The 144,179-nt window shown below is 36.2% G+C and overlaps 2 protein-coding genes across 22 annotated transcripts; both read right to left on the reverse strand.

Moving 5' to 3' along the window:
* Nucleotides 1–572: 572 nt before the first annotated feature.
* On the reverse strand, nt 573–16,024 carry LOC132142402 (ras-related protein Rap-2a-like). The gene is made up of 2 exons (XM_059552224.1): nt 15,260–16,024; nt 573–992 (listed from the first exon to the last, which is right to left on the reverse strand). The coding sequence occupies exons 1-2, from the start codon at nt 15,571–15,573 to the stop codon at nt 755–757; spliced, it is 552 nt and encodes a 183-aa protein (XP_059408207.1). The 5' UTR covers nt 15,574–16,024; the 3' UTR covers nt 573–754.
* Nucleotides 16,025–19,953: 3,929 nt separating this feature from the next.
* LOC132142404 (muscleblind-like protein 2a) lies at nt 19,954–119,475 on the reverse strand. 21 transcript variants are annotated; one of them, XM_059552239.1, is made up of 10 exons: nt 119,228–119,475; nt 87,494–88,174; nt 37,429–37,593; nt 36,705–36,929; nt 35,436–35,690; nt 29,899–29,952; nt 29,395–29,551; nt 27,943–27,978; nt 26,445–26,497; nt 19,954–21,794 (listed from the first exon to the last, which is right to left on the reverse strand). In XM_059552239.1, exons 2-10 carry the CDS (start codon nt 87,665–87,667, stop codon nt 21,780–21,782), a joined length of 1,134 nt encoding a protein of 377 aa, XP_059408222.1. In that variant the 5' UTR covers nt 87,668–88,174; nt 119,228–119,475; the 3' UTR covers nt 19,954–21,779. The 21 variants fall into 21 exon arrangements, with proteins under 21 accessions (XP_059408222.1, XP_059408227.1, XP_059408215.1 ...); XM_059552232.1 differs by having other exon boundaries at nt 20,086–21,794; nt 26,445–26,539; XM_059552235.1 differs by having other exon boundaries at nt 20,090–21,794; nt 26,445–26,539; nt 36,705–36,905.
* Between the last annotated feature and the right edge of the window lie 24,704 nt (nt 119,476–144,179).

Raw genomic sequence — 144,179 nt, forward strand, 5'->3', positions numbered from 1 at the left:
AAACATGCGGGGAAAAGAAAGACCCAAGTATGGTGCATTTTTTTAACCCCTTTGACCTTTTTTACAGTTTCTTTTTTGTATTAATTTATCATAATCGTGTTGAATTAAGGCGTTCACACACTAGACAAAGCTTTGAGTTTTGCAATCCATTTTTAGAGGGAAACGTCTGATCATAAGTGGGAAAACAGCGGAGTGGATTTCGCCTCACTTGAAATTCCAAGAGCTCAATGGATAGTAAAAACCTACTTTTGTTTGCATATCGCAACATCGCTTTCACAAACCCTTATGCTCTTTTATCTACGGTATGTTCAGAGAACATTCACAAGTTAAAGTTTTGCAAAATGATTGCAAAAAAATGGAAAGTTCCCTTAATGCTTTCTATAACATTCGTTTTAACCAAGAAATGGGCTGCTAACAAAATTATCTTCTAAGAACGTTATAAATACATCTTATATTCTATGCTAATGCTTTGAGAACGTTATTAATGGCCAGATAACTTTGAACAAACATTCTATTAATGTTACTGGAAGAATGTTTGCTCTTAACCTTGACTGAACCTATCCAGAACATTCTGAGAATGTTCCCTTTTAGCTGGGTATGTTGGATGCTTCTTTCCAATTGAAATCAATGAATTTGTAGGATTGTCTAGTGTTTAGACACCATTCACGTGTGCATGACGTGTATGGACATCACTTTAGTGAAGAGCTCCATGTTGTACCCCTTTGAAAACCTTATGTGGCTCCTGATTGTGGGGTTATTGTATATTGCAGGAAGAGCAGCATGGGTCTTCCTTATCCGGCTGAGAGGAATAGTCCATCTGTCTGACTATCTCCGAGAACAGTTCGTCCACCATGGTTTTGCTCTTGGCCGATGTCTCCATGAATGGGCAGCCCCATTCTTCAGCTAGAGCTTGACCCTCGCTTGATGAAACCTCGCGCTCATTGTCCAGGTCCACCTTGTTTCCCACAAGTATCACGGGCACGCGCTCATACCTGTGAACATACATGACTGGAGAATGAGTGAAATGTTGTATTTCAGCACTATATGCAATAAATAACAGTTGTTTCCAAACAGGTTTTCCTAAGAGTTCTACTGCACCTTCTGCCCTTGTTTGCCATTGGTCAGGCAAACAGATAGTCTCACCCCCAAACTCATGTAATTGGTGGAGTCAGAAGTTGACAAAACAATGTTGTAAAAAAGTTAACTACCAATGAGTGTGTTTACATGCACCCTCATAATGTGATTATAATTTGATTTTGGCAATATTGCGAATAAACTTTACCTCATGTAAATACTTTGAGTCAAATAACGTGATTAAGCTCCTAACTGTGGCTAGCATAATTATATTAAAATGTGTGGTGTATGCCCATTTAAATCTAAATAAACAGGCATGTAAATGTATTTATCGCATGAATACAACTCTGACAAAAATGTGCATATGATTGGCGAAAGATTTGGCAAACGCTCCAACTCGTATTCGTGTTTTGGCACAGGAGAGCTTCAAAGATATCTATTTACAACACGTTTTTGGAGCATTGAACAATGTAGCCAATCTTGAATGCAATGGCCAATCAGAGGTGTTTAAGTTCAAGCATCCCCTCACCGCTCAAAACTTGTAAAATTACATTTAATAGCAAATAGATTTGCACGTGTCACGTAAACATCTTACTGAGATTCATTCCTTATTCTGATTATTGGAAATAATCACATTATTGGTACACATGTAAACAAAGTCAATGACTAACTAACAGCCATGGGCGTGGTAGTGGGGGGAAAAGTGAACCTGACTGCCCAGGGCCCCGTCTAGGGAGAGGGCCCTTTGAAATCCTATAAAAAAATTTTGTACATTTTTTTATTTTTTTTGTAGCCTAATTCGAATTAATTGGGCCCTCCAATTGATGTCATTATTCATTTCAAAATATATTGATAACACCAGCTGAGAGAATGAACTCAGTGCCAGACACTCTGGACCCCCCCCCCCCCCCCAAATGGTTTAGTCCGCCCATAGACGGCAGCCGGCAGCAAACAAGTAACGCAGTGAGTCTTGAGCGGTCTAGAGCCTGGGAGCCTGATCATGCTGTGCAAAAAAAAGCCCAAATCGGGCTTTCAAAAAAAAAGAAAGACGGGAAGGAAAAAGAAAGGAGGCAGAATGAGGGGAAGCAGCTGATGACTGCTTTCTTTCCAAAAGGTGAACTGAGTTTGCTTGTTATGCCCCTACATCCAATTAAAGTTAACTTAGTCAACTTCAGACAGCTGCTGCTAATGTATGTATGCTAATGTTAAATCTTTAGCTTAGTTTGTCAACCAGGCTGCTTGTCGCTGTAAGTAAATTATGGGCCAGGCCTAAGGTCAGGTTGCCAACATTAACCAGTTTCAGAAACAAACCGTGCTGTGCTTAAAAGCTATAGTCAATGCTCAATAAATTCATGATGATATCAAAGCCAATGAATAGGGTTGCAAAATTCTGGGAATTTTCAAAGTTGGAAAATTTCCATGGGAGTTAACAGGAATATAAGGGAATTAATGGGAATTTACAAAACTGAAAGGTTATTCCTTTATAGTTGACATTTTTTTTTCATTATGGCAGGCTTAGCTTATTTGATTGGTTTCTGAGGGTACAGTTGTCTCGTGTTCTCCTGTTCAAAAATAAATGTTTTTAATTTAAAACTTGCATCAGTATCATGGATCAAAATGTTAGTACACAAACGAACCCGATGTAGCCTAAGGTTTAAAGGTATTTGAGCACAAGTAGGCCAAATGCATCAATTCAGGTGGTGAATGAAAGAACCAGTCATTACTATAATCTGATTTGATTATAGATTTAAACACTATTTATACTTGTTTATATTCAAATAATAAAAAAAAAAATTCATTCAAAATTGAATTTTCATTTTGCTAACCCGCATCGTACAATGGCATGTGTAGGGGGCCCACTGACATTGAGAGTATACAGGGCCCAGAATTTGGTGCTACGCCCCTGCTAACAGCGAATATGAACATTAAATTGGAACACAAAAAAATATATATTTCACAGACTCTGAGTCAGAGCTATTGATCTGTCAGATGCTCGAGAAAAACGAGGCTCTTTAGAGAAGTGTGTGTCCTACGCTCATCAGACCAGATGAGTCATGAAAACCAGACTGAATACAGAGAGCGGAGGAGTACCGGTTTGATATCAGCTCTAATAAAAGGAGGAAGATCTTCAGTGACTGTAGAGTGTGATGGGTTACACCAGACTGAACATCTCAATGACTGTAAGAGGAAAACATGACTGCTCTTTTTAATAGCTTGTTAAAATTAAAGCAATATAGTTCAGCCAAAAAATAAACATCCTGCCATCATTTACTTGCATTACTCTAGTCTTCAGTGTCACATGATCCTTCAGAAATCATTCGAATATGCCGATTTGCTGCTCAAGAAAAATATATTATTACTATCAATGTTGAAAACAGTTTTTGTGGAAACAGTGACGCATTTTATTTTGCAGGATTCTTTGATGAGTAGAAAGTTCAAAAGAACAGCATTTTTTGAAAAATAATATTTTTACTGTCTCTTTTGATGAATTGAATGCAACCTTACTTCTATTAGTATAACATAATTATATTAGTTTAACATGAGCAGAGAGCAGAGCAACAGACAATCACTAGCATCATTCACATCATGTTATTGCATCTTACATTTCAAGCCCTCGGCTAATATTCGTTGTCACACTAGTGGGACGTTAGCGAGGTGTGAATGGTGAGTGGGTGTAAAGCGGCACACAGATGAAATGTCATCTATTGGTGGCGAACAGGAGAAGCGCTATTTATATCCAGACTTACACAAGGGAAATCTAAAGCTCTGCAAGGAACGCCTGTTTGAGCAGGTCTGGGATCCACTCATGACCATATGCTTTTCTATTCGTCACTATTTATTAGATAGCTCAACACGGTGCCGCCTTAAGCAGTGGGAAACCCAGGCAATCTGAATCAAAAGAGTTATGGTAACAATTAATTGTTATTTTGAATGCTTACGTGTCGTACATTGTGTTTGTACACATTTTATGTGCCGCTAATGAAGAAGAGCAATAAAGCCGGCTGGGAAAAATCCTACCCATTCAGCCAGTTTATGGATTCACATGAATCAATCTTTTGCTCTTTTTCTTTTATAAGTACTCAAAAAAGTGAATTTATAAAAAAAATTTGATCAAACAATTCTCTTTTTATATTGTGTTATTTTATGTATAAGAATTTAAATTATGTCATATATTTTAAATAAAATCATATACTTTAATTACAATTAGAATATTTAATAAATTATATATATATAATTTATATAATAATGAAATATTATATAAACAATCATAATAATATATTTATAATTTTTATTAATTAAATATTTATATTATTGCATATTATAATGAAAAATAGGTATTATAAAATGTATTTTAATTACTTTAATTAAACTGCACATTTTAAAAAGTAATATTACATATATATATATATATATATATATATATAACAAAATATATTTTGATTAAATAATTAATAATATTGATATAACATGTAAGACAGACACAAGCTAACCATATTGTTGTTGTTGTGATTTACAGACAGACTTGTTTTTATTCACTTCATATATTGTTGCTTGGTGACATTTTCCAAAATGTCATGCCATGCATTATAATCTTTATTTCTTATGAATTACAATAATTTAATATGGCGACAAGATAAACATAGCAGCACTAATTAAGTGAATGTAATTATCCTGGAGTCTAACGAAGTGCAAGCCTTCATGACCCACAACATCTGTTAGAGGACCACTGAAGCATGAGTGTCTGCTCTTATAGTGCTGAGCACGTGTCACACAGCGATTATGATGGAGCCATGAAATGCACATGCAGATGACAAGGTGCTTTTGACAGCTGCTCAATAGCTAATTATTCTTTTATGCTACTATTGCTTATTGCCTGAAACCACACGTCGTGGCACACACTTTACTGATTCAAAGTAAACAACACAGGCTGTAACTTTACAATCAACCAAATTGAATGCAAAGCATCAAATACATCTGATTACAAATTTATCCTAAGATTAATAAAGCACCCTGCAAGAGTTAAAAATGTTGAACTTGAATTAATTTGAAATAATAATTTCAAAATAATATATTTGATCGGTAACACTGATGGAAAGTGTAGAAGTAAAATAATTTAAAACTTGATTAAATGTAATTGTCACAACATGAGTGTGGTAAATATAAATGCTTGATGAAGAAAAGGATGAATAACAGTATTTAAGATGACATTGCACCCCAAATCATCACAGACTGTGGAAACTTAACACTGGACTTCAAGGAACTTGGGCTATGAGCTTCTCCAGCCTTCCTCCAGACTCTAGGACCTTGATTTCCAAATGAAATACAAAACTTGCTCTCATCTGAAAAGAGGACTTTGGACCACTGGGCAACAGTTCACTACTTCTACTTCTTAGCCCAGGTAAGACACCTCTGATGTTGTCTGTGGTTCAGCAAATTCCTTGACACATCTGTGTATGGTGGCTCTTGATGCCTTGACCACAGCCTCAGTCCATTCCTTGTGAAGTTCACTCAAACTCTTGAATCTATTTTGCTTGACAATCCTCATAAGGCTGCGATTCTCTCAGTTGGTTGTGCGTCTTTTTCTTCCACACTTTTTCCTTCCACTCAACTTTCTGTTAACATGCTTGGATACAGCACTCTGTGAACAGCCTGCTTCTTTGGCAATGAATGTTTGTGGCTTACCCTCTTTGTGAAGGTTGTCAGTGATTGTCTTCTGAACAACTGTCAGATCAGCAGTCTTCCCCATGATTGTGTAGCCTAGTGAACTAAACTGAGAGACCATTTTGAAAGCTCAGGAAACCTTTGCAGGTGTTTTGAGTTGATTAAGAATCATCACAATTAAAAGAACCAAGACTTATCCTACTTTAGTCTGTGTGCATTTAATTTATTTATTACACAAGTTTCACAGTTTGAGTTTAATTACTGAAATAAATTAACTTTTCCACAACATTATAATTTATTGAGATGCACCTTGGTTCCCTTAGAAAAAAATCGAATTTAGGGGCAAAATATCGTGTTATTGGCATTACTTCAACCCCCGGACATGAAAAGCAACTCGTGGTAACAGTGTTGAAAAAACCTGGCAAAACTGATCAATATAACTGTGATGCAGCACTGAGAGATCTAAAATTTTCTTTTTTTTTACTGTCTGTCTGTCAGAAACTGATGGCTGCATTGCTCCATCCAGCACATTGAAGGCCTCGCCGGAGCAGTTGCCCAGTAACGCTTCGACCCCTGGCACTTACGAACACAAAAACAGATGTGAAGTCTCCAGAGACCCTGCTGGAAGCTATGCATGCTGGGATGCTTTTGGTCATAAATGCTGGTAGGACCACATACTGGTTCAGAGACAAACAACTTAGTTGTTAATAAAAACAGAGAGGGGAATGCTTTTTCCAAAGCGTTCCAAAATAAAAAGCTCTCTCAGAAATTAAAAACAGAATTGGCTGAATAAAGTCCAAAAATATGAACTAAACACATTGTTCACAAAGTAAACTACTAGAAGAGTAAATCATTGTGAGCTACATACCTTATAGAAATAACAATTACGATATTTATATTTATTTAATAATTAAATTGAATTGTATATTAATTAAAAATATATTTTTTTAACTAAATGGACAAAATGGAGACTAAAATGTGCCATAGAAATAATAATAATAATAATATTTAATATTTAAAAATATGTTATATTTTTACTGTTGAGAAATATATAATAAATGGACAAACACATAAAACAATATAACCACTTAAAAACAATATAAAGTCCTTGAAGTGACATGAAAATACTAGAGCTAGAACAAGAAGAAAGTAGAAAACTATCAAGCCGAACCAATTTTAAAGTCATACAACATCTATAATCAGCCTCGGTGAAAAGAAAGAAAGGAAATCTTCTGTTCAGAGTGACAGAGAAGACAGATGACTTGATGTTAATACGCTGCAGCTTCGCTTGCGGTCACAGCAGTGCAGCAAAGCGAACAGCCAATTGGACCAGGTTAAAAAGCAATCATCAACTTCAGCGGCTCTCCTAACACACACACACACACACACACACACTCCATGTGTTTCAGAGCTATGAGAATGTTTTGACACTAATCTAAGATCCATTTCTTCAGTCCCGACTGTATCAGCAAAAAAACGGAATTGAGATGAGTGTGAATTGTCAATATCTAGCAGCACGAACAGCAGGTTTCTCGTGGTAAACCCTCAGGAACACAATCTTATTTTCCATGAAGGAAGGACTCACGAGACGAAGTCGCTGCAGTCTGCATGAAGACAATATCTCTTTCACAAAACTGTCATTAGACACCATATGTGTTAAATTCAATTAGTTATAAAAATAAATTGTAATGTTTTCCTGATTTTGTAACCTGTTTTTTAATTGTACAAGCCAGAATGCATGAAATAGCATTAGACCTCCCTTTAAATTTTACTTTCAACAACAGTTTTGTAAGATGCAGCCAACAAATGCAGTGAGCAGTGCTGTCCTCGAAATCACACTTAACAGATAAAAAGTTAGTGTGACAAAGATATCGCTTTCCTCAGTGGACATTCAAACTGATGTTTTATGCTGAAAATGAGATTGAGTTGAAGAATGAATGCAGTATCAGATGCAGGTAATCACACTCGTCCATCAATCTCTTTCTCATAATATATATATATATCAAACTATACAGCAAGATTCAAAACACAAAAGACACATTAAATTGATCAAGAGTGACAGAAATGTAATTTATAATAAATATTTCTATTTCAAATAAATTTGGTTCATTTGAACTTTGAAAAATCTTGAACTTGGAAAAATAAATTGAGCAGCACAACTATTTTTAAATATAAAGTATTTATATTGCAGTGTTTGTTGTAATCACTTTCATTTGTGATACATTTAAGAAAAAAATGATGCAGACAAATTTTTTATACAGTGATTCATCAATATTAAAATGAATTACAACAACAACAAAAAAGATTTGTACACAAATCTCGATATGCTTCAGTGATTAACTACTATCGTTATTTGTATTGCTTTAGAGACATTCTGTTAGGTCTAAATGGAGTCTGAACACCTGCCATTCATGCTATCAATGCTTTTAGACACATTTTACAATACGTAAATGCTTTTCACAGCCTTCCATACTCAGAGGTGACACAGTGCACAGATTGAGTGTGGGATGCGCTGTACGTTTTTTAAACACCTACTGTAGCTAAACTGAATATGATAATGTGTGATTTGCTCTAAATTTATTAAAGTATGTTTAGCCTTAGATTTAAAGCAGATGAAGGACGGATCCGCCCACATTTCCTCTTCTCAGGCTCTCACTGCCAGAAGTCAAGTGTGGCTTTGGGTTAGTGTGCGCTAATGCAGTCATGATGTTTCTTTGGCTTCCACCAGCACACAATCTCATTTATATTTTGGTGAGTGTGCAAATCTCACCAGTGTTACTGTAGTTACCATCCGCCGTCTCAGCATGTATCTGCCTCCTCCTGCAGATTAACGACCTGTGCCAGAGGTTTAGAGGGTTTTTGCAGGTTCTGGCATGAACCGGCGCCAATTCAATTCACAGAGAGTGAGATAAAGCTGCAAAAACATAATGTGTCCATCCTGAATGTATTTAGTGGCTGGGATCTCCGCAGGAATTTCATCACGCCTTCGATTTATGTTTTAATTTTATGCACTTTATGTGATTTCCTACAGAACTGTGTAAGTCTCATTTCGTTCAGCACATTTTCTTCACATAAAGTAAAATAATTTAATAAATAATTTATAAAAAGTAATTGTGAGCTTATATCAATTTTTTTTTCTCACAATTCTGAGATTTTAACTCAGAATTTCAAGAAATAAACTAATTATGATGTGTAAGGTCAGTACTGTGAGATATAAACTCAGAATTAAAAGATAAAAAAAAGATTTTCTCTGAGCCTTGAAAGAACTGTGAGACAAAAAGTCACAAACTTTTTTATTCTTCGTTGTGTTGCGGAAACAAACAAACAAAAAACTGAATTGTGAGATGTAAACTTGAAATTCAGAAAATAAAAAAAATAAAAACTGTACTTTCAACTATGCATGCAAATATTGCAAAAAAAAAAAAAAGAACCTTTTCAGGCAACCTGCAGCTTTGATGTCTCATGACTTAATGTTTTGTCTATGTGTGCTTTACCTAACAGTCTGTTTTTAATTGCTCTGTTCTGTATGTCTCGTTTATGAAAGCAATGTGTTCAAACCCCTTTTAAAGGCTGATCTGGAAAAACACAAACAATACCGCATCTGTTTCTAGGCCTTAGGTTAAATTATGGAAAGATTTGAATAGACGCGGCCTCCCATTGGACTTATTATTAACGGCACACTAAAGATACACCACTATATTATTCAACACATGCTCAAGTTTTTCCATCTGCTTAAAACCTCAGAAAGTTCAGCTCATGTAGAGGAAACTAACTGCCTGCATTCTTCAGATTGAGTTTACTGTGGCAGTACCATGGTAAAATTACAGTAATGCAATGGTTCTTTAATAGTATATACCACAATACTGAATGACTACCATAATCATATAACACTACAAACAAAGTACTGCGGTGGTACCATGGAAAATGATGCTATTAGATGCTAATACCATGTGTCCAAAAACATGCTATTACTATGGTTTCCCAAGTGGATGATTTTCACCTCGAATTTAAACTACAGTGCCAGTCCCTTGGAAAACAGATGTTTATACCATGGTGCTTTAAAATGTCCACAAACATGGTAATACCATCATTTTCCACAGGTTTATTGTTTTTACCTTGATTTTACAAAAATGTACTGTGGCAGAACTTCTGTAAATGATGATACAGCGTCACCTCAATATTTACCATAGTATATGACCAAAACATGGTAATATTGTTTTCTGTATGTTTATTGTTTTACACCTTGAACTTACAAAAAAAAAAAAGTAGGCTACTGTGGCAGTACCATGGTGAAAAGTGGGTTCAGATGCTAATTTCACACTGTTAAAAAAGTCCGTAAAAATACAGTACAATATACCGTAATAATTTAAAGGAATTGTCCGTATTTTCTTTTTACAGGTGTTTCTCCATAATTTTTTAAATTACGCTTTGCATTGTGGGTACAAGAAGTTTAGTCGACAATCTGCGCGAAACCAGTGCTTGAGCAGGTGCCATTATTCACGAAAATAGTCTCGGTCAAAATCTCATTTTAAAGTCGGATTTAGGATTTTGAGAATGGTTCTTACTCTTCCTTTGTAAATTATGTTTTTTAAATGTAACAAACTGTAACCTTAACTTACTTGCTGCCTGGCTTGTTTGGCAAATGGATGTCAGAGCCGTCGCATTCAACATTTTCAGCATACCGTCACATCTTAACGTTACTCGACGTGGAGGTACGTGTTACAGTGCACTCTTTTAGTTTTATAAATAAAGGTTTATTAACTTTTTATTGTTGTTAATGCAGTGTAACGTTTTTTGTTAATGAGCATCTCGTAAAGCATCCGGCATATTAACGTTACTGAGGTGATATTGAGCAGCTGTGATAACGTTAAATCTGAAGTTCGGTAACTTACAACTGTGTTTAGAGCGCTTTATGCCTTCAACAGGAGCTGGCAGAGTAATGGGCAAGAAAAGAAGACACCATTAACGTTATGACTTTATGTTTTAAAAGAGATTATACGACCAGGAGAAGATCTGACATCATGGAGTTCTTCAAGAATAACACACCTTTTCTGCCGAACGAGGAAACGTTAGGTTTAGACATTTTATCGGCTTGTTTATGTTAAACACACACACTCGATAAGTTAATTCTGTAACTTTACTGGCACACTGTCCGTGAACGCGCAGAGAATGCCGCTTCAGAGAGCGCGCCAGGAGCGCATCGAGTTCTCTCTCACTTACACATACAAAAGCATGCGAAATTGTCAAAATGAGAATTTTTGGCGAGTGAGAGTCTTAAATAAGTCTTGACTGATGTTGGGTCTGTGTCAGATGTCCGTCGATGTGAGTCATGTTTTAAAGGGACAGTAGTTCATGACATTCATGGTGTTTCTTTTCGTTTTCTTTTCTAAAGGCAGGTCATAATTGCTGCTGTACTTTGCATCCCAAGCACCCCCTGCATTCTTATCATGGGTTTGTATTCTGTTTTATTTATTAAGTTTTTATTTATGAAAGCATATGGGTAGCAAAATTCATTTAGAAATGTAATATGCAAAATGGCAATGTGTTTCTGTATTTTGATGTACATTTTCCCATACAAATGTTTAATATTTAGTGCAAAATGAAAAATCTATTATATAGTTTACATTTGCCATTTCCTACACTAGCTTTAATATGCAAAATAAAAAGATATTTTAATGCTTTATAAGTTGCAAAATTCAAATGAACATATATTACACAAATTGATTAGATATGGTTAATATGTCCAAGCAAAAACTGTAGTAAAATTATAATTTAAATGCAGTTTTTCCTAAATAAATTTTGACTTGGGAGTAGAACACGTGGGATTGCATTTTCATCATAATACAGCATGATAATTGTAGCAAAATACAGTGAGAATTTCAGAATGCATTCTGAGCCAAAGGTGCTGCAAAGTGGTGTTTTAAATTTATATTATTCTTAGTGCATTGAAGAAGTGGATTGACACTTACAAGATGTTTCAATTGCACTTTCACTTAATACCTCGCGATGAATAAATAGTCAATGTGGATTTGAAATGCATTTGAAAATGCAACACGCCCCTGGCTTTTCAATCGTTAGGCTACATCAAGATGGGGCTCGGCAACAGGACACACAATTAGTCAATATTCAGTCAACCAAACGCTCTCCACACTGACTTAAACTAAATTCATTGCAGGGTATTAAATGAAAATGCTATTGAAACGTCTTATATGTAAGAGTCAATGCATTTAAGAAAAATAAAGATTAAAATCATTTTGCTGCACATTTGGCTCAGAATGCATTCTGAAATTCTCACAGCATTTTTTGCTACAATTATTATGAGGTATTATGATTAAAATGTGTTCTTCCCTCAAGTCTAAATGCATTTAGGAAAAATGGCAATTAATAATAATTTTGCTATAGTTTTTGCTTGGACATGTTAAACATATCTAATCAATTTGAGTAATACATTTTCATTTTAATTTTGCAACATAAAGTGTTTAAATGTTTTTAATTTGCATATTAAAACTAGTGTACAAAATGGCAAATGTAAATCATATAACAGAATTTATTTTGAACAAAGTTTTGGACACATGTATGGTGAAATGTAAATTAAAACACAGAACTACATTACCATTTTACGTATTGCATTGCCATTTTGCATATTTCAAAATGCTACCCAAATATTTCCATATTTATTTATCATTAGGGATGTACAACACTGACAAAAAAAAGTCATTGAGTTGTTTATTCAGTTAACTTGGTTAGTGAAGTTGTTTGTGTAGGAAAGATTTAATCAATGTTTGGAGTGGCTTTCTGAATTTACAATGTGTTGTTTATAATTTCTTTGTTTATTGTTATTGGTGATTCCAGATTGCTGTCATACAAGTTCAGATTTCCTCCCCTATCGAGACTGAGCTACACATTCCCTTTGTTTTATTTGAAACATAAACATCCGGAGGAGAATGGCACCTACACTGGAATTCATACAAATGTAAGGAACATATCTAATGAAACTGAGTATAAAGCATTTTATGTTGCCTTTTAGTGCAAAATAATCAAAGGGTTAGTTCAGTAAAAAACGAAAATTGTCATTAATCACTCACCCTCATGTTGTTCCGAACCTGTAAGACATTCGTTCATCTTCAGAACACAAATTGAGATATTTTTGATGGAATCTGAAAGCTTTCTGACCCTGCATAGACAGCAAGGGCCCTACCACGATCAAGGCACAGAAACATAGTATAAGGACATTGTTAAAATGGTCCATGTGACATCATTAGTTCAACTGTAATTTTACAAAAATATTATTATTATTTTTTTTTTTATAAAAAAATACTTTTTGTGTGCAAAGTAAACAAAATTACAACTTTATTCAATGATTTATCCTCTCCTGGGAGAGTCTGCCACCATTAACTAGAGTACCACTATGGATGCGTGTGCATTCATTTGCCAGTAAACAAGGTGCAGCGCATGCAGGGTCTACGTCAACAGCACCACACACATTCCCCATGGGTCAGAGAGCTCTCGGATTTCATCAGAAATATCTTAATTTGTGATCTGAAGATAACTGAATGACTTAACAGATATTTTATAAGCAATGTTTAAACTGGAACTTAATAGTTCAATCTCAACCTGTTCTGCATGTTATTCTGTACTTTTTCATTCATTTTCATTTCTTGTCATTAACAGTCTTCCTGTGAAGAAATCCTGAACGAGCGTCAAAGGTTCAGATGAAGGCAATCTACGCTTCCAAGGCTCATGTATGAACTACTTCTAGATTCTGTGTAAATTAGAGTTTTTTTCAAATCTCAATTTAGGACTTGGACTAAAAATGCAGCAAAAGAAAAAGTAGTTTCCTCAAACGGGCACATGGCAAGAGATACTAAATGCACACAAACACTTGGAGCCCTATTCTTAATTTGGATTGTACAGTTTTCTTAGTTTAACATTGAAATGTCAGGTATGAGTGCATAAATCTTTGTTCTTTATTTTCAAATGCTGTACAAGAAAGTTTTTTTTTTTCCCCGATGTTAATTGTAGATGCAGATGATTTAGCATGAATAAGAGGTTAGTAATCTAACTAGGGTTAGTTCACCCATAATATTATATGAATAATCTCATTCCAATCCTGTTAGACTTATGTTCATTTTTGGAACACTAATGAAGATCCTTTTTAATGAAATCTGACAGCTGTGCTGTATTGGACGTTGAAATGGTAGTTGCATAGGCTGTCAATTGAGCGACAGAAAGCACAGAGATTTCATTAAAATACTCTTCATTTGTGTTTCAAAGATGAATGGAAATCGTATGGATTTGAAACGGTGTGAGGGAGAATAACTAGTGACAAAATTCACATTTTGTGCTTTTTAAATAATGTTGTGTTCTATGGGAAAATGGTGTCATTTCACTTGACTATTGACTATAAGTCTGTAGCAATTGTTAATGATAACAGCCCTGTCTTTGTATTAATTTTTACCCCATGTATTTGAAAATGTATTCTTTGTGACCACTGTTTGGTGTAACACCAATATTGTACAAGTACCTGTTCATGATTTCTTTTTTCTGCATGTTGCTGTTTAAACTAAAAATTGTCTATAATACAAACATTTGCAATGGTGCTTTTCAGATTGTTAAATTGATGTCATAATATTTTTGTCTTCACCTGTTTAAGGCAAATAAAAGCTACTGAATGCATTTTTAAGAATGTTCACATGAGGTAAAAATAAACCATGTTCAATTTGTACATATTGTGCTGGATTTATTTGCTACAGAAGAGGCCTATGCCATATATATATATTTTTTTTTAAATCTCTGCATAATGGATTTTCCATTTATGGTACGGAAGAAAATGTTAATCTACAGAAATTTCCGTTTGAATGTTGAAGGAAGTGTCTGTAAAGTGTCCGTAAATTTAACAGAAAATGTCCTGGTAATTTTCTGCCAGTACATTATCCATTTTTTTACGGAATTTTTTTTACAGTGCATGGTACTTTAGTATTTGTCTAAAAAACCTAAATACCATCATTTTTTAAGTTTATTGTTTTTCATCTTGAATCTACAAAACGTACAGTGGCAGTACCATGGTAAAATTATGGTAAAAGCCTCAATAACAGTGTTCGGCTGCATTAAGAAGCAATCAAAAACAACAAAAGAGCATAAGTACTATAACAAGTCTCAGTTAGCTTAAACAGAGTACACATAGCAAGGGCTTTTAAATAATATAATAAATAAAAAGAAAACCGATAGAATAGAAAAACAATAGAGCAAACTAGTGTTAAGAGGTTATCATGACACCTCTAATATCATGACACTTTAATATTAACTATGATACAAAAACAGTGCTGACTTGCATTTCCATAAGTTAAAAAAATAAAAAACACTGTGATAGTACCATGGTAAATTCTAGCATCATAATGCCATGGTACAGCAATATGCTTCAAAGAATACTGTGCATGTGCTAATATTACAGTAGCAGATGGTATTACCGTCATGCGGACCTCTAAGAATACAGTGGTAATATTAGCCGTAGTATTTGTCTTACCTCTTCACCCTGATGATCTGATCTCTCATGGGCTTTATATCTTGGAAGCTCTGCTGGTTGACCATGCTGTAGACCAGGATGAAGCCCTGGCCGTTCTTGATGTAGAGATCCCGCATGGACGCGAACTGTTCCGTACCGGCCGTGTCCAGGATCTCCAGCACCGACGGCGACGAGTCCACCTCGATCTCCTTGCGGTAGAAGTCTTCGATAGTCGGGTCGTACTTCTCGATGAAGGTCCCGGTCACGAATTGGACAGTGAGAGCGGATTTCCCGACCCCTCCGCTGCCGAGCACCACCACCTTATATTCGCGCATTGCGCACGGATCCGACCCCGACGTGACGCGCGTAATGCAACCAGCTAACAGTGTCCAAGCCGATCAGATGCGACGGGAAACTTGCCTTGAATATTGCAGAAGTCGAGCAGACGCGGAGCCATTGCTGAATTGCAACACTCACCATAGAGAGAGACGCACAAAGAGCCAATGCGCGGGCTTCATGGCATCTCTAACAACGTACAAAAGCCGGAACCCAACAGCTGCTTGAAGAAATAATATTTTAAAAGCCTGCCCGAAGTATTTGCGTACATATTAGGTAATAAAAAACGCCTCGAGTCCCTTCAAAGACGAGCATATAAGGCATCACGCGTCCCCTCCGAGCGTCATTTGGAGATCCTTAGGACGACGCTGCATTCCGGAATAGCTATTCTGCATCTTCCAGGATCCTCAACCGCCATACTCTCGGGCGGAGACCATCTAAAGCCAGACCACACCGTCTCAGCCCAAGGATAGGAGTTTTATAGCGGGATTGATGCGCTGAGCGATCAATAGGCGCAGAGGAGAACTGTGAGCCACGCCTGCTTGGCTTAATAAGGTAATGATCAACGTGGTGAGCGGGCCTTCCGCTTTTAACTGCGACGCGAATGGCTACGGCTCCGTTTGAACGACCAATGAGAGGCGGCGGCAGGGAGAGTGTCAATAAATGATGCTGGGATGCTGCTCCTATGGCAACAGCGCGTCGCCTGCATCAGCACCTGGAATAGAAAGCAAAAGGGATGCGGCCATTGTGTGCACCGATGGAGGCTGTAAGTCTGCAGTGGTTCATTAAAGTATTACGATACCTAAATATGTGATTGCTGTTCATTAGATCGATTAACATTTGCAGGATTGTTTCCTTTCATTTCCATTTAAACTCACAAAGGGTCTTCATTTGCAACACTGCATATATTGTTTATTTGAAACGTACTTAATGTTTCGCTTGAATAGAGTGCTGTCTTTATTTAAAAATAAATGCCACTTGTTACTAAAAACAATGCAATTCATACATACATGTTTTTAAGCATGTCTTTATGTAATCTGCTGTCACATACAGAGGAATATGGGTTGTGCAGTTCTTACCTCTTAATAAATGATCAGTCTTCACATGTCAGGGCCTACAGCTTTCATTAGAAAGCACCTGCAGACATCGACCTGGCTTGAGTTACAACAGTGGTAAATCATATCTATTATGCATCAGCAGTTCACTGGGAACAAAGAACAATTAATTGTCCAAATAAAACAAAATGAAATGAAACGTTTTAGCAAAATTATTAGTCTAGACTAAAATACCTCAAAAATACCTATAAAAGCCTCGAAAAAGTATGTAATCATAATAATATTAATTGTTGCATTATTCATTTAAAACGTCAGAACTAATAACTTATTCAGTCTGTCTAAATTTATTGTACAGTACACTTGAACAACTAATACAAGATCAGTTTTAAATTATTCAAAGAATACCATGGTGCTCACAGTGAGGTTCTACCAGGGTAAGATGATGGTATCAGATGATAATGCTATTATATTGAAAGATAACCATATTCATATACCATTTTGTCAGTAAAAGCTAATTGGAAACAGTCTGGAGACTTCACTTTCTTTTTTAAAAATGCATTTCACTTTGTCCATAACAGGATTATTATAGTTAACTTAACTAAAACCATAAAAAATTAAAATTAAATTAAATTAAAATTAAAAAATATATTTTTATTTCAGCTTTTTACTAAGGTGACATTTCTTATTTTGATTTAGTTACTTTAAGTATTAAAATAAATACAAATGAAATTGACATTAATAAAAACATAAAAAAACTACAAAAAGACCAAAATACACAAAATTACTAAAACTTTAACAAAAATGAAGACAGTGAATATTATAATAACAAATATATAATTTAAATTATAAAAAAAAAAAAAAAAAAAAAAATCTAACAGCAGTGCAAAAACTGGATGGAAACTTGGCTTGGCTAAAATACCATGGCAGAATCCCAAAGCCAACATATTATCATGGTAACTGTATTTTCACACACAATCATGCGAATGAAACACAATCAAGCATTGAAAAACACATAGTCCTTTTTTTCTTTCTTTATTAATTTTGTCTCAATAGATTTTACACAAATTTTTCTGAAACCAAAAACATTTGACTATATGACATAAAATAGCACATAATATATATATGCACAAATAAAACATTTAAAATGGTTACATGAAAACTAATATTAGCCAAAGAGGGCTTGGTTTATAATTTTCTCCTCATATGATCTCTGAACATGTGTGTATGTGTCGATGGGCTACTGCATTACTGATGGAAGTTAAGCAGCACAGCGTAAATTACCCACAATCCATTGAGAACAGCATCTAGTCACAAACAGGAAAGGTTGTTGAAAAGCATCAACAATGTCAAACCTTTTGGTCTCTCAGTGACAATAGTAATAAACTCTTACATGTCTTCATTATAGGTATAGTATATTCATATATAAATGGAGGTGAGAACCTGTTGACACCCTAGTACATATTAATAGCTCTGAAACACAACAGCTTAAAAACAATGGACTTAAGGTAAGGCAAAGTGTTTGGATACGCTGTGTCTGCTCAGTATATCAACTCATTCGAAAGTGCTTTGTCCACCATCAGTCAACTTTTTGTTCCTTTTTTTTGTCCCACAACTTTTCGCTTGAGCTGTAAGAAATCCCAAATTAAGGACAACTGTTGCTTTCATCACATGTGCAGGCTTTTTTTCTTTCTATAGTGTAGATAAAAACATTCAATATATTTCTTTTTTTCAGATTAAATTGAAAATTACTTCTTAATTTGACATAAAATACCATGCAAGATGCTTACTGAGTATTTAATTCTCTGGTTTAACTAAAGCAATAAGAAAAATGTCATTATTTGTGTTGCCATACCATATTAATTTTGCATCGGTTTTTGAAATGAACATCCTACAGTTACATGAAATCAAAGTGCAATCGTTAACTCTTTCAAGCTGTTGAACAAACCAGGACAGCTTTCATAAATAATATAGAAAACGATCTTCACAAGTACTTGAGATCCTTTGTCAATCTAAAATGGGGAAGGGGAAGGGGTGTGGGTTAACCCAACACTAGAAGTTTCTTAAGTTACATCACACTATTGTAACTGGTGAGTATTTACTACTATCTTAAATGTTACACCAATAAAGAGGCCATTAAATGCTACCAAAAAAATCTCCTGGTAATATAATCTTGACATAAAATAGGAAATGTTCCAATATCTGCTTTATAATCTAATGTTTTACAGTGCCCTAGGAAAAACAAAAACAAAAGAAGAAGAAGAAAAAAAAAGAAGAAAAAATCAACTTAACCGCATCATTTATAAAAATACCAAAATTAGTATTCGCAACTTTTAGGTTGCCACAGCAACAAACTTAATATTATTATTATGAAATAACTATCATACTACTGAGTTTTTGTATTTTATTATTATTGATTTTATTAAATTTTTTTTCTATTTTTAGTTTTTTTTTTTTTGGTAAAACATTACCTATACAATAAACATTTTTACATAACACAAGCAGTTCTATAGCCTCGCTTACGCTATGGCGTGACGTCCTGAATGAGATCTAGAACCGGCTTCTGATTGGCCGAGGACAACCGCGCGGAGCTAAGCTCAGCTTAATAAATTACATTCATTTTTAAAATAGGTTACACCATTGTTCTGTGTTCTAGTATTTAACAAAACAACAACAACAAAAAAGAATGAACAGAATGACAATAAAATGTATAAATCACTTTCCACATCAAAAATTACATTAAAACTGTAACTTTTGCGATCAAAAAAAAAAAAAAAAAAAAAAACATTCTAAGACCAGTGCCATATTCCTGCGAACCCAAATGTCTCTTTGTGGATTGTCTGTGTTAATCAAGCACCATGAAAATACATGATGGTTCTGACTGGATCAATAACACACTCCAACATGCATTCAGGCATGCGCATACACACGCTTCACCCATCTCAAATCAGGGAGGAAAAGAAGGCTGTGTGCACTACTCCAGGTAAAACACTATCTAAATAAAAATAAATGATGCTGTTAAATGTTTTGTTATAGTACGAGAATGACAAACACATTGTTAAAGTAGTAGTTCACCCAAAAAAATGAAAATAAACTGAAAATATACTCACAGATTTGGAGAAATTTAGCATTGCATCACTTTCTCACTAATGAATCCTCTACAGTGAATGGGTGCCGTCAGAATGAGAGTCCAAAAAGCTGATTAAAAACATCACAACAGTAATTCAAATGACTCCAGCCCATAAATTAATGTCTAGTGAAGCCAAAATATGCAAGTTTCTAAGAAACAAACCCAGAAAAGCCTTCTCCAGTGAAAAAGTCCATCAAAATCCACTCACATTTTTGTTTAGAGCTGTTTTGGCTTGTAAACGGTGCTTGATCTGTGCATATTTCTCTCCTGTTTCAGACCAGATTACTTTTTCACTGGAGAAGGCTTTTCTGGGTTTGTTTCTTAGAAACTTGCATATTTTGGCTTTACAAGATGTTAATAGATGAACTGGAGTCATGTGGATTACTGTTGTGATGTTTTTAAACAGCTGTTTGGACTCTCATTCTGACGGCACCCATTCACTGCAGAGGATCCATTGGTGAGCAAGTGATGAAATGCTACATTTCTCCAAATCTGTCCCAATGAGGAAACTCATCTACATTTTGAATGGTCTGAGGGTGAGTACATTATCAGCTAATTTTTTTTTTAGTTTTTGAAAGAACTATTTCTTTAACAGAGGACAGTCCTCAGACTCAACATAACTAGTTAAGAACACACCGCAATGACAATCTTTACCAAACTCAAAACGTCATGCGTTACAGACATTTAGCTTGAAGTTACCTACGTTTTTCCAATGTCAACTACTCCAAGAAAGCATAAAAGCTAACATCATACAACAAAACAAACCTTCTGCCTATGCCATCTTGCTCCAATGTCTAGCAACATCGATATTGTGTAATGAAACAGACCATGATGTGCATGAAATGCATTCAACTACTTTTTTTTTGTCTCTTTCTGTCCGAAATCTTTCAGGAGCTTTGCTTTGAATGGTTTTATAACCCCCAACCCCACATAAAATCATCTTCTTAAGATGCTTGCTGTGTAAAATATTTTTTTTAGGCACTTCTACTGTTTATCAAATAAAACAGGATTATCGGCGAGAGCCCAGCACCCTCCATTCACAACGTGTCAAAGATCGTCTACTGCAACGTTTCCCCCTCGTCATCGTCATTTCTGATCACTGGGCACTGTGTGAGTGGGACTACAAACAGGCCCCAGACAATCTGGAGAAGTCCATCTCGTGTACGAGTGTGTACGAGTTTGTTTACAGCAGCTCTCCAGTTTAATGTAAGCCCTTGGCACGGGATAGAAGCCAGAGTCGACTCCCTGATGACCAGTGTTTCCACAGGCACATCAAAATCATTCAGTGTCCATTTAAAAACAAAAAGAAAGGAGTAAAACACAGTCCTTTAGCAGAGACGCAGACAGAAAAGTGATTGCATGGCACCGGGTTTGCCACATTCGCACTTCCGACGCTGGTTTTCAACCGTTATGCGCTTTGTGTCGTTGTAAACCTTTCTTTGGCCACTGGGGATGAAGGGTTGGGAATAATATCTTCTCTAATCGTTTCCGAAGATAGCTCAAGTCCAAGCAGAGGAGCGCATTCTGACCAGTAGACAATCTTCTTTGTGTCCGCCGTGTGACATTCAGTGTTTTTGTGTATTAAAATGAGAAATAAAAGAGGGTGCATGGGGATGTTTAAGACATACTCTGCAGGAGATCAAGCACTTATTAAGCACGATTTCCGACAGTGCAAACTGTTTGAGTTTGTGTTTTCTAGCTCGTCGCCCACTCATTGTGCATTTGTATTTAAAACAATCATGAGAAAAATACACATTATCTGACGAGTGACCGATCATTGGGATAAATCTCACTTATGCCTCTATGAAACGTGCTGTACATTATATATATATATATGTGTGTGTGTGTTAGAAACCGGTTGAGTCACTTTTCCAAGCATAACAGATATATGATGTGTGATTTGTGTTTACGCTTTAGCATGCAGGTTGCTGTAGTTCTAAAGGGGAGGGCAGGTCGTATTTACACGGGGATTGCTGTGGGTTTATTAAAGCAGCTTCTTGACACCCCGTTCCTCTTCTGTGGTTTACTTCAAGATGATCTGCACAAACAGAGAGGGGAAAAAACACAAAACGGCATCCAAATATTAGTAAAGGTGCATTAAAAATCAAAGCGATCTCAATTACTCTGACTGATATGCTGTGTGACGTCTGCATGGTGTAACAGTGTTGTGTCTGTGTAGATGTAGACGCATGAGCAAGGGATGTGCATGCTAATTACTGAGCTTATGCATGTTAATGTAGTGGTTATGAGCTCATCCCTTGTACAGTAATGACTTAAAAAAAACTTGATTGAAAGGTGTTCTTGGTGTTTAGTTTTTTCAGGTGCAAAAAGCAGCAAATGCAACGGATAAAAAAAAAAAAACATGCAACTTATTCACATGCTTCTATTGAGGGACATGTGAAAAAATACTTGTTAAATAATAAAAAAATAATATACACTATCGTTCAAAAGTTCAAAAATGTAATTTGTTCCTATAATGCAAAGCTGAATTTTCAGCATCATTAATCCAGATCCTTCAGAAATCATTCTGATTTGCTGCTCAAGAAAACATGAATCATTATACATTTTGAAGAGTTTCATATTTTTGTGTAAACTGTGATACAAATCGTTGATGAATATAAAGTTCAAAAACACCATTTATTTGAATTAGATATCTTTTGATCGATTTAATGCATCCTTGCAAAAAAAAAGCTCACTGACCCAACTTTTGCATCCTTCATTTATATATGATTTTAATTGATTAATTTTAATATGATTCATTTATATATGCATTCAGAAACTTTGCATGCTGTGCACATTTTCCATTATCTCTATTCCAACTGTATATACATTCAAAACTCATCATTTCTGATTAGTTTTGTCTGGTTACATAACGCCATTTATTAATGGTGAGAACTTGGTCACAGTACAATATTTTGTAATATCTTTTTGTGTGTCGATGGGTTATTATTTACACCGACTGACATCCATCTGCATTCAGTGTCAGGTTTTAATTCAATGTTGTAAATACCAGAGTAATGTAAAACCATGAAATAGGATCATAAACATATTTAATTTTATACACACACACACACGTGTATGCATATATATATATATATATATATATATATATATATATATTTTTTTTTTTTAAGTACTATTTAATGACAGGTGGTCTAATTTCCCAGCTGGCACTCGTTTAACTAATATCTTGCCTGGATCCAAAAAATCTTGAAATGTATGACTGAAGTAGCCCAAGCCAAACTGTAAGAGCACATGATCAGGGAGCAGTGTGGCACCCAAGCTGCAAAATGTGGAAAGTTACTGTGAAACACCGTCAGCATTGTGAGCAGAGCACTGAGGCAAAGCGACAATGTGGAAGCTTGATAGCCGGCTGCACCACGGCATGATGGGAAAGCAAGGCCAGAGAGGGTTCACATGCAGGTTAGACAGAGACCGATGAAACGATGGCAGTGTAAAGAACAGTGTGATGTTTTGTGTGATCTAATTCAGCTTCAGCTATTATAATTAAATGTTGAGAATAATTTATCTGGACTGCTGCATTTAAAGACCCCATTAACTATTTGACAAGCAGTTTTCTATTCTGGTTTGACATGTTCCCTGTTGAATCAGGAATCTGGGGAAGTGTATATCGATAGCCAAGAAAAACTCACAATGATGTTTCTTTCACTAACTATTGGTGGATGGAAAAGAAATGAAATCAACAAGAAATAAATGAAGTACCAATGTTAGAAATACTGACAAACCATTGATTGTACTTGCTTTTGATAATAAGATTGAGCTGTAATTATATATATATATGTATTTGTGTGTGTGTGTGTGTTTGTGTGCACATACAAACATAGTTAGCATATACATATTAATTATACTTAACTGTGGTTATATTAGAATTAAGATATATAACTTATAATAGTTTATATATGTAAATATTTATTTTATATATGACTACGCAATTATTATTATTTTTTATAACTAGTTTATATAATTTATTTTGTCAATAGAAAATGTCATCAAATGTAGATAATATAACTATGATATAAATAATCTGAATATAATGACATACATATAATTAATAATGCTTAATAATAAAAAAAATGATTTTATAAAGCGTTACATTTTAAATGTGCCTATCTTTTATATATCGTTTTTATTACATATTTGTAAAATATCATAATAATAATGTAAACATATATTATAAATAAAAAAACAAATAATTCATGATATAATGTAAAAATTTATAATTCTGTAAAGCTCTGTAGAATAAACAAGATTTTAAAAAACTTTTTTTTCCACAACATTAAAAGAGATGTTTTTACTATCAAATACCCGAAATAAAACCACAAAGAAATCATTGGGTCTTTAAAAGGTTTGATATTTTGCAGCTACGTGGTTATTTTAAATCATTACATTATTTTAAATATCAAGTAAACACAGAAAGACTACAGTAAGTAAAAAGGCTTCTTATGATTTGACAGCAGTTGTAAATAAGTAGACGCAGTACATCAGTGTAAGTCCTCAGTGTTTGTGTCCAGCAGAGGGCGCTGCTGCTCTAGATACGACACGAGCGTCCCGCGGTCTGTGGTCTCAACCAGTGAACTCTTCACACCCCGCGGGGAGGAGCACAGGCCAGGGACGTCCCGTCGGTTCAGAAACCAAAAGCCTTCGAGTGCCACTGAACACTTAAGAGTGTCAGTTCAGTATATTATAACGTGACCTGCGTTCATCCGCTTCAAGCTAAAGTCGTCACCTCAAATCTGCAGCAGTCAAGCAAGCGTTCAGTTGGGCCCATCTCTCTCTCGCTCTCTCTCGGCATAATTAAACTCGTGTGTGAGATTAGCGCCTGCAGCGATGACTCAGCGGTCTGAGACTGACGCAAACACCAGGGAAAAGGCCTCTGTTTTCTGTCTTCAGCTCTCAAAACATGCATTTGAATTATATTACGTCTAAGAACAAACATCAAGAGTCTCAAGTCATTTTGAATAAATCATTGGTTAAAGGTATTACGTAAATATTAATTGACGTATTTTGAAATGCATTAGGTCTGCACGTTACATTAAACATTAAATTTAAATATTTATTTTCTTAATTTGTTTCTGGGATTACAACAAATGAATAAAATTAAATAATAATAAAATAATAATAACGTATAATAAAATAAATCGTAATCTTGCATCAAAATGAAATTTAGTTTTCGGCTGACATTACCAAGCATATTTTGAAAATAAAACACATAATAGGTAATGATATATAATAAATTAATAATATATGCAAATATTATACATATGTACGTACATTTATATATATATATATATATATATATATATATATATATATATATATATATATATATATATATATATAATCTATTAGTGTTAATTATTTTTATTATTATTATTAATAATAATAATAATAATAATACTTAAAATACTGTTGTTTTTTTATTATTAAATACTATAGAAATGTCATAACATTATTTATTATTATTGTTATTAATAATAATGAATTTTAAAATAATGTTATAAAATAAAATATTATCTTAAACCATTATTATTAACAAAATCTTAATTTTAAATATGACTTTTTCCACATAATGGGGGGGGGGTTGAAATTGACTGTTTTTGAATTTATTATTATCATAAATAATGCATTTTAAAATACTGTACATTTCAAAACCACATAAACATAATTGCGAAAATTTAATAAAAACAGAGCACTCTTACCAAGTTAGGTTTTACATATTAAGTAAAAACGGGCTGCAAACACAGATTCATGTTCAACATCAAGGTTTGTGGCTCTATGCAGAAACCTAACTGATTAATAAAGATACTGTACAATAAAAAAAATAGCATGAACTAGTCTTTTATGCTCAATTAACACCGTGCTGTACTTCATACTCCTGCCAGGTAGTGCTAAAGAGTCTCAAACCATGTGGCAAGACTACAAATAACCCTCAACGTCCCAGTTCCTAAACGCAGAGAAAATTCAGGGCAGTGAAACAACTGGAAAAGCCACTGACTGACAGGAAGGCTCCATTTAAGAAGGACGGAAGTGGGAAAGCCTTTAAAGTCTCCTTATGTGACCCTCCAGCGAACAATACAAAAGAATGGGAGTGGCCTGAGCGTGCATGATGGGAACTGATAAAAGATGCGAAACTTAAAACTATTTTGAGTGCATTTTGACCTCTAAATTTGTCTAAAAACACATGAAATGGTGTTCATTTGTGCACAACGGAGTTAATAAGCAAGTCTGTGGCTACTGTCAGTCTGACATTGTAATTGCTGGTGCAGATTTCCTCCTACAGCGCCATTTTTAGTGCAACTCACCTTCTCCCTGATTTCCCGAAGCCCGTGACGCAGACAAAGAGTGGCAGATTAATGGAAATCAGACTAGAATGGAGTGGTGTGTGTGTGTGTAAATGGGCCTATTTTTAGCTTGTGTGTAGCTGAAGAAGGATATCTTGACATCAAAATAAAAGCAAGGACATGCAGAACCAAACGAGAAAATAATGCAACACAAACACAACTACTATTTGCCAATGTGCAAGCTCTGAATAAGCACTGACGTGAGCGTAAACACAATTTTGCCGGGAGATTTTGCGATCGCCATGGTGACCGCGGAATGAATTTGTAGCAAAGTGCTTATTCAGAGCTCGGGGATTTATGAAAGAAAGCTTTTAAAAGGAGCAAACCTGATTGGCTGGTGCTGTTGTTGCGTAGGGGACACTTGTGGCAGGAGTTGTTGCTGCAGAGACAGTAGCAGGCGTAGCACTGTACATCATGGGTACTTTTTCAGGAAGGGAACCATGGAAGCAATGAACAGGTAGGTGGAGCATTATGGAAACCATGGCAACAGGTGTTTGATTGGTTGATAGGGTTTTTGTAGATAGTTTTTTGGTTTTGTTGTTTAGCGATGGTGTATATTACAGAGCAGCGAGCCATCAGGTTAAACCAGCAGATGGCATGCAATCACGATGCAAAGTGAGAGAAGCATGGGAAACAAAACAAAATAAGAAAAAAAAAAGAAGAGGAAAAAGGCTGATTATAATCACCTCAAGGAAATTCATCACCATAATCAGTTGTACCCAGAGAAGACATGAGTGGTTAGTGCGGGTGATAGATTTACACATGCTGTTAGCCCACCACGCTTGGATCGGGAGAGACTTCAAGTACTGATCCTATGATCTACGGCAAACTGCACAGAATGGCCATTTGTGTGGTCATTTATGATCGAGTGGGCTATTTCTCTAGGAAACTGATCAAATTGCCCAATCAATAGTACACAAGACAAGACAATGCCTGATATTAAAAGCCTGTTTGCTAGGATCACACAAATACTGTTTAAATAACTGTTTAAATAGCAGTTTAAAATGATGATTTGATGAAGATGGTCATTTAAAATACTACTAATAATAATAACACTAGCCACTGTAAAAAAAAAAAAAATGTAAAATTATTATATGAATTCATAAATTATATATAAATATATAAAAAATAAACTTTAAAAGACCAATGTAAAAATTTTAAATGAATAATATTAATAAACAAAATGTAATATTATTAATAATAGAAACAATAATAAAATCCACTGTTGATTCATAATTAATTATATATATATATATATATATATATATATAAAATATATTTAAATATAAAGAAAAAGAAACTAAAAATAGAATCTGAAATCATTTAAAATAAATCAAAATATATAAAACATTAATTCCTATGATAATAATAATAGCCACTGTCAAAACCAAATCAAAAACTGAAATCATTTAAAATAGATTGGATATGAACTCCTAATAATTAAAATAATAATCAATAAGAAATACAAATATATAGAAGAATATGGATATATAAAATATACAGGATTACTATAAAATAATTATAATATTAAATACCACTGAAAATAATAATGATTTAAAAATAAAATACTGTAAATTGCGAACACTTCGAAAGAGAAATGTGAATATTTCAAACAAGTGCTCTTGCAGATGAATAGAAGCATAATAAAGCAGAAAACAGATGCATGTTACTGATCAGATTCCATCAACAGGTGCTAATTCGACCTGGTCGTTTGTGTGACATGAAAGTCATAGTCTATTGAGCTTCAAATCACCTGTAAGAGCGACTACATCTCTACATGAGGTGAGGAAAACAGACAGACAGACAGGAAGAGGAGGAACCTACCAATGCTGCTAGCAGGAGCCATGCACAGAACTGACCCTGTGACCATGCAGTGAAGAGTGGAGAGAGGTTAATAGGGAAGAAAAAAATATTAGACACAGAGCCAGAAATTCAGAATTCAGCATGCCATACAAATCCAATTAAGCTTGTCATTACAGATCGCTCGCTCCACCGTGTCGTCATTCTGGTTAAAAATTCAGCATATTCCAGGAAGATAAACTGGATCAATATTCGCAGGGTTTGAAATTAGAGAGCAGGGAAAGAGTGTAGGAGAAGAGGACAACAGGGCAGAGGAGGCGAAAAACCACACACACACTAACACACACACACACAGTGAGCCAATGGCCACTCCTACGGTTAAAATAGACATAGTGCTGTTACAAAAGAGCCAGAGCTGAAGAAGAGGGCGGAATGGGGCACAAGAGGACGTCCAAAAGGAAATACAACCACCATGTGGGTGTGAAGACAAAACACACCTACAAGGGATTAGACAGCTGGAAACCTACGTATGGAGAGAGCTTTTCCATGTTTGTTGTTATAAAAATACTGCAGTAGGTATGCCTACAGGTACAGAGTGATAGTAGGTGGAATATATATGGATATTGTTTACTGCAATGCACTGTGATTGATGCACATGTTGGCTATTAAGTCAATGAATCGAATAATATTTTCATATTTTGATTACACATAATATTATAATAACAATATCCATATATATTCCACCTAATATCACTCTGTACCTGTAGGCATACCTACTGCAGTATTTTTATAGTAATAAACACATAAAAAGCTCGCTCTCTCTCTGTATAAACACACACACACACACACACACAGTACTGTGTAAAAGTCTTAGGGCATTAGTATTTTCACAAAACAAAAAACATTTTTTAAGTCATTTATTTCTATCTTTTGCTGTAGTGTGTCAATAGGAAATATCATCTGTCATAAATTATCATAAATCTGCCACCAGCTTTAAGAATTTTAATGTCGGTTTAATTTCTGTTTTTTTCAAGTTTTTTTATGCTTTACTTTTAGTTTTAGTTCACTACAACTGCAATAAAAAAATTTATATGTATATATAAGCATTTTGTTTTGTGGGAGTCAGATATATATGACAGTGAACAGATCAAAACCATCAAGCACTGAATTTTCTTATTTAATCTTTGGTCTGCAATCACTTTTAGATCAAAGTATCCTGGAGAAATTCAAATCAGCAGTGCTCCTGAAATAACGTGTCTGTATTTTACCTATTAAAAATATAATGCATTAGTATTCTGTGCGCAAGCACTGCATGCAAAAGGGACACATAGTTGTTCAAAAGCCTCAGTTATGATGTTACGCTGAGGTTCGGAGAAGAGAAAGAGGGTGTAAAATTTAGAGGTAGACCCAGAGATTAATACAAAGCAGTGTGGGCGATGTGTGTGCATGGGTTTGTACACGTGTGTTTGCTTTTACCTGTGGGAAAGAACGCAGCGGTGTGCTGCTGGAGCTGTGCGTTGGCCAAAGCCTGTTGGTAGTGCAAGACACTGGGGTTGAAGAGGGTACTGGCCCCATTACTCTTTTCTAGTGCTGGTCTCTTTGGTAGGGGCTGCAGGACTCCATGGGGAAACGCCTGAGTGTGGAAAAAGTACATGCATGAGTTAAATAAATGAGGTTCTCACGCGTAGATGACTTATAATATCAATGCACATGTTGACTCGAAGCTGATTCACTCCGTTTTACACAAGGATGACGACAACCGTCACTAGATACTTAATCAAGACACTAGGCTTCAATTAAGCTACTTTACTTTGAAAGACGACACACAACATTCATTCTTCAAAATTGACTGATGGTTATTTTGTATTTGGTGACTTTAACTCTTTCTATCAAAACAAAGAAGACAAATTAAAAATTCTGTGAGTCGCTACAGTACATTAAAAAGCTACATGCAAAGCAAAAGGTGAAAGGTCATAGTACCAGATCTACAGATGCCTCGAGGGGTCGCTTCATTGCTTTGGCAGTCGACTGAGTCTTTTAATAGCAGGCAGCGAGCACATGATGGCAGTGGGCCAATGGGATTCAAGCGTATTAACATACAGGTAACAGCAAGCAGAGGTGCATCATGGGGACAGCATTGCATTGTGGAATAGGTGAGAAGGAAAAAAAACAAAAACAAAAATAATCTGAATGCAGTATACCCACATACAAAACAATAGGCATGCACATAAACAAAAACATTTCACTATGTTCTGAATTAGTACGAAAGCAAAAAGCATCTACAATACCGGTGTTAAAGCATCAGAAATCAAGATTCTCACCATTTACCAATCAAGTGTCAAACACGCTAATGGGATTGTAGATATAAGTGTTATGAAAGCTCCCGAAAACGACTAAAACACACTGACCCAATATCCAATATCAGAGGGTTTCAAGTGTGAGTGGCGAACTGAATCTAATGATGGCAGAATGTCAGGTAGGCATTTCTTTGCTGTCAACAACGCCTGGCTTCTTTAACAGCTTCGTTCGGTCGATATTGATGCTACATTAAGTTTGCCTGACAGCACGACATCTATTGAACACTAATTAACACTGGAATTGGGTACAAACTGCACGGGCCAAGTGGGCTAATTTCACCAGCCCGTGCATTGTTTCTGTCAATGCAAATCACAATCTTTTATGCTCATTGAGTGATTTTAACATGCACAGTGAAACTGCAATGACATTTACCACCACTTAGCAAAAAGAAAATAAAAGGACACTGGAACGCTTTCCCGGACTCTCATTTCTGTCACAGTATGTTGTCATTTTTAACCAAATTTCAGATTAAAATGTCTCTACATGTAAATCGTAAAGGTAACGGAACCAAAAGAAAACTACTGATGAGAGTGATCACAGAATGTGGAGCTCTGTTTATTCTTATATTTGAGAACGTCCAGTATATGTTCTTTTACATTACTGGTGTTGGACTTTTTTTTTAAAGCATCAAGTTATTTTCATTGTGTTATTTTCATATGGCAATTTAATTTCTTTTTGTATTTAAATATTATTATGCAATTAACATTGCACACTGCAATATTCCTCACTATTAATATGTCATGCAAACTGGTAGTAAGTAAAGATTGCAATGGAATGAGATGATGCAGAGGGCCATGCAGAAATGACTTAAATCAGAATAGCCACACACAAAGAAAAGAACTTAAAGTTTGAGTAAAAAAAAAATAAAAAAGATAATACATCATTTAAAGAAAGTGGAACACTTCATTGACAGGAAAACGTTTACTTCTAGACTCTCTTGACGCTCTGTTCCAAAACCCATTGAGCTGCACTGCTGTCTCCATAGGCTTCTACTTTCTAAAGCATAAGTGACTGTTTTGGAAAACTTCACATAGGCAATCACAATTATTAATTGCAATATAGTCTGACTTTCATGTACAGTAAATATGTTAAAATATACAGCACCACACAAATTATGGGTAAAATTGTACATTTGAAGTATTTTATTTTAGTGATACTTTCTGCATTAAAATGTTATTCCTCTTACTGTCATCTTATTTTTTTTTCACTGAGTTTGTTGCATACATTATTGGATTAAATTCTCCCTGCAGGATACTTGCTGCATGAATTTTACTCAAAACAAGATCTCTTGGAAAGCAGCATAATAATGCACAAATCTTTTGAAACGACCTTTGCATCATGTTTATGACAGACAAGAGTCTAGTGCTGTCTAGGAAGAAAGATCAGTAGGTTTAGGAACAGAGCTTGTAAGTAATTTAATAAACATCAGAATAAGATGCACATTAATTGTGCATGTTGAAGGTATTCTTGTAACTAAGAGTTAAATAATTTGCTCCCCTCCGCCAACGTAGAGATCCATTAAAATAAATATGCCACCCACAGGGATTTATCATACAGGATTACATAATCTTCCACTGAAGGAAAAAAACAAAACAAAAAAACTAAGAGTAATTAAAAGATGAAGAAAAAATGAAGAAGCCATAAATGTAGCTTCTGACTTTTAAACCCTTTCTCTGGGGTCGAGGGCAGGGATCGATTGCTTCAGCATCCCTACAGTAAGTGGCTCGGTTTGAACACTAGAAAAAAAATCAGCTTTTATGTACATTACATCATAATCAGGGAAAGGACTGATGGTTTATCTCAGGTCGCTGTATGCTTGGGAAACCTGGGACTTTATTTTCACTCTTTATTTTATTGTTATGGCTGGTGAGAGGATACTGTCCTCACGTCACCCTCTGACCCAGACGACACAGTGGGAAAAAGACAAAAGGTTCAGAGCAAAAGCAAAAATGGAGTACACAGCAAAACGAATGAGGCCAAGCATGTGAGTGCCATGACAGCAAACGCAGCAAACTAAAACCACACCAGCGTGAGATGTGGAAGCGGGAAAGTGACTACTGTGTCAACGCAAGCAAGTGACGCGACCAAACTATATCCATACCATTATAATAAATGAAAGAAAACAAGATCGTTCCTATTTAAAACAGCAAGCTCACCGTGTCGCATGTGTTGCGTTGAATTGTAAGTTTGCAGGACCAAACTAGGTTCTTACAAAGGAAATTATATTGTTCCCATTATAAATGGCAAATTTACACTTTTCGCATTTGTGTCGCATTGTGAAATTGCAAAGTATTTAATTGATAATAACAGGAGCAATCAAGTTTTTCTGCATTGCTTGCAATGTTAAAAAAGCATTCTCTTTCATTATAAATCAACAAAGCTGTCTACAATGCTTGGACACAGTATTGAGCTTTGTCACATTGCAGTGTGTTGCTTGCAGTGCAGACAGCTTCAGCAAGAGCAAAACATTGTCTTATGCTGTTTTGCTCGTAGCAGTGCAAATAAATCTAAATTGCTCATTAAAATCAATGCAATTACTGTGTACACCACAATCGAGAGATGCAATGCAACCAGGATATAACACGTCTCATATCATCACCAGCTTGCAGCTTTATTAATTTTAATAGGAGAAATCAAGTTTTCTTGCAAGCACATTGCTTGTGTGCAATGTAGAAAAACCTATATTACTCTCTGTAACGATATCAACCTTCATATTCATCCGGAAGAAGGAGGCGGGAACCGGCGAACAATCAAAAACATTTTAATTTCAAAATAAACACAAAACAGCGCACCAGCCCCTCACGGACGACTGGTGCGGATAAAATAAAAACCACAACACAACTAAAAGCCCAGGCCTGGTCCTCTCTCGTCCTTCACTGTCGTCGCTCCAGTTTTATATCCTTCCATCTCCTCCATGGGCCTCGAGACCGGTGGGACGAACAGGTGTAGTTCATCTCCAATCACTCCCCCGGCCTCGCTCCCATGTCCCTCGGCCCCGCCCCACTCGTCACACTCTCATTATAATCCAAAAAGCTGCATTACAATGCAACCATGCTATAAAGCAATGCACTGCAACAAAATTGGATTACTTTTATTACAATTAACAAAGCTATCTATACCACTAGCTTGCAGGTTTTTCTTGCATCTCATCACTTTCTTCTGTTTATTATAATTGAAGTAATCTAGTGTTGTTGCACCACATTCCTTGTAAGCAAAACAAGTACAGTCCCGTTATATAAAACAAAACTATCTGCGAGCATGCAATATCATGTTTTATTGCATCACACCACTTGCAATGTGGACAGTTTTGCTGATTAACACAGAGGCAGTCTAGTTTTGTTGTGATGCATGGCTAGTGTAGACCTTGCTCATAAACTGTAAGCCACAAGTTGCTCTTATTGCAACCAACAAAGTTACATTGCAAACTCATTTGCTGCAATTATTTTTTTTTACATTGCCTGCATGCAGTATAGAAAAAACCTAGATTGCTCCCATCATAAATCAGAACTTTGTAGGCTGCAAGCAAGTGATGCAACAAAACTACATGCATGCAGAGATTGTGATGCAACAATATACAATATACTTTGTGAGTGCAAAATGCAACAAATTTCTTTATTCGTTTGTGCATTATGGTGTGTCAAAATCTTAGCATCATTTGCAGTTGTAGACAAAAAGCTACATTGCAAGTAAACTTTGTTTTATCCTCTTCACTACAAACTGATTACATAGTTAAGCCAAGTTTATGTCTTCTTGATGATTCTGGCTTCTGTATTAGCTCAATACAAAAAAGAATGTTGTTTGCTGGTTTTACAGCTGCAAAAAAGACTATAATACAGAACTGGTTTACACCACACATGTGTGGGAAAACGTATTGGATCCATAGTCTTCTTGGGGTAGTGAGTTGTGAATGTACAACGGCACGGATTAATAAGACCAAACCTAGTACTTTTGATGTGTGGCAGTGTTTTTTTTTTTTTTTTTAAATACTGGATTACATAAATATATATTTTTTTTCTCTTATTTGAATATGTAAATTGATTATATGTCTGTTGACGTTGTTTTTGCATTTTATCCAGAATGGACTTTATGTTATTTGTTATATGTAAAAAATAAAATAAAAAGTTGATCACAAAAAAAAAAAAAAAAAAAAACTACATTGCGGTCTAGGCTGCAAGTGAATAATGCAACAAAATTGCAAGCAGAGATTGCACATGGCACAATACTTAATCAAACCCATACAAATTGCAAGATGCAACAAAACTTGACATACCTTACTTATAGCATAGCACAAAATCAGTTTTGTTTTTCTATTGCATTGCATCGTTTGCTTGCAACGTAGACACGAGTTAGAACTGACGAACAAGAGCAGCCTGGCATTCGGCCCAACATACAGTTTCGCTTAGATAAAAGATGAACCTGTGCATTCATGTCAGTTTGGCATGAATATGCCCTTCATCTCCTTAATTTAATCTTGACTGATCAGAGGAGAGTAGGCATCCCATTGGGCAGAGAAATGGGTAAATAAGCCACCCTGTGAACTTGTGCAGTCAAGTGTGTGAGCAAAAAAGCTTTTAAGCCATCGCGCTTATTACATTAATATCCTATTCCTAATAATGATGGCATCAGTATAAAACTAGATGGATAAGAAGGGGGAGTGATTTTTATCACACTGCTTTCTTTTCAAGCAGCTCGTCTCTTTGTCTCTCTCTCTTTACTCACCCTGCTTAATAGGACTAAAATCCCCCGGGGACGAGATAAGGGAGTTCGACACAGATTTGGCATGAAGCCCCGCCCAGATTCTAGAGATGGGTCATAGCTATATAATAATAAAGCAGTGCTCCACATTTAATGTGCTTAACATCATCAGATATCTCAATTGCAACCTCCGCGGGCACGTTTCAACATGTGTTGTCAATTGATTTTTATCTCGCACAGAACTGAAAACGATTTCACAATTCTAAGCACTGCCTTAGTTACGATTCAATGTGTTGTGACAATGCGGTAAATTAAATTCTGCTGTCAATTAAACGCAGCTGGTGAAGCACGGTGGTGTAATTTAAAAAGTTTAACACTCTTTAATGTTTTGTACAACATGACTTTTTAGAAACGTAGAACTGTGTGCATGTATTTTCAAAATCAATTGTGCATGATTAGCTCACCATGGCTGCAGCGGCGGCCTGCGCTGCGACAGCAGTCTGGTTGGCCTGATGCTGGGCTGCTTTGATCTTGGCCTGCAGGTGCGCCGGAGGGTGGAAATACTTGCACTTCTCGCGTGAGCAGCGGCTCTTGATGTAGTCCATGCACACGGTGACCGTGTTGTCGCTCGTGTCAATCATGGGGCTGTCGCTAGGATGGGCGAAGCGGCAGTCCGTCTCCCCACGTGCACAGTTGCCCCTCTGAAACTCACGACACACCTGGTCGCGGGCGTTCGCAGGTGCAAACGAACACGCAGACAAAACAAACAGGGAACACAACAGAAATGTGCAAACAGACGTGAGTCATTCAAGTTATTATTAAAGCTTTCATGTTTGAGCACAGGTACGTAAACAAACTGAATATTTACAAAGGCAGCGACAGCTCATCAGTGTGAGAGGGACACAGAGGAACAGAGCCTCTTATTATCAAAGACATCAGTCAGTTGCTAAGTGATCGCACATTTAGTGACACACACTCGCACACAAACAACCTTCAACCGTTATTGTTTCAACCACACTGATCATTTTCTTGCAAGGTAGCGCTACAAACTTTTGTCTATCTTTTCCAATTAATACAGCTCTGTCTTTAACGTCTTCAGTTTCCATACATATAAACTTGATTTCTCCTATTAAACTTAAATATACTTCAATAAATCTCTCTGTGACCTTGACTTTGTACAAGTTTTCTACGTTGAGAATCTAACTGACTGATAATGCCATTATTTACATACTGATTATTTATTGCATTTAATCGCATGCTGAATTATGGTTGCTCACCAAATTATGATCGTTCATACTTTCATCCTTTCTTTATATACATGATTGGCCTTTTCTGCTTATATTTTATTAGCATACTGAATTACGATTGGTCTTTTCTTTCTTTTGCTATTTCTTCGTCATATACAGGTACTGTAGATGCCGCAACTACAACATTGCATCATTTTTAAATTCATGTTTAATTTAACAAAATAAAACTTTTTGCAACCAATATACAAAAGGCAAATACTTTATCATTACTTTATTATATTAATAACTAGTTTGAGTTAAAAGCATGAACAGATTTATACAGATTCATTTTAAGCTTTAAATTATGTTTTGTAATACCTATAGACTGGATTTCAATTATTGACATTTTTCAAACTGTGCTTTGCACATCTGTGGTTTAGAAATGATGTGGTTTGTCTCAAGACGATTGAAAAGATGGCCTCATAATGTTTCTGTGTGACGCATTACCTCAAGCTTGTCTGTGCGCAGTAGTTTCTGTGTGGAGGACGAGCTCTGCATACTGACTGGCGGGCTGCCAGGGACGATTACAGGGGTGCTGGGAAGCATCTCTGTGGGGACCAAACCCATGCCATGGCTCATGGGAGTCAGATACGGTGCGTAACTTAGTCCAGGGTTTGAGCCCAGACCTTGGCTAACAGGAAATGTAGGCTGTGAAGAAGACGACATAAGAAACTATTCCAATAAAAGGAATAGTTCACCTAAAAATTAAGATTTGCTGCAAATGTACTCACTCCCAGGCCATCCAAGATGTAGATGTATTTGTTTTTTCATCAAATTGTTTTGGATTATGGACTTGCAATTAGCCGGAAGTAACAGTTTGAAGTTAAAAACATCGTAATAGTGGATTTGTTTCTTACAAACCTGCAGCTTTTGGCTTCACAAGATGTTAATTAATGGACTGGAGTCGTGTGAATTACTTGTGGATTATTGTGATGTTTTATCATCTGTTTGGACTCTCATTCTGATGGCACCCATTCACTGCAGAGACTCCATTGGTGAGCGACTGATGTAATGCTACATGTCTCCAAATCAGTTCTGATGAATAAACAAACTTATCTATCGCTTGGATCACCTGAGAGTACATTTTCAGCACATTTTCGTTTCTTGGTGAACTATTTAATACAAGTAAATATGCAGTTAGACAGAGCCACAACGAGTAGACGGTTCTTACCACTGGTTGCATGGTGGTGCCAGGGATCATGAACTGCATCTGCTGCGCCAGCATCGCTGCTGCAGTCTTCTGCTGGATGAGATTGTTGCGTCCATTGATTTCCAGCTGCGTCTTCAGATGCGCTGGAGGGTGAAGGTACTTACAGTTCTCTCTCGTACACCGACCCTATGGCAAGAGAGATCACAAATGACATCATGTAAGTATCTCAATTGTTTCTCTTGGACAGAAATTAAATATTCTGCTAAAGTCTCCTGCAAAAAAAAGACCTCAGTAAATTTCTCATTTATCTAAGAAGAGATCTCAGAAGTGTCACAACTCTAAGATCTCAATATGAAATCAAACATTTCTCCCAAAACTTAATGATCTAAACTGCTATTCACATTAATTTCCTAGCTTTTATCCTTTTTTATTCTTTACTATTTCACAACTGTTTACTAATTATTTAGGCTACAGTAAACACATGTTGATTACCTGCAAACAAAACCCAACAACAACATCGAAATGACACAAAAACATACATGAAAATCAAACTGCATAAATACAGTAATCAAGTATGCTTCATACTGCAATAATTATTAACAAGGCCAAAGTTAGAAGAATATTCTGCACAAGGTCAAATGTGTGTTTGCATTAAACATCCACTGCAGGATATCCAGTGACACGGGAGGCCGAACTGATACAGAGATGTGAGAATTAGTGGAGAAGGGGTTAGAAACGCAGCGGTAGCACATACTGCGGACACGCAGAGACACAGAAAGAGAATCTCACTGCCTCTGCAGATGCTGCGTCGCCCTGCATGCACTCTACAGCATTAGCTGAGGTGTGAGATCTCCACAGTAACCTTGAGCACTAATATCTCATGCTCATACTACTTAAAAAACAAGGTAACTGAAGAAAACTGAAGAAAACTATTTATAGATGTCATTAATTAAAATAATTCATTAACACATTCATGAAACTTGTAATTTTCAGATTATAAATATTTTTTGATTTTAGAATATACATCATTTTTTTAGAATTACATATAATTTAAATACACAATTTTATTTCTAAATATTTCAGCATGTTTTTTCTTGTAATAAAATAGAATTAATCTCTTTTAAATAAAAAATAAACATGTTTTAATATATATATATATATATATATATATATATATATATATATACACACCATTTTTTTATTCTATATATTTTATTACATTTTTATTTCTATTTCCACACATAAATATTTCTATATTATAAATATGATAAATATATCTCTGCTAAATAAAAAATAATTATTAAAATAAACATTTTAAATTATCATATTTAATATAATAAACTATACACACACACACACACATATATATATATATACATATATATATAATTATATATGCTAAATTAAAACAACAACAACTGGTATATTGTTTTACTTCACATAAAAGAAATACAAATTTAAATCTAATTGCATGAAATTCTTTTTATAGTACTACCAATCTAATGTTTCTCATAAGTAATATTCATAAAGTCAAGTATCACTTTTAATACTGCTTTACAGTTTAATTTTTTTTTATTAAATAATAAATTAATAATAATTTAAATTACTGTAAGTCATAATAGAAGTAGAGTTGACTCACCTGTATATAAATCTGCTGGTAAAAATAAATGTTTATTCATGTTCGCTAAAGCTGCTTAATCAAACCAAGCATTTATTAACAGTGTAATCAGACTTGCAAATAGGGCTGGGTGATATATCTAATGATATGATCATGCGCATCTAGTCAGTAAATCTGGTTCCGTGATTACCACTAAATCGCCATCACCTGCTTTCAAATGGAGCGGAATTTAATAGACAGAGCCGCAGATCACTGACAAGCTACGCAATATCGCATTCCTTATCGAAGGCGATTCATCTCCATTCGAAAGCAGGTGATGGCAATTTAGCGGTAATCACGGAACCAGATTTACTGACTAGATGCGCATGATCATATCGTTACATATATCGCCCAGCCCTATTTGCAAACAGTTTAAAAAACTGTAAAAGACTGCAGTTAACAAGTTCATTACTAACCAGATAAAATTCCTTATAAATGCAAAAAATGAAAAGCAGGACAAAAGTCTCTGAATAACCTACATGCATTCAGAATGTTTTTGTGCATATTTCTACAATCAAATTGCACAATTATGTATTTATTCACAGTATTTGTCCTGATCAAGGGTATGTAGGTGATTAAAACAGATGTGACCTATTATAAGCTTTTGTGTGCTCTCTGCGTTGTTGCAGTGAGGTCACAAATCCCTTGAAAATATCTTTGAAGCATTGGCAGGTATGTGCACGGTCATCTTATCGGAGTCCTTGCTTGCTTGTGGTGGTTTATGACAACAAGGATAAAGCGCAAGATGTCCAAGTATCCTTCCTTACTCGGATTACAATGGAGATAGTGTGCTATAAATAACACGAAACTAGATCTAAATTGAGCAATGTGCAAAAATCTAAACAACACTGCACTGCAGCCCACTGCATGATCTCCACATGGCACAAACTGAAATATCAGACTTTTGTTAATGCAGTCGAGACCGCAGGTGATTGATCAGACCCAAAATAAGATGCATTAGCAATCAATAAAAACCTTTGCACTGCTAACTGAAAATCAAAGCTTTGCGGTTTCATTCACCAGACCAATTATTCGTTAATCCATCAACGTCTAGATGGAAGCAAGTTACTGGTCTAATAACGTGGTTAAATTATAAATGATGATAAAATCATTCATTATCAACACATAATCAATTATAGGCCAAGCTGAAGACAGGTCTAAACACTTAGCACCCTCAAATTCCCAAATATGCAGTGCTGTAAGCCGGTGCAAAGGGGCTATCAATATCCCTGCTGGAATAACTGTTGCTCAGCTGCCCAGCCATAAACTGAGAGGTGTCAAAGCCAATTAGAACGAGCCAAGACAGATTCTCACATCCACTGACAGAGTGACGGATGGTGAGGAGAAGTGAAAGACATCCGATTGAGGACTTCTGGGGATTGGTATGGGGATTTTCAGGCACTTTGCAAAGGATCGTATTGGAATATGTACGAGATGTTTGATTTGCTGTGTTTGGCCGGGTTGAGAGGAGACTGCTGATTCAATAATGAAGGTCTATTTTCGCTAGCGAACTCGGCAGGAATGGTGCTGATGGAGGACGACAAAAAGCTCTGCTATGTGCTACACAAAACTGCATTGCTGCTATTGATGGAGGAACGGGATTTAAAAATTTGAGATGCAATAAAAGACATACAGGAGAAAAAAGTAAGAGCAATGTTGAACCACACACACACACACACACACACAAAAGTACATGGTTCATGGCTAATGTTCAAAGCATGCATGTATGCATCAATATGCCATACATACAGTCTTGGTTGGTGTTTAATTTACTGCCTTATGTTCTGAAATAAAATAATGGTTTACCAACACCACATGAATCTATTCAATTCTAAATGTAACCCAATCTTACACAATAAAGTTATGTTCACACTGACACTGATTTTATATATACAACTCTGAAAAAAAAAATACATGAAGAGACCACTCCACTTTTTTCTTAAATCAGCATCTCTACATTCTATTCCAGTGTCTGTTGAATTCCTTCACGGGCAAGCCTCATTCTGTTTAATGAAGCAGACCATTGCTAATAGTAACTCAAAGGTAAGTGGAATCAAATAACTATTGACCATGCCAGAAGAGGTGAAAAGTTCTGAATGAGGAAAAGTATTCTGGCTTTACTAGCAGAAGGATACATTAAGCATCAGGTTGCTTCCATCCTTTCAAAGACAGTGGCTCATGGGAACAGGGTCAAGCTGCAGACATTGGGGACAACAAAGTTACAGAGGGTGAAAACGACTCTCCACTGACCAGAATGACCGGCAACTCATTCGGATGTCATTCAACAACCATAGGATGACATCAAATGACCTACAAAAATAATGGCAAATGGTAGCTGGGGTGAGATGCTTGGTGAGGATGTTCGAAATAGACTCCTAGAGGCAGGGCAAAACTAGAGAAAAAAAAAAAAGCCCTTCATCAATGAGAAGCAAAGATGAGTCAGCCTGAGGTCTGCGAGGAAGTTTCTCTGATAAGTCCGATTTTCAAAATGTGCTAGAATGATTTTGCAGTGGGTAGTATTAATTTAAATGCTTAATGTAAATTCACAATAGTTCACAATGTGAAAAGAATAAAATGCAGCACCCACTGTAGCCACGAAAAAAGATTAGAGAACCACCAGAGCAGCTGTTTCACTGCCCTTCTCGTGTAAACATTCTTTATTGTTATGAAAATACCCCAAATCTCATCAAAATCATGTTCCAGTTATATACTATCGTAAATGTGAGGGTACGGCAGAGTGAGAGAGCAAGATCAAAGAGGCTTAATGGGATGAGCTCCTGGGAATGCTGACAAAGACAGTCCTCTGACATGAGCGTCCTTGTCAACATGTTGGGACTTTGAGACTGTCCATATCTCATACCTGTATGAGCCCGAACTGAAATAAGAGTTCAAATTCAATTCCAGAATTTTAATTGAGGTAGCAACAAGATGCAGAATTGACAGCAAGACAGAACGTTGGACAGAATAACAGACCATAAGACAAAACATTAGACAGAGCGATAAACCGATTGACAGACAGACAGACAGAATGAGCAATAGATTAAATGACAGATAGACAAAATGATAGGGGTGCTCCGATCACGATCGGCCGATCGTTAATGCGCATCTCGTCAGTAAAGCTGGTTCTCTAATCAGCAGTAAACTCTATCAGGTGCGTGATTTCACATAGAGCAGTTGTTACTACACAGAGCCGTTGAAAACTGAGAAGCTGCGCAAATCCAAGTTCATTTTCTGCGTTTATTTGCACATCTTCTCAGTTAACAATGGCTCTGTATAGTAACAGCTGCTCTATGTGAAATCACGCACCTGATTGAATTTACCGCTGATTAGAGAACCAGCTTTACTGACGAGATGCGCATTAACGATCGGCCGATCATGATCAGAGCACAAAAAAGATAGACAAAACAACAGATAGAGCAACAGACAGATATTACGATAGACAGATAGACAAAGTGATACATAGAATGATAAACAGCTGGATAGAACGATACAGACAAAACAACAGATAGATAGACTGAAAGACAGAAAGAATGATATTCCAAATGATTGATATAATGATATATAGCCAGACAGCCATAAAGACAAAACAATCAATAGAAAGAAAAATATATAGACAAAGACGTAACAATGAATGGATAAAATGCCAGACAGATAGATACAGTGACAGACGTACAAAATAATCAGTGTTGGGTAAGTTACTTAAAAAAAAAATCCACTACAAATGACTAATTACTACAGTAGTGGCCAAAATTTTTGAGAATCACATAAATATTTGAAATTGGAAAAGTTGCTGCTTAAGTTTTTATAATAGCAATTTGCATATACTCCAGAATGTTATGAAGAGTGATCAGATGAATTGCATAGTCCTTCTTTGCCATGAAAATTAACTTAATCCCAAAAAAACCTTTCCACTGCATTTCATTGCTGTCATTAAAGGACCTGCTGAGATCATTTCAGTAATCGTCTTGTTAACTCAGGTGAGAATGTTGACGAGCACAAGGCTGGAGATCATTATATCAGGCTGATTGGGTTAGAATGGCAGACTTGACATGTTAAAAGGAGGGTGATGCTTGAAATCATTGTTCTTCCATTGTTAACCATGGTGACCTGCAAAGAAACGCGTGCAGCCATCATTGCGTTGCATAAAAATGGCTTCACAGGCAAGGATATTGTGGCTACTAAGATTGCACCTAAATCAACAATTTATAGGATCATCAAGAACTTCAAGGAAAGAGGTTCAATTCTTGTAAAGAAGGCTTCAGGGCGTCCAAGAAAGTCCAGCAAGCGCCAGGATCATCTCCTAAAGAGGATTCAGCTGCGGGATCGGAGCGCCACCAGTGCAGAGCTTGCTCAGGAATGGCAGCAGGCAGGTGTGAGCGCATCTGCACGCACAGTGAGGCCAAGACTTTTGGAAGATGGCCTGGTGTCAAGAAGGGCAGCAAAGAAGCCACTTCTCTCCAAAAAAAAAAACATCAGGGACAGATTGATCTTCTGCAGAAAGTATAGTGAATGGACTCCTGAGGACTGGGGCAAAGTCATATTCTCCGATGAAGCCCCTTTCCGATTGTTTGGGGCATCTGGAAAAAGGCTTGTCCGGAGAAGAAAAGGTGAGCGCTACCATCAGTCCAGTGTCATGCCAACACTAAAGCATCCTGACACCATTCATGTGTGGGGTTGCTTCTCATCCAAGGGAGTGGGCTTACTCACAATTCTGCCCAAAAACACAGCCATGAATAAAGAATGGTACCAAAACACCCTCCAACAGCAACTTCTTCCAACAATCCAACAACGGTTTGGTGAAGAACAACGCATTTTCCAGCACGATGGAGCACCGTCCCATAAGGCAAAAGTGCTCGGGGACCAGAATGTTGAAATTTTGGGTCCATGGCCTGGAAACTCCCCAGATCTTAATCCCATTGAGAACTTGTGGTCAATCCTCAAGAGGCGGGTGGACAAACAAAAACCCACTAATTCTGACAAACTCCAAGAAGTGATTATGAAAGAATGGGTTGCTATCAGTCAGGATTTGGCCCAGAAGTTGATTGAGAGCATGCCCAGTCGAATTGCAGAGGTCCTGAAAAAGAAGGGCCAACACTGCAAATACTCTACAAAGACTCTTTGCATGTAATGTAATTACAATGTAATGTCATGTAATTTTCGATAAAAGCCTTTGAAACGTATGAAGTGCTTGTAATTATATTTCAGTACATCACAGAAACAACTGAAACAAAGATCTAAAAGCAGTTTAGCAGCAAACTTTTTGAAAACTAATATTTATGTAATTCTCAAAAATTTTGGCCACGACTGTACTTTAATTGCAATTTGATTACATTACTAATTACTGCATTTAAAAAGTAATCAGATTACTAATTAATCTACTTTCAAGTTACTTTCAAGATTATATTACATTTCAAGTTATCAAACCAAAAAATAAAACAATTTTTTTTTTTTCCAAAGAATTTAATATTGGCTGAAAAATTAGAATTATGAAAACAGCAACTTGTATGATTACTATTTTTTCTTGATCATACAGATAAGAGTAATACATCATTTGCAACTTTATAAGGTCTACTTTTAATATTAAACCTTGTTTTCGTTCAAATCAAAGAACAGACTAGAAAATGTATCCGTGTGGCACAGCTGACACAGAACAACATACGCTGTTTGCGTTTAGTGGAAACTCTCCAAAATGGCTCTAGGGTGACAGGGAGGAGACAAATTGCTGAATAAAGTCTTTTTTTGCGCATAAAAAGTATTATCGTAATTTCGTACAATTACGGTTAAACTCCTGATTTCACATGGATTATTTTACCGATCTCCCTGCTACAGTAGGTCTCTGGAAAGCTGTCATAATGCATCAAAAATATCTTAATTTGTGTCCTGAAGATGAACGGAGGTCTTATGAGTTTCTAACGACATGAGGGTGTGTTATTAATGTCAGAATTTTCATTTTTGAGTGAACATACCCTTTAAAGGGCATACTGACATGATTTTAAAATGCATTTTACGTAATATTTTTCTTAACACCGCATTTGCAACATTAGTAACTGTAATCAATTAACAAATTTAAAATGTAATGCATTACATTACTTCGTTATCAGGAAAACTAATTTAAATACAGTAACACATTATACCCAACTCTGAAAATAATATATATAGAAAATGATTGATAGACAAAACATTACACAAAATGCTAGATAGATTTGAACCTGTGTCACCCACATGAGCACCACACACACGTGCCACGTCACACCACAGCTGTTTCAGTGCATTAGGGAAAGTCTTTCAATCAGTTGTGAGACACCAGGAGGGTATCAGGTAACCAGAAAGCTTTTAGACAAATTAACTCCACTTACTGTGAATGACTTCTTTGAACCTCTAATAGCTCTCGTCCCTTTCAAAGCACAGAAACGGCCGCACCTAAAACATCGGGAATGCAGCACGAATACCATGAATTAACAGTAAACGTACAATACGGTCTCCTCACATCAATTCTGTAGAGCACTGGGAACGCCGTTACTCATTTCATGTGGAGATTAGGATTAAAACCACTTAACCCATTTAATTTCTGTGCCACAGACTCAAGCCAAGCAATTCCCATTACTCGCCCAAGTAAACGAAATGATTTTTCGAGAAAATGAGTGTTTAGGTGAACATGCTAATTAGAGTATAACTGAGGTCAAAAGGAAGTTGGCTGGCAGAATTAATGTCTCTAATAATAGATTTACACAGCAGAACAAAATCCCAGAATCTCCGTCCAAATGGAATAAATTCCCTGAACGTTTTTACTGTCATCCGTCCAAACCCTTGCTGGTTAAATGACCTTTGTCATGTTCTATCATCTGACTGATCAGCTGCAAATTAGAGCTTCCTTGAGTTGTGGAGTATCTGCCGTACTCGACTGGGGTTTCTTGATGTTCTGGCTTGCGGTCAAAAGTAATCCGACTGCACTGGTGGGTGGGGGACAAACACAGGGGCCATTTTCAGAGTAGAGGGAGAATTGAGTCTCGGTCGTGGCCTCTAACACCCAAACACCCATTTGCATTTCACTCTCAATGGGCCTTTATTCCAGCAGCGGCGGCGGCAGTCAGCGAGCTGCATTATTTCTGATGAGGGCGGCACTTGAAACGCTGTCTTGATGGCTCAGCAAGTATTTACAGCTAAATAAAAGTTTCTCTCACTGAACACACCCAAATATTCCTTGTGGTCATGAAGAAGACATCATGAATATCAGCTGACTGTTGTTGAACACTTTCATCCAAAATGATTTGCACTACACCTATTGCTTATTAATATATTCAATTAATGCTTTTGCGGCTGCAAACTAAAGTTGGTGACCAGGATGTGAAGGTTGAAGGTTGAAGTTCACCCTACAGATCATCTTTACATATCCCAGTCATATGAGAAGACATCAATAAATGAATGAATGAAAATTAATAACGATAATTTTATTACATTTTTCAACTTGATATTTGATTAAAATTGTAATGTGTTCTCATTTGAAGGCACGAATAAATAAATAGACCAAAGTAATTAAATTAATAAATACATAAACTGATATTTTCCCAGGGACAATTTAATAGAAAATATAGAGGAAATTTTTTTTAAAGATTATAATAATTATTAGCTTTTCATCAACTCGTATACCCCTTGCAGTTCAGAGGCTGAGCAAATAATTATTGATGCAAGATGAAAAAGACAAAGGCTTTTCTGAATAATAAACTAATGAATCTTTTATCAAAACCAGGAACAAATATTAATAAATCAAGCACACTGGGGCGGGACCTTTTTGGTCTCTTAAAGGTACATATTATAACTTAATAGGTACAGAACATTTTTGGAAAGGTACTGCCCCAGTGACAGCTTTTGTACCTTTATTTCTGAGAGTACATGGTAGATTTTATTTTCTTCTTCAATATGTTTATTGTCCTTTTCTTATTTTATAAACACACAGCTAGACATATGTGAACAAAATAGCCTATGCAACACCAGAACATGTACGCAAGCATACACCCCTTCACATGTTCAATTAACATTTTCACAAAAAAAAAAAATTATAATAATAATAAAAAAAAAAAAATCCATATAATAATAATAATAAAAAAAAAGTAAATATTTCTAAGAGTAAAAAAAAAAAAAAGATTTGTTACAGAGATCGTTTTACTATGTCTTTTTTTAGTAAGGTCTACATTTCCATTTTACATGATATTTATGTATGACTCTCACAGCTGATCAAAGTCTTTCCGTCTGCCCTTTGCAATGTAAGTTAGCCTTTCCAGTCCGATACAGTTCGAGAACTCATTTGTCCACATTTTCAAAGATGGAGCATCCATACTCTTCCAGCCTAATTCAATAACTCTCTTGGCTTGAAGGAGACCAAAGTCTACAAGTTTAATCTGTCTTGAATGTTTGTAGAACGTCCATGGGATATATTCCAAGAATACAAAGTTTTACATTCAAAGGAATTGTGTGCAGGGTAGATTTAGATTTTATGTTGCCTTAATGTCATGCTCAAGACCACAATGGCTGATGGTTTATATCTTCATGAACGTGAATCAGAAAAGCCATGTTACTATCCCTGTGCTTTAGCCACTATAGTGTGAATATACTATCTTAACTACAAAACAAGGGTATTATCATTATTTTATCATGTCTGTGAACCCTCCATAGTTAGGGCGGCATCACAGAAAATGTGGATGAATTTACGAAATAGTCATAAAAATGTAATTTACTGTATAGTGGGAATGTCACGGAATTTGCTAAATTTTGAATGAGTAAATCAAAAGTAGGTCAGTACACTTACTTCAAAATGCAACATGGACTAGTGTCTGTGAATATTAGGCTGCAAAAATATTATTTAAATATGAATCGTGCATGTTCTGCGTGTCTCTATGTGAATGAGTGGTGGTTTAATTTACTACACACATACTGAAGCGTGCGCAACGCTTGCAGTGTTTTCAGCCTATGATGCCTCAATATACAAGTACATGAAATATTTGCCAGAATTATTTACCAGACAAAATTTAAATACACAAAGTATTTCTAACAGAAAAAAAAAATCAATTAATCATAGATGCTTTTGATTATTAAAATGTAATGAAACCTTTAACATGGAATCCAGAAATGTAATGGAAAACTGAATTCTGATAAAGATAAAACTGAATGAGAAAAGTTTCATAGGGACTTACAATTTTGTTTTTCCTTTTAATAAAGTGCTGTTAAATTGTGTAAGTTTCATGATTTCAATTAATTAGATATGCTTTTTGGATTCTTTTATTTGTATTTATTTAACCATTAAAACAGAGTCTAGAAAATTTTTATGAAAATTGTTTTTATAAATACTGAAAAAGCAGAATATGGAACAAAAAGTAAAAATAAAACCAAATTTGTGAAATAATACAAAAATTTCATAGGGCCCTACATAGTGAGCCATCACAAGAAACAAAAATTAGGTCATGCCCTAGTCGTTAGTTTTATGTTGCTGAAAATCAATGGGTAAAATTGCATTCAGCAGCAATGAATGGAGTCTAGCTTCTCTCTCATGCCTTTATTCACACAGAGAGCTGAAAGTGGCTCTGAAAAATACCTCAAAATTACACAGACACAGGTGTATGATGGAGCGGTGAACCCAAGGAGGTGTCTTGTGTCCATGTCACTTCTTGGGTGGCTAGATGTCCACAGACCACCAATGATTTTGCTCTAGTGCTCAAAGGAAACCTAACTAAGTGAGCTTGCCTGCAATCAGAACCAACGAGGTTGATGAAGAGAATGTAGGAATGGGCTTTTGACCGAATAAACCTTTCCGGTTCCTCTTACGGAGTTCTGATTCATTTCACCAACTCATCAGATGGAATATGGTTGTGTAGAACCTACACAACCACAAGTACCGTTCATCAACATCACTTCCTGCTTTTACATGAAGCGCTCTGTGGGAAACTAACAGAGTGAAACCGAATCTAACAGAGGAATTGAAACATTTTTCTCGATTTCTTAAGTCCTTAAAGTTAGTAACATTTAATAATAATAATATAATAATAATAATAAATAATTTCTACATAAAACATCTTCAGGTCATATTTCAACCCATAATTAAAAGCATAAAATAATTAATATTAAAATAATAAAAATAGTATAAAAAATAATAAATACATTTCTATCCTTATAGTACTAATGAATTGGAAATTTTCTACAAAAAAATACATAAATAAAAATAATACAAATAATTCCATTATTCACAATGGTGATTCTTACTAGATTATAATTCTATAATAATTCTCTATATTTTTTTTTTTAATCAGTGAAAAAGCAACTACTACCATTATGCATACATAGCTTTGGATTTAAATATTAATAAAAAATTAATAAAACAGCATTAGTAGTTTACATTAAAATATATTTATATATTTATAATATTCATATATTTATTTAATAAAATAATATGTATTTATTTATTGAATACATACTGTATTAAATTAAATAAAATTACTTATATAAATTAATAATTCTTTTTTAATTAGTACTATTAACATATATTGAAATATATACTATATTTCTAAAAAGGTTTACAAAAATTATTTGTATTAAAATCACTTTTTTTACTACAATTAATATTACTCAAATTTGATATTTTTTATAATAATAAAAAATAATAATAACATCATAAAAGTTATTAAAAAAATTATAATTTCTTATTTATCTTATTTTGTGGTGAATCATGATCCAGACATGTTTTGACAGATTCATTTAAAACCAGGACCTAGAATTAACATGTAAAAAGCCTCAATAATGATTACAAATAAATAAATAACATATAAATGTGGGATCCACAATGGCAGGACGTACGACTGTATAGGATTAAGATGGGATCTTTCCTCTGCTGAGATCTTTGTATTACGATAGTTATTTGCAGATGTGTGAAGTGAGAGTTTATTAGACTCAGTGCAGGGATCAGTTGCTTCCAGATCACTGCTTCCCCAAAGTGAGGTTCACTGTAGCGGAAAAGGCAATTACAAATAATGAGGTGAGAGAGACTTGTGGGGAAATACTGTTAATATTACTAAGGCATGCGTAAGTAAATCTTATGTAATATATTTGTCTGCAGTGCTGTTTACAATACAAAGTGGTTTAATTTTACACATTCAATGTATGAATAACAGCTCTAAATAAAGAAATCAATAAGTGTAGATACAAACTAAAGTAAACAATACAATGGGACAATGTATTGTCACATTTAACATAATTTAATAGAATGTAATTATGAAATATAATAGTTTATTAAGAAAAAGTTGCCAAGTGCATTTTTAGCATTAATATAATGCTACTATAGCAACAATTAGGACAGTCACAAAGAATGCAGCTCTACAGAATAAGCTAAAGGTATGATGAAATAATTATTTCATGTTTAATAGAGGGCTAGATGATCGTAGTTAGTTGATTATTTCACTGTTACTATTTGTTCTGTATCTGTTCAAACTTGTCATAAAATCTGTTAAATGGTTCTTAATGAATGTGTGTTATGTCATTGGGCGCAACAAGTGTGTGTTTTACATTAAAGCAGACACAAATAAATATTTCTGGTGGATGGTATCACTTTTTGTATTTGTAGTGAAGCTGCTGCCCAAGACATATTTATATCTGGTGATCTAAAAAGTGTTTATTTCCTGGATGTCAGAATATGTGGTTTTGTTTTATGAACTAATATTATTCAATACTCTGTCATCTGTATTTGCTGTAACTTTTAGTAGGGTCATTCACTCAGAATGCTTTTTTATTCACTGTGGTACTTTTCCATTGTATTTTAATTTAAAGGAGCTATGGACGCTTCTAAAACACTGCACTCAAGTTCAAAGAAGTTCAGCTTTTATAAACACGTCTCTAGACCTTGAACTTTTTTAATTCCACCGTATCTCGTGTTTTTGACAGCCAAAACACTAACTGTGTGAACTGGAACCTAGTATTCTAATAGTTGTAGTAGTAGAGGGCAAGTTTGTTTATGGTCCGACAAATACGTGAATGGGCCAAATATATATTTTTAATTGGGATACTTTGTGCTACTCCATCGCCCCCTTTAGTAACTTAAGTCGCCCCCTCATATGCAGCGCTGGCTCTGTGTGTGTGTGTGTGTGTGTGTGTGTGTATATATATATATATTTAAGTAATTTTAGAATAAATTTGTAACTTAGAAAATAAATCTGATATTTTTAATATTTAATATTTATAAAAAATGTAAAGTAACAAATTTATTGTTTCATATTTATCTATCATTTATACTACACACTATTTAAATTTTATATATGTTATATAGTATTTTAAATAGTGATATTTATAAATTATATTAATATTTGATGAATTATTAAAACATATTAATTGCGATATATTAATAAAAATGTTTGCAAACTGCCGTGACATTTGTTTTTGCATGCACCTGCAGCTTTAAAACAAAAAAAAAAATAAACAAATGAGTATGAATAAACAAAACAATATAATATGCAGACTATGACATCACGTGAACATGCCTGAAATGCATTCAAAGCCACTTCTCCCGCAGATAATTATGCATGCATCGAACTCCACCACAACAATCCCACAGACGGGCAGGCAGCTCTGACACATCTGAGATTAATACTCAAAAAAGACTAGATCCTGGAGAAAGACATTCAGAAAGAGAGTTGCTCATTAAAACACACATTCTCACATAACCTATCACCTGCAGGGACAACCCAGTAGCACACACACCTCTCTATCAGTGCCTGTGTGAAAACAAAGAGCACGTCATCTGTGAACACGGCACACGCTCACGGCTCGGCATGCAGAGAATCTGCATGCGCTGAATTCCAACCGAAAGCTCCTCAGATTTTACATTTACCCATGATTCAACATGGATGTCCTCTTGTCAGTGTAGGAGGTGCAGTGAAAACTGGAGGCTGCTAAATAAAAGAATTACAGAAGCTTCATGTGCTACTCGTTTAGTGCATCTTGACTTGCTAACTTTTATGTTTTGCTGATGCATCAGAGTGTCTGCTGAAGTCTCAAGGTCTGGAAAAACACACATACCTGTGTAATGACTTGCGTTGAGCTAGAGTGAGCGAATATGAGAAGACAGAATTAGCACTGATTAATAGGGCTGTCTCTTTTTATTCGATATTCGAATATGCATTCGAACATGACGTGAAATATCCGTAATCGAACTATAAATAAAATATCCGGTTTTTAAAATGCCATGTGTAGCGCATTTTTTACAGTCTATGATTAGACCGTTTGTTTTTTTATTTTATTCTTTGCCATCTTATCCAGTAGAGGGCACTCTAGACGTATTGTAGCGTAGGCCCGCGACCAAATCAAGCGAATAAGAGCTAGTAGCCAGGCACGTCTGTGCGCTCCGAACGTGTGTTCTCCACCGCAGGGATTATTGTAAATAAAAAGAGACTCGCACTTAATCCAGATCAAGTTGATAGACTGGTGTTTCTTGCAAACAATATTAAGAAATGAATTAGGCTAGGCTATATGCCTTACTCCTGCTGCTGTTTAAGTTGTCACGTTATTTATTGTGCCTGTTCTGAATCTTTTTTTCTTTTCTTTTTTCATTTAGCCTAATGTTGTGGGATATGCATAGTGGCACTTCATATAAATTGATATTCTGCTGTTTCAAACATTAAGTAAAAAAAAAAGAATAATCCAGATTTATGTTTATGACTCACTGTTAAACATTTGTGATTGAATCTCCATTAGGGGCCGTTCACATATCGCGTCTTTTGCGCGCTCATGGTCATTATTTCCAATGTAGGCTCGGTATGCGCACTCATAATAGAAGCGGCGCGCATGCTGTGCGACACGCTTGTTTTTTCCAGGCGAGTCCGCACCGCATCGAGTTAAAAACATCATGTTCGAATGCATATTCGAATATCGAATAAAAAGCTGCAAATCCATTTATCCTTTGCTGAAATTTCCGCGTCTTCATTGAGAGAGCAGGTCATGGTTGCTTAGCAACAGCAAACGCCTCAGGAGTGCAACTGCCCGAGCGCTTTGGAGAAGGAGAAGGGACCGTTCACATATCACGCCTAAAAACACGTGGAAAATGCTAGACGCGTTGCTTTCTCCTTCTTTCCAAAACGCTCAGGCAGGATTTGGAGTGGGCACGTAGATATTCGAATATATTCGAATACATTGTATGATATTCGATATCCGTTAGAATTAGATTTTTCTCAAAAGTGACAGCCCTACTGATAAAAGCAATGCAAAAATTACAATAGAAATCTCATATCTTTCTTTGAACATCTTGCCTACTCTTTGCATTATAACGAATTTCAGTGTACTCTAAAACAACGTTTTGCACCCACAATATTAGTTATTAAAGCAGCTTTATGTTTATTTTTGTTTGCAAAATTTGACATTAGTTTCTATCCAGCTAATGAAATAAAATTAATGAATACATTAATAAATGAAAGTATGAGCAAATATTAAAAAAAAAAAAGAAATCAAAAGAATGGATTATAAAGAATGATTAAGTTATTGAAATAATAAAGAATGAAAAAATGACTATGCATGAATACACATATGCATTCATTCACAAATGAACTGAAATGGACAAATGTATAATATATAAATATAAATTAACGAACCAATAAATTAACAAACCAACAAAAGGATTGAATGCACAACTAAAAAAATGAAATAAATTCAAAAGTAAAAAAAAACTGAACCACCCCCCCCCCCCCAAATAAATACATTAATAAATTAATGCATATATAAATTTATAAACAAATAAATAACTCAAAAAACTAATGCACGACCAAACCACGATTAAATTAATAAAAAAAATAAAAGCATGAAAAAATTATTGAATGCATTAATACATAAAATATGATTGCATTTACAATTAATAAATTTATCTATATCTATTATCAAAATCAATAAATGAACTAAAAAAAAATCTAAAATTAAAGCATAACAAATGCATAACGCTTGAAAAATAAATGAACTGAAATTAACTAATGAATACATTAATAACCTGTAACTTAATGAACAAATAAATGAACAAATGAATGAATGAGTGAATGAATGGGCAGAGCGTGTTAGTGATATTCAGGTGTCACTAGGGCACAAAAAAACCCCGTCTGCTACAGCATGTCTGATCCAGCACAGTAAATCTGATCATCTGTGAAGAACTGAGATGTGACGCCCACCCAGGAGACCCACAGTAATCCAGCACTCATTCTCACTTCAACACACAAATAAATTCACTCTAACACACACACACACACACACACACAAATAAACACAAAAACAGCCACCCAGTCCTTCAGTAGTGATGCACACACATATAAATGATCCGTTTCCAACTTCATACTAATCAAACTGATGAAGAAAATGCTAATAGTGGCCAATACAGAAACTCAGCGTGGATGATGACAAACCTGGGTGAGAATATCTGTGTTGCACACGATGCATTTTGAACATGGGTGGGTGTCAGAGCTCAGAATCTTTCGCAGATGAACAGCAGCCCTTTCCAAAAGGCAGCCTCGACAAGACCTAACAACATGATGCTTTTATAATGGAAACAGCAGTTTGTGGATGTAAATGAGTCATGTGTGTCGAGGTGTCGAGTGTCACACTTCACTTTGATTCACTGGAAATAAAGAAGGCATAAACTAACAATGTTTGGCAAATTGGCAAAGGGTTAGAGGTTTTCTGATGACTGATACAGTGTAAAAAAAACACCCACAAATGGAAGAATCACAGCAGAATCACCATCACCTGTTTTCAGATTGAGCGTAGTTCACTGACAAGCTAGGCACTATCGTGTTCAAACTCAAATCCGATTCATCTGCGATTATGAGGGTGATTTTGCCTAATTGTCAGTGAACTACGGCTCTGTGCAGAGAAAGCCGCTATAATTTTGGCTGCTGAATATTCGGTGCATCCCTAGTAAATACCTCATCGTATTCCCAGTGGTGAACGCTAAGCATTTTGGGAATCCACGGCACAAACATTAGGCGCCAGACTTCTTTGCATGGAGGGAAGAACGCAGTGTTCAAGATGCCGTCTACCTGCTGTGTTATAAACTACAATAGTCGTTCTCACGATAGAAGTGGCATAAAGCTTAAGAACGGAATATCCTTTTATCGTTTTCCAGAGTGGAAAAATAATAGTACAAGCCATGTTTCAGAGGTGGCAAAAAGGCGACGAATGCCATGGATAGCAGCAGTAAGGAGGCCAAGATTACCTTCGATAACACTATACCACACATGATGGTGTGTTCAAAGCATTTTCACAAAGGTAAGTTACAATTACTCTCTGTAAATGTTAACTGTTAACTAGCATGAAATGTCTAGAAAATGAGCTTAAGTTACCAATGTACTAAAGCATAACGTTAATCAGTTTTAAATGTTGTACATCTAGGCTACATTGCAATTTATTTGGTGACTGTTTGCAGGCAAACCTGCCTATGAAATGTTGGAGTGTGATCCTGCTGTGATTACAGGAATAAATTAGTTTAAAATATATTAAAATAGAAAAGTCATTTTAAATTGTCATAATATATATATATATATATATATATATATATATATATATATATATTATGACAATTTAAAATGACTTTTCTATTTTAGAAAAGAGGTTGTGATATGACACAATTTCTTTATATTGTTACTATCAGACACTACACCTGCACCTGAGATGGAAGGTCCTGTGAATCCACCCCCATCGCCGGACACTGTCCACACCACTCATGAGACTGAGCTGAAGACTTTGCTGGATAAAATTGTGGTTGTGTGCTGTGCTTTGACCGATATGTGTCCAAGTATTGTTGTGAAGGCGTCATGTTAGAATTATACACCATGCTCACATCTAATATGTAAATGTTTTTTTGTTTTCCAAAAGGTTCTTCTCACATGTAATGTTTTTTAGCCATGTCTGTAAATAAAATACACAAAGATTGAATGAAATTCTGCCTCCTTTATCTGTATTAATGAAGAATTGTGCAAAATCAGTGTTCTTTGGTTGCAAACACAATTACATAACTTAAATAGTAGTAACAATCAACTTAATTTCAGTTTCTTTACATATTTAACATGTAATTACATTAAGATGAATAAATTAACATGTAAATACATTTAGCTGAATACATTTACATTATAAAGAGTCCATAGAAATGATGAGAAACTGAAAATGTATGAGGTAGGTTGTGGGTGATAAGTCACAGACACATGACTCTTCTCTGGCTATTGCGCTGCTGAGTCCCACGCAGCCTACTGTATATGGAACCACTGTATAGGACAGTTCTGATTATCACAAGCAAACATGTCATCAAGCTCTTTAGGCTGTCTGCAAAAGTACCACAACACAGCCTTTTCACATGCCCTTCTTTTGGGCTGGAGGGTGTTACCTTGACCCGTCGCTCTGCTCGTAAGGATCGAGTTCTTTGATTCTCTTTATTTTCTCGTCATTTCTCATCTTTGCATTAGGATTTAGTTTTAGGCGGTATGGTCCGACAATGTTTTCTTTAGCCCGCTGCATTTTGTAGGATTATATTCTGTTTTTCATGCTAATTTTTCATGCCAGAACACTAGCCTGCTATGCCAGAGCATGTTAACTGGCCAAACATACCCATAATTCTTTGCGTTCTGATGACGTTGCCGCCCAGTTGGTCACATGTGTTAGCAATCTCTATTGCAGTCCAAATTCAAAATATTGGAGAAGGTGTAAACTGGCAGTGGGTGGATTTCACAAACCAAAACAAAGACAGACTTTCCGGCCTGGAACACACATCTTCAAAGGAGAATAACTGACTGTAGCATTGTTTTTTTTTTCAGATAAACAACTATGTTAACTTAGCACATTTCTTAAATATCTGCAAACACATTATGATATTTTTATGCTTTAGTAGAGTCAAAATCTTACATACAGCACCTTTAAGAAAATCAGAAAACTGATATGCTAGATTTAATTTCATGCTTTCATCGTTTATCATCATTGTATTATTATTATTAGTAGTAGTAGTAGTAGTATTTACTATCATAAAAATAAAATTAAGTAAATAAAATAATTGTAATTACTATTACTACTACCAATAATGATATTACTAATTATTATTAAATAATTTAGTAAACAAAATATATTATTAATAACAATAACAAAAATAATAATTATTAGTATTCATAATCGAATAAATAGATATTATCATTAATAAAATAGTAATAATAGTTTATTGACCATAATTGTATTTATATATATTTTTACCAAATAATAAACGAATAAAAAAATAAAATATAAAACTATAATATTTTCAGTTACTATAACCAAACATATGGAAAAGAGCAGCATGAACATCCTGCCTGGAATCTCCTTTCGTGTTTTAAAAGAAGAAAATGATTTGGGTTTGGATAGACAGAAAGATGAGTAAATCGAGACAATGATACAGTAAATTATGATAAAATTGGGTGAACTATGTCTTTAATACATTCATGAAACGTCCATCCCACACATTTCTAATCAATGCTTTTAACCCTGACAAACAGTGTGACTAGAACAACAGTATATCACAGCAAACACGTCAGCAGCATGAATACAAAACGTCTACTGACATTTTATGGCCTTCATCGCCATAATCTCCTGTTTTCGCTGATGAGTACCAACGTCACGCAGACAGAGCGAGGCCGACGACAGTCTCTTAACACGACTGAAGTGCCTGCAAATGACAGGAAGCGCACAACAGGCCATGTGCATCAGTATGACTCATCTATTTCAAGAGCTCCACTGTCACATCAACGGCTCTCACAGACGTCAATACCTGACCACATCTGATTATATGAAAATAAATGACAAACGAGATAAGACTAGTACAACAGTATATACTGTGCAACTGGTAGAGTTTTCCGTGCAGCTATCAAGACCGTTTTACAAACAGACATGGAAAAATGGCAAAACTCAGACAGGAATGCATCAAAATGAGAAAATTTTTAATGCCGAATATTAGAACAGAATATAATAATTCATGTTTATAAGTAGCTTTAAAAGCGGCTCATCCAATCAGATATTAAAGTATTAACTCATGAATAATGATAGTTTTAAGTTTGGTTTGCATCCAACAAGCTGAAAAAATGGGATGGGAAATAAAAATATTTAATATAAACAAATCAGGAACAATAAACCACTTGTAAAGTTTTACAATGAATCACACAAAAATGTTCAAAGTGTCATAAATGCAAATAAAAATGATTCTATATGAATGCACTAAGTTTCAAGTAAACAGCCTATAATTTAAATAATGAACAATATAATCAATATTATTTCCTAAAGGAAATTCATACAAAATCTAACAATGAAAAATAAATAAATAAATAAATAAATAAATAAAAATCTGTAACATTTTCTTAATATTAATAATCAGAATGAATTCCTCTAGCAAAGTGATTTCTTCTGAACAAGGAACACAATGAATCAAACAATTTTAGAGACTAGATTGAAATGGAAATAGTATTAAAACGTCTGTAATGTGTATACGCTAGATTACTTTTTCTGTGTACAATTAGATTAAATGTGAAATTTTGTGAAAAGTAGAAAGACTGAAACACTATTTTCTTGTCAAACATTCTTTAAAGGGGTCATATGACGTTGCTAACGTTGTATTTGGTGTAATGCAATGTATTTATGTAGTTTAAGGTTCAAAAAACACAAACTGTTTTTCCACAAACTGTACATTATTGTTTCTCCTCTATGCCCCGCCTTTCTGAAACACGTTGAGTTTTACAAAGCTCATCGGTCTGAAAGCTAGGTGTGCGTTGACTGGCCAGCAATCCAGTGCATTGTGATTGTCCAAATACCTAACGGGTGACGGAAATGTTACTCCTTAGCATACTCTTATACTGCGTGTCCTGGCATGATGAGATAAAAACAATAAAACCCCATTACAAACAAGGCATTTGCTGCATCCAGTGGGGACATAATTACTGATTATAATTAGGGCTGTGCGATTAATCGAAATCTAAATACAATCGCGATTTGAGTGTGCGCGATTTCAAAATTGCTTTATAGCACGATTTTCCGTGGCCCTGACCTCCCGCAGGATATTATCTGAACCAATCAGGATGCAGCGCACCTAAATGGAGCACGAGAACAGAGCAGACTGGGCATATGCCTAACTCCAGGTTCACACACTGTCTGTGATGTGTAGCCTTTTTTTTCGAGCCCATGTTAATGGAACAGGACATTCACACTGCACACAGTAAAAAGATGAGAACAGAAAAGGCTATAAATAGAAAGGTGCGAAAAGATTTAATATCTTGCGCGTGAGCACAGAGAGTTGTGAGTGCACAGGACACAGGTTAAGCGAGAGGAGACACTTTGTAAGGCAGCATATATCTGATCTGAGCACGCGCATCTGGTTCTGTTAACAGAGCAAAGGAAATCTGCGTGCGAGTCAGTGATGCGCGGGCTGATCCAAAGTGAGTGAGTGCCTGCGGTCGCTTGCGGTTGCCCACGGTTACGAGTCATCCAAAAATATTTTTAATGATATTCGGGTCGCGGTCGGTCGGGTCCTTTGAAATAAAAATGGCAATTAAACCTTTTTCATTTATATAGTACTAGACACATTTTTGAAATACATAGGCCTACACTTTATTGGCTGAATAACTGGTGAAGATGACGCACGAGCTCAGTCTGCACGTAGAGATGGAGGCGGCAAAGAAGACTGCATGGGAAGCAAAGTCGCTGTTTTTGGTAAAACATGATTTTGACGACTTAATTAAGTTTTGTTTTATAGAAAACTCTTTTTAAAAGATTTTCGTTTTGTATAAATTGTATCTTAATTTTGATCAATGTTTTATCAATCAGTTGCCCGTATTTAATAAATAATTAGCAAATATATAGCCTACAATGTAAGGTTCCGGCACGATCACTTGCATTGCATGTGAACTAAACTCAGCGTGTGCCTCACAGATTTGAGAAATATAGGCTATATATTACAGAAAGCTTGAAATGTCTTCTTTTAAATGAAAATATTCAAACCAAAATAAATGGGCTACTCTCTGATGATGTAATCCATATGAAATGTGCATTTCTCTCTGGCGTTCATGGCGAGTCTGCATTGTCAACTTCATCTTTGCAGCAACACAGAAAACACCAGTTTATTACTAAACAATAAAATGACTCCTTGCATATTTTCGAACCAGCAGGCCATTCTGGGTTGAGCGAGACCCAACGGAATGAGCGAGTGGATCGGGATATTCAGAAATGCGCTCTCCGCTCACAAACTCTGATCGGAACAAACCCGAGCCTCAATGTCAGAAACATACAAATAGGCATAGCCAGACTAGACTATTTTAGTTCAAATTATGAGCTTACTGATGATTTTTTATAATTCTTTACAAAATTATAATATATTAAGTGTTTTTTTTTTTGCCTATAGTTAGTTTTGCTTACGTTCCTATGGCCAAATGACGCTATGATGATCATTTACTGCTTTTTAAAAATGCTGGGGGTTTTTTTCGAGTTGCGGGCGGGTTAGTTGAAAACGTCGGTCGGATGCGGGTTATTTATACATTGACCCACGCATCACTGGTGCGAGTGGATAGATTTGCTCTCGTGCATTATTTTAATGTGCTTTCACGTTACAATAATGCACTCTCATTGCTGCTTCTGAACCGCATACACATAACTTACTGTATACGCACTGCAGATGGAGTACGTGTGACCCTTGGGCAATAAATATATTGGGCAAAACATATAACACCCGAGGCACCGCTACAGTGAGCTCTAAGACCAATGCATGGCAAAAAAAAGAAGAAAAATAAAATCCCTGAACACGGTTTTATTTTTTTTTTTTTTTTTTTTTTTTAATATGTCTAGAAATTTTGTTTGACATCTTTACTTAGTGATTATTTTGACTTATGTCTGTTCTAGAGACATTTGATAAAGCTCTCATTGGTTTTCTTTTGGAAATATGTTTAAAATTTATACTGAATGCATTTATGACTGTAAAGCATGTCTCTGTGTGTCAAAATCGTGATTAAAATCGAAATCGAAAAATGTATCAAAAAATCGTGATAGGTTTTTTTTGTCCATATCGCACAGCCCTAATTATAATGACTTATACTGTGTATCGCACTGCATAAACATAAAACCATGTCTAAATTTGTGATCGGAGAAATTACAAATTCTTTAAATATGAAAACATTACAGACCGAAACTGTGAGTCAGAAACACCAGACTGTCCTTGCAAAGTTGGAATCGCCCCACTTTAAAGAAACAGACACCAGCATTGTAGGCTCCTGGTTCAGGAAACATTCCTCATCTGCTGCACACATCTGAATATTTGGGTTGAACTGTTCCGGAACAGTGTTGTAGATACAATTTAACCACTGATTTCTAGTTGTGTCCTCTTTTGGAAAACCAAACAAAGTAGCTTCACTTTCACAATGAAACACACAGCTTCTCCATGACATGGAAGCGGCAGAACGCCTTCTTTCTTTACGTGAACATTTGGGCAGCATTATGCAAATCTTACCACACAGTGACGTACACATATGGGGGCATGTTTGAATGAGCAATTTTAGGAGGACATGGTTGACTATTAACTTTTATAAAGAATATCTCTTTGGATTTGAGAATTTGACAACTTTACTGTAGTGGTCGACCGAAATATCACCAAGGCCGATATATTGGCCGATATTTGTTATTTTTCAAATATCGGCATCGGCCAATACGTTTTTCTGCTTGCCCGATGTGTTCAAGGCGGTAGCTTTCTTGTTTGCCGTCAGCATTAAGCAAATACGCATTTATATAATTTAAACAAATCTTTGAATGACTAATGAACATTTAATTTCACAAACCTTGCAAACTTAGTCGAATGCAGTTGTAAGATCTTGAAGTGTGTATGTGTATCCAGCATGTTCGCGTGTTCTCCGTGTGAATTGAATGCTTTAAACTTAAACTCATGATATCAAATTATGCTGTGCTTTATGCATTTGCCCACTGTAATATTTATGTCATTTTCACTGTGTGATGCATGTAAAATGAGGGTTACCCTGAGTTTATTTGAAAAGTATGATTCTCAATGCACAAAAACGTCCCAGAATACGGAGTACCCTGTTGGTTGCATCGATTACATTCTTTTTAATTATATTTGTATTAAACATTTATTTGTGAAAATTACTGTAATATAATGTATAAGCTTTTACACATTTACTTTTTAATCCATTGTCAAATTATTTCAAATTCTTAAATATTGGTAATATAATAATAATAATAATAATAATAATAATCATCATCATCATATCGGCTTTATATCGGCTATCGGCCCCCTGCTTTACAAGATATCAGCTTTAGCTGTCAAAAAACACATATCGGTCAACCACTACTTTACAGATCTTCTTTATTCACAATATAGACGATTTTTACGTCACGCCTACCTAGCGATCCATAGCGGGTTCACGGATGCAGTAAGTATAACACAGGCTTAACACTCCAAAGAGAAAGGAAAACATTTTGATATTATGACCCCTTTATCAACTTTGGAAAAAAATTTGCTGAAAATAACTGAAATTTGCTAGTATTTTCTGAGTTGTTTCCACACCATTTCATTTTTTTTTTTTTCAGTGTAACTTGTAACACACTGCCAATTAGCATCCCACACCTGTCGTGCCGGTTCAGCGGTGCGGCATCTGCTGGGTGTGAAAATGGCCACAGCTGATCCGGCTTTCATCAATGAGCCTTGCCAAACCCCTGCTGTACCCTGACCTCATGCGGCCGTGACCTCCAGTGTCAGCGCCACACCAGAAAGACGACGCTCTGCTACACACACCCATTCTCAGTGGACGCAGTCACATCCTGTTTCACCCTGTTTTGGTGAACGTGATACACTACTTACGGAATATAGAAGCGGATAAGAACTGGTTTTAATGCATGCAGGATGTAATTTAAAAAAACATTAGCTTTAATGTCTTTTTAAAGCATAGCATCTATTTATCTTCTATGAACATGCTGTCTACATTGGCAGCTTCTTTCTGAGGAAGCATTCTAACTGATATGGCGCTTTGTAAGTGATTATTTAAAATGCTTTACATTTATATTTATATACTCCCATTCAAAAGTTTAGGGTCGGTCAGTAAAAACTGTAATATTGTGAAATAAGTGAATATATTGTAAAACAGCTTATTCCTGTGATATTTTCAGCATCATTACTCCAGTCTTCAGTGTCACACGATCCTTCAGAAATCATTTTAATATACTGATTTGCTGCTCAAGAAACAATTCTGATTAATATCAATGTTGAAAACAGTCGTACAGCTTCATTTTTATTTAGGATTCGTTGATTTATCCAAAATAACAGCATTTACTTGTAATGGAAATCTTGGAACATTATAAATGTCTTTATGGTCACTTAAAAAGTGGTGACTTCAAAAGAGCAATGTTAAAGGGGATTGAATAATTATGACATAAGCTGTTTACAAAAAAAAAAAATACTAAAAAAAATGAAATTGTGACGATACCAGGTTTCTTTAAGTACCAGTGGTACCGAGTACCCGGTCAACTCAGTTCTGTCAAAAACATATTATTATTTAGCAGTCTTAAGATTAAATGTAACAATAATGCTACTATTACTACTACCACTAATAAATATTAATAAATATTTATTTTTAAAGAAATAAAATCACAATTGTTTTCTTTTTCATTTTAACAGTAAACCTCTGTTGTGCAGCACTTTGTTTGCCAAAAAATAAAAGGGTTTTTCATTTGATTAGGATAAATAAAATAATTTTATGCCTAAGTCTGATTACCAGAAACATTTAGAACATCATTTTATAGGGCCCTATTATTGTTTAAAAAAGGGCTCTATACAAAAAAAAAAAAAAAAAAAAAAAAAATATATATATATATAGCATTTGTATTAAACATATATTCACTGAATGTAATAAAAAAAATAAAAATAAAATATCCAGAATCAAACTAATCTGGAGCTTGTGAATCGAGACCTCTGAATCGATACCCAGCTCTACTATATAACATCTTATATAATATTGTCCTATATAAAATATTGTTTCTTGTATATTAAAATCACAGTAGATAATTCAAATAAACATTAATTTATATGACTTGAAACATTAAAAGCATTTACAATATGGAACATACAAATTAAATTACAATGAATTATTATTATATATTAATTGTCAGTGAAACCTAATGCATTAACTAATGAGCTCACTGTGAAGTCTCTGTCTGTCTATCTCTCTATGCACACTTTTGAATTGCAATAATAAAGACTACATGTATCATGGATATGTTCTCTTTAATTATTTGACCAATCAGTCATACACAGAATATCTATTATAATAAATAATAGTAGCAGCTCTCATGTCAAGTGTTTCTTGAATTAAAATCAGTTGTAAGATTAAAAACAAACATTTTCAATAGGTTATAAACAAATGAGATGACGTTATGAAGGTAAGATTGCTGCCAGAAAGCGCTTTGTGCTATTTTTGAAATGCATCTGTCTGCATTACTAATAATTCCTCAGTGGCAATGACTTCAGTATAACGAATGAAATGAACGGCCATTAGACAACATGATATGTTTATGCTTTAAATTAAAGGCTCAAGATATTTTATACCAAACAAATCCTGCAGTATTTCACGTATTTGCTTTGTTTTCCCAGAATGCTAGTTTAAATTATAGCACATTTGTCCTTCTGCAAGATGAAAATGATTTAAATGAGACATTTCAAGAGACAGAAGAAGACAGCCCAATCTGACAGCCCTTAATGTTGTGTGAAATAAACAATCTATGGATGTCTGGACCGATAGCTGGATGTTTCAACAATGAACCTCTGAAAGACTTCGAGGCACCTCTCACTCGGGTGTTCAGGTGACAGGGTCGTTTCCCCAGCCTACCTTTGCTTTCCTAGAGATGGAGACATATCTCAGCCACGTCAAGCACGAAACATTGTATCCGATAGATATCTGCGGCTGACAAACTATCCAATTATGAAGCCTTCAGGTATGACATCATAAAACAACTGGCATACGAGCGTAAAGCATATTAAACCATCAATCCTGAAATCAAAGAATGAAGTGTGAAGTATATCGGTTCTGTTCTCTGGTGGTGAAGCATCATCAAGAGAACCATGCAATAGGACCGGACCCATCACTGGAACATTTGGATATACAATATGGCTTGTTTTGTTGATCTACCCCACATTACACTTCTTAAATATACAGCGGAAAATCAACAGTGATTGCAGATTTAACTGAATAGGATACTTTTTGCTCTAGAATATTCTGGAAATTCATGCAGTTTGGATCTCCTATGAAAAAAGTTTTGAGGTCACTAAAGTAATAATAAAAGCTGGTTGAAACCATAACAAGACCTCTTAAGGAGAATGTTGCTCATATGTTTTTAGTCATCTAGTCATCATTTTGTTTTAATGTAAATAACAGAACACACACACATATACATATATATACATATATATATATATATATATATATGTGTGTATATATATATATACATATATATACATATATATATACATATATATATATATATATATAGTGTCCCTGTAGCTCAATTGGTAGAGCATTGCGATTCGATTCCCCGGGGAAAACATGATAGGTAAAAATTGATAGCCTGAATGCACTAAGTCGCTTTGGATAAAAGCGTCTGCTAAATGCATAAATTTAATTTAAATATATATATATATATATATATATATATATATATATATATATATATATAATTCAGAATCAAATGTGTTTATCCAATTTTACTTATCTATTTAAATATCTTGTATTGCATTATTGGCAAGTAAATATTTGACCCAAAAAAACAAAATAATTGCTTTACATGTTAAATAACTGGAAAATAAATGTTTTAACTGGTAAATAAATATAAAAACTGACTGTTTTAATCTGGCATTGAATCGGAACCGTAACAAGAGCCTTCAGGAATATTTTGTTCTTCGTCATCTTGAATTGATATATATTTTAATGTAAACAACAAACAGAAGCAATACAAAAGTCAATTCTGTTTTACATTTTGAAGCCCTTATGCTTTGCACATCTCTCAATTCATTTTTACTGTCTCTCCAATTACGTTTTTGCCCATTTAAATTCTCAAAGAAATATCTTGCTCAGAAATACTGGCAAACCGATAACTTGTGATGTAATTACACAGATATGATGAATTAACTGGTAAACAAATGGTGTAACAGGTAAATAACGATGTGTTCGGTTGCATAACATAAAATCTGACGCTTTTAATATGACATTGGATCAAAACCATATAATGAGAGCCTTCAGGAATGTTTTGATCTATGCTTATCTTATCTCATTAGTTTGTCTCTCCAATTACATTTTTTATCCAATTTATCTGTTTAAAGAAATATCTTGTTTTAATGGCAAACAGATAACTTTTGACCCCAAACTGCACTTTTGTCTAAAATAGTCCGGCAATTGTCTTGTTTGTTGGAGTCTAACAATGCAATGGTCTCTTCTTGAAAAAAAAATTCCCAGAGATCAATGGATTAAAAGAATGTTTTCCTGGAAAAACTTGTGGGTAACTCCTTTACAGCCTTGGAATGTCTTGAATACAACAGCATTTGTAGCATTAAGTTCATTATCACAGAAAATAACTTACTTGATCCTCAGTGAAAAAGAGTGTAACAGACCTACACAAAGTCAGTGCTCCATAGTAATGTGCTTTTTTTATTATGTTTGATCATTTTGAAAGCATGGGTAGTGTAGGGAACGTGGGTAATCTGGACAAAGGTATCCTGCTATTGCTGTAGCTAAACTGAATAAAAAGCAGAAACATTATGACAGATGAATCGTCAAGACAAAGTCACAATGGTGACAATCTATGGTTTATGTGTGTTTATCAAGTCATCTCCGGGTAATAATAATGTATATGAACAATGCAGTGCAAATTGACAAATCATTTATTAAATATATTTTCTGAATTATTCTGTGATAACAAATTATTGGTTATTGTCCAGCAGTGTATTTGATTTAGCCAATGAAAAGAAAGAGATCAGAAAAATTATAAAACCTTTGTCATAAATAATTTTTGTCCCCCTCACTTCTGAAATGATGGCTACAGCCCTGCAACAAATTTAAAAGACTGGATGTAACTTTAGCACAATCAATAAGAAACTATACAGCTTTTCAATGCAAATCTTATGCCTAAAGGTTTTCGACTATTACCTTTCATGAAGTGTGTCATGTAGCTGTATGTGAACATAAATGATCTGCAAAGTTGTGAAGGTGACAGTGCACGACAGATAAAGGTATGGTCTGTCCAAAAAAAAAAAAAAAGAGTCGACTCGCAATCACCAAAATGAGTCGTCAGGAATTTGTCGTAAGAATTCACATTAATGTTCACTTAAATATTTACACCTTATATTTTCTGTGGTAAAACATTCACAAATGATAAAACAACAAATGCATTTGTCTTATCTTCTTTGCAATTTAGTAAAAAAAAAAATCTAATTTGCTGTCTGAAATGAAATGCATATTTGACAAACAAAAAAATACATTAAAAAAATAACAATAATAAGGGCATGCACAAAGTGAACAAAGTAGTGTGTTATTATAAACAGCCCATAACCACTTGAAAGAATGCTGACACAGTAGTCAAGAGCCGCTCCCAGGTCTGTTTCTAATATCCCAATATTCCATAACAGATCCCTGGCTCCACACAGATTGGTATGTGAAAGACATACATCAGAGAACAGCCAGCGAAAGCGTGCACATGCAGGTGCACTGCATCATTAACCAGTAGCAGCTGACAGTGAGAGCAACAAGCAGCACTAACCAGCTGCAGCTGACGTGCACGGCTACTGCAGGCCACTTCCTGTTTAGGAGTCATGAGTCTGAGCAGAAACTGCATTGATGTGGAAGCCTCCCCCAACCCCATGGCAGGGTAAAGTGAAGTCACATGGACCAAATGCAGACGGACGCATCGGAGGCCCCGGTCAGGAATGAGAAGCTGCAGAACTCATCAAAGCCACTCCCCAGCAGCGGCCCGGCGTTAAGCTCAAGTCAGCATTTCATTGTTTTGGGAATGACTGGGGGGTGGGGGTCGACACGCTGCCGTGCCGTACACATTCCCCTACATGTTTGTTCTGGCGAGGGTGCGGCTCACTTTTTTAGATTGCACCGGGAAAAAACATACAACAAGTCCTCTCAGTTGATGTGAGACAACTTATGAAGAATGACTGTGAAATCAATCCATTGCAAAATGTAGTTTAAATACATTGAACTATTTAAATATGTAGTTAGAAGCACTACAAATCATCATCCAAAAAAAAAAAAAAAAAGTGTTTTATGGTAACAAAAATAATTGTATTATTCATTATTATACTTATTATTTTAATAAACTTTAATTTACAATTATTTATTTGAAAACAGAAGTTTTTAAATATGGAAATATAAATGAAGGAATCTTTATATAATACAATACACATATTATATAAAAAAAATATTATTTTTTTTTAAAAAAGTGGTATGTATTGAACCGCGGGCTATCTGTACTGTTGCTTCCCTATTACATACATAAATAAAAATCCATACAGATCATATTTTGTTTAATATACAGTTGTGGCTAGGCAGGACATCAGATTGCTCGGATTGAAACTCAGATTAAGATTTATGAGATTTATCACTTGTCGCTTTATTACATCATGCCAGCAAATATATATTTAGGATAATAATGAGTTCATAACACTTTACAATAAGGTTCCATTAGCCAAAGAGGACATGAACTGGCTTTTAAAAACAATTTTATACTGTTGTCTGAGGTCTACTTATGACGTTCGCGTGTTTTTTACATTCAAAAACAAAAAAAACTATATGTATTAGCCTATTTTCTATCCTGGTTTTGAGACCGGCTTTTTATGGGAGTGCTGCATTGAAGACTTGGAGGTAAACGCCCACTATGACTAGATAATAGGTTTGCAGAGTAAACTAACTTTCTGTGTCTGCTTGACAAGCTACGTCCTTCATAGGTGGAGTCTTCTGTGACTTAGTGTGGTTTAGGGCTGCACGATATTGGGAAAAAATGACATTGCGATATTTTATTTTTCTGCGATATATATTGCGATATTTTTTCTTACAAACAAAAATGGGGTGAGCACACTTACATTCTCATTTTAAATGATTTAAACATCGACACCATCGTGTCAATTGATTAATATGCACGAGGGAGAGAGAGCAAGACAGCGCTTGTGTTGTTTGAAAACGGCTCGCTCTCTCTCTGTCTCTCTCTCGGTCTTTCTCTCTCTCTCTCTCTCAATTCAATTCATATTGCTTTATTAGCAGGACATACAAAGGTACATATTGCCAAAGCATTGTACATAGCAGAATAGAAACAAACAAAACAAAAATACATATATATTCATAAGAAAAAAAAAATTACATGCAAAATAAATCCATATACATTTCTATAAACATTGATGGTACCTCTAATGTACTCTCTGTCTGTCTCTCTCGCGCGCGCGCTCTCTCTCTCTCTGTCTCTCTCGCGCGCGCGCTCTCTCTCTCTCTGTCTCTCTCTCGCGCGCGCTCTCTCTCTCTCTGTCTCTCTCTCTCTGTCTCTCTCTCTCTGTCTCTCTCTCTCTGTCTCTCTCTCTCTGTCTCTCTCGCTCTCTCTCGCTCTCTCTCTCTGTCTCTCTCGCGCGCGCGCTCTCTCTCTCTCTGTCTCTCTCTCTCGCTCTCTCTCTCTGTCTCTCTCGCGCGCGCGCTCTCTCTCTCTCTGTCTCTCTCGCTCTCTCTCTCTCTCTCTCTTTCTGTGTGTCTCTCTCGCGCGCGCGCGCGCTCTCTCTCTCTCTCTCTCTCTCTGTCTCTGTCTCTCGCGCGCGCGCGCTCTCGCTTGCTCTCTCTCTCTCTCTCTCTCTCTCTCTCTCTCTCTCTCTCTCTCTCTCTCTCTCTCTCTCTCTCGCTCTCTCTGTCTCTCTCGCGCTCCCTCTCTCTGTCTGCCCTGTTAAACTTGCATGTGGTTTTCAGTCCTGTCAATTGTAAACTTTCACTCTATGATGGTTAAGCTGTGCAATTAATCCGCGAATCACACTCGTCAAGGGCAGGGGAGTAGCTGGCCCGTACAGTTAATGAATAACAGATCAACTACGACAGCCTACATCGCACATCCTGCGATGTGACTATCGTGGATTCGTACATCGCGATATCGATGCTTAAACGACACATCGTGCAGCCCTAGTGTGGTTAGATATGTATAATCAGGACATATCAAGCGATCTGCTAACAAAGCAATAGTGACACATAGCACAAATATTTTTTCCTCACACAAGTGTGCTGCGACATTCCTGTCGGATCCAATACAGATGGCACAGCATTGTTTTTTAATAGGAGGTGTGCCGATCCGATATTCAGGATCAGTATCGGCTCCAATACTGGTATTTTCTGCTGAATCATGTATCGTTCAGACGAGACCGATCCAAAACCAATATAGTTCGTATACTAGAGTTATTGGCTAAGCCCCACAAAAGTCTGTAAATAAAAGATCAATGGCTTTGCATAAAAGTACTTTATCTTGCTGGTGTTTAGTGCCATTTCCAAACCATCAAAGCATCAAAAAATATAGAAAAGTTCAATGTTTTACAAATTAAAGTGAAAGAACTATAAAGACCAATAGGTATCACTTTACAGTAAGACCTCATTAGTTAACCTTAGTTAATGCATTCAAGGCAAGGAAAGTTTATTTATAGCACATTTCGTACTCAATGGTAATTCAAAAAGAAAGTAAAAAAAACGTCATGAAGAAAAATAATCCCAAAAATAAAACAAGCAATTAAGAACTTGAAAATTAAAATGATTTAAACATTGACTTAAAATGAATTTAAGATTTAAAAATAGAAAATGATTTTACATAAAATACAGTGCAATACATAAAATATAGTGTAATCAGTTTGGACATCGCATAGTGCTCATTCAATAAATGCACAGCTAAACAATGAACAATAGCTACATTTGATATAGATGTTATTAATCTTTGTTAAAAAATACAAGTCTTAGTTCATGTTAGCTCATTAAATAGCAGTTGCAACTTTCAATTTTAACAATGTGTTATTAAATATTGGAATACCTAAGATTAATGAATGTTCAGAATAATTTTTTCATTGGCAGTTTATGCTAACTAATGAAGCCATAATGTAAAGTGTGAATGAACAATAAAAGATCAAAACACTTTCAAACAATATCTAGGGCATTTGTAGTCCAGATAAAAAAAAATCATTGTTTAAAGATAAATAGCCTATTAAGTCTAAATATTTCAGTAGTTGGCACTGTAATAAACACCATAGGGAAAACACAAATCTGAATGGTTTTTTAAGATTATTTTTGTTTTCAGGGTAAGAGCTGTATTTTAGCGCCATCTGCTGTCAGAGAGTGAATGTGCTTTCATTCAGCGTCTCTCACGTGTTCCTTCATGTGCTTCTCATGCGCGCTTGTTTACATCAGAGCTCATGCGCTTTCAAGCAGCATACAGCGATGTTGTGCATTTTAAGGAGCTGATGGGAATAATATTTTTAAAATGCATTCCAAATTCTGCATAATTTGTAATGTATATTTATTCATGGTATTTAGAAGTGCCCACGATAACAATATCGTGCATATTAATCACCGCAATATATCGCATTACAGAATACCGGCACAAGTCTAGCGTGAACATTTGGGTGGTGTTCCACAAATCTTACCACAAAGTTACGTAGACGTGGGGGCATGTTTAAATGAAGCATTTTAGGAAGGCGTGGACAAGTCTTTTATAAAGAATATCTGTTTGGGTTTCAGACTTTAGTCTTGGCAACTTTAGGGATCTTATCTATGCATTAACAGCTTGTAACACTCCAAAGAGAAAGGTAAACTTGAAATCAGATAATATGACCCCTTTTAAATAGTTCACTGATATTAACTAAAATAACCTTATTTTAAAGTGTTACCAATGAATTGTTATTCTAGAAATAACAAACGTGTGTGTATTGATCATGCAACAGACATTTACCAATGCTGCAAATCTGTCAGGGACAAAAACAGACAAAACAGTTGACACTGGCTTGGCAGATCACCAGGTTTTGAGACCCGTCGGCCACTTTGTGTTTAGGTGACATGCGAGCTGTTATTAGGACATTTGTGCCTGGACTATCTCACTGACGGCTGCAACCGATGCAAGTTACTTGTCAAGTGCAGACATCACTCGAGATTGAGAAACAACACCAACGGCCTATTCATTGTCAGGACACCATCACATGACTCTGGCATTTGGTCATTATCTAGGAAAACAGGAGCGTCCCTCTATCCCCCACAACTCATGTGGCTTCCTGCCTCTGTCAATAGTGTCAACCACATGCAGCTCAGCCAGCTTCTCAGTAACTAGATTAGAGAGGACAAATGCATTGTCGGGTACAAAGTCAGTAAATGAATCTTCATTGAGCAACTCAAAGTTAGCCTCCCTTAAAAAATAAATAAATAAAAGAAAATTAACAAAGCTCATGAAGTTAAGTACTTCTTTTAAAAATGTTAAATGATGTTAAAACTAGGGCTAGGACAATAAGAGTCTCTCTTGAAACAATTCTGAGCTTAGTTTTTAACAGCAGATGGCGCTCTAGGCTAGTTTTTAACCGCACACTCAAATGCTCACGAAGAAGAGCGATTGTGCATTCGGCTGAGTAATGTAAGTGTTTGAAGGGTTAGTTCACCCCAAAATAACAATTATCTGAATTTGAATTTATTAATTACTCATCCTCATGTTGTTCCACACCCGTAAGACCTTTGTTCATCTTCGGAGCACAAATTAAGATGTTTGATTAAATCTGAAAGCTATCTGACAGCAAAACAAATGAAATTTTCCCAGGTTCAGAAAAGTAGTAAGGACATTGGTAAAACGGTCCATGTGACATCAGTGGCTCGACAAGTTTTGTGACGCTAAAAGAATACTTTTTTTTTTTTTGCGCAAAAGAAAGCAAAAATAACAATTTACTCAACCATTCTTCACCACCGAGCTATGAGTGAATGAGCTTTCATCATTTTAGAGAGTACTACAATGAATACGCATGCTTTCCCCTGAGCGTAAACAACACTGATTATGTCCAATACGTTCCTGGGTACTCTCCAAAATGGCGGAAGACAAAAATCGGAGTTGGGCCACTGATGTCACATGGACTGTTTTACCGATGTCCTTACTACATTTCTGTACCTGGTTACATAAAGCATCTTATGTTTTTCCCTTAAGTATGAGTCTAAAGGCGTGATTTCCCCTTACCAAAGGGAATGACTTAAGGGTGTTGCATATAATCCCTTAAAAACTCCCCTTAGCAAAGGAAAACGGTTAAGTATTTCATGACAGTGACACAGGTTTTGTCGTAAAAAAAAAACAAAAAACAATCGACTGTTGCCATGGTCACGTTATTTGTTAATGCAGATACAGATACAGATACAATGCAGAACACTTTTATGCTTGTATGATGCAAGATTAATGTAAACAGCCCTCTGTGAACATCCTTTTAATTGGCTTCAACCTTTTCAAATTTTATGAATTATTATTTTAGGTTCAAGTGGTCCAATGTGTAAGGAACCGGAAGCAAGCAAAATATGGATATTTCTATCCACTGGTCTCGGTACCTGAATTTCAGTGCCGGTACCCAACGGTAACTTTTTTCGGTACTTTACACTCATATACTGTAAAAACCAAATAGTATTCCTTACTATATAAATACTAGTAGGTTTACTTGATTTTAACCGAAATGTTAAGTTTACTACACATTTGTAATTGTTGCTGAAATATTAGAACAGATAGTTTCCGTAACTAACGTAATTTAAGTTAAAAGGTACATAAAATGTTCAAGACATGTTAAGTATGCGCACTGAGTGGCAGTTGCCCCTCACCCACGCACACAGCACACTAGGGCTGCAACAAACGATTATTATGATAATCGATTAATCTAACGATTATTGGGTCGATTAATCGACTAATCATCTGTTATTTCACTGATTAATCAGTAGAAATTTATTGATTATTCAGCTTTTGCATTTAGTTAAAATATTATGTTCTATATTCTAATAAATAGGTAATCACTTCAGCTTTTGAAAGTCATATTATGTAATTAGTTATACAATAAACTTACACAAATAAATATATTTGGCACACAAAATGAGATGGCAGAAAAAAATCTCTTATTCAACCATTTAATAATTTAATTACCTTAAATATATTTTTGTGGGTCATATGGATAAGAAAACAAATAAAGGTTAAGTGATAAGACGTTTTATTTTTTGGATAATCTAATATTCACAACATAATCTCTCTTAAAATACCTTATAGGGTTATGATAATCAAAACAGTCCTGAGCTGGATCAAGCTTTGATCTCTGCAAACCAAACTATACCTTTATTAAAAGGTACTGGAGTCCACATTTTTTTAATCAGATGCGTTTTAAACTGCTGCCCTCTCACCGCTGTCAGTTTTTGAGGTGTTTATTTTGTTATTGGGAGAAAAACGTGCAGCAAATATTAACAATCATCCAAACGCTGATCAGCACCCTCAGAATCAGCTTTGTTTGCTCTGAAGCGCTGTCTTCTCCTGAATTTCATCGGGAGAGCTGAATTACAATCTCGTGCTACAGCGCCACACTGGTCAAACCGCGTTATTACAGGCTATTACAGTAGATCATATGACATTAAACAACTACTCGACAACAAAAATATTTGTCGACAATGTTTTATTGTCGACGTTGTCGATAATGTCAACTAATTGTTTCAGCCCTACAGCACAGAAGCACAACGACTTTAAATTTAAGTCTCATTTTCAGATTTTTTTGCTTACTGTTCCTTGCTAGATTTTGTGCACTTTGTTGCTTGATGTTTTGTGGAGATTCTTAGCCCATGTGAAGAACTCAAACATGTTTTGACTCCTGTGCATTATTTGAAGCGATTTCTGTTCAAACTAGTTAATATCTGCTTCATATCTGTAAAACTGGCTGCCTGATTGTCTATTAATTACTATGTTATCCATTGTTTGCTAGTTTGCTAGTCACGAGAATAGGAGTAATTTTAACCAACACTTATGCGTCATGTTTTGCAGAGTCAAACAAGTCAACAAAACACGAGAAGCTTATGTTTAATGTAGTGATTGTGATTGTTACGGAATAGTTTACTATACTTATTTTTAGAATACTGTAGGATATCTGGACGTGGCATTTTTGAATCAGGAGCTAAGAGACACAGCCAAATTCATGTTAGCGAATGCGCAATCCAATCAAAGTACGAACAGATGGAAAAGACTGCTACATCTTCAGACCGGTTCTTTTAAAGTAATAAAATACCTCCTTTTAACTTGACACAGCCTATTTGAACGAAACTATGAGTGCTAAACTGCAGTCAAGCCAGTTGAGAAGAAAATAGTATGTGTGCTTTTTATGATAATTATGATAATCTGCAGGCAGTACATAACAGGCATTTTGAGATTGTCAGCCAGCTCTAGGAGACCCCATCACCCCCACCTCCTCAAGCAGAGCATATACAACACTAAAGCTAGGGCTGGACGATTAATCAAAAAATAATCAAAACCGAAATCCATAAACTCTAACCGAGGTAATTTCCCCATGTCGGTTATTACGGTTTTTTAATCCTGTTAACACTTCCCCCTTAAAAGTATACTACCGCGTGTGTAGCCACTACTCATCCAGTCAGTGGCATAAAAGCAAAACACGGAGGTGAACGCCGGTTCAACACATACTGATGGCGCGTGAGCGGTGAGCCGTGCGTCTTCACTAAACTTTGTCAGATGTATTTGTTTTATGGTTTGGACATTCAAGCGATTAAATGAACGGATGTGTATTCTTATATCGAGGTACCATGTTCGCGCAGCTGCATTGTGGACTAAGTAGACATCCAAAAGGCCCTTTTTACCGCCACATGTACCGCCGCGGCGGCGGTATAAAGTGCATTTGCAGCCTCTGACCGCTGAGTGGCGCTTTAACCACAAGTTATCAAACAAGCGCATCAAAGCACATTTTCGATAATAGACGTCAGTTTTGCCTCACTGATGTGTTAGATTTGATGGCTTCAATCAGGGAAAATGAAAGAAAAACACTGTAGTTAAAATATTTAATATTTAATATCCACAGACGAAAGTTTGGTACTTATGAAGTTATGTGCATTTCTTAGAACGAATACAAGCAGGATGTCAAGCCTGTGCCTGAACCTGTGATTATATTTTCTCTAATCTACATGGTATTAAACCATATTTTAGATTTGACACATTTAAAAGGTGTGCAGTATTATTTATATTATATTATGCGTTATATTATTCAAAAGAAATTGTGGTTTACTTTGCATTGGAGCATTAAAAGTGGTAGCCTATTTTAGGGGGGTTGGCTACATGGATTAATATGCAAAAAATTAGCATTACTTTATCACAGAATATCTGTTTTCGGCAGCACTTGTTTAGTTTAAAAGTAGAAATGTCAAGCTTTCTATAGATATCTCTCTCATGTCTCTTCGTTGAGTATTCATGCAGTTACAGTTCATTTTAATGATGTGTTTGTAAATGAAGATCGGCGCAGACAAAGGCTGCAGACAGCACACCTTGTTTGTTATCTTTATTTTATAAGTGCACAAAGTTTTGTTGTTATTATGTCTGTATCCAAAAAAAGTAGACCCTTTACAGATTCGATTGATGTATTGCTCTTATCTGTACGATTAAAACTGAAAGTGTAATTTAAGTTCTTTTCGGGGTTATCAGGAGAAAATGACTCATAACGCGTATCCGCGTTAATCGACTCCAGAGGGTTAATAAAACAACATGCATTTTTGTTATTTGTTACCGGTCCTTTAACTTATTGGGAAAAAGACATTTGTCCGTAAACTGATTGAGAAATTGTTGCATGTTTAAATGTGAAGCACTGTATAATGTCGTTCCCATTATTTAGGCCTAATTTGCCTAAAACAAGAAACGAATAAAATTAAACCGGCACCATTAAATCTTTGAAACTCTAAAGAATTAATAAAACGTCCTCACAATTAAACTCAAGTTCTCTCATTATAATCAACAACATTCACACGAAGTAAAAAAAAAGCTTTAGTAATTGACAACTAAAGTAATTTTAAAGGGAACCTTCTTTACTTGTTTTTAAAGTAGGGTAATATCATATAGCCTAAAAAAAAATCCCAGTTTTTTTTTTTTATTTTAGAAAAAAAAATCTGATTTATGATTTAAACCGATTTTTAAATCAATATTCAAATGAGAAAGAAATTTTACAAAACACGTTTTAATATAGTTCTTTATCATTCATTTAGCAGTCAAATTTATAACTGCAACAAGATGATAAAAAAAACAGTACTGTTATTACCTTAATGCTGGAAAGATGCTATTTTTTTAATACTAGCCCATCATGCATCTAACCATCCACTCAGCTTTAAGAGCTGTTCAGATTAAAACTGCCAGCTCCGCAGTGAGTCAGTGTCATGGACGGAGGACCTGTTCATATTTTTTCTAGTTTATATTTCCATCTCGTTATGCCACTGGTTTAGATTTTTTATTTTTTTTTCTTATAGAACATATTTGTAAATAAAGCAGTCACTGTCTGTATCTACACCGGAGTTGTCATCTGTGCCCCACATCTGTGTCTAAACTTGATGACATCACACTATAGTGTCAAATCATCTGAACACAGTGTCAGAACATTTCATCATAAACAGAAAGAGCATCAGTTCACTGATGGGGATCGAGTCCAGTGCATCCATCACTGTGTTCTGTTGTCTTTTGTTGGATCGTTCCACTTGTGTCCGGTGTAGACATGGCATGCGTTTTTTTATTGTTTTATTTTACAGCCCTGCTTATTTTAATGTTTTTATTAAATATCTGTATTAACTGCATGGTCATATTATCGAATTATTTACTGCCATGATGCGACCTACAAAAGTAAGGCTCGGCGAGTCGATGAACGAGCGTTGCTGCAGGTTGATTTTCGGCGGATGTGCTGTGCTTGTGCAGCCGCGGTCGTCTTCATTTCGTCGGGTGAAACATCTCTCTCACTCCGCAGCAGAGTCTGTGAGAAGCAACAACTTCCCCTCCATGCGCTCTGATACCAGAAACATAACATAGCATATAAAATAATAATAATAAAAAAAATAACTGGAGAGTTTCAAAGTGGCTTAAGCTATTTTGTGTAAACTTTTTTCCCCTATAGCGTATCACATGCCAAACTAATAACATTGTAAGCATTACATCTTTAATTGCTGCTTTCTGCTGTGAAAATGTTGTTTGTGATGAAAATAACAGTATATTTTTGTCAGTTTTTTTTATCTAAACAGATCGATTAACTTCAAGATTTCAAAATCAGATAGCATGCTGATAATGTATTAGCACTGTAAGATTACATTTGTTTGAACGCATTATTGCGAAAGCGATTGAGTGTGAATCTGTTTAAATCATGCTTTAACCCGAAAATAAACAGTAAAAGAAACAGACAGACTCTTAACATCCCGCTGTACTCTTGCAGTCAACCTTCTGATCAAGCTAAATATGTTGGCTGTTGGCATGAATTTTACTCGTGATAAGAAGCTCATATTCAAATGTGCAAAAATTATTAATGTGCATTAAGGACAGGGAGGCGCCGTCTCATCACTTTCATTTTTCATGATAATGAATGTATAATTTTATTAAATGGCAGATAATAAAATATTAAATATTCATAAATATTCTATTCTCCTTTTCTTTGAGAGATGCGATGTCATCTAAAAATCCAAATACGCGCCCATGGTCTCGAAGCAGCGAAAAGCGCTCTTCCACGGAGGCGATTACTCATGACCAGATAAATTTATTCGGTTTGACATTTTTGAATATACATTAAAGTATTTTGCATACATATAGACCTACTAATAGGGCGCTGCCGTGCGGGAATTTTTATTCGAAATGTAAAGTTTTTTTATTTATTTATAGCTTTTATTTTATTTATACCTAATGTGAAACAAACAAATAAATTAATAATTCTCTCTCTCTCTTTCTCTCTCTCGCCTTCTCTCTCTCCGCCCTAGGCAGCTGCCTAGTTCGCCTATAGGCACGCGCCGACCCTGCATGAGCCCAACATTTAGCAAGGCAGGAACATTTTGTGAGATTCAGCTTGAAAGGAGTAACACAAAGAAGTTGCGATTGTAACGCCTGTGTTATACTTTCCGCATGAGCAATCCGGATGCAGACACGGCCAGCGCGGACGCAGACTTCTTCAATTTATACTTCTGAATGCGCAGGCTGATGGTCCGCTCTGCAATTGCCCATAATTATGGCCTATATAAATATTATTATAATTATTGACTGTCTTTATATTCTTTTACTGACGGATTGCACAGGTTCGAGTAGCAATGAGCTTCTTCACTCTGCCTGCACATGTGCAATTTTGCTTTTGAAGCCTACTGACCACGCGCACCTGTCCGCGCGGTCGTCTGCTCATGAGCCTCGGCACACACTCTCCAATGACGATAAGGATTGTTACATAGTGTATAGTGTTTCCATTTATCTGAACTTCTTCAAGTGAGTTGCGGAGCAAAAAAAAAAAAAAAAAAAACTAAAATCCAGCACTTCTCCTTCAATACTGATACTGCGACTATTCACAGTTTGTACATGTTCATTCGCTGGCATTTTTTGAATTTCTTTTTTTTTCTCCCTTAAAAAACAAATGTGTCCATTCTGATGCGCAATTTTACCTTAAAGGCAATTTACCTAATGGCTGTTGATGACTATTTGAATTGAATTCTGCCAAAGTGCGCGCTTGTATGTGTTCGTTAAATGCTTATGCCAGTGCTCATGTCTGAAAATAATATATGAAGAAAAAAAAATCACATAAAAACATTAGGATATAGCTTATATTTCATTAGTAACATATTTTTTTTTAATTGATGTAAATAATAACATTTTAGAAAATTATAAAAAAAAAAACATTTTATTCAGCATGTGGTTCGGGCCTCATTTGAATTCGTCACGGGCTGCGGGTAGAGAACCACTGCTTTATTTCAAACATTTTTAAATCGTCCACAGCTGAGTTTTGCGGGAGGCTGATCTGCGCCAGATCGCGTGAAGTGAATGTAATGAAAAAAGTCATTTTCAGATGCAATGAAAAAAAAAAAAAAACATGGATAACCTAGATTAGTCCCAGGCTCTGTTCTGAAGTAAAATAATTATAATTACTGTTAACCAAGAGTTATATATATATAGGCCTTATATTTATTTACTGTTTAATAAAAATAGCATGCATATGATCCTTTGGGTTAAGGTCTTTTAATTTTTGTTTAGTAGACTGTAGCCTAAGACTATCCTACATTTTAAAAATTAACAAATTGTAAAAAACTAATTTTTTTTTTAATGTTACAATGTTATATCATAATGTTATTGTTGTTTTACTTCCTTCTTTTATCTCATTTTACAGTTACATTCATTTCGCAATCCGTCCCTTTGCGCCACCTGGCGGTAGTTTCGCGAATGATTTTAACACGCGACTGAATTACAGTTACCACTGCGGCACCGCGTACACGCGGCGGTAAGCCCCAGATAGGATGGCCACCTACTGTAGCTATGAAGATTGCGCGCACAGAGGAACACAGAAACTAGTTGTCAGCGCTGTCCTGTGATTTATCACTAAAGTAGCTTAGAATCTCAAAACTTATTATAGCATGTTTGTGTGCAGCACACATAAAGCACAAGCGTGTGCATAGAGAGCAGCGGTCGGCGGTCGCGCTGCGGGTTCCCGGTTTGTGTCCGTTCTCGGACTGTTCTGTGTATTTTAACTGTAGAAAAGGTTGTGAGTCGAAACTACGATACAGAAAACTACATAAGTATATCATCATAAACGCAGCCGTTTTTGTCTTACGTGAATGTAAACAGATGAGAAAGAAAACACACATGTACAGTATTTTTGCTTAAAGAGACAACAGCCTAATAAAAGCGTTGCCTGTCATTAATGTTAATTAAAGAACTAAAGAAAATCATTCTATGATCTTGACTGAATATATTTATTAACTTTACTTGATTAATCTTTATTTATAAAAAGAAAACTATACAGTGTTTTTAAACGTTTAATTACAGTTTCTGTACCTGAAATTTAGTTTAGTTGTATTTATGATATTGCTAATTGATTTGTTTGTTCCTTTCTTATTACTGACCTATCTTATTACTTGTCTTTAACACTTTAATATTTGAAATTTATATTAATCTAGTTGTTTTTGCTATGGTATTTCTTTTAATCACAGGCAAAATTCCTCTTGCAGCGTTTTGTAGGCTGCTTATTTTTGCTCATGTTCTGCAACAGAATGCTTTGTAAAAATGTTTGACATCTAAATGTTTGACTTCATTTTTTTTATATATTGGATTTTTTATCTTATTGGAATCGAAACTAGGAATCGATAAGAATCGGAATCGATAAAATTCAAACGATACCCAACACTAGTAAGAAATGTTACGAACATAGATAAAATAACTGCTGATAGTCAATCATATTTACAGTACAAACCTTGTCAGTGAACTATGAGGGCAAAAAAAAAAAACGAAACAAAATAATCGTCCATTAATCGTAATCGAGGTAAAATGTTCAATTAATCGAGGTTTTGATTTTAGGCCATAATCGTCCAGCCCTAACTAAAGCCTATTTAAATATAAGTTAAGTCTTAGTTTTAAAATACCAGAAGTTTCAATTTACATTAAATACGACAAAAAAACTGACAAAAAACTGTTCTGTGCATTTGGTTTTGTTTGTTCAGTGTTCACTGATTTTTGATTGATGGAATAACACTTTTTTATTATTATTTTAGAATACCAGTTGATGACTGCTATGCAGTGGAAATGTAAGTTAAGAGCATGATTGTGTTTGTTTCAAGTGTCATGTTTGTGACAAAACTGCCATTACTTAAATTTATTTTAACATTGAAGAGAGGATCTACTTAGGTAAATTCAAGATTAACATAGAAAATGAGACTTAAAAGCTTGATAAGACCTCAATATATCATCAGGAGCAACAGGTATTAGTTTTGTAGTCCTTGATATGTTTTATCCCCCCGTCCAAAAATGGGCAGCCTATGACTTGCATTTTATTAATCATCAAGGGCCACAGTTTCAGCTAAAAATATTCTTTGCTGTTCTGCTAAAGAAAAATAGTCACCGACATCTTGGAAGAGCCTGAGGGTGAGTAAATGTACAGCCAAATCTTTTTTTTTTTTGGGGGGGGGGGGGACTATTCCTTTAACTAAGCCATATGATGAGTCAGATTTTTCCCTCCATTTGCATAATAATTTGATGAGTAACAAGAAAGTTCAGTGTCCTTTCAAATACTTTTAATTTAATGCAAATGTGTATTTAATGCCCTTGAGGACTTTTCAGTGATTTTTTTTTTTAATGCAAGTTTTTATGGATTGTCTTCAAATGTTAATAGCCACTCCATGTTTGTTCTTAGATCTTTGCAGAATTAATTTACATATCTCGGATCTGAGTTCTGCACAGCATTGGACACAGACTCTGCACTTCTGAAATTTTCAAATTGATTAAAAGGTATTCATTTATCAGTAGAAATATCATTAGCTGTCGTCTCTAAATCATGATTTGCTTACGTTTAAAAAAAAATTTAATTGGCCCATGATTTACTCACCTTTAAGGCATCCTAGGTGTATATGACTTTCTCTTTTAGACGAATCCAGTCAGAGTAATATTTAATCTTTTTCAAGCTTGATAATGGCAGTTGAAGGGTGTTTCTGTTCAAAAGTAAAAAAAAAAAAAAGAGCAATAAAGTTCATCCATCCATAATAAAATGTGCCTCACACGGCTCCAGGGGATGGTGAATAAAGGGCTCCTGTAGTGAATCAAAGCGCTTTTTTAAAAAAGTAAACTGAACTAGGCAGGGTTTAGAGTATATATGTTTTATTTATTTTTAAAACAATAACAGTAATATTTACTTGAAAACAGATGTCAATTAAAGTGACAGTAATTTATTCAGTACCAAAAAAAAAGAAAATATATATATATATATATATATATATATATATATATATATATATATATATATATATATATAGTTTAGCAGGTTTTAACAAGGTACTTCCCAGAAGTGATTCACTGGACTTTTGGATTCAAAAGTCATTGCTGTGAACATGACACTATTCTGCGGGCAAGCAGGAAATTTGCTGTGCTGTACCTTCTATAAAAATGGAAAACGTTGTTCATACTAGCAGACTCTCGGCTGGATCTCTTTGTGCCGGTCTGGACAGGATGCGCAGCACAATGCAGCACACACCTGCATTTTAACAGGACAAACAGCAGAATCTCACGGCCGCTGTGCAAATGCTGAGGGCAGCAGGACGGCGTCACAATGAAACAGTGAATGGTACAAATGAGCTTACTGACCAGATACATAATCAGTTAATGCAGAGCACATGGCTGATTGGAAAACAACTTGGGCTTTTGTGCATCTTCACAAGGTCAACACAGACAGAGGAGCTCACGAGTCTCAGCAGCACCTCCGGCTGCAAGTGAATGAGAAAATCTGATGACTGTTGACTCCCAAGGGCCAAAGAAACCAGCTCAAAGGGCCCTTGTGTTTGAGATTTAATTAATACAACAAAACGCCATCTCCAAGATGCATATACTCAGTTCTAGAGGTCAGATGACTGAACCAAACACAACAGGACCCAACCCAACTAATGATCGAATTTTGTACAGTTTTTCTCGTACAGTAATGCTACAGATTTTCTACTAATATATTTTGCAATATTCATGTATTTGCTCTAAAACTATTTAAAGAAAAGAGTCAAATGTTTTCCACACTTTGTCATTAAACGAACATTAGGAAAGATGATGAATAATTATTTGTTTAATAATTATTGAATTATTTTGATTTATATGGACCAACACACTTTTTATTTTATTAATCAATAAAACATTTTAAATTAGCTAAAATTAGTTTTTCATTAGAGGAAGGGTGGTTAACAGTAAGAAGGGTGATTAATAATTATTTATTGATTAATTATTATTCAATTAGTTACATGTATATAACAATACATGGCTTTTAAACATTTTACTAAAATATTTGAATGCATAAAACACGGTCATATGTGGACTAAGAAAACATATGTAGGAAACATGTAGACACTAATGAATCAGAGATTTGAATTAATTAATAAAAAAATAATAAATCAAAAGATTTTAACCAGCTCATTAAAATCGACAATTTGAACTGATTCAATTAAGTACTAAAACTCTCATGCACTTGGAACGTCTTTACACTCTCATATTTAAAACGTCTAATGTTTTGGGAAACATAAAAAATATCAGAAAATATAAATTATAAATTATTATAATTTAAAAAGTATGGTTTATATTTTATTTACATTTTTAAACTGTTTTTAGACATATCCATATATCTGGGTGTAATTGCTCAGAGAAAACCAAGAAAGGGTGTTAGCATTTGAGGCTCAGTTTTGGTTCAGTCTTGTCAAACTGTGACAGGAATCACACGAAGGCCACAAAGAAACCACCCAGAAACCCCCCAAGCGGTTTGGTCAATCGTAAAAAGAAGACAGACTAAGAAATGGATCCTAACTAAAGACGGTTGTTATTGCTTTAGGCAGCCATCATCTCTGACAGACCTGAACTGCCGTAATAGACCGTAAAATGGCAAATTACAGTAATTCAAAAGATCTCTGACTCACCTCTGAAAAACAGAGATGAGATAACACAAAAAACTGTTTTACAAGCTGATGTTGCCAAAATAAATGTGACTTTTGCCTTGCGAACTGAAACCCTTAGCATGAACGACCACGAGTTAATGTGATTTGATTTCAGAAGCGTTGGCTTATTTAAATGCAGGCAGAAAACCAAAACAAGTTAAAGTATTTCAGTAAATCCTTTTAAACTGTCACATATTAGCTTTAGGCCTGCAATAAACTAACAAACGCTGATACAATCAGTGTTAAGTGCATAATGCAGAGCATCCTTCAAATATCCAGCTTTATGCAAAATCTACAGGAAGAAAACAAGCTCACGGGTTGACTCTATTGATATCACCTTCATTCCTCAAGTAACACTGTCCTCTTGCACTGACCTACATAGTGACCTTGCCTAATTTGCGAGATAAATGGCAGAGCATATGTTGATGCGTTTATTTATTTATTTTGAAGAACTGCAGCACACAAGGTAAGTATAATCTAAGACTTTTATACCAGTGAGAGATCGGTCCTGCTCCAGTTTTATTGTGCATTTGTCAATGTCACTGGCGCAGTGTTTCCCTGCATTAAAACATGTGAGCTGCTATATTGCTCGCCCCATGACCATCTGTGTCTGGAAACATTATGTAGCCCAGATTAAACCTAAAGATCACTTTGTGATCACTATAAAGCACAGTCTCATGGTTTACTAGAAGAATATGATGAAAGCCACTAATGTTAATAATCACCATTGCATTATGTATTATATATATAAAAAAAAAGGTGGTGTTTGCCCAAGCAAAACATTGCCGCCACAAAGCTTAAGTGTTGCTAGGAACTTTATGGCAAGGTTTTTAAACGAAAATGAAAACTAAAACCACAAAAAATTATTTTTGTTACTTGAAATAAAATAAAATAAAAATTAGTTACTTGAAATAAAATATTATATAATAAGTGTGCTACCATGATTTTGTTTTACCTTAACAAAATAACATTAATTAACCATTTACTTATAAGCCTAACTGCAGGTGATATTGCAGATGTTTTGTTTGGCAGATTATTATAGAATTCAACTGATGTGCATGTGCACTAATATATTTTATAAAAATAGTTTGAACCAATTCATGGATGTACTGAAACTCGAATGCCATTATGTGGTATACTTAAATTAGAGATGCCTTTTAAATTATCTCATAACAGAAAAATAACCAAAAAAATAATAAAAATAATAATAATAATTATTATACAGCTATGTGCAAGTATGCCACAGAGCATCGGTTGATATCTGATACTTTAATTATCGCTCACTGCGTTTATGTTATTGTTTGTTTTGCACATGGTCAAGGTTCTAAAAACAGCACTGACTCTCACGGAAATCCACCGGCAGGCCGTATAAATGATGGACGTGGCATGGTAACATTAGATGGAAAAATATAAAACTGCCTGAATAGAGAGCAGCGCTGACCTTTCACTCTCTATAGGTCAACTTTATTTGAAGTGTGCAGTATGCAGTGTCATAGAGCTGACACATGCACTCTAATTTCAGAGTGCTGCACTAAAACAAGCTATTTGCCAGCAACACAAAAAGTATCCTCAAAATTTTTTGTTGACGTTCACTGCCAATTATTGGGTGCAGCATTTCCCCATGCTTAATTTACATAATAATAACTGCCTAGAAATCAATCAACAATCAAAAATGCTGCTTATGCACACCAATCAATGTAAAATGACATAATAAAACAAACAGATAAGGCTCTAAAGTTTGTGAATGCACACTGATTCAATATTATATGAATGTGATAACTAGCTAAATGGCTACATAAATAGCTTACAGTTACATTTATGAAACAGAGGGCAACAGATGGGTTTCTGGAAATACAAAATAATTTTCTCCATTGGGGAATTCATTTTTAATGGTAACTTCTAAAGAGTTAAAGACTACTTTTGAGCTACAAAGCTGTTAACCAATATAGTATGTAAGCCATTAGCCCACACTACTAAAACTTATTTCTAAGAATCGTATTTAACAGTGGAATTCCTGTTGAAAAACTATATTACCCATGATTCTGCTGAAAAATCTCCACCAATCAGAGAATCATGACCAAAAAATTTGCACCAAAAGAATCGTCCACTCCTATGAACCGCTGTGAATGATGTCCCTAAACTCACCAAGTAATTAAATGTGTATACAGATGTTTAGTTTAAACATAATATGTGACCCTGGACCACAAAACCAGTCTTAAGTGTACGTTTTTCTAAATTGAGATGTATACATCATCTGAAACTTGAATAAATAAGCTTATCATTGATGTATGGTTTATTAGGATCAGACAATATTTGGCCGTGATACAACTATTTGAAATTCTGGAATCTGAGGGTGCAAAAAAATCGAAATACTGAGAAAATCACCAATTTGTTTTGAGATATTTACCGTAGGAAATTTACTAAATATCTTCATGGCATATGATCTTTACTTAATAACCTAATGATTTTTGGCATAAAATAAACATTTCTAATTTTGACCAATACAATGTTTTTTTTTTTTTGCCTATTGCTAAAAATATACCCCAGCGACTTAAAACATCCCATAACCAAGCTAAATGCTCTTTGAATTTATATATGAAACTCAAAACATTACTCAAAATAAATCTTTACTAAAAAAATTATTAATTAACAAAAATACAGCAAGATATTTGTCTTCACATTGCTCCTAACAAAAAAGATGCACCAAGTAAGAGCCAAGTCTTACCTTCAGCGAGTCGAAGCAGGCGATCACCCGTCCGTTGTCCACCTGGCAGCTCTTGGGCGGATGGGCGAATTTGCATTCCTCATCGCTGCGCGAGCACGTCCCTCTCTGAAACTGGCGGCACACCTCGAGCGTCAGCCATTTTGTGTCCCGCATCGACGCAATGTTTAAAGCCATAGCTGTTGGAGAACCTCTACAGTGTCAGTAGCAGGACTGTTGATTTGAGTTCAAAAGTCTGCGAACGTATTTCTGTGTTGTTTTGGGTCTAGTTTTGTGGTTTGTTTGCAAGGCCCTTTACAAAGAGATGTCACATACAGACCCCCGGTGGCTGTCGCACGGGAGATGGCCGCTATTAGTGAAGCTGTCAATCTCTGCCAAGTCGTTCATCAGTCATTTATTCCCAGGTGCACAGCTCTGGCACGGCAATAAGAACATGCTGCAGGTCTCCAAATGGTCCTGAGCAGATGGTTGTGGACAGCAATATCTGAAGGCTATGGCTCTCGTTGGAACAATATCGAATAATGTCCGTGAATAGAAAGAGTGTGTCAGTTCCTTGTGCTTTGGCAAGTCTGAGGAATTGAGATCTTTTTGGAGGCCAAGCCAGTGTTGTTTACAGTGTGGGATGGGTGTGGTGAGCAGCTTCAAGTAGGAACATCAGAGAAGGCACTTTCTTCTGTTCGGGATCTGGAAAAGAAGGCCCAGATTTGATTTGGGTAAGAAATAGGGCTGCACGATATTGGGAAAAAATGACATTGCGATATTTTATTTTTCTGCGATATATATTGCGATATTTTTTCTTACAAACAAAAATGGGGTGAGCACACTTACATTCTCATTTTAAATGATTTAAACATCGACACCACCATATGCGCGAGGGAGAGAGAGCAAGACAGCGCTCGTGTTGTTTGAAAACGGCTCGCTCTCTCTCTGTCTCTCTCTCTGTCTCTCTCTCTGTCTCTCTCTGTCTCTCTCTCTCTCTCTCTCTGTCTCTCTCTCTCTCTCTCTCTCTCTCAATTCAATTCATATTGCTTTATTGGCATGACATACAAAGGTACATATTGCCAAAGCATTGTACATAGCAGAATAGAAACAAACAAAACAAAAATACATATATATTCATAAGAAAAAAAAATTACATGCAAAATAAATCCATATACATTTCTATAAACATTGATGGTACTTCTAATGTACTCTCTGTCTGTCTCTCTCTCGCGCGCGCGCTCTCTCTCTCTGTCTCTCTCGCGCGCGCGCGCGCTCTCTCTCTCTCTCTCTCTCGCGCGCGCGCGCTCTCTTTTTCTCTCTCTGTCTCTCTCACGCGCTCTCTCTCTCTCTCTCTGTGTCTCTCCCTCGCTCTCTCTCTCTCTCGCGCGCTCTCTCTCTCTTTCTCTGTCTCTCTCGCGCTCTCTCTCTCTCTGTCTCTCTCGCGCGCTCTCTCTCTCTCTGTCTCTCTCGCGCGCTCTCTCTCTCTCTCTGTCTCTCTCGCGCGCTCTCTCTCTCTCTCTGTCTCTCTCGCGCTCTCTCTCTCTCTCTCTCTCTGTCTCTCTTGCGCTCTCTCTCTCTCTCTCTCTTTCTCTCTCGCACGCTCTCTCTGTCTCTCCCCTGTTAAACTTGCATGTGGTTTTCAGTCCTGTCAATTATAAACTTTCACTCTATGATGGTTAAGCTGTGCAATTAATCCGCGAATCACATTCGTCAAGGGCAGGGGAGTAGCTGGCCCGTACAGTTAATGAATAACGGATCAACTAAGACAGCCTACATCGCACATCCTGCGATGTGACTATCGTGGATTCGTACATCGCGATATCGATGCTTAAACGACACATCGTGCAGCCCTAGTAAGAAACATGGACAACAGAAGCTTTCCACATGGATTTGACCATTTCTAGGTGGCACAAAATTTTATTTACTATATTTAAGTACTCATGGAGCAACTGCTAGGGTCTGAATATTTATTAAAAGCTTATTTTGAAGCTTAAAAGTAACCTAGAGAACAGAAATATTTTAAATAAAGGATAGCATTTTACCATACATTACTAACATATAGACATCAGCTTGAGATCACCGCTGATAAGCTATATAATGTAGAAACTTTCATTTTCTGTAAAGATGCTTTGAAACAATTTTTATCGTAAAAAGCACTATACAAATAAACTTGAATTGAATTAAAAGAAATAATAGATGGATGTTTTCCTGGAAATCTGAAGCACTGGTGTTAACTAATCAGAGGCTATCGTATTTACATTTAGTATTTTAGCTGACGCTTTAATCCAAAGACAAATGAGGAACATCACAAGCATGAACTCAAACTAGGAGCAAATCAGCTTAATATCAAATGTCACATTAAAGCAAGTAGGCAAAAAACTGTGATATGGATTAAGTGCAGAGGAAAACACCTCCCCTTCATAAACCATTTAAAGCGTAGGTACAAAGCTGTTTCATTAGGGATGCACCGAATATTCGGCCACCGAAAATTTTCGGCCGAAAATGGCCAAAAAGTGCATTTTCGGTTTTCGGCCGAAACACTTTTATTACCGAAACAACACGGCCGAAATGTTATGATGACGCAAACAGAAACCGCGACCTGCACGTGCACCTGCATAGCGCAGACCACGAGCTCCCCGCGTCATTCACTTCACACCAGTGGGTCTTAATAGAGAACATTCTCTCTATTCTTATTCCTTTATTCGCAGCACTAAAGCGTCTCCTAACAAAGAGATTGAGACGGACCACGAAGTGAAAACAAAGAAAAGTACAGTCTTATAGAGTCTGTTAGCACACGTCTCACTGAGATCTTTTCGGATCCTCCGCACTTCATCGCGAATGTGCTTGATCCGCGTTATAAAGACCATTACTTGGACGCGGAAATATGGCAGAGCACACGAGAAATGCTCCAGGCCGCGCTGGATGCGGAGAACCCGCGTGGAGACGGAGAAGCGCCAAGCGCAGGAGACTGAGATCAGAGCGCAAAAAAAAAAAGACTCGTCTCTGCATATATAATACACACACATATACATATACATGCATAATATCAGATTGTAGCCATATTTCTGCTAGATTTTTTGCTAGATTTCTGCTTTAATTTGATAAAAATGTTTATTTATGCCCTGGCCCTATTTAAATACACTCTCTCAAATATTTCTCAAATGTCAGGCAGATGACAAGCTCAACTGCTCAACAGCTAGATGGTTATCTGTCTGAAGTCCCCATCCCCAGAAGTGATAACAGTCTTGCCTACTGGAGAAGTAATGCACTTTCTAGTACTACAGAGAAAAATTTCAAATGCTCTTCACCTAAATGCACTTTTTATGAGAGAACAGTTAATTTTAAAACCTTTCTGCAGGCCAGTAGGCCTGTACATTATTATTTAATATACAGATGAGTGGGATTAAATTTTAGTTTGAATTTTATTTTATACTGTGCATTGTTGCAATGTGCTTAATAAATATTTGTAATTATGCATTTTTATGTTTTTTTATAATTTATGTAATTGTAATTATCTTTGAAACTTTAATATTAATTTATGCAATTGCAATGTTTTAATTTTAGTAAAGTTAGTACACGGTCATAGCAATAAATGTAATGGTACTAATAATTGGGATAATTTCTTTCGGTGTTTCGGTTTCGGTTTTCGGCCTTGGTTTTCTCTTTTTCGGTTTCGGCCAAGAATTTTCATTTCGGTGCATCCCTATGTTTCATGCATTCAGAGTTGTTAACATTGTTAAGTTGAATTCTCATGCTAAGCATGGACAAAGTTCCAGAAAACTATTTGGATGTGTGACAGAGTATTTCTGTCCCAAAATCTTACTTCTGGTGTTTGTACAAGTTTCTGAGATTTGTTTTGATTGTGGCTCTTCATGACATAGACGATGGTGGAACTCCTTATATGGGCATTTCTCCCGGAAAACCGCACCCGTGCACACATCGACCAGACAGTAAAGTCTGTTTTTCCGTGACAGTAATGGAGTTTCACAAGTGAGTTTGTTGACAAACGTTTCATGAAATAAGGCCCAGAAACGGTGTGTGTTATGCTCCCTTTAAGACTTCCTAACCTGTTGATTAATGCCAGAGACTTTAGCCAATCAGCTGTAAGAAAAAATCTGAAACCGATGCGATCCCGTCAGTGATGGGTGCCAAAACTCCTCAACTCGCATTAAACATGGCGTAAGAAAGGCTAGACACACAGCTAGACAGACCGACAGACAAAGGACAAATAGAGATAGACACAGAGATAAACAGAGTTAGAAATACATAGAGATACAGAGAGATAGATAGATAGATAGATAAAACATAAATGGCAATATTGGAAAATCCGCAAGTGATAGATTTTAACCTAGGAAGTGTGCAAAGATCTCTCTCCATATAAACACTAAAATGATGTCACTCATCTTAGTTCATCGCAATCTAACAAATCTCACCTGTTTAATCTGCATATAAAACATTAGAAATTAAATGTCTGTTTAATTTAAAAAAATTTGTTTGGTTGTTAAAACAAAAACTATTTGTTGTTTGTCTCAATAAATTGTTAATTAAAAAATACAGCCCTACTCCAAATACACCTTGCAGAAGAAACCCAGGAAATGCCTATAGCGGATGCTGAATAAACAGATTTAACTGCTTTTATTGATTCAACATGACTAATATACACATTTCTACAACAATATTTGGTTTATCTGAATTGGTCTTATTATAATTGTCATTATAATAAAGTATATAATAATGCAATGTTAATTGACTCAGGCCCAATCCCATTTCTACCCTTTAGCCCTTCCCCTACCCCTGTTTGGTGAATTCACGTAAAGGGGTAGGGGTGTCTCGATTCTCTTTCAGTTGGAGGGGTAGGGCTAAGGAGATAGCCCTTCAAACTAACATTTTTCAGGACTACACTTCAAACTAAGGGATATGAATTATCTCAGCATAAACCAGCTACAGCAGCAACATGACTGCCCGAGCAAACAAAAAGACACATAAATGTAAGCATTTTTGGCATTAATAAAGATAATGAAAAGTAATTTGTTTTATGTTACGTTCTATCGTGAGTTCATATTTACAGTCACAATATTCAAAGAAATGTTTGCCAAAAATCGCTAAAGTTTGCTAACATATAATTTCAGACTGCTGACACAACATATATTTTCATGTCTAGGGCTGGAGCAAAAAAATAGATTTTTCGATTAATATATATATATATATATATATATATATATATATATATAAATTTATTACGTCCATTCAATATCGATTCTCAAAAGCTGCAAATCTATCTTTTCCGGTATTTATTTCAGCACACATTTAAAACAAGATCTGACTGACGTAAATCCTACCATTATTCTTCTCCACTAGATGTCACCCTTATTTACCCTTCGCGATGTTACAGTGTAGGGATGGGACGATAACCGGTTTTATTGATAACCGTGATAAAATGTGCTGAAGGTTAGTAATATCGTTTAAAAATGAATTATCATTAAAACCGTGTTTGATTATCGCAGTTTTAATAACTCGCTATTAAATCATGTCCAGCCAGCAACAGTCTGACGCAAGCGCAGCGCACAATGTTTTTTTGTTTTTTTTTCGAGAAGGAATGGCGAAAGTCAGTGACTTTTCTATGCTTTTCTATGCTTCTACACTTTTCATTGTAAGGAAGGAAATGCCACAGAATTTAATCTTTCTTTAAATTAAGTGCATAGAGTTGCTTGTTTTATTAGTTGTTTGTTGATTATTAAATATAAAACTTGCTGAAATGTTTTCAGTGTGAGCATCAACTATTTTTGAACACTTTCATCTCGTTTCAACAAAACCGTGATAATATTGATAATCGTGATAATTTTAGTCACTATAATCGTGATATTAAATTTTCATACCGTCCCATCCCTATTACAGTGGTAAGCTTGTCATTCATTTAGCGCTCATCATGGTGGAGATACTGTTGATGAGAACCAAGAAAAAAGCCATACCCATGATTCGCAATGCTCAGGTGAAATGCAACAGGAATATTATAAATCTGCGGAAGGATTTGATATCACGCATAAGGGGCCATGATTTCCGCAATCAATGAATGAATGGTGGATGGTTTTGTTTACTTACATAAACGCATGCTAAAGCGCAGACTATGTTCAAGGTGTTTTCAGCTTCTGCTGTCTCACTATGATGATATGATATGATCATCTCCAGCTGCTCGGAGAGTCACTTCATTTGAGAAAACTACCATTATATCACATACACACCAGCACGGCAACCTTTCAAAATAAAGGTTTAGTTTAACGTTAAGAAACGTCATATTACTATTTAGCAGTCTTAAGACTCAGTGCTACTACTGCTAATACATATTAATAAATCTTTATTTTTAAAAGAATAATCACATTTGTTTTTTATTTTATTTTAACAGTAAACCTGTGTTGTGCAGCACTTTGTTTGCCAAAAAATTTGGGTTTAAGTTTCATTTGAGTAGGATCAATTTAATTAATGTTTTAGGCCTTCATCTGATTACCAAAAAAAATGAGAAGAACATTTTATAGGGCCCTATTATTGTTTAAAAAACTGAAAGAGAGAAAGAATGAGAGATGGAAGTTGTGTCTACTGACGTCTGTGCATCTCTCTTTACCATGAGTGAGTTTAAAAACAGCGATTTTATCCTCTCGTTGCTGGGAAATATAAGGTAGCTATTTAGTATTTAAACTAGTGCTGTGCAAAAAATCTAATGCGATATTCATGCGCATCTCATCAGTAAAGGCGCTCCTGTGATTAGTAGTATATCTCCAACACGTGCGTTCAGATCAGGGTTGCCAGGTTTTCACAACAAAACCTACCCAATTGCTTCTCAAAACTAGCCCAATCGCATTTCGAGGGGGTTCCCAAATAAAAAATTACATTCCAGGGGATAAAATACAAGTTTTTTGGCGGGATTCCCTTGGTAAAATTTGCATTTTAGGGACTAAATATATTCTAGCACTATAGTCATCTAGCACTATAATATATAATAATTTTGTATTGTCTTATTCCTTCGTGCCAACAGGACTGTCCCACACGATGGGGAAGCAAACAAAAAATGATAGAGAGAGTATTGGAGCAAGCACACGCAATTAAAAGAGCGCTGGATGACCGAAAGCACCAACACCTGAATCTGACATGGCAGGACATTGCAGTGCTCGAGTCGATAAACGCAGCACTAAAACCAGTTGCGGAATTTACCGATGTGTTATGAACGAGAAGATTGTTACTGTGTCATCAGTTAGACCTGTGCTGAGACTGCTGACCTGTGATCTCCTCGACCCTTCTCCTAAAGACAGCGAGTTAACAAAAAACTTAAAAACAAAGATGATCGCTATCTTGGAGAACAAATACAAAAATCTAGAAAGGCAAAAAATGCTAGCAAAAGCAACTACGTTGGATCCTAGATACAGGAATAATTTCGAGGAGGAAGATGTTACAGAAGAACTCATCGAAGAAATAATGCATGATCAGCCAGAAAACACTCAAATTGAGGAGTCACTGAATTCAGGGGAAGAAACCAGCGCAGCACCTGCTGTCAAGAAAATGAATCTCGCACAGCTACTCGGCAAAAGAAAAGCGAAGGCCACAATTCTTCCAAAGAGAGCGCGTGCCGGTGAGGAGCTGACGCGCTATTTGCAGGAAGAGACTATCGATACCAGCGATGACCCACTTGCTTGGTGGCGCAACGAGTCCAGATATCCTCTCTTGGCTACGATTGCAAAAAAATATCTGTGCATTTGCGCAACAAGCACGCCTTCTGAACGCATATTTAGCACTGCTGGAAACATTGTAACCCCAATTAGATCTTCGCTTAAACCGGAAAAAGTCAACATGCTAGTTTTTCTGGCAAGGAATTTAATTTAAAATCTTAGAAAACCAAGGTGGATTTAAACCTGCTTTAATAATTGGTATATAAGCTTTTTTTTTTCTCTTAGCACCTGACTTATATTGTAGCTAGTTTTATTATCAGTTCTTCTTATTATTAGTTACTATTTATATTGTAACTGATTACGTCTTTAATATTTATCATTCAAAAGGCTGCAGCCGCATGTAGCCTATAGCAAGACTTTTGTTAGGCCCACTGTTACTGTTCGAGAATTATTATTGTTGTGTTACAAGCAGTACATTTTGTTATTTGATATTTTTAGGCTGTATTGTGTTGATTCATTGACTGAGGTTCTAAAATAAAGATAAAAATCTAAAAATAAATTTAGCATCATTTTTTTGTTTTTGTCATTTCTTAATTTTTACATAAAATGTAATTTAACTTATGTACTTGTAGTACAGATGCGTAATTTGTGGGTGGAATATTTTGGCATTTTTGTCAGGGTCGATATTGTCCCCACTTTTTTTTTAGCCCAAGCCTAATTCAAAGAACTTGCGGAAAGGATGTATTAAAGGAAAAGCATGATCATCTTCATTCTTCGTAATCTAATTCATACAAGCAACAATGATGTTTAGTGAGTTTGGTCTGTTAATATCACTGTATTAGTACATTAAACCACGTTAAGCGTTTTTCACGTTAAGCGTTTTAGAATGTCCCGATGACCTCAAATTAGATGTATTGCTGCGTCACAGTAACCTTTTTGCAGCAAATTTTGCATATTGGCTCATCTACATTCGCTGGCTCTCCCTTTTCATTCGGTTGAAAGCCAAAATGTTCCCAAACTGGCGACTTTACATTAGGTTTTGGGACGAGATCGAGCGCCTCCCATCGTTTCAGCCGGCCTATTAAAAAAAAACGAAGCACCATAAAGCTACATTGGCTCGCAAGAAAATTACAGTCGTAACCATATTGTATCATTAATTTATTTTACATTGAATGCACAGTGACAAATTGAAAAAACAAGAAGGCCACAGCCTCATAAAAAAAAGGAAAAAAATTTAACACTGCGGTTGCCGCGGTTTCTGCGGTTGCTATCTTTCCTCTGCGGTTTGCTTGTCAATAGCGCGATATTACAATATTGCGGTTATCGCGACAGCCCTAAATACTATGAAATATTTTGCATAGGCTACCTTATTCTGTCTAAGAAGCCACATCATCTCACAGAAGGATTTATTTCAAACACTTGACTGACATTATGAAGTGAGTTTCATGAGTAAAGTGAGTAAAAACATGTTTTATTAAATGTGGTATTTTCACATGCTTTCAGATGGAGCACCATTTACTACACAGCCATAGTTCACTGACAAGCTACAGAAACAGCATAATCGCAGAACGATTTCTTCGATTTCATAATCGCACAATTAAATCATCTGTGATTATGAGCGCGATTTTGTGGAGATTGTCAGTGAACTACAGCTCTGTGTAGTAAATACTGCTCTATCTGAAAGCACATGCTGGAGATTTACTACTAACCACAGAACCAGCTTAACTGACAAGATACGCATGACAATCGCATTCAATTAATCGTGCAGCCCTATTTGATAGGTGTAAACCAAAGGTCTGTTGATCTGTATGCTGCTCTTAGCATATTAAAATAAACCTGTGACCGACAGAGATAGAACGATAGCCAAGATAGTACTGAAAGAGTGTTTCTTTCAATATGCCGTCTCTGGCAAGACTCGTGAACCTCACATGGACCTTGCAGCTGAAATATAGATATTTTCCTGGAACATCTGGAAATATTTTCTTATGCAAACTGAAGGAGAGGAGGGGAGGTATTGGGTGGGGGTGTTGCAGCAGACGAAACAAGGCCGTAAAAATTTGCAGCTGCCGTTTAAGATTCTCTTTGCTGTGTAATGATGGCCATGTCCCGTTCACTTAGATCAAAGCCAACAGACAAGTGTCAAACAATAACTACTGTGTGTATGGACCCGAACACTATACTCCTTTGAACCTTTTTTTGGGTGACAATGCATTAAAAAAACAAGCTTGAACGTGCTCTGAGGTGCACTATAGAGTCGTGCCTGGGTTTGTCCAAAAATTTAGTATGCAATATGTAGGCTGATATTGCAAACAAGAAACACCAGGATGACCTACAAAATTTGCTAAAATGTGATGTATACAAACACACTACAGTGAAAATCATATACCAAAATGAACTGCATCTCTTTATTGACTAATTATTTGATAAAACTGCAATACTTTAAAACATTTAAATAAAAAAATACAAAATTATAATTATTCCTGGTATGTAGTGAAATCATGGCTCAATAATATAGTATGCAGTAGTGCTGTCCAATTTTATTTTTTTTATTTTTTCCTCAAACATTCATAGAATAAATCCAAATTCGAATGTAAAAACGTTGCATCCAAATTTTAAGTTTGTGTAAGCCGTCAGGCAGCCTTAAAAACCAAGCCATTCACACAAAATGCATATTTATCATATTTTTTTGAGTGACATCTAAAAGTGTTGCACTCGCGTCTCACACAAGAGAGCGGCATGCTTAGAAAGCCAAGTAAAATTAATGTATGTTCGACGAAAAAAAAAACATGCCTCAAGACTTTATGGCGGTTTTTCCCCAGTCCCACTGTATTAAACTATACATAAATGCATGGTGCTGTTTTTATTATTTTTTCTCGTTTAAGCAACTTTATTAATTATATATGGTTTATAAACATTATTTTAAATATTATGCACATTTAAAGATATTTTTTATTTTATTAGGCTTTGAAGAAACATGCACAATATTTTGTGCGATGCTCCCTCCAGTGGCATCAGGAGAGAATCCAAAAGCTATTTTCCCTAACTGAAATTATGCCTTTTAAATTTCAAATATAATTCAAATTTTGACAATATTTAAGAAGAAAGCTCTAATTTAGTTTTTCAGTCATTTTGACAGCCCTAGCATGCAGTAGGCAAAACATTAGCATTCCATTCAGACCACAGCCACCTTGACTGGTTTAGGTTTAGTCTTTTTATTAGGACTTATGGTGATCTGGACCCTCCTTTTGTCTTTCACCAATAACACTGTGAGCATTAGCGTAATCTAATGAGCTTGAGTGTTTCTTTCATTTTCCACTCTTGTTGTTAAGGGTCTGTTTCTTCTTTTATTTCCCACAATGCTTAGCAACCAGTGCATATACAAAAAAAAAATGTAATTAAGGTGTAATGAGAGAAATCCGGCCCTTTAAGAAGAATGCAACAGGTGTATAGTGTAACAGAAACACGCTTACCTGCATAATGCAGATAGTTCAGTCACAAAATAAAACATGGCAACGACAAAACAAATACAGTATTTAAAACAAGCATGTACATTTTCCAAGTGATCAATAAAAAAATAAAAGCCATTAGGAAACATCTTCTCTTCTTGTATTACTTTTCAAGCTACCATTGCTTCCACTCAGTATGAGTTTTAAAGTGATTGATAAAATGACATGTTAACAGTAAAATTGAACTTCCATAACACTATCTGCAATGCTTTTTCTGAAGAACCCAAAACCGATCTTAAAATTCTTCAGACAACCTATCAGCCTATCAATCTCTAGTTGAAATATGCATTGAAGCCCTGAGTCAAGGCATTTAATGTGCCATAATGAGCTTTACGATGAGACAAAGGACAAGGAACGGAAGACAAATAACTGGTCCGAAGGTCCAACCTGTCAAGCAGTCATTTCAAAAAGTGTTGGGGTACAGCTGTATTTGGCGATTCTTCGGCACGGCACTATTTGAGCCCTTGAAAAACACATTAGCAAAGCTTCCTTTTTGGCAGTACTTTGAAAGGGACCTATGAGAGGCTGGAAAGGCAAAAACCCTGGTGTTAGATGTTGATTCAGAAAGATTCATTCAGACTACTCAATCTACGCTCCACCATCGTACAACCCCAGAGCCCACTGCGCCTTTCCATTTTACGATTATCAAATTAAATGGTCTGCCATACTCGTAGCACACGTAGTCTCTACGGCACAATTTAATTTCATAGCTTTACCCCCTGAGAGTCAAACCATAAAAAAATGGAATAGAAACCATGTCAGATGTGACCTCATGCAATTAATCCTCTTGTATTTTTAGAACTCAAAAACCCGATGGTCTAATTTATGAGGTGAATGACAGTTAAAGGGTGCTTCAGAAATACAATCTGTCAGCTAGTAGAAGTGCTTTAAGCTTGTAAACCAACTTAATGGGCCACCAAAGTCTTTGGATATGCCTGTTCGAATTTAAGGTGAAATCATGCATGTCTTGAAGCACAGCAAACACAGGGTAATTGTTTATTAAACAGTGCACGTGTAAAGACAAAAAAGGCAGTAATGCGCAAAAACAAGCTGCAAACCAATGTTTGCCTACTCTCTTAAAGCAACTGCAATTCCAGTCAAATGTCTCCCTGTTAACTGTTCGCTCAAATGAAGCCAACACAGAGCAAAAACACTGCAGGTTTCAACAAATGACAAGATAATATTTGAGAAGGCATTTAAAGGCGAAGTATGTAATATTTCTTCTATCATTGCTCAGTTTAATATTCAGAGTCAACTATTTGTAGGTTACTTTCTCTGAAAAGTGCAAACAGTGCAATTCTGTGATGCTTGAGCATCTCAACCGGCCCAACACAAAAATACTTGCTCAACTAATTCTATTTAGTGGTGCAAAAATTACAGAATAAAGGCTCAAGACTATACAAAAAATGGCAAGATATTGCCAAGGTCCTAAACGGACTTTCAGGTAGATAGTTCAGAGCTATCAAAGTCAAGGTGGACTGAAAACAGGGTTAGTTATTGAAAAAGACTAGCCAGTAAACTGCTAGATACTGCCAAGTCACCATGTCCCCTGCAGTTACTTTGGGTTTCAGAGAAGAGAGCTTTGACAGATAGTTGTAACCGAGTAGGAATGGCGGCAAGTCAGAGGCTGATGAGGGCAGACAGATGGTGTACAGGTAGGAAGGTGGCTGCGGTATCCTTGTTGTGACCTGCAGAGATTAGCGCTGTCTATACGCCCCCGCCCTTCCCCACAATGATTAGTGGTTCCGGAGGAGGACGCCTGGCTGAACAGCAAAGCCAGACATTCCACATATGCAATTATCGTATATATATATATATATATATATATATATATATATATATATATATATATATATATATATATATATATATTAGGGATGGGACGATAACCGGTTTTATTGATAACCGTGATGAAATGTGCTGAAGGTTAGTAATATCGTTTAAAAATGAATTATCATTAAAACCGTGTTTGATTATCGCGGTTTTAATAACTCACTATTAAATCATGTCCAGCCAGCAACAGTCTGACGCAAGCGCAGCGCACAATGTTTTTTTTGTTTTTTTTCGAGAAGGAATGGCGAAAGTCAGTGACTTTTCTATGCTTCTACACTTTTCATTGTAAGGAAGGAAATGCCACAGAATTTAATCTTTCTTTAAATTAAGTGCATAGAGTTGCTTGTTTTATTAGTTGTTTGTTGATTATTAAATATAAAACTTGCTGAAATGTTTTCAGTGTGAGCATCAACTATTTTTGAACACTTTCATCTCGTTTCAACAAAACCGTGATAATATTGATAATCGTGATAATTTTAGTCACTATAATCGTGATATTAAATTTTCATACCGTCCCATCCCTAATATATATATATAAAACAAACAAAAAAAACCCTTATGTTACTGTAGGGAAGAGAATCTCAGCAATTAAAACTAACCAAACTAAGTCTACAGGAAGTCAACATTTACTAACTGTACATAAAAGTTTGCCTCTAAAATAACTTTCCTTTTCAGATGATGTCATCAAGCCCTCCATTATTCAGCCCCTCCCCTCTAAACACCATTTAGATCACACTTTTCACAATCCAATCCATTTCAGGTGGATAAAACTAATTTCCGGCCCATTTTTCAGACACAGAAGTAAAATGGGTTGTGAACAACATAACCTTTTTGAATACATGTGTGGTACTACGTATCTAGGCTGCTAATTAATTTGTGATAATGTAGGTAAACTAGTCATACAAAGACTAGTTTCAATCACAACCCGTTAGCACATATCGAACAAGTTTGAGACCACTTGAGAAAGAAACCTGACGCTTTTATTAAAGATATGCACTAATTAACAAGTAGGCAAACCAATGCAAATTCCAGATCTATGATGAAATGTTGAAAAAACACCATTTACAACTTTGAGCAAATCACAATTACAGTAGGCCTACAACCAAAGAACTGGCATTGGGGTCACAAAAGTGGGCTTTTCTAAACTGGTTCTGCCCATTCATACAGCCTCTTTTGTTACAATAATAATGGTTCCAAACCCAGAGGATGAATGTCGCGTAATCCTCCATGGCATCAGATCAGGATTTGGGTTGCCTAAGCCAGCTGCCATTACATAATATTGGTCATCTCTTAATTTGCACAGAAGGTGCATGTTGGTTTCTTTGTCATTTTCATAATTATTGGTCATGCATAAAATCAATGGTTTTCATTGACGTGATTTTATTTCCCAACCAAGTTAAGCGCAAACCCATTGATAGCACTGGTAGCACATAATAGATATTGTTGGTAGGGCTGTCACTAATGATTATTTTGGCAAATGAGTAATCTTTCGATTATTCTGACCATTAATTGAGTATACGGATAATTGATAATACATTTTTTTGTAGTAATAAAAATATACCTAAGCGAACAACAGCCTTTAAAATTACTTAAAATACATATATAATAGCAATTAAGCAATAATGATTAGTTCAAATAAAGTATAAAATGCAAGTAGTCATGGTTTTATTAAACAAAACTGTTGAAATACATAATGTATTATAAACAATAGAGCTAATGTACATTAAAAGTATTACATAGGGCTGGGCGATATGGAGCAAAAAATATATCTCGATATATTTTGCTACATCTCGATATACGATATATATCTCGATATCTTTACAGGAAAAATAACCCCCCAAAAACTACTGTAAAAACAAATATGCCAAATATTACATGTTTAGGGCCCTATGAAATGTTTTATTTTTTTCTTCACCATATGTTTTATTGTTACCTAATTCTGTGTTTAAGCAAGTGTAATTATTTAAATGCATAAAAACAACTTAATTTGTTAAAAAAAATTCTTAAAATAGCCTCATGTGAAATGTTTTTTCCCCTCTGAAATTCTGTGTATTCACATTTTTCATAAAAGGCATAAAACATTCATTTAATTTATCTTTTAATTATTGAAAATTAAGCAAACTTTATTTTTTGGTAAACAATTTTTTATTAAAAATAATAAAAATAATATTTACTATTAAAAATAATACATGGAAGAAATGTTGAGTGTTTATTCCTTAAATTATGTTCGTTTCATTTTATTAGTAGTAGTAGTGGGCTATGTACATTCTGCTGAATAATAGGCTAGTAATAGATTTTTGGCAAATACTTTTATTTTGACGAGTTTACCGTTACAGTTCTGTGTATGTGATACTACAGTCTATGATGTGATATGACGCTGGTTTTACTTAAATCAAATGGTCAGATGCTCATGAAGTGACTCTCAGTGCAGTTCTGGAGATGTTGTTCATGTGTTCACATCCTCATTTAGTGAGAAGACAGATGTTTAAATTACCGCGAGCGTCACGCGCGCTTCCATGTGAAGACGCACTTCTGCACCATTCATTAACACAGACATGCAGAACATGCAGGATTCATATTTAAATAGACTTTTACGGCTTAATATTTACAGATATTAGTCCATATCGAGATTTGATGCGAGTGCAATGACCTACTTTTGATTTATTCATTTAAAATTTGACAAATTCTGTGACATTCCACGTTAAACTGTAAATTCCGTTTTTATGTCAACGTGAGGGGAGGGGGAACAAAATCAAGGAGGTGGGGGGCGAGCACAGCACAGAGAAGACAAACAAGCAAAGTGGCGGAATCAGAATTAAATATAAACAATATATCGATATATACGATATGTCAAAATCCATATCGTGTTTAAAAAATATCTCGATATATTTTAAATATCAAGATATCGCCCACCCCTAGTATTACATAAATCAAATGTATATCAAATGCCTGCAGAGGCGCCAACGGTCTGACCATTGTTTTAACAATTTACCGTGTTAATCCTTGTTTATTAATTACTAAACAACATTCCATTCAAATGTCCACTTAATCTTTAATATTTGGCCATTTCTTTGCTAGAGAAATGCTACAGCTACTGTAATTTCTTGAATATGTGGACATCAAAACGTGTAACTCAGAGTGAGGGTTTGAGCATTTATTTTGAAATCATGATAAACAGTTAGCATAGAGAAATATTTTGATGTGTTTGTGTAGGTTTATAAATAATTTACCTTATGTGATGAAATGGTGCACGTAGCATTCTCAAATTAACGTTATAATAAACCCAAACACACAACAATATATAGAGATGGAGTTTGAGATGCTCCACACATAAAATATAACAGTTCGTGTGGAGCAGCATTTACTGTGAACAGAGCCGCTCTAAGACGCATGCACTTAACTATTGGTTGCCCGATATTTGGCATTTTTCAAATATTGGCATTGACCAATAAGTTTTTCTGCTTGGCCGGTGTGTTCGAGGCGGGACTTTTATTTTGACGGCGATGACAGTGGCAGTGCCTGAGTGCACACAGTGCTCACACTTTCTCTTGTTCGTTATTGTCGTTAACAGTTCTGTCTAATATGGATATAAGTCTTGTTTAATAATCAGATAGAACGTTTAAACAAAGGAATTAATGTATACAGATAGTATTATAATGGTTGCTTTTATATTAGATCTATTAGTAATAGAAAGGCAAACATTACAGGTGCTGGTCATATAATAAGAATATCATCAAAAAAGTTTATTTCACTAACTCCATTCAAAAAGTGAAACTTAGAATTAGAAAATTAGAATATAACTAAAGACCAATACAAAGAAAGGATTTTTAGAAATCTTGGCCAACTAAAAAGTATGAAAATGAAAAGTATGACCATGTACAGCACTCAATTCTTAGTTGGGGCTCCTTTTGCCTGAATTACTTCAGCAATGCGACGTGGCATGGAGTTGGCCTTCAGCTCTTCTGCATTGTTGGGTCTGACATATCGCATCTTCCTTTTCACAATACCCCATAGATTTTCTTTGGGGTTAAGGTCAGGCAAGAACATAACTTTGGACCACTCAGCAGCAGTCCAGTCCTTTTTGAAGCGAGACGCTTCTGACGCTGTCTGTTGTTCAAGAGTGGCTTGACACAAGGAATGCGACAGCTGAAACCCATGTCTTGCATATGTCTGCGCGTAGTGGTTCTTGAAGCATTGACTCCAGCTGCAGTCCACTCTTTGGGAGTCTCCCCCACATTTTTGAATGGGTTTTGTTTCACAATCCTCTCCAGGGTGTGGTTATCTCTATTGCTTGTACACTTTTTTTCTACCACATCTTTTTCTTTTCTTCGCCTCTCTATTAATGTGCTTGGACACAGAACTCTGTGAACATCCAGCCTCTTTTGCAATGACCTTTTGTATCTTGCCCTCCTTGTGCAAGGTGTCAATGGTCGTCTTTTGGACAACTGTCAAGTCAGCAGTCTTCCCCATTATTTTGTAGCCTACAGAACTAGACTGAGAGACCACTTAAAGGCTTTGCAGGTGTATTGAGTTAATTAGCTGATTAGAGTGTGGCACCAGGTGTCTTCAATATTGAACCTTTTCACAATATTAAAAATGTTTAAAATACTGAATTTTGGATATTCCTTAGTTGTGTTATAAACATCAAAATTAAAAGAAATAAACATATGAAATATATCAGTCTGTGTGCAATGAATGAATATAATATACAAGTTTCACTTTTTGAAAGGAATTAGTGAAATAAATCAACTTTTTGATGATATTCTAATATATATGACCAGCACCTGTATAATACTTTCTCATTTGCCGTCAGCATTAAGCAAATATGCATTTATACAGTTTAAACAAATATTTTAATGACTAATGAATATTTCATAAACCTTGCAAACTTAGTCGAATCCAGTTGTGAGATCTTGTGAAGTGTTCATTTTTATCCAGCATGATCATTTGTGTGACAGTCGGTCCATGTGAACTGAATGCTTTAAACTTAAAACTCATGCAATGCTTTATGCAGTTACCCACTGTCATGTTTAAGTCATTTTCACTGTGTGCTGTACGTAAAATGAGGGTTACCCTGGCTTTATTTGAAAAAAATGATTCCCAATGCACACAAACTTCCCAGAATACTGAGTACCCACTAGGTTACTGTGTTTACTTTTTTATTAATTTTTTTATTAAAAATTTATTTGTGAAAAATACTCTCATCTAAATTATAGGCATGTTTCTTTTAAACATTTATTTTTTTAATCCATTGTCAAATTATTTAAAATTAATAATTTGAAATATTCCCCCCCCCCCAAGATATCGGCATCGGCTGTCAAAAAACACATATCGGTCGACCACTTCACGTAACCTACATAAATTCAAGCGCACATATTAAACCGACATTTCATAAATTGAATCGTAGCGTTTGTTAATTCACAATAGCATTATACTTTATTATGATTTTTAAATGAGTTTAATATATCACGCAGCCTTGTATGACAGTCTAATAATGATTTTCATGGATTCTCATCAGTGGAATGTGCCACTTCCAGCATTTTGCCGATTACTTAACACGGGCAATATATGTATATTTTTTTTAAATCAAGTACTCAAATTTAATCGAGGAATTGTGACAGCCATAATTTTTGGTACAGACTGGATCTGTCCATTTTTCTAAACTCTGAAGTGAATCCAAGAAGTCAAAAAAAACTTTTCTTGACAATTAAATTGGCTGAAGGGTAACATTTACACTTAACTGGTTAGAAAAACCATGCTTTTAATTGCTGATTATTTTGTACAATTCCATGATCATATCATAGAAGCCAAGGACAAAGTCAAGGCAATAGCTGTTTTAGAAGTAACTGCTTCATTCTGTTTGTAGCAAAAGAACAAATCTAGGACACATTCTCCACAGCTGGACCTGAACAAATATTTTAGATAACTGCAACCAGCCATTTTTAATCATGCAACTTAAAAGAGCTTAATATCTTCATAGTTAAGAGCTGAATGATTGTAAGCATCCATTAAAGTCATACGTTTCAGTAATAAGTTCATGCACTGCCATCATTCCATTCAGCTAAAATATAAAGCGATTATGGAAACATAATGTAATTAAAAACTAAAAATTCATATTTAAAACAATCCACAACTGTGCAAGGCTTGATACAGTATCAACTCGTACAAAGGAGTCAGAAAGTATAGCTACACATGCAGTTTGGAAAGGGCTGCAGCCCCAATTCAATTTAGTCAGCAAAACGGGTGTGTCATATGATAATAGCCTTAATGTAAAACTGAATCTCTGTGACCCAAGTTATTATCTTCATAACACCAAGGCTGCTTTTATCCCTGACAGATCATCGTCTCTAGTTATTTATAGTGTCATGGATGGCAGCCATGCCTGGCTGGTACCACACTCATATCCTCAGGCTGTGTGAAACTGATGTGTAACTTAATTAAGAAGATCATTTAGGCATAGATCTGATCTACTTAGTGACTGACAGACATTTGCACAGTGTTTTCAGAAACTATCTTGCCTAAGGAAAAAGGGAATTATAACACACTAACTTACCTTTGAAGGCTGGTAATGGAGGATATCTTACCAGAGTTACGAAAACACAACATGAGCTTGAGTTTAAATACAACTCGCTGCTAAAACGAACTTTCACCTTGACATGAAGATGTTGGCACAAAGTCTCGGTTTCCTTTACAAGTGCGCAATACGCCACCCCTACTAAAATAGTAAGATAGTAATAAATTTGTTCATGAAACATCCCTGGCAGTTGTGAAGCCTTAAAATGAGCAGGCTTATTACTTTTCCAAGTCTGTCTTAACGGGTTTCGGGTCGATTCAAAAAGGCGCTGTTGCTCTCAAGGCTTTGGCTAATAAAGAGTCAGTGGACTGTATTCATGCTTTTTTAACAGGAAGGGCAGAGTCAGTCTCTCTCTTTATAAAAACACGCTCTTCCTCCAAAAACATTTACCAAATGTTCGACACAAATGCAGCCTTTTCCTGCCACGGCACAAGTCCTGCTCTTTTAAAGTCTGGACTGTATGTCTGATCAGGCCAACATAAAAGATTCTGGCATTCATTAAATTTGCATAAAGCCCTTGATAATCAGGCTAAACCATTACCTTCGGACAGGCTTATAATAATTTCCTCGGAATCATTTAAATTGCAGAAAACAAAAAATATTTGTAAATGCATAAATATGCCTTTGGTTTGAGAAGAAATTCACACAAATCAGACATTCTAACTACATAAATATAAGCACTAGGCCTATATCTTAAAACTGAATCTAATATACGGATGTTCCAAAGGAAAGAAACCAGAAAGACTTGGGATTCGGGATACACATGGGTTAAAGACAGTAACTTACTGACACAACTCCACACCTCCTCTCAGATTTCCCTCCCTCTCTTTCCACACCCCTGCCCGCATGCAGCATATTGCAGCAAAATTCCTCATGTTGGGAAAAACAGATTGAACTTTAAAAGATAAAATGTACCCTACTCCTCCCACCTTGCTGAAATAACGAAGCCTCCTTCCTCTTCACGTCTCACTCACTCTCCTGCTCACCTGGTGTGGCAATCGGGCTCCTTCACTTCACGCTCTCCCGGTATATTACAACCACATGAACCGTTGTCATTCCCTGTGTGAAGCCGTGAGCTGATGGCCCATGCCGAGACAGGGATTTTTTTCTCAGCAACAGCAGCAGCAGCGAAAGCACCAGTGTGTCTGCTTGCTGCTCAACTATCCGGCTGAAACATTTCCAGCTCTTCCCAAACCCCTCCCCTCCTCTCCTGCAACCAACCCCTTCCTGCCAGACTGCCTCCGGCAAGAGGCCGCCCATACGCAATCTAGCCAATAGCATCCTGCATTCCCTCTCTGAGGCTCTGTTGTTAGCAAAGTTTCCCCAAACTGCCAAGCTGACCTCAGAGATTCCGGTGACAGGCACCTGAATGCTGAACTTAATGGTATTCCCCAAATTTTTATGCCCTGGCAACAAAAGATTGATATATACACTGTGATGAACTTGAAACCCAGACTGGAAATGTTCTAGAAACAGCAATGTGCACAAATTTGCCACTTTGCTCCAACCTTGTGATGTTTATCTTTTTCTGTAGAATGAAAAATGAGATGTTAATCTTAATGCACACAGTCAAGCTCCAAAAAGGACAAAAACACAATGAAAGAATCATAAAATCAGCCCAAAACATTCATAATCAATATCTCTTAATGGAATTTTGTGTGTGGATGGCGCAACGTGATGCCAGAAAAATATAAAAACCCAAGTGACAGACCATGGTTAACTAAAACTTAACCTAAGATTAAAACCATTTAAAAAAATTAATTACTCTAAATGTTTACTAAAATGAAATACAAATATATTTTTTATATAAGTTAGTTGCCAAGGTAATGCAGCTTAAAAGGTTAGTTCACCCAAAAATTCTAATTAGCCTTTGGTGAGAAAAACACAGGGTAATTTGAATTTTTGGGTGAACTAACTCTTTAACTTGGTATATTAAAACAGAAATAAAAGTTATTTTAAAAATTTATAAAAAATTATATAGAAATCTTTTTTAAAAGAGTGACAAAAACAACAAAATTATGAACGTTTTAACTACATTTAAATGAAAAACGTTATGCAAGAGAATTTAAAAAACGGACAAAAAGAAAATGGAAATTTAAAATAATTTTTTTTTCTTTCAGAGCTCTTAAATCTCCATTCAGATCTGGAGCAAAGCATGTAAAGTTGAATTTTTAATTTGAACACAAGAAAGAGATATTGCTTGTTTCCTCATGGAAAGCGATCATTTGATTTTAGAAGATGCTGAATCCTGTGCAGGAATCATACAGACCAATTTTATGGTACTTTTTTAACATGACAGGTTCAGTCGCCATGAACTTTGACTGTATGGAAAAGAACTGCAACTTTTTGCCTACTTCTTTTGTGTTTCACAGAAGAATGCAAATGACAACAAATTTTAGGATGCTACAGGGCTCAGTAAATGATAACAAAATCTTCATTTATGAGTGAACTATTCCTTCAAGATGGTTTCAAAGCATATCTGCCCTCAAGGCAGTGTTTGTGTAGTGACAGTATAAAGACTTTAAATTCTCTCACGTCTAACACCTCCGTCAAACACAGTAGCTCTGCCTGCCTCCAAGGTCTCTGCATCCCCTGGCAACCCATCGTCGCTATGACAATGAGCATCGTCACCATAGGGCGATGAGGACACATCCTCCCCTCCCCTACCTTCATGTCAGGGAGACTCTTGGCATCACGTGAGGGATGATGTAGTGGGGTAGAAGTGATGAGTCAGATTCCGCTTCACAATGTTTCCATACGAATCAATAGAACAGCTGTAGCCTCCTGCTTTTAGGGGCTCACGTTCCCAAAGGCACACTGCAATTATGTTTCAGCCAAAGTACTTTTACAAAAGCAACGACAAACAATGTTAAAACAATGCACTGCTTGAACATCAATGAGGCGAGACACACACTCGTACTCAATGCAGATGCCAAATAACGCTGATAACCCTGAAAGTCAACTCTTGGTGATTACACTAAACACTCCAACCATTTTAATGTTGTTTATTGCTCAAATTGCTCATTTGACATAAAGAAACGAGGTTGAATGCCATTTGATTTGGCCAAATAATAAATGCACGAGCACCTCGCTGAGAAAATTAACCAAGTTAGCTTTATACATTTAGGCAATGCGGTTTTAAATGGAATAGAATTCTGTAGAAGAAATGGAAGAATATTACATCAATTTGAATGCATGCATCTTTCAAAAATGTTCAAGTTGAGGAAATTAAAATTTACTAATGTTGACATATTTACAATTTAAGACTCCATATAATTTACGGTCAATAGTAAATAATTAAACCCATGACAGAATTTCTGATATAAACCCAAAATCCATGGATTCCCTTTGGACATGACGTTAAGCACATCTTGTGGTCTACAGATTAAAACATTAAGCCCAATATTTGATAAACAAATGTCTAGTTTTCCTCATTTATTTGGAAAGCTCTGACTATTACAGCTTTGTTACTACATATTGTCAAGTTCTTGCGGAGCCATTTAATGATTATTTTATCAAATGTATCACATTGTTAATGTTCTACAGAAATGTAAACCACCTCTGATCTTCCTGTTTCAGGCCGATCACCGACCGCTGATCAGCACAACATTTATCCATTATTTTGATTTTAATTCCAAACATAGCATCCTTAAAATGCTTTTTCAACATTGTGATTCTTTTTTTTTTTTTTTTTACAAACTACAGTAATACAATCTTTTATCAATTATTCAATGCTTTTTACTTTCGCATTTACTTTTAGATATATGTATTAAGTTGCTAAAGCAAAACATTTAAACTACTTTTCTAACGTTATCACAAACATTCAATATTAAAACTTACCATTGACGGAAACAGTCAGCTCTACTGGCTTTTATTTTGCATTTAAATCTTTATTACAAGCAATCCTGCAGTTCATAAAGAACTTTAATTAAGAATTTTAAAATGATTGCCTTGTTTAACTTAAAGTGCTCTTTTTCCTTAAACCTAGCCAAAAAAACATCCTGTGTTGGGTATGAAACACAGTAGACTTTATATGCATTTATGGTGTAATTACTACATTTTTGTGTCAATGCATGTTCATATTTACCGCAAACAATGTGCTGGTTTTACCATGTACAGTGCAGCATAAAATAGACTCTGTGCGCAAACTATCTCTGCACTGCTGAAGATGCACCGCTCCTAAACGCGCTGCCAGACCGCAACTGAGTGTGCAGTGTGAACGCTTTAGTCCATTAACATGAGTGCGGAAAAAATATGCACCACATACGCACTGCACTGGAGTAATGTGAACCTGGCATTAGCATGTGTGTGCGCTGCGAGTGTGCACCAGCACTCGGTCTTCAGGAAAGCGTGTTAGTGTTGAATGGTTTAAACACTGGCAAGAATTAAAAAGAACTTATGCAATATATAAACTTTAGTGACATGCAACACTGCCTTGATAGTACAATTCCTGTGGCGATTGTGCAGCATGCAGCTCACTTATAGAGCAGACGCGATGTGATTTGAAGCCATTGGCATTTTGAGAGAGAAAGAGCGCACAGTGATTCATTCACATTGTTTGTGAAATTATGTCTCGGAAACTTAATTTAACAACTTAATTACTAAACTAGATTAAATGACTGGCAACATGGGCACTATCTTCTCTAAAACATTAGAAGTTATTGCCCCCATCAGATTGAAAAAGATTAGAGAAAAACGTACTGTGCCATGGTATAACAGTAATACCCATTCTCTCAAGAAAGAAACTCGTAGTCTTGAGTGCAAATGGAGAAAATCTAACTTGGAAGTTTATAGAATTGCGTGGAAAAACAGTATGTCCAGCTATAGACAGGCTCTAAAAACTACCAGGGCCGAGCATATCCACAAACTCATTGAAAATAACCAAAACAATCCAAGGTTTTTATTTAGCACAGTGGCTATATTAACAAATAACCAGACACAACCAGATTAAAATATTCCATCAACGTTTAGTAGTAATGACTTTATGAATGTCTTCACTGATAAAATGGATAACGTCAGAAATATAATAACAAATGTAGAGTCTACAGCATCTAATACTTCAGTATCATCCATCACACCCAAATATAAACTGCAGTGCTTTACAACTATAGGACAGGAAGAGCTAACGCATCTAAACCAACATGTTTATTAGATCCTGTACCCACTAAATTACTGAAAGAGTTACCTGTAGCAGAAGGACTGCTTCTCAATATTATTAAGAAACCACAACTAGATCCTAGTGAACTGGCGAATTATAGGCCCATTTCAAATCTTCCATTTATATCTGAAATTTTAGTTGTGTCTGCAAAAAAATTATCTGTATGTAGAATTTCAGTCAGGTTTCAGGCCCCACCATAACATAATAAATGACAAATGACTTGCTTCTTGCATCAGATCAAGGCTGCATCTCATTGCTAGTTTTACTTGATCTTAGTGCTGCGTTCGACACCATAGATCATGACATACTCATAGATCGATTACAAAACTATACAGGTATTCTAGGGCAGGCTCTAAGATGGTTTAGATCCTACCTATACAATCGCTACCATTTTGTTTATTTAAATGGGGAGTCATCTCATTTATCACCAGTAAAATATGGAGTGCCACAAGGATCTGTCCTAGGTCCTCTGCTATTTTCAATATACATGTTGCCCCTTGGTAAAATTATTAGAAAATATGGGATTAGTGTACACTGTTATGCTGATGATACTCAACTATATATCTCAACGAGACCAGATTCGAAATTATCTAAGCTAACAGAGTGTGTTAAAATGTAAACGGTTGGATGACCAATACTTTTCTCCTATTAAATACGGATAAGACAGAGATATTACTTATTGGACCAAAAAACAGTACACAGAATCTCGTAGATTACAGTTTGCAACTAGGGTCGTGACGGTGAGGAAATTTTCCCACCGGTTAATCAACGTATGACAACACTGGTAGGCTATCACTGCGGGAACGGGGTGTTCCCTCTTTTCCTAGCTTTCCTTTGCTTTTAAATAGCTTGTAAATGCAGCATGCACATTTTGGCAATTCGGCGTTCGGCGTAAAGCAATTTTTCGATTTTAGTTTGTTTGAATTTTCCCTCTCTTCCTCGCTTATCATAGCTTAAAAGTGCCTGAGCATTTTACTTTCACTTATGAATTAGCGGCAGTTCCGCATCAATTGCTTGAATACAATAACAAAATAAAACGTCAAACTCACTTTAGCCTATTTATAAAACATGGAAACATTTATTAACAAAACAAATTAAAATACACCATGCTATAGGGCAGGCTATGCCTAATATAAAAAAAACAAATAACTTAAATAATGTTTAAAAAGGTATACAAAACATATAAGAAACATAGATATAGATAGGTATAAGAAACATAGAACATTAACAAAATGAGTAAGAAAGCTTGGAGGCACGGTATACACCTTAAAATAAATAAATGACACTTTTAAATAAAGTAAAAATCAGCAAACAATATGGAACCAATTAAATAAGAAACAAATGAAAAGAAAAATAAAAAAATACCAAATCACCTTAGATAAATGGCAAAAGTCAACAGGCTTTTCAAAATCCAAAATATTGCCAAACAGGACCTTTTGAATTTAGTTAAAACTAAATCATCCGTCATTATCTTGTCTGTCTTACCTCACTCGTCTTGTCATTCAGCTGTCCTCACTCTCCTCACTGGAGAAATGAAATCTGATCTGTGATGCAACTGTCGTTCGGCACGCTGCATTGAGCAGCCACGTTAAGTTTTTAACTGTAGTGTCTGTTCTTTTACTGAACTAAATGATTTGTATTACTATAAAAAAATAAAAACGATGGTGAGGGTCGGTGGCGTGGTGGGCAAGTGACATGCCCAGTGTTGCGGCTTAACACCGGTATCACCGTCAACACCATCTATCGCGGCAAGCCCTTTTTGCGACTAGACAGATGTAGTGTTACTTCCTGTACAGTCAAACATCTGGGTGTTATATTAGACAGCAACTTGTCTTTTGAAAACAATATTTCCATATTACAAAAACAGCACTATTGTAATACACTTCTAGGTGGTTGTCCTGCTTCTTCAATAAACAAGCTACAAGTAGTCCAAAATGCAGCAGCTAGAGTCCTTACCAGGTCAAGAAAATATGATCATATTTAGAGGTCGACCGATATATCGGTCGGCCGATATATCGGGCCGATATTTGTCATTTTTTAATATATCGGCATCGGCCGATATCCGTGTTTAGTAGCGCCGAAGTCAGGCACGTCGGCGGGCAGCCCCGTGTTATTGGTGCGGTGGAAAGTGCTGCTGCCACTGCATGTGAAGCACCCCAAGCCAAAACTTTTGGAAGATTCAACAGCAGTCCTGGGAGATAAAGGTAGTCAGAGAATTTCACTCTGTAAATGGGGTGGAGAAGTTGACAGCTCTAACAAACACTGTAGCGTGACGTTACCAAAGTAAACTGTCTCTGACGTTACTCCGCCCCGCTCACAGACAGCACCGTGCTCGGAGAGACAGCTGTCCTGGAGCTGCCCAGAACGGTGATTTCGATTTGTTCGGAAGCATGGTTTGATGCAGACAATAACCAGTTTTCCATCCAACTCATTTGTATTTAGGGATGTCAATATTCGATAATTTCCATGATCGATCACCTTTTAAATTAATGATCAATTAATTACTTTAATGCTGCAAAATGCGTCTGCAGCGGTATTATTATTATGTGCAAAAGCCACTTGTAAAAAAAGTTTTCTCACCCGAATTAAAGGGGTTTTAGTCTGAATAAAATGCTAGTAGCAGGACTGTAAAATGAATAGATGTGATTATGATCATTTGATAAAATGAAGAGAGCGTGCCATACGTTGGAGATCATCTTACTTTGTTGACTGTTTCTCGTCAAGGAGACCGCTGAATGCGCCTCTTTAAATGGTTTTGTGGTGCTCGTTGTTGTATTTTAAAACGCAACTGCAATGTTTTCAAATGACACACTATAGTATTGGTGCAATGGATCATCATTGATCCGTGATCCGTTCGGATCAATATATGTTGCGCTCACGACAGATGGGTGGACGTCCAGGGGGACGGAGAGCTCTGTGACGATAACTGCTCACTTCATCACAGCACACTGGAAGATGAGAAGTCGGGCTATTATGTTAAAAAGAAGATATTATGTGCACTTTAAGTTGATTTCATATATTTTAATTTAATAATTTAATGTTAATAAAAAAAGACAAAACGTATGTTTATTTGTCTTGGCCTTTTTTTTTTTTTTTTTTTTCTGATCCGAAAAATGATCCGATCCATACGAGGACGAACGAGCGCGGGTTTGGCTAGATGTATTTGGAGGTTATTGCACATATAAGTTTGAAATTAGAATGCACTTTAGATGTTCTGTGTCATTTATACCAAACACACATGTTGCTGGTTGCTAGTGTGTTTACAGCACTACTGTTATTTATTTTTTATATATTTATTTTTTTATATTTTCAGATTTTTATTTTTAAAATTGTATTTATTTAAATGTATATTTAAGTTTACATTTATGTTCCAACAAACTTGAAAAATTCTACTTGATAAATGCTCTAAAACTTTTATGTAAATGATTGACTTTTATTTATATATATATATATATATATATATATATATATATATATATATATATATATATATATATATATATATATATATATATATATATTACCTGTTTTATATATTTAATACTTGGTCAGTTTATTGATTTTGTTTGGTTAACTTTGGATACATTTTTTATTTTAATACCGTGCAGTGCACAAAATTAAGATTCTAGAGATGGTTCAAGTCAGTGCTCAATAAATGATGATAAGTTTAGAAATGTTGTGCATCCACTTATTATTAGTGTGACATTTTTGCATGCAAATGAAGGGGAAAACTTCAAGATATCGGCCCTAAAAATCGGCAGCACATATCGGCCATCGGCTGACCCTGACCTCTAAACATCGGCATCGGCTATAGAAAAACCCATATTGGTCGATCTCTAATCATATTACACCAATTCTACAGTCTCTACACTGGCTACCTATTAAGTTCCGTATCAGTTACAAAATATTATTACTGGCCTATAAGGCCCTTAATGGTTTAGATCCTGCATACCTAAATAGTCTTCTACCACACTAAAATCCATCACGCTCCCTAAGGTCATAAAATGCTGGACTTTTGGTAGTTCCTAGTATAGCTAAGTCCACTAAAAGAGGTAGAGCTTTTTCGCATTTGGCTCCCAAACTCTGGAATAGCCTTCCTGATAATGTTTGGGGTTCAGAGACACTCTCTCTGTTTAAATCTAGATTAAAAACACATCTGTTTGGGGAAGCATTCAAATAATACATCTCATAATTTTGGACTGCAGTTATATCTGATCAAATCTGCATTATTATTCTTTAGCTTGGGTTAAACTAATTAATTTTACTTGGTTGGAATAGCAGCTATGCTAATTATTTTTCTATTTGTTTCCCTGTAACTAGGATTTACACAAGCTCAAGTCTGGATCCAGAAGACCTGAGAAGAGATGATGCTGACCCCTCAGAGGACCCCAGATGATTCTTACCCTGAAACAACATACAGAACTACCAAATGTTACTACAAGTGTGATTGCATCATGATAATTGCTGTTAATAGTGTTCATCCTCTGTTTGACTGTCTTTAATTTTTCAGAAAATTTCTGACATATGCAGATAAACAGACAGTCACCACTTTATAAGCTACTACTAAATACTATAGAAACTAAATTTAAATTAATTTAATTTACTGAAGAAATATGAATTGTACCTCACCTAAAGCATTATAATTATTTCACCCGCGCCGGACAGAGAATGGGACGTTGCAGCTGCATGTCAAGCCAAACCTCTCACGGCAGGCGCATCACCAGCTTGAGATCGGTTTTATGACATCGGCCTCTTTAGAGACCGCCGATCAATCATCCCAAAGCAATTATCAGCCGATTTTAATCGGTATCAATCGGAGCACCACTACCTAGCAGCATGCCAATCTGTAAAGATAATATTAGGCTATTTGGAAGGTTTTAGAGAGATGAACCAACATCCACTTAAATGAATTAATGAAAATGAAGACAAGCCTGATGCTAACATATCTGCATTTAACCTCCACTGCATTTAGGCTACTTACAAACTTCCGAGTGTTGCAGTTTAACCCTGGCCTATAACAGCATGCATATAGAACCAAATGAACAAACATACAGTAGTTTCAGGACATACTTTTTAATAGCGTTGCAATATAAATATCATTCAATTTTAGCCATAACCATTAGGCCTAATAAACTTGTTGTAACGTGAGACACCGAATAATTTTGCATAACTTAGCTACTTAAAATCCAACTTAAAATGCAATACTTCGTTCACTTATAATTAATATTTTCATTTGTACACAACATCTCGAAGACCCCTGTTCTAGAGACAGCTCTTTATGTTCTTAAAAGATGTCTACAGTACACTATTCATTAAACTATGATGCAAAACTAAATAATGCTGCCTTCCAAAACCCAAAGGTAACTAATTACCCCCATTAGACATCCTCACTAAACAAGAATCATTATCCTAAACTGAACTACAAGGATGTGCAGACTTGCAGACAGAGGCTTAATTTACTAAAACAACCAGAAAGGTGCAGTACCTGCTGTGAAGGCAAATAAAAATGAGATCATGGAATTAGATTACTATTTGGGTCATACTTGCATTATGCTTATTGAGATTTAGAAAAGCATCTTAGCATATATCCTCTTCTATATCTATGTCGCTCAGCACTTTCTCAGGCAACTCACCTTTCATCTGCATATCTCAGCTAACTAAAACTATTTGTTTGAACATGTCAGCATGAGAAGACGATGTTATTTCAACATATACCATGGCCATATGTTTTTACACTACGATAATATGATGCTATACGATCTTGAACTACGTGATCAAATTACCATGATATATATTAAACAGGCATGGTATTCATATCCAGTACTATTACTGTACCATGACCTATAAGCAATTAGCGCTATAGTATAGACAGCTGCGTTTATAATGGAGGCGTTCTCGTAGTTCCGTGTTAGTAATGATGATGATGGTGACAATCCACTAGTTGTTAGGCTCTCACGTGCTCAGTGCGCGCGCGGGGTGTGGCGAGGGATTTGGGAGCGGTTTCATGACGGGACTATAGTCTTCAACGGGTGAATAGGCTATGTCGGTCTGTACATTAAAAAGCCACTAGTCTTACTTTTTTTTTGACAGAAATGATCCAGCGATTCGCGGGTGATAAACTGACGTGATGTATTCAATATAATTCTGTCGTCATTCGCAACAATGACGTGAGTGGAAAAGTCCATATCAACTTGGACACGTGAAGTCTTCAGTAACGAATACAGTGCTAAACTCTCATCATTTATATTATTATCATCATCATCCATACTCTCTCTCTCATATGTGTGTGTGTGTGTGTGCGCGCGATAAAGAAAGGGAGAAAACCTCTACTTAAAGTCATTATTTTAAAAGAAATATCGAACCAATTATTTCTGGTCTCACGGAATTTGACGCGATAAATTAGAAAAAAATATCCAAGGAACGATGACGCGATATTAATTTAAACAACTAACGCCATCGTTTATATTCGGTTTTACATTAAGGAATCACTTCTAAATAACGTAACTACTTCAAGTCATTATATTCGGAACAAATCCGTTTAAACGTTACTAATCGTGTTAGAATTCGGCGGACGATATTCGAATGAATTCGATCACGAAGTAACGGAGCAGTGACACAGGGGAAAAAAAGGTAACTGCTGTGAACTAAAATAATACTGAAGTATGAGCAGTCAAGGCGTATTTTTCATTGATTTTGACGAATTCAATGTCACGGTGATTTTCCGACAGTCCAGCACGCGAGCGATCCCGTTTTAGCTCGTGGGTATTTCACGTAAACTTCTTGCGCTCGATCGTAGTTTTATTTTTTAAGAACGATTTATTATTTCTCGCTTGGAAACACACTTCCTAAACCCATGTCGACATCACTGAGCGACAAACACAGAGCTGGCTAAACACGCTCTCTCTGCGATGACAAATATTATATTGACATTTCACACCCTGTCAATAATAAACAATCCGCGCTTTACAAATATCGCTCACACTACTTTGTCAACACTTTCAAAACGCTTGAATTGAACCTGCTGCTTACCTGGTTACATTGACCTGCCGCTGCTTTGCTGTTTCTTGACCACAAATCACGCAGACGGCAAAAGAGCTCGATGGAAACTGCGGTAAATGACTCGTTAGGTCAGGGGGAATAAGGCTTATTTTTTAACCGAAGCGAGCATTCTGCCCGGTCCACGCAAAACGCGGTTTGTCAGGCAACTGGTTTGGGTTTTAACGCCGAACTCAAGTTAGTTTACCAAGAAGCTGGTCGTGCAACAAGCTGCTGCTCTGACAGCTCGTGGGAGAAGGGAACAAGTCATGTGTCTTGGACACGGGGGGAGGTTACTACTTTAAAGCGAAAATATACCTTAAATATATCCTATATACCTAATTTTGCCTTTATAGATCTTAAGGAATCTAAAACGCATCTGTTAATTTGTAGTCTATGGAATCTAGTCTTAAGACTTGTCATGTCAGTTGTGTTAATTCCCCCCTATTTACAGTCTGAAGTGGTTTAGTCCAAATGAATGTCAGGAGCCCTGGGAAGGGCAAGGGTCTGCTTGTTGCCGTGGAAACAACAGTGAATCTCCCGAGGGTACAATGGATGTGGGCTACAGTGCTGTTAAATCAACAAGCTGAAGGCCTGTTGTTCATCTTAGATGGTTACGATTAGATTCAGATGGCTGAATCCGCAACAGTTTACATGTCAAAATAGTGTGTGAGAGCCCCATGCCCAGAGGCCCCGTGCCATAATACTATGAAAGTTATTACTTTTAAGATGAAGACTGGAAGTGCATAATTGAAAAGTAATCGCAGCAGTTGAAATAATCGGTAATAATAAATTATAGCTTTTAGGAGTGGGATTCTGACAGATTATATAACAACAACGTAAAAAGTAAAATGTAAATGATGGTGCATTGCTACAGAAAAAAGGGGGTAAATTTGTAGTTTTTACTTTTAGTATCTTTTACTTGCTTTTAAGTGCCTCAAACAAAACTATGATTTTTTTTTTCTTTTCTTTTTTTTAAGATTTGATGTCACCAATCCAGTTCTGTGATTTTTAACACTTAGCTTTAGTTTATTGTCTGTATGTTTCTAAAAGTTTAACTGTAAACAGAAAAGGGAACAAAAATATTGATTCAGAAATGTTAAAGAATTTCTATTATTTGAATACAATTAGTTAATTTACATGTTAACACTTTGTAAATTGAAGAGTAAACAAACAAGCACTGCATAAAGCAATAAAAGGTAATCTTTTATAAGCATAATAAAGGAAACAAATTATCTTAAAATTATCATGGTGACTGCAGACAAGCTGCCTTGTTTCGTTTGCCATTCCCTGTTGGAAAGTGAGGGTCTATAAATAGATGTATAGGCTATAAAGATGTATTTGTTTTTAAGCTCATCTCTTTGCTCTTGAAATACAGCTTTTGTGCTTTTTAAATTGGAATAAGTCCTGACTCCAAGAAGAATACAAGGTAGACAGAAAGACTTAAATCACTTTTTGCATTTGATAAAGGAGTATTTGCATACTTTCCCATACTGGGAACTGAGAAAGTCATCTACTTTAGTAGATAAAGCTAAAGGAAAAATCCAGAATGATGAATGTGTCATTCATTAAGACATCTGAATAAGATCTGTGATGTATTAGCACTTAATCAAGACTTTTTGCATTGAAATAATTGATGTTTCCAACATTTCTATTCTAGAAGAAACTCATTAGGTTGGCAGATCATCAGTTAACGTTGACTTAAAGTGATACTCCACCCCAAAATGAATATTTTGTCATTAATACCCCCATGTCATTCCAAACCCATAAAAGCTTCGTTCGTCTTTGGGAACACAATTTATGATATTTCAGATGAGAACTGGGAGGCTTGTGACTGTCTCTCTGCATCATAGTGCCATTTTGGATAATATGAGCTGAACGCAGGCAGCGTACGCTCTTCTGTGTCAGCCGTGACACAAGGATATGTTATCTGTATTTACGCTTTGATTTAAAAGAAAACACAGTGTGGCTGACACAGAAGAGTGTACGCTGCCTGAGTTCAGCTCATATTCTCCAAAATGGCGCTATGATGCGGAGAGACACAGAGGAGACAAACTGTTGAATAAAGTCGTTATTTTTGTTTTCTCTCGCATACAAAAAGTATTCTCAACGCTTCATAACATTACAGTTAAACCACTGATGGCAGTTGGTCTATTCTGACAATGCTTTTCATACTTTTCTGGACTTTGACAGCGTAATTTACTTGGCAGTCAATGGGACAGTCACAAGCCTCCCAGTTTTCATCCAAAATATCTTAAATTGTGTTCCGAAGACGAACAAAGCTTTTACAGGTTTGGAACGATATGGGGGTAAAGTGATTAATGACAATATTTTCATTTTGGGGTGGATTATACCTTTAAAGGTGATTTAATGGCAACTTTAAGAAAAAAATGATCCCATAGATGTACTGTAGATGGATGGTTGTTTATCATATAGCCCATTATATGTCTAAACACTAAATAATGGACTGAGCGATATTGATTTGATGACGATTCACTCTTTTGATTAAAGATGGTTGGAGCATGTCTTCCTCTATATGGAGACCTGAATTTTCTTGTAAACAGAGATGTTGTGCATAAGTGTGGCGGGGAGTGTGTCAGAAACATTCCTAGAATGATCTGGAACTCACTGCTATTTTCTCCAGTGCACATGCCATGAGCAAATTAAATCATTAGAAGTCAGAACCCAGTCACCTCATCACTGTCTGGTGTGCTGTGGAAAAATTACTATTATTCATGGAACCATTAATGCCAATAAAGAGCCTTCATTTTATAAAGTTCTTCTTATTTTTAAATACACTCTTAAAAATAATGTTAAATTATTGGCATCTATGGTTCCATGAATGAAATTTTAACACTTGTGGAACCATTTCAATGCACAAAAGGTTCTTTATATTTGAAAAAACTTTTTTAGATTATAAAATGTTCTTAACTCTAAGAAAAGAAAATGATTCTTTTAAGAACCGGTCACTTTTTTTTTTTTTTTTTTTTTTTTTGGGGAACCAAAAATGGTTCTTATTTGGCATCGCTGCAAAATAACCCTTTTGGAACCTTTATTTTTAAAAGTATAATACAGAATTTCATTACTTGTGAAATAACAAGCAGCATGTTCTCCACTTGGAACGATCTTCAATTTTGTCAGTTTTTGTGCTTCCAATATTTCACGTTTCACGTCCAATAAGCACAGAGTGCCACTGTGTTTGGACTTAAATATGTCACCACTTATTTTAAACTGAAGCAACAACAGCATTGCAATTGTGCAAAAGCTTTCAATCTGCATTCCTCAAACCCACAACTGCTGAGCGCAACTTCCTCCCAAACCCTTCCCAGCGTTCATCAGACATCCGCAAACATAAACATCATCACCGCAATCTCCTCTGGGATTAGCTAAGTTACACAAGCGAACAGTTTGCAAATCACCAAAAGTTGAAAACAATTCTTGGCAAAACATTCCTTCCGTTCGGCCCAGCATTGGTAGGGAGCTGTTGAATGTGGCCATAATGACCTAAGTGTGCTCTCTCACCGTCATGTGAAATAGTATTATTCAAGGAGGTGCGGAGAGACAGACTACATCTTATTATAGTGAGTAAGAATCTAAATAGACCACTTGAGTGCTAATTCCAGACTTGTGCATCATCTCCATTTTGGCAAAGTGCATCAAAGTGTGCCACCTTGAATGATCAAAAGGAACTGGAATAACATTCTGTTGCTAAATTTAAAGCCCATTCAATTTCAACACAGCACACTAAATGCCGAAAACCGTTATCTAAAAATAAATAGTCTTTAGTAAGAGAGTTTGAATGCAATCCAAATAGCCATTTCGGGAGCTGTATTTATGTGAGTCAAAGCTTTGCTGGTGGTGAGATGTAGAGAAGTTTTGCTGGTTAAGCTTCTCCGTTGGAAGGTCACTCGTCTGTGGCTTTGAGCTTTAAACGGTCACCAGACCCCACCACATCGATTCATAGAAATCTTACTACTTTACATGGTGTGTGTGAATTTCATTTCAAACATAGAGTGACCTTTTAAATCTCTCAGAGGGACATTGGATGCCCATTTTCCACTTGTTGGTATGATTCTTTAAGGTCTTCATAAAATGTCTGCAACATACTTTGGTTAAAACAACGCCCTTTTAACCTTGTCAGAAACAGCTCTGTTCACAGAGACCCATTTTGGTGCATATCTCATCAAATGATAATGAGCTCTGCTCACCCCACCCCCACTTCCATTTTTATGTGTATTCAGTTTTGCATTACTATCAAAAACAAAACTAATCCACTGTGTACTCAGTGGCTCTGATGTAAGGAGAAAATGAAGACTCTTACAGTATGTTCACTTTTACATCCGACTACAAAATACTTGCATTGCTTACAAGACATGTCGCTATACAGTTGCTTGAGCGTGGATAAAATGTTGAACAGCATACTGGCTGAGGGCGGAATATGCTAAAACAGGACAGTCCATTACCGGTCGTGACATCATACTGCTCAGAAAAGCTTTATATTTGAGACTCTTTAGTTTTTGGGGGGGGTTAAAAAAAAGGAGTAAATGGTTTTTATCATTGTAGGGTGGTTGTGTCCACACACTGCTTAGACACATTTATATGCAAACCATGTAAAAATGTTTTATTAAAACCTTTTTTCAACCAATGTCCCCTTTAAGTGACAGTAAAAAGGTTTTTATTATTATCATTATTAGACCAAAACATATTCTAGAATTTTTTTTTTTTTTTATAATGTGTACAAACTTACACTCAAGCTCAATTTTGTGCATTATGTTTCAAAATGTAAATATAGCAACATTGTCAGCATTGCAACAAGAGATAAGGCTGCTTAATCAACCAAGAATTAATGCATGTAAGTGTAAAGAATGTTTCTGGCCTACAATAAGCAGTGGACAGTTGTCAAATATAGATTTAAATCTGCTTACAACTATAAAATCATAGTTCTGCTGTCCTTGTTTCATGCCTAATACACTGCACACATGGATTTAATTTAAATAAAATTCATAGCACCTTTTACAGAATAATATTATAGGGATAACATCTTAAATTTCAATTTAAAGCTTAATCTAAAAATACGGATAGTAAGTGAGTGAGTGGCAATAAAAGGTTAATTTCAAACTAACAACCTACGCAAACAAGATAAAAACACATCTGATGAAGCAACTGTTAAATTTTTCTTGTTTCTACTATATGTCTTTAAGCTCTTTTACGGTGAATAGTGTTTCTCGAGGCCAAACTGTACCAGTTGAGCTTACAAGCATGTTTACTACCGTATGTCAGCAAAACCATACTGTATGCTGTTTATGTGATACAAGCTGTCAAAATGTATTCATTTACAAATCATGTACTTTGATGAAAGTGTTTTATATTGATAAATAATCTGCCCCGTAATTATAATTGGTGTGAAAAGGAGTAAACTTTATTGGCGTTTTTGCAGTCTGTAGTGTTTATTTCAGCTGGAAATGGCAGTGAAATATAAGCATATGTTTTTGGAGTTTTGCTGAATGCAGAGCCATGTTTTTCCAATGAGCCTGTGTTGCAACATATTTGTCTGTAAATCCAATGTGAGCAAATCTATGGCAATGTGGCAACGGTTATTGTTTCTGGCTTCTCCCACCAATAACTTTAAATAATGAAGTCACTATCCTGTGAAATGTTTCTCATCAGAGTTGTATAAATGATATAATAAGACCAAGAAAGAGGCGGTACGCAATCTACCCTCCACAACCTCTCACGGCACGAGACCCCAAGCGCCTCCAAGTGAAAAATGGCACCATTTCACTTGTACCGCAATGTCGACATTGCCCTCTCCAAGGAGTCACAGACGGCTGAGAGATTTCAAGAAGCCAAATGGTATTCATTAAAATTATAATTCCGATAGTTAGATTCATTAAAAACTAAATCTGAAAAGTATGCCAATATGTCCTTTTTTCTGTGCAATGTTAGCAGGAGACACAGAAAGTCTCCTGGATATGAAGTGCATATATAATGGCCATCATCATCATCATGTGCAGGGAAATTCTCAAGTGACAAACGGATCAATTGAGCTACAGAAGAGAAGAACAGAGACTCCAGAAAATCATATGGACATATGATGTTGCTAAATAGAGCATTATTTGGTGTAATGAAATGTGTTTAAGGTTAAAAAAACACATTATTTTCCACATAATGTACATTATTGTTTCTCCTCTATTCCCTGCTTTCTGAAACAAGTTTACAAAGTTAATCATTCTGAAAAGCAAGTTGTGCTCTTATTGACCAGCTATCCATTGTGATGTGATTGGCCGAATGCCTCAAGCGTGTGACGGAAATGTTACACCCCTCACCATCCTGTTATGGTGGGTCCAGGTCAGAACACTGGTGCACAAGACAAAAAAAAAAAAAAAAAACATTACAAACAAGGTATTTGTTCCGTCCAGTGGGGACATGATTACTGATTATAATGACTTATACTGTCTTTTTACACGTTGTGCCATGTAAACTTAAAACCATGTCTGCATTTGTGATCGGCCATAGTGAGGAACGGGCGGCGGATTTGACGAAACAGTGGCAAGGGACTTGCTGCAAACACATGTGACAACCCCGGGCTGGACTCCGCTTTGTCCACGGTGAAAGCCGATCCGGCGATCCACAGCATGAAGCTGATGTATTTCAACGGATCAGCTCTAGGCATGATGAAGTGAGTATTGACCTCTTTTGGAAGGCCAAACAAAGTAGTTTCGCTTTCACATTGAAACACACAGCATCTCCAAGACATGGTGGCGGCGGCAACAGCGAGAATAAAAGATACACCTTCTTTCTTTGCTTGACCATGTGGGCAGTGTTATGCAAATCTTCCCACATCGTGACATAGACATGTGGGGGCATTTAAACGAGACATTTTATGAGGGCCGTGAACAAGTCTTAAATTTTATGATGAATATCTCTTTAAATTTGAGACTTTGGTACTTGCAACTTTACAGATCTTCTTGATGACCCCTCATCATATGACCCCTTTAAAGGAATATTTCACCTCGTCATCACTTACTCACACGTGTGTCATACCAAACCCATTTACTGGAGAATTCAAGGAATCAACTGTCTTGTCCATGTTCTCTCACATGAATCCTCTTCTTGAGTCTTGAGTCTCTTGACCTTCTGCAAGCATTGCCTTATTCACGCAGTGATTGACATGGCGGGAGGGGGCGGAGACGTGATCGGCTCGGAATGCATTTTCAATGTGCACACTGAATTTTGCTACATTCATTGCGGGACATTGAATGAAAATGCAATCGTAAGTCTTGACTGTGAGCGTTAATGCAATTAAGAAAATTAGCATTTGAATGATAATTTTGCCACAGTTTTTGCTTGAACATTTTATACATATCTAATCATTTCTGTAATACATTTTCATTTTAATTTTGCAATTTATAAAGCGTTAAAATTAGTATTCATTTTACATATTAAAACTAGTGTGTGAAATGGCAAATAAAAATTATGTAATTTAATTTTCATTTTCATTTTGCACCAAACGTTGCACAAATGTATTGGAAAATGTAAATGTAAATACAGAAATGCATTGCCATTTTACATATTGCATTGTCCTTTTGCATATTACATTCCAAATTGAATATTGCTACCCATATGCTTCCATAGGGATGGGGTTATTTGAGATTGACCATCTTTATAGCTGGTTTACTGTTCTTGATGCTCTCAGCAAGAACATTACAATTCATCCTGTGACAAGTGAATTAAACTGAACTAAACTGTACTAAATGTTTGCATTGTTGCATGTACACAAAAGATCAAAAAGTCAACACACCCTGAAGTACATGCAAGTAGGTCTACTATGGACAACAACAACTCAGATGCATCTTTTCTCAAAAGTTTGATTTCATGCATTGTTGCATTCTGAAATGTGTAAAGCAGTATTCATATCTCAACGCAAGTTTCATTTTCATAGTTGCCACATAAGGCATCTTCCCAACTAAGCTTTCCCAGCTTTTCCTATTAAGTTAGGAAAATGTCACTCTAGGCCTCCGGCCTCTGCTCACTCAAGGCTGTTTCGTTGAGAAAAGAAAACTACTTTGTTTGGCTTTCCAAAAGAGGACACGACTAGAAATCATGTTTATGTCTCGTCGTGCCGGCCAGACAGGGCATCACAATAGGTTAAGGGGTGTAACATTTCCATCACACACTTGAGGTATTCGGCCAATCACAACACACTGGATAGTTGGCCAATCAGAGCACACCTCACTTTTCAGACCAATGTGAGCCTTATAAAAATCAACTGTTTCAGAAGGCGGGGCATAGAGGAGAAACAATAATGTACAGTATAGCAGCATCTAAATACTGTTAACTTTAGAATATTTGTTGTGGAGGGAAAGAAAACTAAATATATTCTAGCCTATTTAATGTCTTTAAAGCGTTTACAGTTGTTTATGGGACGTTTTTCTAAAAAAAATTCTCCCTGCATGTCATGTGTGAGGCTCCTTACACACTTTAAGCATAAAATTAAATTACTATGGACTTAGTCCATTCAGGCTATCAATTTTTACCAATCATGTGTTCCCGGGGAATCGAACTCCCAACGCTTGTTAACGCAATGCTCTACCACTTGAGCTACAGGAACACTTTTATTTTTTAACACAATTATCCACTTCGATTAAGGTACAGCAAGTGAAATGAAAAAATAAAAACATTAATAATGATGTTTTTACACCCATCCATTTGCTGATAGATGGAAGGATTTCCCATCACTGTTGATGACCTGTCTGACCTGGATTAAGACTTAACAGACAATGCAATATTACAAAATTGTTGAGCACCAGAGGTGGGAATCATTAAGCCTAGTGGAGGGAACACTTCACATCAATGCTTCTCAGCTGGTGGGTCACAGGTCTGTTCTGTGTGTGTATATATATATATATATATATATATATATATATATATATATATATATATATATATATATATATATATATATATATATTTATGATAGCCATGCTTTTCAACTTTTCAACTAAAAAATAAGGAAAAATTATGCATGTATAAATGTTAAATATGAAACATATATTTACACATCAAGGGATTCATATTTAAATATTCCATGAATCCTTAACACAAATCATTTTTTATAAAGAAATATATCCAAATACACACACGACCCTTGACACATTTATATTATTGAGTTGTGAAAACAATCCACTTGTTAAGAGGTAATCAGTACATTCCTGTTTGTTCAGCGGTATTTAAAAAAATAAAAAAATTCTAAATTCATGAGAATTCAGATATGTCAAAACGTTTTAATTCCTGAACATGGAGGGATGTTTCAAAAACTGTTTGTATATGCATGCACATAACAGATGAAATGTTATTCCTGACATGAGAAAGAGTGTCTTTAATGTCTGGACAGTGCAGCTCACTTCAGTGTCTTAAGGCTCCATCAGTGTGAAATATTAATGCAGCTACTGCAGCCCCGATGAAGACCATCAGATGAGAAGATCAGGACCACTGCAGGAGAGACTCATATCAGCATATGCTACAACTTAACACATGTATGGAGAACATCAGCTTGGGATCAACGTGATTCATGACATCGAATTATCAAACTGATCTTTTATGCATTAATTTTAAAATTTGGTTATTTATAATGCAGACAGACACAGATAGATAGATAGATAGATAGATAGATAGATAGATAGATAGATAGATAGATAGATAGATAGATAGATAGAACATTTAATTAAATATACATGCACATGCACACAGAAATCTAAATAATATAAAACAGCATTTGTAAACTTTATTAAACCATTATTCACTATCTGTTCTGATTGGTTCAGTTCTGTTGCTTTGGTAATTGTAATCTGTCATAGATTAATGAGAAAAAAAAATTGGCAGAGCGGCCCAAAAAGCAAACAAACAAACAAAAAAGTAAAAAATAATGAGGGGATATGTTTTAATCAATTTGATAATAAACTAATGTTTACTGAGTCAATGTTCCAAAAATTATTTTGACAAACCTGACTTGCCATCTCCTCATTGAACATGTCTTTAGAGAGAAATGCATCTCACATTTTTTAGGCAATTTGTGTTGGTTTAAGAAAGCTAAATTGATAAATCACTGCTCACTGTCTGCTGCTGCAGCTTGGTCATTCCTTTAAAAAACTAAAACTTGACCTTAATAAAGAAACAAAATGAAATATGACCACTTTGCCATTAAAAATCAAAACTGAACTATTTTAATACCTGTGTAATGGGGAAGAGTGAGAAAAAAGTCACCTATCCAGTCGAACTTGGGCCGAGAATTCCCATAAACTGTTGGACAAGGGCCAGGCCCATGCAGGGCTCTATTCGTTCCCTCCTTTCAATTAAAAGTTCCTCCCAGCTTGGCGGGCCCCCAAACTGCCCAGGCCCATATGCACCTGCATGCCCTGACGCTACGCCACTGACATGCACACATAAACAGAGTGAAGTATGTGTACAGGACATTTACTTGTGCTTATCCCAGAGCTGGACAGAAAATATTCATTTTATGTTTGTTACTGCAAGGATTGAGACCTGGGAAGGATGCATTTTTCAGTCCTGCACCCACACGCTCCTGCAGAAATATAGCCCTGTTATTTTGTCCCACTCCCGCATGCAACATTCACGTTTGTCTGATTCCCTCCCACAAAAGCCTGCATACTGTATAAGTTGCCTATATATTTTTTTTTTTCAGTGCATCCATTAAATTTACATTAAATATTAAGTTTCTTGTCACGTAGCCTCAGTTTTGGGGGAAATGCATTACAAGTAACGTGAGTAATATATTCAGATTACTTTTTTCAAGTAAAGTAATGCATTACTTCTTAATGTACAAGGAAATATCTGAGTTACTTTTTCATATAAGTAATGCCAGTTACTTTGTTTCCCCATGTATTGACTGAGAGCTCTCCTGTAGAAAAACGTTTTGATGGTATAAAGTCTAAAAAAAAAACTTGTTTGGTCCTTTTTTTTTGTTGCAGTGGGTGAATTTTAACATACTGTATGCATAAATGTCTTTGTGTGTATGTTGATGTATGTGTACTTGCTGGTTGTTTTGATGAATATATGATTGTGTGCATTATAGCATCAATGCATCAGTGTGTGTGAAGGGATCTCATCAATAAAAAATTTATTTACAGGCTATATTCACTTTGAAGACATAAATGAAATCATATGAATAATGTTTCATGCAGAAAACTACACATGCAAATATTTATTCGTATTATGATTTATTATTTTCAAAGACATGAGGGACACTTGAAACTGCACGAGTGGTTTGCGTTATTTGAATCAGAATACGCAGTCACGTGGTTGTGTGCGAAAACTACGCTTCAGACATCATAGTTCACATGGTTTTGGCAAAATTAATTAAGCTCCGGTATAGTGCTTCACTCTGAGATGTTTCTTTTTTTGATACAAGCTTCGAAGCCTCTGTGTCGAATGTCACATCACCACTTGGATCTGCTATTTAGTTTTACTGAGTAATTCCGAGACAGAATAGTGCAGCCATTTCAAGATCCAGCAGTTTTTGATTACTTGGACAATTGATAACCGCATTTCTCCTCTTGCCACAAAGAAAGAATAAATGGCTCAACTTCAGGCTTTAATGGCTTTGCGTGAGCAAATGAGGGAGGTGGGAGTTTTTGTCCAGAAATTTTGGGTGGAGAGACTGAATGGTCACGGTGAGGACATTAAAGACATTATCAACCTCTTTTTGGATAAACCTTTATTACAATGGGAGATGGATCAAACAAAGTCGTTGGACTTCTAGAAATTCTCCCAGTATTTTAGGCTTCATCAAGAGGGGAAAGTGAGACACCACAAGCAGAGTTCACCTGCAGGGACTATTCCATCCCCTCCTCCCTTATCAAGTCAAGTTCAGTACCCTCCGTAGATTTTCATGCTGAAACGAAGGTCGAGAAGGAGGGCAGCAAGGTCTGCTCTGGTGGTCAACCCGACTCCAGTGGTCTCAAGTCTGGTGGTCCTAGAGGACCCAACTCTGGTAGTCTCAGATGTCGCCACAAAGCCATAATCAAGAAGGTCATCTTTGCCTTTGATCTCAGAGCTGTACTGCATGCATGGTCCACCTCAGAGTCCACTTCAGTCTGCTCCAGTCCGGGAGCTCTCAGAGTCCACTCCAGAGCCCTCTCCAGTCTGGTAGCTTTCAGAATCCACTCCAGAGCCAGCTCCAGTTTGGGAGCTTTCAGAATCCACTCCAGAGCCCTCTCCAGTCTGGGAGCTTTCAGAATCCACTCCAGAGCCAGCTCCAGTCTGGGAGCTTTCAGAATCCACTCCAGAGCCAGCTCCAGTTTGGTAGCTTTCAGAATCCACTCCATAGCCAGCTCCAGTCTGGGAGCTTTCAGAATCCACTCCAGAGCCCTCTCCAGTCTGGGAGCTTTCAGAATCCACTCCAGAGCCAGCTCCAGTTTGGTAGCTTTCAGAATCCACTCCAGAGCCAGTTCCAGTCTGGGAGCTTTCAGAATACACTCCAGAGCCAGCTCCAGTTTGGGAGCTTTCAGAATCCACTCCAGAGCCCTCTCCAGTCTGGGAGCTTTCAGAATCCACTCCAGAGCCAGCTCCAGTTTGGTAGCTTTCAGAATCCACTCCAGAGCCAGCTCCAGTTTGGTAGCTTTCAGAATCCACTCCAGAGCCAGCTCCAGTTTGGTAGCTTTCAGAATCCACTCCAGAGCCAGCTCCAGTTTGGTAGCTTTCAGAATCCACTCCAGAGCCAGCTCCAGTCTGGGAGCTTTCAGAATCCACTCCAGAGCCAGCTCCAGTTTGGTAGCTTTCAGAATCCACTCCAGAGCCAGCTCCAGTCTGGGAGCTTTCAGAATCCACTCCAGAGCCAGCTCCAGTCTGGGAGCTTTCAGAATCCACTCCAGAGCCAGCTCCAGTTTGGGAGCTTTCAGAATCCACTCCAGAGCCAGCTCCAGTTTGGGAGCTTTCAGAATCCACTCCAGAGCCAGCTCCAGTCCGGGAGCTCTCAGAGTCCACTCCAGAGTTTGCTCCAGTCCGGGAGCTCTCAGAGTCTACTCCAGAGTTCACTCCAGTCTGGGAGCTCTCAGAGTCCACCCCAGAGCCCGTTCCAGTACGGGAGCTCTCAGAATCCATTCCAGAGCCCGCTCCAGTCCGGGAGCTCTCAGAATCCACTCCAGAGCCAATCCAGTCCAGTTTCCCGTTGTTCTTTGCCTGGTTCCTTTCGTTACTGATTATCATCAGCTTCTGGTCACTTACCCATTAACTCATCACTATATATTCCATGCTTTGAATTTTGTTGCATCTCTGTACAAGAATTCCAGCATTTTGAGAGGTTAGTGGATTCTTAACTTAAACAGCTCTGATTGGACATTGCGTTCCAGCCTTTGATCTCAGAGCTGTACTGCATGCATGGTCCACCTCAGAGTCCATTTCAATCTGCTCCAGTCCGGGAGCTCTCAGAGTCCACTCCAGAGCCCTCTCCAGTCTGGTAGCTTTCAGAATCCACTCCAGAGCCAGCTCCAGTTTGGGAGCTTTCAGAATCCACTCCAGAGCCCTCTCCAGTCTGGGAGCTTTCAGAATCCACTCCAGAGCCAGCTCCAGTCTGGGAGCTTTCAGAATCCACTCCAGAGCCCTCTCCAGTCTGGGAGCTTTCAGAATCCACTCCAGAGCCAGCTCCAGTTTGGTAGCTTTCAGAATCCACTCCAGAGCCAGTTCCGGTCTGGGAGCTTTCAGAATCCACTCCAGAGCCAGCTCCAGTTTGGGAGCTTTCAGAATCCACTCCAGAGCCCTCTCCAGTCTGGGAGCTTTCAGAATCCACTCCAGAGCCAGCTCCAGTTTGGTAGCTTTCAGAATCCACTCCAGAGCCAGCTCCAGTCTGGGAGCTTTCAGAATCCACTCCAGAGCCCTCTCCAGTCTGGGAGCTTTCAGAATTCACTCCAGAGCCAGCTCCAGTTTGGTAGCTTTCAGAATCCACTCCAGAGCCAGTTCCAGTCTGGGAGCTTTCAGAATCCACTCCAGAGCCAGCTCCAGTCTGGGAGCTTTCAGAATCCACTCCAGAGCCAGCTCCAGTTTGGGAGCTTTCAGAATCCACTCCATGCCAGCTCCAGTTTGGGAGCTTTCAGAATCCACTCCAGAGCCAGCTCCAGTCCGGGAGCTCTCAGAGTCCACTCCAGAGTTTGCTCCAGTCCGGGAGCTCTCAGAGTCTACTCCAGAGTTCACTCCAGTCTGGGAGCTCTCAGAGTCCACCCCAGAGCCCGTTCCAGTACGGGAGCTCTCAGAATCCATTCCAGAGCCCGCTCCAGTCCGGGAGCTCTCAGAATCCACTCCAGAGCCAATCCAGTCCAGTTTCCCGTTGTTCTTTGCCTGGTTCCTTTCGTTACTGATTATCATCAGCTTCTGGTCACTTACCCATTAACTCATCACTATATATTCCATGCTTTGAATTTTGTTGCATCTCTGTACAAGAATTCCAGCATTTTGAGAGGTTAGTGGATTCTTAACTTAAACAGCTCTGATTGGACATTGCGTTCCAGAAATCAACAGATATGTCTGTGATTGGCTTACATTGCTTAATGCTGCTACGTGTTATAACTCTGCCTATGCTTGAGCCTGTTAATCATTTTATATTATTTATTCTTGTGCGATATTTGTTTTTAGATATTTTGTGTTCCAGGTAGTCCTGGAAATCACTTGCTTCTCCCACACACATACACGTGTCTCCCCACCCACACCTGCACTCTCAAGTGTTTTTCTGTGCCGCTCTCTGTTGCGTCGGGTCCCACAAGACTCATGGGAGTTCAGGTCTTTATGCAGGAATTCACCCTGTATCACACAGCAAACATGGGTGCGTAAGAGTGTGTGACCCCACATCGAATGTATAACTTCCTTGTGCATAAAGCATGCTGCATGGCTGATCTGGTTGAGACATGGCAAAAGCGGAATAGCCTATAGACAGTGAAGACAAGGAGGTGCGCATAATACCCAGCTCTAGGTAGGTATTGATGGTTAGAACAACAGCAGAAGAGGTTTTTCTGTTGTTGGCAACAGTGAGGGCGTCAGAAAGAATAAAGAGAGGAGAATTACTGAAATGGGGAGGAAAGCCAATGACAAGCCAACCCACGCAACACCTACATCCCCCATCAGGCAACACACACATACATACAGCATGAATTCTGACAGATATCCAAAGAGTGCACTTACATTCTTCTACATTACATGCAAATACGTGGATGCGAAGGCTTGGCCAGTACAATTGTCCCATTGTAGACACTTAATGGGTGCACTTTATGTTACTGTATAAAAAATAAAAAATAAATGAAAATGATGTGACATACAGCCAAGTATGGTGACCCATACTCAGAATTCATGCTATGCATTTACCCCATCCAAAATGCACACACAGCAGTGAACACACACACCCCCCAGAGCAGTGGGCAGCCATTTATGCTGTGGTGCCCGGGAAGCAGTTGGGGTTCGGTGCCTTGCTCAAAGGCACCTCAGTTGTGGTGTTGCCAGCCCAAGACTTGAACCCACAACTTTAGGGTTAGAAATCAAACTCTCTAACCTATGCCACGACTTCCCCACTGGAAATAGAGTTTCAGATGTCTATGCCATTAATCAGGTGTGTCTGTCACAATTTCTGCCCATTCAAAGTAAATACTATTTAATTAGTCTGATTATTTAATAAATATACATATTACTAGGTGCCTACAAATATCTAATAATTTTTAAGGAATAGCTCACCCAAGAATTAAAAATGCTGAAATTGTACTCATCCACAGGCCTTCCAATATGTTGATGAGTTTGTCCAAACAGCTAATAAAAACATCTCAAAATCCACAAGTATCAACAAGAAATCCACAACTAACGTATATGAGTTAAGATCTTGTTAAGAGAAAAGCTGTCTATGAAAAACAAATAAATTATTAAGATATTTTAATTTCAAACCATTTCTTTTAAGCTAAAATACGAGTCCTCTATCCATAATATTGCTTTCTTAAGTGAAAAGCCATCTAAACTGAATCAGAAAGATGTACAGTGTAAGCATCGTTTTGTCAAAACCGTTTTAAACAAATATGTGGGTATATTTTGATGTAAGAGGACAACAGTGGATGGACTTTTTGGACAGTAGTCAATCAAAGATAAAACTGACTCTCTAGTAACATTTAACTAACAATAAAACTAACCCATATGGGAAATGGTGCTTGCAATGCTGAAAGCATTTGCTTTGGCATAGAATAAATTACTTTTAAATGTCTTTCACCAAAACAAGTGTGTTATCATTCACTTACAGACAGTTAAACTCACTATATAAATTAACAGCTTACACTATAGTCCACGATAGCAACAAATTACATGTTTGCATTGCATTAAGAGTTGTAACACAAAGTGTGAAATCTTTCTTTTAGCATTAGCACTCACATACTTGCATAGATTATGTTTCTGGCCTGCCTGATAAACACCAGCTGATTTATTTGTTCAACCTGTAACAAACATATTTTTGTCGATGCTACTAAGCATCTAAATGCATACCAAGGCCACAGCCTCCAAAGCAGTTGATAATTTTATGGTTGTTTGTGCGATGCAGGACACTAAAAGGCCAGTTTGACAGCAGATAGCCACACACTATTTGTGGGCGTAATGGCACAGCAAGACGATGATATGCTGCCGTGCCAAGATAAGTGCTGTTTACTGCAAGCTTTGTCACTTATGGTGTCCCCACCTTCTGTCCAAGTGTGAAAATCTAAAAATCAAAGCAGGCAGCCTGCTGCGCTCCGACGGGTCCTTCATGAGTAGACTACATCACCGATCTGAGAGTTCATTCTGAGAGTTCTGAGATCACGACAATCAGAGGCTGTGTCCGCATATAGATCCAGTGCCTTCTAATGCAGAAACTCAACCTGCCCTTCAGTCTGGCCTGCTTTTCTGTGTGCTCTCATTTTCTAGTCACCTAAAATAGGCCATTGGATGCTATTTTAGTCAAACCACATTCTATCATGCTCGTAGGATTTCACTTGGCCAAATCACCACAGTGACTACTTTATGTTTCAGTGTGACACTGTCAGTTATTTTGTTTATTTTAAGTAGCGTAATAAGTTAAATCTTATGTTAGTTCTCCAGTGTTGTGGCAAGTGGGAAACTGAATCCAATATTAAAACAGTGTTATTTTAGTAGCATTGAGATTCTACTATATTTTTTCTTATTATTTTCAATTCGATTTTATGTTTTCATTTAGACTAAGTTTTAGCATTGTTTGTTCTGTTGTAACATGCAATAAAAAAAAATCTATATTGTTATTATTTTTTATTTTATTTTATTTATTGCACCAAGTTAGACTACATGAAAATGAGGGTGAAATTAAAAGTAAAATAAAAAAAAATTACACAAATATTATAGTGTACATTGACTTTTTTATAATCTATCTATCTATCTATCTATCTATCTATCTATCTATCTATCTATCTATCTATCTATCTATCTATCTATCTATCGATCTATCTATCTATCTATCTATCTATCTATCTATGCAGTTCTTCATTTAAGTGTGAGTATTGCTCCCTCTGGTGGTTAAAGGAAGAGCACCTTCCCCAAGTTCCAAGAGACTGATAGATAGATAGATAGATAGATAGATAGATAGATAGATAGATAGATAGATAGATAGATAGATAGATAGATAGATAGATAGATAGATAGATAGATAGATAGATAGATAGATAGATAGATAGATAGATAGATATTGAAGGATGACTCTTTTTGTATTTAAGAACAGGGTAAAGGTATACATTTACCCCAAAATGTAACACTTAAATAGATTAAAAATATCTAAATGTCACTGCATTAAATAACAAAATATTTAAAAAGCAAGTTTCAAAACAGAAGCTGGTTTAATTTGAAACACAAAAAACACCATGCCTATTTTTGGAAACGAAGACGATATGTAACTCTTCTAGAAGAGTATGTGCTTTGGCGACACCAACTGGCCCAAATAGCAATAACTATTTAAAATGAAACACTTCTAAGTTATCCCATTACATCAAATTGCATCAACCTGAATTATCATTATCAGCATTCTTAACCAGGTGCAAATACTTTGAATTATTTTTTTTAATGAATGGGCTATAGATGTGCGTATATAACATATCATCATAATGGATGCTCTAGCGCTGTTAGAAGACCCTGCTAATGACGCTCTACGGAGGGAGCGTGTTTTCAGAGACCGTGAAGATTTCCTTGCTCATGATGATGATTGGCTCATCAGCCGATTTCAATTCCCAAGAACCATCCTCTTGGAATTGTGTTCTGAATTACGGCCAGTATTGGAAAGACCCTCGCGGAGAAACCACGCGCTGTGTGTTCCTTATTGACCACATTAGGTCACTTGGCCACTGGTACTTTCCAGCGAGATTTGGCAGACCGACCGGGTATGTCGCAGTCATCCCTGAGCCGTGTCATGCCATCTGTATGGGATGCCATATAGGGATGGCACCCCGATACATCCGTTTTCCTTACACGCAAGAACAGGCCAACCTCAAAATGCAATTTGCAGCAATCGCCGGTTTTCCCAATGTAATCGGTGCTATTGACTGCAATCATGTTGCAATAAAGGCACCATCTGAGAATGAATTTGCTTTTGTTAACCGAAAACATTTTCATTCTTTGAACGTGCAGATCATATGCGCATATGTCTCTGACAAATGTAGTTGCGAGATGGCCTGTGGTAACTCATGATTCCTACATTTTGTCCAACAGCAGTGTAGGGAACAGACCGCAAACAGGAGCTGTGCGTCATGGCATCTTGGTAATTAGGCAGGAATGCGCATGTAATTGTGAATGAGTAATGATGCAAATGTGTTTAAAGCATACCTTTTTAAAATGTTTTTTTCTTTTAGGTATAATTATAATCTCCAATGATAAACAAACCCATTTATTTTATTTTTTTAAAGCAAAATTTCACATTAATCAATGCAAATTTTCAGGAAACAAAACATGTTTTATAGCATTTAAAAATTAAGTGAAATGTTATATTGAATCAATATTGCCCTGGAAAAAACAAAGCTATCTGTAGGCTATTTTACAAGCATGTACTTAAAGTAGCCTATTCTTATATTGTTTAAAATTGTTGCCTCTGTCTAGCACTTGAAATGTTATATTAATTGTCCCATTGTATTTACATTCATTGTTTTATTTTCTTAAAAATAAAAAATTTGTAAATGGTTTTTCCTCTCAGGAGACAGTGGTTATCCCCTTAGAACGTGGCTGCTAACTCCACTAACTAGACCCCAAACCGAACAAGAACGGCGTTATGCCGGACGCGTTCAGTGGTCGAACGCACTATTGGTCTGCTAAAAGGACGCTGGAGGTGCTTGGATATGTCTGGTGGCACAGTATTGTACAGCCCTACAAAGGTTTGCCGCATTGTGGTGGCTTGCGCAGTGTTGAACAACATGCTCAGAAGAATGGTACCTGTTCCATCGAACGCCCATACTGAAGATAATGAACCCGACCCTGGCCCTCCTAATGCAGTGCATAATGCTATGTCAATACAGCGGCGTATAAATGTAATAAATGGAATGTAAAAAGGCAAGTAAATTCAAACTTTTTATTTTTTCACAAGTTCTTTAAGTGAACCACTAATTTCTGACAAAATCATTTTTATTTCTTTCAGTTCGGAACACACCGCATGAACCATGTGACGTTGGGTCTGCATGACTTCTTCCGTCAGTACACGCCTTGAGTTACCAGCGCTCGGTGGTGGCACAAAGGATGATGATGATGCACAGGATGGTGTTGCTTGGGCATTTGATGATGGCGACACACTGGACGTTGGTGGTGGCACACAGGATGGTGGAGGCACGTAGGATCTAAGCCTACATCCCTTGTCTACCCCACTTGGACCACTCACCGGGCTTGAAGGCATTCCAGGATTAACTGTTCCTTTAATCATTAAAAAACGTTTAATTAAAGGTTGTATTGCATATCTGTAAATGTGTGAAATAAAATGTGCACTTGATGACTTTCTTTTGTCTTTTTATGTTACATTTTTAGCATATGAATAAACAGGAAAATCGACTATTTTAATAAACGTATATCTTAAGGGCAGCTGCATCTATTGCTAGATTTGTCACTTGGATATTTTAGGACTTTCCACTTCCACGGAATTTGAATTGGTTGATTTAAATTATCCACAATAAAAAAGCAGAATTTTAAACCGACAAAAACTTGTATATACAGGTCCTTCTAAAAAAATTAGCATATTGTGATAAATTTCATTATTTTCCATAATGTAATGATAAAAATTAAACTTTCATATATTTTAGATTCATTGCACACCAACTGAAATATTTCAGGTCTTTTGTTGTTTTAATACTGATGATTTTGGCATACAGCTCATGAAAACCCAAAATTCCTATCTCAAAAAATTAGCATATCATGAAAAGGTTCTCTAAACAAGCTATTAACCTAATCATCTGAATCAACTAATTAACTCTAAACACCTGCAAAAGATTCCTGAGGCTTTTAAAAACTCCCAGCCTGGTTCATTACTCAAAACCGCAATCATGGGTAAGACTGCTGACCAGAAGGCCATCATTGACACCCTCAAGCAAGAGGGTAAGACACAGAAAGAAATTTCTGAATGAACAGGCTGTTCCCAGAGTGCTGTATCAAGGCACCTCAGTGGGAAGTCTGTGGGAAGGAAAAAGTGTGGCAAAAAACGCTGCACAACGAGAAGAGGTGACCGGACCCTGAGGAAGATTGTGGAGAAGGACCGATTCCAGACCTTGGGGGACCTGCGGAAGCAGTGGACTGAGTCTGGAGTAGAAACATCCAGAGCCACCGTGCACAGGCGTGTGCAGGAAATGGGCTACAGGTGCCGCATTCCCCAGGTCAAGCCACTTTTGAACCAGAAACAGCGGCAGAAGCGCCTGACCTGGGCTACAGAGAAGCAGCACTGGACTTTTGGACAAATTTTGCATGTCATTCGGAAATCAAGGTGCCAGAGTCTGGAGGAAGACTGAGGAGAAGGAAATGCCAAAATGCCTGAAGTCCAGTGTCAAGTACCCACAGTCAGTGATGGTCTGGGGTGCCATGTCAGCTGCTGGTGTTGGTCCACTGTGTTTTATCAAGGGCAGGGTCAATGCAGCTAGCTATCAGGAGATTTTGGAGCACTTCATGCTTCCATCTGCTGAAAAGCTTTATGGAGATGAAGATTTCATTTTTCAGCACGACCTGGCACCTGCTCACAGTGCCAAAACCACTGGTAAATGGTTTACTGACCATGGTATTACTGTGCTCAATTGGCCTGCCAACTCTCCTGACCTGAACCCCATAGAGAATCTGTGGGATATTGTGAAGAGAAAGTTGAGAGACGCAAGACCCAACACTCTGGATGAGCTTAAGGCCGCTATCGAAGCATCCTGGGCCTCCATAACACCTCAGCAGTGCCACAGGCTGATTGCCTCCATGCCACGCCACATTGAAGCAGTCATTTCTGCAAAAGGATTCCCGACCAAGTATTGAGTGCATAACTGAACATAATTATTTGAAGGTTGACTTTCTTTGTATTAAAAACACTTTTCTTTTATTGGTCGGATGAAACATGCTAATTTTTTGAGACAGGCATTTTGGGTTTTCATGAGCTGTATGCCAAAATCATCAGTATTAAAACAATAAAAGACCTGAAATATTTCAGTTGGTGTGCAATGAATCTAAAATATATGAAAGTTTAATTTTTATCATTACATTATGGAAAATAATGAACTTTATCTATGGACCTGTATATAATGTGTAGATAAATCAATTACTTACCATCGTCACCGCAAATCACATCCGTATCACCTTGGAATTCTGGAAGAACTCCACTTAATCTTGTTTCCCCTATAATCGCACCCACCCTTGCATCAAAGGCTGAGAGGTCAGTGATTCCTTGACCACCACCAGTTGTTACGACAGTGCGCCTGTGTGCACCTATTCTTTTTATACGACTACTTTTAAGTCCTACCATTTTTTTTGTCTCTTGGACTGTGTGAGGCACCGAGGTAACAGCATTGACTGCTTCTGTTACTTGCTCCCATTCTAATATCTCTTTTATTTGAAATGCCCGCAGAGGGCCCACCAAATAAAACTTTTTTTCGGCCCTCCACCTCAGAAGGCAGTACGTCCATCTCGCAGTCGGTGAAGTTTCTTTTTTTGCTTTTCGTTTCTGTTCTTTCATTTTTAGCCAAACAGATCAATGACAATTAGGCTATCGGTGGTATTAATATGCAGGGAGATCATACATATTCAAAATAGGCGGTCTTAACCTCCAAATATTGTTATTTCGGGAGGAGATTGGGGTAAGCTATAAGCACGTGCACCTGTTTTATACATGAGGCGCCAGCTCTCCGAAGGGCCCTCCGAAGTGCGTAAGATGCTCTGCCTTCACAGTATTTCCTTATTCCACCACCTGGTGTTTCCGATTAGCGCTCTGTTGCATAGCAACGGTCAGAATAGAGCTGACATCCTGGCACATTTAGTTATGAAGCCAGCATTATTAATATTTGTTTTTATATTTTATGTTTTAATGGAGGAAATGGGGGGAATGTTTCACCCACGGCGGCGCCGGGTGATGTACAGTACAGACCAAAAGTTTGGAAACATTACTATTTTTAATGTTTTTGAAAGAAGTTTCTTCTGCTCATCAAGCCTGCATTTATTTGATCAAAAATACAGAAAAAAAATGTATATTGTGATATATTATTACAATTTAAAATAATTGTTTTTAAATTTATTATACTTTAAATTATCATTTATTTCTGTGATGCAAAGCTGAATTTTTAGGATCATTATCACATGATCCTTTAGAAATCTTTCTAATATGATGATTCATTATCAAAGTTGGAAACAGTTCTGCTGCTTAATATTTTTTCAGAACATGTGATGCTTTTTAAGGATACTTTGATGAATAAAAAGTAAAAAAAAAAAAAGAAGAAGCTATGTTTTTAAAATATAAATATTTTGTAATAACAATATACACTACTGGTCAGTAATTTGGGGTCAGTAATTTTTTTTTCCTTCTTTTTAAATAAAATCAATACTTTTATTCAGCAAGGATGTGTTAAATTGATAAAAAGTGATAGTAAAGAAAATATATTATTAGAATATATATTATTAGAATTTTTTTTATTTTGAATAAATGCAGTTCTTTTTAACATTTTATTCATCAAATATATTAGACAGCAGAACTGTTTTCAACACTCATAATAAATCAGAATATTAGAATGATTTCTAAATGATCATGTGATAGACTGGATGTTACATGTGACACTGAAGGCTGGAGTAATGATGCTGAAAATTCAGCTTTGCATCACAGGAATAAATTATTTTTTTAAAAGTATATTCAAATAGAAAACTATTATTTTAAGTTGTAATAATAAATAAAAAATAGTAATGTTTCCAAACTTTTGGTCTGTACTGTACCTCAGGCTTAGCCGAGACTGAGGACAGGTACGTGTTTGCAGTGTTCTTGCCGAATTATTGTGTGTGAACTGACTTGAATAATGTAATGATACATATGAAAACAATACCCACCCCACACACACACAAACATAATAGCGGCTCAAATGCTGACTGATATCTTACTAAGGTGTGCTTTTAAAATGGTTTATCATCTTGACCATGGTGAACTTATTTAGAAAGGTTTGCAACCCTGATTTTAGGCAGTTACGTAACCATAAAGATAAAACTGAGCTTTGTTCAGCTCAATGTTCAGTGCTCTGTATGGCTGGTCCGAGTCCTTCAGATGTAGCCTCTGATATGGTTTGCAGCTGTTAGCAACAATTTGTTAATATTCTGACAATAAATGTTAGTTTCATTTTCAAAATGACCAGTGGGGGACTTTAACAAAGCACATTTCGTTAAGTACATTACATTAAACTACCCAGCAGTATATTAAGTAAGCAACTTTAAATGTAATAAACTTGAACATATTCAGAAGTAAAATGCAACAAACACGGTAATGCAGCAGTAACATTAATACAAAACCATTCTGATAAATTATTTTTTTCTGAACAATACATACTTTAGCTTTTACTCTCCATGCCTTATTACAGTATATTACAGTATGCAAGATAATACTTTTACTTAAAGGGACTGTTCATCCAGAAATTAAAATTCAATAATTTACTCAATCTCAAGTTCCTTTATACAAACCTTTATACATTTCTTTGTTCTGCTGTGCACAAAGATATTTGGAACAATGTTTGTAACTAAGCAGATCTTGCCCCCATAGACTACCATACGAAAAAAAAAATACTATGGTTGTCAATGGGGTTAAAATGATGACTGAATTAAAAATTTTGGGTGAACTATTCCTTTAACTACGGTTTTAAATATGACTAGTACATTTTCTCAATGTGTTATTAGTAGTTACTAAAAGTAGTATCCTAAAGTATCTCAATATTTCTTCTACTATTTACTTTCTCACAACTCTAAACCATTTATTTTTTCCTTCTGCCCCTAAATCAGACCAGACCCCTGTACTGCAGGATAAACCTTAATGTCCCAGTGCTGGAAAGGTTTTTCAATGATGGTGACACATGGGCTGATTCTGATTCGGCTGAGCAGGGAGGCCCTGACAGTGCTGCTAGATCTTCTGAGAAGAGAACGGCAACATGGATGGGGTGCTACAATTGAGACCCTGCTTTTTCTATTCTGGCTGGCGTGTGGTACATCATACAGACCACTCCAAAGTGTTTGACCTTCCTCATTCCACTGTCCACCGCATAGTCCACCGAGTTGCTGAGGAGGTGGTGGCCATTCGCCACAGAGTAATTCACCTCCCGAAGACCCCAGAAGACCTGGAGGCAGTTGGTCGTGGGTTTGCAGGGCTGGCAAGACACAGAACTGGCTGCTCTGTCAGTTCTTCGTCATCATTTAAGAACCTAGGTGTGTTATTTGACAGCAATCTTTCCTTAGAAAGCCA

Source organism: Carassius carassius, chromosome 6 (genome assembly GCF_963082965.1).
Source record: "Carassius carassius chromosome 6, fCarCar2.1, whole genome shotgun sequence".
In the NCBI taxonomy this organism is placed as follows: Eukaryota; Metazoa; Chordata; class Actinopteri; order Cypriniformes; family Cyprinidae; genus Carassius; species Carassius carassius.

Excerpts from the sequence above, each read along its gene's own strand:
- LOC132142402 (XM_059552224.1), bottom strand. The coding sequence starts at position 15,573 with ATGCGCGAATATAAGGTGGTGGTGCTCGGCAGCGGAGGGGTCGGGAAA. Across the intron at positions 993-15,259 it reads CAGATCATCAGGGTGAAGAG|GTATGAGCGCGTGCCCGTGA; the intron begins GTAAGACAAATA and ends GTATGTTCACAG.
- LOC132142404 (XM_059552227.1), bottom strand. The coding sequence starts at position 87,667 with ATGGCTTTAAACATTGCGTCGATGCGGGACACAAAATGGCTGACGCTC. Across the intron at positions 36,930-37,428 it reads GCACCACCATGCAACCAGTG|TTTCTTATGTCGTCTTCTTC; the intron begins GTAAGAACCGTC and ends TTATTGGAATAG. Across the intron at positions 21,795-27,942 it reads GGCTCCTGCTAGCAGCATTG|ATCATCTTGAAGTAAACCAC; the intron begins GTAGGTTCCTCC and ends CTGTTTGTGCAG.